The sequence below is a fragment of the Heteronotia binoei genome, chromosome 1 (assembly GCF_032191835.1).
Source record: "Heteronotia binoei isolate CCM8104 ecotype False Entrance Well chromosome 1, APGP_CSIRO_Hbin_v1, whole genome shotgun sequence".
Lineage (NCBI taxonomy): Eukaryota > Metazoa > Chordata > Lepidosauria > Squamata > Gekkonidae > Heteronotia > Heteronotia binoei.
The window spans coordinates 181,896,829-182,041,007 of record NC_083223.1 but is presented as its reverse complement, the minus strand read 5'-3'; the positions used below and the strand labels follow the sequence as shown (position 1 = coordinate 182,041,007).

The 144,179-nt window shown below is 42.7% G+C and overlaps 1 protein-coding gene across 2 annotated transcripts; it reads left to right on the top strand.

Moving 5' to 3' along the window:
* Nucleotides 1-38,161: 38,161 nt before the first annotated feature.
* Nucleotides 38,162-97,173, top strand: KCNK5 (potassium two pore domain channel subfamily K member 5). 2 transcript variants are annotated; one of them, XM_060244987.1, is made up of 6 exons: nucleotides 38,162-38,450; nucleotides 38,695-38,981; nucleotides 82,205-82,316; nucleotides 84,642-84,808; nucleotides 86,290-86,458; nucleotides 92,366-94,036. In XM_060244987.1, exons 2-6 carry the CDS (start codon nucleotides 38,796-38,798, stop codon nucleotides 93,184-93,186), a joined length of 1,455 nt encoding a protein of 484 aa, XP_060100970.1. In that variant the 5' UTR covers nucleotides 38,162-38,450; nucleotides 38,695-38,795; the 3' UTR covers nucleotides 93,187-94,036. The 2 variants fall into 2 exon arrangements, with proteins under 2 accessions (XP_060100970.1, XP_060100979.1); XM_060244996.1 differs by lacking the exon at nucleotides 38,162-38,450 and having other exon boundaries at nucleotides 38,523-38,981; nucleotides 92,366-97,173.
* Nucleotides 97,174-144,179: the final 47,006 nt, after the last annotated feature.

Below are 144,179 nucleotides of genomic sequence, written 5' to 3'. Positions count from 1 at the left end.
GATGTTCTCTTGGAGTCACAGGTCAAGTCTTTAGGCCAAGGGATTTCTCAGCTTCCTTATCAACTCACTTGGAATCAATATTTATCCTTTAAAGCTTTATCATTTTACCTGGCACCAGGGCTTTTTCTGAGCAGGAACACTCAGGAACGCAGTTCTGGCTGGCTTGCCATTGAGGTGTGTGTCCTAATATGCAAATGAGTTCCTGCTGGGCTTCTTCTACAAAAAAATCCTGTGTGAAACAATGAGTATGTCAGGGGGTGTGTCCTAATATGCAAATGAGTTCCTGCTGGGCTTTTTCTGCAGGGAAAAAAAGCCCTGCTTGGCCCAGCTCTTTGTCAGTGCAGCTTTCAAAATCAAATTAGTCATGCTAGACTAAGACAGTTGATACTCTCATTCATTTGACTTATCTCTAAAATTCCAATTTCTGGTGCAGTTGAATAAATGCTTAGATCCTTTCACATCTGTCTCTCTAATGGTTCAAACAGAGGGATCTATGCCAAGTCCCTACTCATTGGTAACAGCTATTTTCAGCATGAGAGTCAAAGAAGAGGGGGGCTAAGTTTTCCAACATCTGTACCACTATGTTTTAGCAAGGGCACGAGGCAGGCTCTTCTTGGAATACAATCCCTCTGATCACTGAATATGCAAAAAATGCATGCTACAGGGCAGTGTAAGGAGAGGAAATAGCCCAAGGGCTGCTATGATCAATAGCAGCAGTAAAGAACTTCATGAATTCAGTGCATTGATGGTCATATAAGCAGAATGGGCGGAGTTTGAAGCCATCTATCAATATAAGCAGCCCATCCCCAGCAACTGGGTTTGATGGTGCAAAATCTCAGCTGTGCTTAGTACTGTTTCCAAGGTTGTCTGGTAGCTATCTATATGCATGGTTTGAACAGGGAGCTTCATGTATGTAAAACCAGTGCTTATCTGCAGTTATCCTTGTTGGCTGTTCCTGTATGGCTGGTTTTGACAGATGTGCATTTTTCCTGTGTGCCTGGCTGGGATTGTGGCTAGAAGAATCCACTGCAGTGTGTGAAGTTTGGATTCTTGTCCTGTTTCTTCCTTCTGTTTTACTGCTGATTAGTTAGTTGCCAGCCAAAAGATGAGCTCCGCTTTATCCCCTGCTTCCCCTTTATGGTATACAACCTTTTCATTCCTGTTATACCACATGAGTGCTTAATCCTACTCAGCTACTGAGGAGACAGGAATGCTCTCTGTGAATGTACAGTTCTATGTTCCTTCTTGCTATCCTAGTAACTATGGAACTCTTGTCTTGTAAAAACAGTCCCTGGGTCCTAGATACAGTGTTAAAGGGTCACTGGACTTCCTATGGAACTTTATGGTTGGGGTAGCCATATTTCCTTCTCTGTGTGCTGACTTAGCAAAAAGTTACATGTTATAGCTGGGAGTGACCACCCCCATTTGCTCTTCTAAGACTGTGGTAGTTACAGGGTTCCTACAGGGTGCTCTGTAACCCTCCAGACAACAGAGGGTGATGTGTTTCATTTGTTCCTTTCTTTGTTCCATTTATGACAAGGGACAGGGTAACATCAAGGAAGCTTATGGTGTGTTGGCTATTTGCTTCTATACATAGTAACCTGGGTGCACCAACAGCAAACCACTACATAATTGGTGGGTATGAGCAGTGTCACTATGGACTTCAGAACAGCTTTTATCCCCTCAGCTATTTGTATTTTCGGGGAAGGGGAAGGATTTTCTTTTTTCTGCTAAATATGCATAGGATACTAAATACTAAGGATCCAAGGTGGAGGATATCAATAAAAATTTCATGATAAAAATCAACACACACACCCCCAATAAAAATTCACTTTAAATCTTTACTAAACAGAAATATGTTAACATGCTTTGAAAAGCATGTTCTATTGTTTTTGTTTGCCAATTTTACTGTATTGTTTTTAAATTTAAATTGTAGGTTTTTATTGTTGTTCAATTTATGTTGTGATCCACCCAGAGCCAGTTATGGAAAAGGGCAGAATAAAAGTCTACTAAATAAATAAATAAACTCTGTAAGTGTGTGCAAGCAATTCCAAATAGCTGAGAACTTTTTTTTCCATTTTAAAAGTTTTATTAGTTTCAAAGAATTGGGAATAGGGAATAAGAAGGGATAAGAAATAAAGATTACAAATCAGTCTTAATCTGCATAGAGAGTACTTTCAAAGAATACAAGTCTACATCTGCAATACTTTTTTAAAATACATAGTCACTTATTGTTGTCTCTAAACTGTGCACCATCAACATTTTTGATATTTTGTATTATAAATCTTTTTGTTAAAGTATCTATTGAATTTGACATTTCCAGTAAAAGCAATCTTGTAATACAGAATACAGGAAAAAGGAGATATAAGTTTAGTTGAGAACTCTTCAGTCAAGTCCATTCTATCACTTTTCTGTCCCCACAAATGTTGGGGAATATCATCAGGGCAGGAAAAATAGAATTATTCTTATGGGAAGAGGCACTTTCTACAATACCAGCAGAATTACCAATATCATATCACAATAAATCCAGAATGCTACCATTTTCAAAGCACACTCTATCCATTGCACAAGCATAGCACAAACCATACTATTATGCCTGTATCACAAAGAGATGCACCAATGGATAAACTTCATTTCCATAAGAAGACAAGAGTTTTTGAGTGTTCCAAGACACAATGTTTAGGAGTGTAGGTTTACAAACGGCCTCCAGCTGATGTAAGACGGATGGGCAGCAGAATGAGCTACGCTACCCATTTTGTAAGTGAAACAAATGCCAAGAGCTGAGCTGCCTGGAATGTCTTACTGTTATGAAATCAATGTTTTCATAAAGAAGATAAAAACAAGGAAAACTCTATTCTATGCATTATTCATTGAAGCAAGGATGACAGTAACTTTTTATAACCATCAGCAATGTATGCTAAAGTTGTCAAAGGGCCTTTCCAGAAATATAGTGTTATTATTTTGTTGAAGGCTTTCCTGGCGGGAGTTCATTGGTTGTTGTAGATTTTCTGGGCTGTGTGGCCATGCTCTTGGCATTATGAGACCTGACATTTCGCCAGCAACTGTGACTGGCATCCTCAGAGGGGTAACCCAGAAAACTGTAGTTCTCTCTGGGTCACATTGAGAAGAAGCTGGTAGGCAGGTGATTTATATCTACTCAGGCAGGTGGGGTAGGGCTGAGTCATCATCTTGTGAGAGCTTCCTGGGCTGTGACATGCTAATGGAGGAGCTAACCTGAGGGGGTTCTTTTGTATAAGGATTGGCTATTGAAATTCTAATCTTATATGTAGTGCTGTTGTAAATTGTAGGATATTTTGTGTTTTTCAGGACTGGAAGCCATGCCCTATTCGTTTTTAAACTTGAAATCCATAAACATAAACACATCCAATTACCATGTTAGATTTCACAGAGAAGCCATTGAAATCCATAAATACAATTTCAACAGGAAGGAAGGAAAATGAATAGGGCATGGCTTCCAGTCCTGAAAAACACAAAATGTCCTGCAACAGCACTACATATAAGATTAGAATTTCAATAGCCAATCCATATACAAAAGAACCCCTCAGGTTAGCTCCTCCATTAGCATGTCACAGCCCAGGAAGCTCTCACAAGATAATGACTCAGCCCTGCCCCACCTGCCTGAGTAGATATAAATTACCTGCCTACCAACTTCTTCTCAATTTGACCCAGAGGGAGCTCCGGTTCTCTGGGTTGCACCTCTGAGGATGCCAGTCACAGTTGCTGGCAAAACTTCAGGTCTCACAATGCCAAGACCATGGCCACACAGCCTGAAAAATCTACAACAACCAATAGTGTTATTATCTTTTTCTTGGATGTGGGATCCAGATAGGGTTGCCAGCTCTGGATTGGGAAATACCTGGAGATTTTGTGGGTGGAGCCTGAGAAGGGTGAGATTTGGGGAGGGGGAACCTCACTGGAATATAATGCCACAGAGTCAACCTTCCAAAGTAGCCATTTTCTCCAAGTGATCTGATCTCTGTTGCCTGGAGATCTGTTGTAATCTCCAGCTACCACCTGGGAGCTGGCAACCCTAGGTCCAGATACTTTCCTTGCTTACAGAGCCATTCTAAGTGGAGTTAAACTTTTCTTAGGCAATTGACTTATTGTTTAGGATTGCAGTGTTAGTGCATTAGTTCCTGAAAACATTTTCCAAATTACACTTAAGGTTTTGAGGAAAATACAGTTTTCTCACAGAATTGTTCAGATCCTGGTTGTCTCTTGGATACTGCTGGCTACCAATATCATTGGTGTGTGCATCATTTGGAGTTATTTGAATGCACCACCATTTTAGTCCCCCCCCCCCCCCCCAAAAAAAAACCAGGTTTCCCAATACGTAACAAATGTCAGCAGAACCATGGCTCCCTTAAGAAAATGGTGATAAAGTACAGGCATTGCATTGTACAGTCTATCAAATTTTAATCCACCTTTCCTCCTCAAAGTTTAGTGCAGTTTCTAGTGTTCTCCACTTTATCTTTCCACCAACCCTATGATGTATGCTGAGTGAAGGTAGGTGGCCCCAGGGCACCTGGTGAATTTCATGGCTGAGTGGAGCTAGTTCTAAGGAATACAAGGATATAGATGTTATCCTTGTATAAACACAAAAAACCAGACTGAGGATAATGCAGAATTCTAAACCAATACTAAGGTTGCCAACTCTGGGTTGGGAAATACCTGGAGATTTGGGGGGTGGTGCCTGAGAAAGATGGGGTTTGGGGAGGTAACTTCAGTGGGGTATAATGCCTCCAAAGCAGCTATTTTCTCCAGGGAACAAGACCTTGGTTGCCTGGGGATCAATTATAAAAGGAGGAGATCTCCAGGCCCCACCTGGAGGTTGGCAACTCTACCAAGACCTGCTTCCCCTTTATACATAGTCTACACAAAGGACTTGGTTTCATTTTAACAGTTTAGTTCTGTTAAGAATGTACAGCCATATGGAACAAAGCACTATGACCTTCATGCTTGGATATATAAAGACTTCAAGATTTTACCCATTAAAACAACAGTTTGAATGAAGAATGATTAAATTTGTTCTTGCATGCACATGTCTAACACTGCGGAAATTTCTAAAATAATGGTCACTGAATTCATTGTTTGATACAGAAGATGCTTGTTGTTTTCCACTGGACTTTCTGTTCTATTTGAGAGCATTATTGTTGGCAAAACCATGAAGCCACTGCTCTATAATGCGCTCAGAAGCCTTGAACTGTGATAACAGCATACCAGTTGTACTTTGTAATATTTTGAGTTCTCAGTTGCTTTGGGAGGGAAACCAATGTACTGGACAGAGTGGGAGATGTGACAAAATATAGTATTAGTCATAACCAAATTTGTTATAATACAGGTGCTCAAACCAAAACATGTATGATGACAAAAATGGATTACAGATACTGGCAATGTACCTAGACAATTGATAAAACAGTACACTTCATCTGTAACAATTTTATTTTTAAAAATTGTTCTGGGGAAAAAGTTTTGTGGTGCTGTTAAAACACGCAGGGCCTACCCACAGTAACATTATAATTTTGAAAATGAGAAGGGCTGCAGCTGAAATCTGTCAGGAAGTATGGTTCTCTGAGTTGCAGATCGTTTCCTCAGAATCCTTGACAGGTGGGACATGTTCCAATTAAAGCAACCTATACTAATTGCCTTGACTCTGATAACCGAGGCAAGTCCAATCTCATCAGAACTTGGAAACTAAACAGGGTCAGCCCTTATTAGTACTTGAATGGAAGACTACCAAAGAAGTTCAAGGCTGCTATGCAGAGGCAGGCTATGCCAAACGACCTGTGAATGTCCCTTGCCTTGAAAGTGCTAACCCTTTGGAATCAAGATAAGTCAGCTGAGTCTTGAGGGGGCAGAGGATTAAAATACTGGTTCTTTTATCATTACACTAATGTCGTGTTATTGAGTAGGGTTTGGTGAAAGGGACACTTTATTGACATAAGTTTAGAATTATTCAACCTCTAAACCAGGGTTGTCAAAAATGCGACCCAGAGGCTAAATCAGTCCTCTAGAAAGCTCCTAACAGGCCTTGAGCAACTGGCTGTCATCTTCCTTCTCCCTTTCTCTCAGGGGGTTGGACTAGATGACTCTGGGGGTCCCTTCCAACTGTATGATTTTATGATTCTTGCTTCCTTCTGCATCACAGTTTGCTTTTCCAGGCTTGCTCAATTACACAGGAGCTACAGAACAAAGCCTCTGTTTTTTTCATTGGCTGAGGCTCCTCCCTTGGGGAGGAAGGGGAGGAGAAAGAGCTACTGAGCCAAGCCTCTCTTCCTTCTATTGACTGAGGCTCCTCCCCTTCCTGGTCCCTTTGCCCAGTTCCCTGGATCACACAAGAGAGATACAAAGGAAGCACCTTTAAGACCAACAAATGCTAATGTTTTAAGCATGTTTTATTTTAAGTTTTAAAAAATCTTTAATTGTGTTCATCTGTGCCCTTTATAAAGTTTATGTCTCCGCTACCTGGCATTACATTTTATGACACATATGGCCTGGCCTGACCAGGTCTCATTTATGTCAGATCTGGCGCTCATAACAAATGATTTGAGCCCCCTGATCTAAACATTCTGGGTATGAGTGGAAAACAGTTACATCCAGGGCTTGCTTTGTAGAAAAAGCCCAGTAGCAATGCATTTGCATATTAGGCCACACCCCCTGGTGGCAGCATTTTTTCACACAGAGCTTTCATTGTAGAAAAAGCCCAGAAGGAACTTATTTGCATATTAGACCACACACCCTGACACCACCATTGTTTCACTCAGGGATTTTTGGGGTACAAAAAGCCCAGACTGAACTTATTTCCATATTAGGCCATACCCCCGATGCCAAGCCAGCTGGAACTGCATTCCTGTGTGTTCCTGCTCAAAATAAGTCCTGGTTACATCCCATTCCTAAAACTTCTCCACTGAAATTAAGTGTTACACTTTGGCTGAATTATGCTCCATGTCTTGGTTTATAAGCAACAGATTATCAATGGTTGTTCTCTACAACAGTCAGGGTATAAATCTTGCCAACAGTGAATTCTATAGTGGAAATGATCAGCTAGGAGCACAGCATATTCCATTAATGCTGCACATTTCTTTCAGTACATTCTGTGCCAGCTGATGTCAAAAGCAAAATACTATTCTCAAGAGGCTTTTGGCTTGACCTTGAAAAACTGGTCTGTAGATCCCTTTGACAACACTACAGTCAATGGCAAGAAATGGACAGTTATAATGTACCAGTTGGGTAGAAACCACAGCAATCCTATGCCCTGAAGTATGTCTGACCATGAGGCATGAAGAATCCAGGCACATGGAACAAGAAATAGTTTATTAAACAAATATTGTATCAGAGGGCCTGGTGTGACTTAGTCCATGGAGTTGCAGAGTCAGAGTCAACGGTGCAACTGAACAACAACAACAAATTATATCAGTTAAGTAAATCAGAGAGCAGTTATTGAAATGGTAAGAATCAATACAGGAACTCTACAAGGTAAAACTTACATAGAAAAGAAGCCAGCTGGAAAACAACTGAGCTCCCTAATGTGATTGCATTATGTAGTTCCTATCCTCTGCCACTACTTGATCCCAGTAGGCCAGACTCACCCACAACCTGGGGTGAGGGATCAACTCCCTCAAAAAGCAAAGCAACTTCAGGGAGTGAATACCTTTCTTCTCTGTACTCTCTGAGCTTCACTTGCTCACCAGTAACTGGCACCTGCTTTTCCCTCCACACACACCCCCATTTGTAAAGCTTAGAGCAGGGGTGTCAAACTCATTTGTTATGAGGGCCGGATCTGACATAAATGAGACCTTGAGGGGCCGAGCCATGTCGGGTTGGGCCATGTGTGTACCTATTTAAGATTAAGTAGCAGAGATATAAATTTTATAAAGAACACCAACACAAATATATGTTTTTAAAAAACTTAAAACATGCTTAAAACGCATAGCACTTTTGTATAGCACTTTTTTTGTATTTCTCCCATAGGATCCAGGGAACTGGACAAAGGAAGCTCTGGATCTTTGCTTCCTTCCCAAGGGACTGGGGGGGAGGATCCTCAGCCAATGGAGAAAATAGAGGCTTTGCTCTGTAGGTCTTGAGCAATTGAGCAAACCTTGCAAAGCAAGCTGTTATGCAGAAGGTAGCAAGAGAGAGAGGGAGAAGGAAGCAGATGACAGCCAGTTGCTTAGGGCCCTGATAGGAGCCCTCTGGGAGCCTGATTTGGCCCCCCAAACTGCATGTTTGACGCCCTTGGCTTAGAGTGTGCTTGTGGACTGTAGGTATGTCAACAAATTTATATGAGGCCTCAGACTTTTGTGGAAGAGAGGCTTCCTTGAAGCTTACTGGCTGCTCATTTTTCATCCTTACACCTAGGGTTGTCATGTCCAACTCAGGAAATATCTGGGGACTTAGTGGGTGGGGACATTGGGGGTGAAACCAAGATAAAGGCTGTAACAAGCATGACTGAACTCTGAAGGGAGTTCTGGCTTTCACATTTAAAGAACTGTGCACTTTTTAATGCCTTCCTTCCATTGGAAATAATGGAGGATGGGGCACCTTTTTGGGGAGCTCATAGAATTGGACCCATTGGTCCAATCTTTTTGAAACTTGGGGGGGGTGTCTTTTGAGGAGAGGCTCCAGATGCTATGCTGAAAATTTGGTGCTTCTATCTCAAAAACAGCCATTCAAGAGCCCCAAATATTCACAGTGATTTTCCATTATACCCTATGGAGACTGTCTCTATAGGGATTAATGGAGTGCCCAGCATACATCCCCCCCACTTTCTGATGACCTTGGAGCAGGGGGGGAGCTTCCAAATTAGGGGATCCCCTGACCCCAACTAGGAATTGGCAACCCTATCTGTGATTTTAAAAATCCTGGTTTGGATCTGGCCAGTGTTTTCATTGGTGAAAAGGGGAGGTGAAATTTCCTTTGGCCACCCAAAAGGCTATGCTGGGGCCATGGGGCCTGCATGTAGGAAACTTGTGTGCTACAGAGGCCATAAAAAGAAGGAAATTGATCAAGTTTTGCAAAAAGCTGGCTGGATCCAGCTAGGGTTGCCAGCCTTCAGGTGGGGCCTGGAGATCTCCTGCTTTTACAACTGATCTCCAGATGGCAGAGATCAGCTCTCCTGGAGAAAATGGCTGCTTTGAAGGGTAGGCTCTATGGCACTGAACCATGCTGAGGCCTCTCCTCAAACCTCTCCCTCTCTGCATCCACGCCAGTCTCCAGATATTTTCCAACAAAGACCTGGGAACCCTAATCCCAGCCCCCTGTGTCTCCAACAGCACTGCCCCTGAGAAGCTGTGGCCTATTCTCATTGCTGTTCAGCAAGCAAATGGACACCTCATGGGGAGGGTGGGATACAAATCCAATAAATTAAATTAAATTAAATGAATGACTCCGGACAACTACAGAAGCTGCTTCTTGCTGTGATGTGTGTGTGCATGTCTCTGTGTGAACAGGATTCCTGGTCCCCATCCTGGACTTTTACCCAGGGCCCTAGAATCAATAAGACTGGCCCTAGTGACTGGACTGTTGCCAAACAGATTATCCTAAGTGAGGGCACCACCAGAAAAGGCTGTCTGAAAAACACAACTGGTGCACAGGAGGGTACCAGGAGATGCAATTTGAGAGGTATAAGGGTCCCAGTATGAAGGGTTTCGAGGTAGAACATACCTGCTCTGGCCTGCAGGCCCTATTCCACCCTGACTATCTGAGGTGTCCCAGAGCAGGGCAGGCTCAGGCAGTAGTTACCAAGGATGACAAAGCCAGGACACTAACCACGTTTGTGTGGCCAAGGAGGCAGTCCGCAAGTCATTTACAAGGAAGGCCAACCAAGCATCCAGGGAATCAGGTCCAAGTAGGTCCAAGAGGCACAGCCAAACCAGAGTTCAGAAATCAAAAGAGGGGTCAGGTGCTGTGGTTGTGGTGTCTCCAGAATGTTGATGAGTTGCTCCCACACCCAAGCTGTCTGAAGGTCTGTGTTTTATGAGTAGTTCACAGCTGGATCTTGTTGAACTTGCAGAGGAGCAGTCTGTTTGGCTCATTAGCCTCAGGTGCTCCTCCTGACTTAAGAACATAAGAGAAGCCATGTTAGATCAGGCCAATGGCCCATCCAGTCCAACACTCTGTGTCACACAGTGGCAAAAAAATTTATTTATATATATACACACACACACACACACACACTGTGGCTAATAGCCACTGATGGACCTCTGCTCCATATTTTTATCTAAACCCCTCTTGAAGGTGGCTATGCTTGTGGCCGCCACCACCTCCTGTGGCAGTGAATTCCACATGTTAAACACCCTTTGGGTGAAGAAGTACTTCCTTTTATCCGTTTTAACCTGTCTGCTCAGCAATTTCATCGAATGCCCATGAGTTCTTGTATTGTGAGAAAGGGAGAAAAGTACTTCTTTCTCTACTTTCTCCATCCCATGCATTATCTTGTAAACCTCTATGGTAAATGCTGGGCTGTGAGGTGTGCACTCCGCCTCCTCTTGAGGAGCTCCATGCGCACCTGTCACCTCCTGTGTTCCCCTGGTCTGGGAAAAGGGGAGGCAAGGCAGCCTTTCCTGAATCCTGGTCATCAGCTCACTGCCTGTCAGGGTTGCCTCCTCTGTGGACTCAGTGCCCATGAGGCTAGGATCCGCACTGACCTTAGAAACCTCAGCAACAGGTGCCTGAGGACCCGCTTCTGCTGCCTCAGAGTTACTGACAGGGGTGGTAACAGGCTCAGCTGGTCAGGCATCAGCATCAGCTGCTGCAGGCTGCTGATCCACAACATAGGTTTTCCCCTCAACTCCAGGAGAGATGTTTCTTTCAGTCTTGTGTAGCTCACCACCACCACCTGATCTTTGTACAGAATTATCCACTGGGAGGGTCAGGGCTCCCAACTTCCTTTTCAAGTTCTGAGGCTTTGCCTCTGTATCTCCCACTGTCCAGCATCTGGTCACACTGAAGTTGCCAGGGCTGTGTTGGAAAATACCTGGAGACTTTGGAGGTGGATCTGGGAGAGGGCAGGGTTTGGGGAGAGAAGGGGCCTCAGCATGGTACAAGAGTTCACCCTTCAAAGCAGCCATTTTCTCCAGGGGAACTGGTCTCTGCCAGCTGGAGATCAGTTGTAAAAGTGGGAGATCTCCAGGCCATACCTGGAGGCTGGCAACCCTAAGTCACACAGGGACAGTTTACTGCCTTACATGCCCCTGGAAGAATCTCCACTTGCCAACTGCCTGTCTTCCCCTGACATTCCTTTTAAAATAGAATGTCAAAAATGGTGCGGGTACAGAGAACCACTACCAGCAACAAAAGTTATAAAGTATTTATTACGAAGAATCCCAAAAGAAATGGGTAAAATGCAAACCCTCCTTTTTCTATACATTCTATCAGATGTTAAAACAAGAAGGACACCTTTGTCTTAGGTTGTTTCACATCCTTACAAATGACCATAACCTTGAAGTTTGTTCCAGCTCTTCAAGTGAACACAACTGATCCATCAAAATATCATGATCGCCTGTATCAGGTGCTACTGATAGGTAATGATAATTAATAATAAATATTATTATTATCATCTGGCATTGTGTGTGGTATAGCCAGGAGAGCCTCTCTGGCAGCCACTCTTTTAGCATTATGCACCGTTAGTGCTAAGCAGACTGTCACCCAGACGGCTTCAAGTGGAAGAGTGCAGAATCCAACCCAGTTCTCCATATTAAGTCCATCGTTCTTAACCACTACACCATACTGGCTTTACCAATATCAGCTAGGTTTGCCAGCTCTGGGTTGGGAAATACCTGGAGATTTGGGGGATGGAGGCTGGAGAGGGCAGGGTTTGGGGAGGGGAGGGACCTCAGCAGGATATAATGCCACAGAAACCATTCCCCAAAGCAGCCATTTTATCCAGGGGAACTGACCTCAGTTGTCTGGAGATCAATTGTAAAAACAGGAGATCTCCATATACCACTTGGAGACTGGCAACCCCAATTTAAGCAGCAATTAACTAAACATATATATTTTTCTTGGATTGCAATTCTGCCATCCTTGATTTTTTTTAAAAAAAAATCAATGAGCAATGCTTATGACAGGGGTGTCAAGTCTGGCCTGCCCAGGGTTTTAATTAGCCCGCCCCCACCGGGGCTCTTTTCTCCCCCGTCTTCCCCTCCTGTCCGCACCATTTGAAGCTCAGAGGCTGAGGAATTTTCTTGCTGTTTCAGTCTCCTGCTTTTTTTGCAGGCTGCAGCAGGAAGCAAAGCTGCAAGGAAAACATGGAATGGATTTTCCATTAAGGTCTCCGTGCCCAGATAGATAGGCACAGAGACCTTAATGGGAAATCCATTCCACATTTTCCTTGCAACTCTGTCTGTGCTGCAAAGTGTTTCAGTGGAGTGGAGAACAGTTTCACTTTCAGTGTTCCTATATAGACAGCTTAAGCTCATGCTTCCTGGAGCTGTGTCCTTGCAAATAAAGGACTGATGCTTTGAGCCAGCATGTCTCTGCTGAATGGACCTGACCTAGTAAGTACTCTAACCTCAGAATCCACAGCCAAAGGGGGATATTATACTGGAGAGCCATTGCTAATCGGAGTAGACTCCAGGTGGAGTGGGGTAGTTTACAATGCCATTTCACTGTTTTCCCAGGCTCAGAGCATTTTAGATTTTTAATTTCTGCTGTGATCCTTGTGCTTTTTCTTAATGTTTTATTTTTAAAATTGCATTGCCAAATGCCACCATTCCCCCACCTTTCATGTTTTCCCAGACTCAGAGCTTTTTATATTCTTAGTTTCCTCTGTGATCTTTGTGCTTTTTTGTAATGTCTTGTTTTAAAAATTGCATTGCCAAATCCTACTATTACCCCGCCTTTCAATTTTAAACAAAATTTGCAAGAGTTTAAGCATGTTTGTATTTTAAGTTAAAATAATATCTTTACTTGCATTTGTGTGTGTCCTTTATAATGTTTATATCTCTGCTGCCTCACATTACATTTTATTACACACGTGGCCCAGTCCCACAAAATCTCATTTGTGTCAGATCCAGTCCTCCTAACAAATGAATTCAACGCTCCTGGTTTATGAGATTAAAACCACTCTAGGAGAACAAAGTTCTTAGCAGTAGTATGTGCAAAAAGGATCTAGGGGTTGTAGTGGACCATATGCTGAACAGGAGTCAACAGTGTGATGCGGTGGCTACAAAGGCAAGTGTCCAGATCGTGTGAAATGATGGTATCGCTTTACTCTGCTCTGGTAAGACCTCACTTGGAGTATTGTGTTCAGTTTTGGGCACCATATTTTAAGAAGGATATAGACAAGCTGGAACAGGTCCAGAGGAGGGTGATGAAGATAGTGAGTGGTCTGGAGACCAAGTCCAATGAAGAAAGGTTGAAGGAGCTGGGGATGTTCAGCCTGCAGAGGAGGTGGCTGAGAGGTGATATGATCACAATCTTCAAGTATTTGAAGGGTTGTCATGTAGAGGATGGTGTGGAATTGTTTTCTGTGGCCCCAGAAGATAGAACCAGAACTAATGGATTTAAATTAAATCAAAAGAGTTTCTGGCTCAACATTAGGAAGAAGTTCCTGACAGCTAGAGTGATTCCTCAGTGGAAAAGAAAAAGACGACATTGGATTTATATTCCGTCCTCCACCCTGAATTAGAGTCTCAGAGCGGCTCACAATCTCCTTTATCTTCCTCCCCCACAACAAACACCCTATGAGGTGGGTGGGACTGAGAGAGCTTTCCCAGAAGCTGCCCTTTCAAGGACAGCTCTGAGATAGCTATGGCTGACCCAAGGCCATTCTAGCAGCTGCAGGTGGAGGAGTGGGGAATCAAACCCGGTTCTCCCAGATAAGAGTTCACGCACTTAACCACTACACCAAACAGGCTTCCTCAGGAGGTGGTGGACTTTTCTTCCCTAGATGTATTTAAGCAGAGGCTAGATGGCTATCTGACAGCGATGCAGATCCTGTGAATTTAGGGGGAAGTATTTGTACATTGTGCAGGATGTTGGACTAGATGACCCTGGAGGTCCATTCCAACTCTATGATTCTATGAAAGTTTGAGTCTAGTGTAACCTTTTAATCCCAACAAAGTTTTATTCACGGTATAAATTTTTGGTTGCATGCATACTTCTTTAGATACAGTGAAACAGAATTTCCTCAACCATTACATATAGGAAGAGAGCAGATGGGGGGTTTAGTTGCCAGGAAGAGCCAATTAGAGTCAAGAGTAGACATAAGCAGAAACAAAATTGGAAATTACCCTCTAGATATTGGTAGAGAGAGAGCAGTAACTTACCATGCAACATAAGAAGATGTTTAACAGATTTGAGGAACAAAGGAATAACAAGCATAGTTTATATGGTAACCATTTGTTTGGGTTCAATTCTGGGGCAAAAACAGAGAAGGAAATCAGAGACTGATGTATATTTAACTGTAGAATGCTGAGAGTAATTAATTGAGAATTACTCTCAGTATTCTACAATTAAGGATACATCAATCTCAAACTTTGACATTTTCCCCTCTCTCTAATGAGGAAATTCTGTTTAGCTGTATCTGAAGAAGTGTGCTTGCACACAAAAACTTATACCTTAATAAAACTTTGTTGGTCTTAAAAGTGCTACTGGATTCAAACTTTGTTCTGCTACTTCAGACCAACTGCAACCCACCTGAATCTTTAACAAAAGAAGTTGGTCTTTGTCATAAATATATATTATTTGACAGGGTATGTTGTTGAGGAGCCCAAGCCTATATCCAGAATTAAGTGTAATTATTTCTGAGCAAGTATGCACACGATTGCATTCATGGGCTGAATTCTCACATGCTAATTAAAGCACTTCTTAGTCCTTTGTCTGCTGTTGGTATGCACGTGTGAAAAATAGAAGAGCAGATCCACAGGCACCAGTGTCAAATTTTTAACGTGTGAAAAGCAGAAAGACTGGTTTAGGGAGCACTCCCTGGAAAAGATCCTGATGCTAGGAAAGACAGAAAGCAAAAGACGAATGGGATGGCAAAAAATGAGATGGCTGGACAGTGTTACTGATGTAACAAACATGAATTTGGGCAGACTTTGGAGGATAGTGGAAGACAGGAGGGCCTGGCGTGATTTTGTCCATAGGGTCACAAAGAGTTTGACTCGACTGTGCGACTGAACAACAACAACAATGTAGGAAGGATGATTTACAATTGCATTTAAGCCTCAATATACTTTACAATGCACATGTGATTTTGTCCTTCATTTGCATTCTCATACGAAATCATTATGCTTGTTGTGTTACAACTTCTGTTGTCCAAACATGTAATCAAAAACATGCTAAAATGCTACATTTTTATTTATTTGTTACTTTTGTAAGGTGCCTGTTCTTCAAACAGGGTATATTTGTTTATTTATGTATATTTATTTATTTAGTATGAACCAAATAAATAAATAAATATATCAAGTCGAAATACTGTAATTTCCCACAGACTATCTAGTGGTCTTATTTTCAGATAAAATAAGATCACTGGAATGCATTTTTCATTCTTACCTGTAATCTGTGTCCCACTATTATTTTTTACCATACATGTCATTTTTCATCTTTTTCTGTCCATTTGGCCTAATTTTTTCTTTTTAAGATGATTTATTTTAAATGGTGATATCACTGATGTAGCCTAACAGGTTGGACCTAGTCATATGCCAAAAGATGTGAGGTTAAGTTCTCTCTCTGTCGGAGCGGGAGTAGCAGAGTGAGGGAGATGACTTGCCCGACACAGGGCTTCAGGAAAGAAAATCAGGCAGACACGTGCAACTAGTGCCAAAAGGTGTATTAACATATATACACAACAAGTGCTCTCTTGTGCAGTCTATACAATATCACCTCCACGGACAAAGTGCTTCGCCTAACCACCATCTCACAGGGAGAGACCTGTGTGATGCACACACAGATCATATATAGTCCAAGCAGCCAATCCTGGCCGTGCTGACTCAGCAGATTGCATCACTTGGCTTCTGCCGGCTCAAGCCGGTCTGCTGATCAGGTCACTGTGACCTAGCCTGGCAGCTAGATCACCAGCTGTCATACTGTAGCTGTCAGACTGGGTTTATGTAGATTCTTGCTCCAACACACCTCCTAATCTATTTAAACCCAGTGCACCAAAACACTTTACACAGTTTACATACATGTCCACCAGCAACATTACAGTTCATATTTACGTAGCTCGGAACCCTTTCCGGAATTCGTTCAGGAACTCATCATGATTGTAAAACACATCATCGTGTTCCTGTTCAGCCAGCTCTTTCAGACGCTTGGCTTCAGCCTCCTTCTCCCTTGCCTCGCACTCTGCCACCCAGGCTTTCCATTTCTTAGCCTTTTCTTTTAACATTTCCTCAAATCCGGGTGGGTCTGGATTGACAGTCAGAGTGACATAGGGACACTTGTACCTAGCGGGACGTTGGCCTTTGGTGGACCTGGCAGACACCCGTGGCCCTGTGCTTGGACCAGCTTTGTCTTCTTCGGGTTGCTCTGTTCCCACCTCCTGGGCTGGTTGCTCTGCCCCTGTAATTGGGTGTTGAACCTCCTGACTCTCACACTTTACCTCCAGTACCTGCATTTGGGGCTCTGCCTCCTGACTCTGCTCGTCAGGCTCTGTGCCAGCATTCGGCTCACCTTCTCCAGCCCCACTGGGTGCCACCTCCTGGGCTGGAGTTCTGGGCCGCGCTCCAACATCGTTATCGCTACTTGGCAGCAGGACAAATTGTTTCTGCAAGGAGTGCAACCTTGGCCAGCTGCTTTCTTCATTGAACTGGGCACTCTTATTAAGTGTTATCTTGCTTTTGCTATTGCAGAAACGATAACACCTGGCCCTTGGCTTGTAGCCCAGAAAAATTAGGCTCTCTGCCCGGACATCCCCCTCCCCGCTACTCGTGGAGTGGATGCCAACCCGAGCCCGTGACCCAAAGACTTTTAAAGAACACAAATCTGGGGTCTTGTTCAACAGTAACCTGTAAGGCACATTTTTCACAGTATTACACCAAACCCTGTTTTGCAAAAAAACAGCTGCATGTATGGTTTCTGCCCAATAGGTCATTGGCAGTTGTGCATCCTCTAACATGCAATACATCACATTCTGCAATACAGCCCCATGCCCATTTTCTCGGGGCGTTGCCGGGTTCGTCAGACGGTGGGCGATGCCCTTGTTCTCCAGCCAACGTTTCATCTGGTTAGATAAGAATTCCCCCCCTCTGTCGGTTTGTACAGCTAGGAGATTAACCCCTAATTGTCTCTCCACTGCTTTGACCCACTTGGTGAATGTCTTATACACCTCAGACTTATGCACCATGGTGAAAACCCACGCGTACCTCGTGTGGTCGTCGGTGGCCACCAAGCAGTATCTCCTCCCCGACAGACTCTTTGGCAATGGGCCAATAACGTCTAAATGAACTAGTTCCAGGGCTCGTGTGCTTTCCCTTGAGCTTTCTTTAGCAACAGCACACGCCTTGCTTTTGGTCTTCTTGCAGACCTGGCAATCCAAGTAACATTTGCAAGGATTTACTTTCAAACTAGGCACAAGCTCCAGGGTTTTCTTTAACGCCCTAAATCCGCAGTGCCCAAGTCTCCTATGGAGCAAATGTATACAATTATTGTGCACAGGCTCATTCGACACCTGAGCCACCTGGGCACAATCACTCTGGACCACATACAGTTTACCTTCCCTCTTTCCTGTCACAAGCAACTTTCCCCCACCTCCCAGGATTTTGCAGCAGGTTTTCTCAAATCTCACCTGGTATCCCTGGTCAAACAGTGTGCTAACACTCAACAGGTTAGACTGCAGTGAGGGTACATACAACACATTTTGCAACATACATTTCAGTGCAGGAAATTCCACATTGCCTGAGCAAACAGAATTGGCAGTGGTCCCATCAGCCAATCTCACATACTTATGCTCAGGACTGTCAATGTTTTTCAACAACTCCTTCTCGCAGCAGAGATGGCTCGTTGCCCCGGAGTCTAAAATCCAAGCAGACCCTGTGCTCTCTACTGCAGACGTGACCAGCCGGGTTGCTTCCTCACACGGGCTGGCGGTCCTCCGCTCTCGCCGCACACGCCCCCGCCTCTTCTCCCTCTCAGGGCAAGCTCGGAGCAGGTGCTGCGACGACCCGCATCCATAGCAGCGACGGACTGCAAACGCAGTCGGCTCCACTTCCTCCACCTTCGGACGCCTGCCAGCAGCAAAAGCTGGCTCATTCTTGGCTGTCTTCCCGGACACACCGATAACAGCACGCTGCCCGGCCGACACCCCCGGACAGCTCACGGCCGCAATTCTCTCTTGGAAGTCAAGCAGGTGGGCACAGACGTATTCCATGGTCAGGGTCGCCACGTCCACCGTCTCCAGAGAAGTTATCAGGGGAGTGTACTCAGGTGGCAACGACGACAGCAAAATGTACACTCTGTCGTCTGGAGCTACAGTCTTGCCTCTTGCCTCCAGCTCCACGAAACAGTCCGTTAGCCGTTTGATGTGATCTTTCACACACCCTCCAGCCGGCATAACGGTGCGGAACATCCTCCTTGTCAAGGCCATGAGGGAACCAGCAGTGGTGCTAACATGCACCGCACTCAACGCGTCCCAGGCAGCCTTGGGAGTGTCCTTCCCTCGCACATAAACCAGCTGGTCATCTCCTATAGATAGCACTATGTTGGCCAGTGCCTTATCCGATAACACAGTCTCGGCAGGAGATAAGTCAGCAGGGGGGTTACTCACGAACAGCCATTGCCCTTCACGCTTGAGGTAGTGTTGCATGAGTTTGCTAATTACTGGGAAGTCAGGGGCAATTCTCCATCCCTCTGCATGAATGACCCTTGACAGACCAAATGAGTCATGGCCAGTACAGAATGTGAACACCAAAGCTTGAGCCTCATTTAGATTTATCACAAGTAGTTATATCTCAAGCAATTGCTGCTGCAGAACAGACTTTGTTTGATATCCATTTCCATTTGCTTGATCTAGAACAATTTTTCTGACAGTTATTTGCTCATGCACTTGATCTAGGAAACATCTGTACAGCAAATGTGTCTTAGACATACAGTTCAGCTGAAAGATATTTCCTTTCTGGACTGGACAGCCTGAAACAATGATGACTTATGCAAATAGTATGAATGATTGATAATTGTAGATTGCTCACAAAACAATTATCTGTTTCACCTCACTCTATTTTTTTTAAATCAGATTTATTTTAAACACTTAAACTGCCTGTTTCAGCCCTTTTCATTAACTCAGCTAACAGGAAAAACTGTGGGGCCCATGTGACAGGTGCCAAGGGTGAACAATACAGGTACTGTTTAAATGAAATGGTGAGAAAGAGACAGGGAGTGGAAAATGAGAATTTTAAAAAGGAGGGAATCTTATGAGGTCAAGAGAGCCATTTTAAATCAGCAGACATAAAAAGAGGTGCCAGCTATGTAAAAACACTTAAAGAAAAGCAGAGCCCTAAAAGTGTTGAAGAAAAACATCCATGGACTAGACAAATTCTTTCTTGCCATATAGACCACAACATCTGAAAAATATGCCTTGTAAGTCATTCTGTAGGAGACAAAAAGGATTGAAGAGAAGTTTCTAAACAAGAAGGAATTGTTGGCATAATACAAAACTCTCCTGAGTAAAGAGTTTGTTTCCTACTAAAATTATATTGCAGTATTTTTCTTATACACTGTTACTATTGTGAGTTGGCTGTGAAAGGGAAGGCGAAGCAATATGAAAAGGCGTGACATGTATAGTAATGTTTTAGTATGGAAAAGGGATCTTAATTTAGATTATAAAGCAGATTTTTCCAAAATGTCTGCAACCAATATCTTCTGCTACCCAAGCCTGCAAAACTTCAGGATGGATGGCTAGAAATATTTCACATCCTCAAAGGTGGTTGCTTCATCAAGTCAGTACAAATTCATGTGCAGTACTAAAGATAAAAGGGCAATTATTGGCCTTAATACATAGTATAAGGTTTGTATTCTGTGACCAAATTAAATTGTATTGATTGATATTAATTATGATGCTCAAATACACCCAAGCAGAAAGTACATCATCATCACCAAAAATATGTCTGGCTCAGTTTATGACAGGTTGAACTCTATATTCTGCCAACAGCCCATTGTTCAGAGACTTCAGTTCCAAAACAGACAGTTACTAGAACCATATGGAAAGTTGTTTTTCTATTGTACCCAGCTGTTTTGAGAATGTCTGTCCCATCCAAAGTCAAAAGTTTGCTTTAATGTGTGTTATGTTGTAATAATTTGAGAACATTTTTAATCACTGAAATATCTGATTATTTTACTTGTTTACTTTCTGCTCAACGGAGATCTAAGGCAGCTTAAATCATTCTTCCACCCTTCATTTTATCCTCACAACAACCCTGTGAGGTAAGCTAGGCTGAGAGAGGGAGTAGGCCAAAGTCACCCACCAGGATTCCACTGGATCTCCCAGACCCTGATCTGACACTATACCATGCTGGCTTTTTGAATTTCAGTAAAAAAAATTGGCCAAGATGCTATCATGCAGCATTGACTATCACAGGATGACCTGGACACTGGTGATCTGGGCACCTCCTATCCTCTCCACAACTAATTAATTTCAATTTTGTTGTGATACTTTTGAGACCTATTGCAGGGTTTTCCCATGAAGAAAAACAAAAACAAAAAAGGAACAATTAATACAACAGAGGAATTAGAGTCACTGTACTTCTATTGCAAATCTTGTAATTCTTTTGTGCAAAATATGAGACATAGCATAAGCCATTATCTTCAAAGATGAATTATAAAAGATGGCAGTTTTGGGGAGTTGCAACATAAACTCATGCACATTTAACCTATGCAAGTTAATTGCTTGGACAAATGCGGTCAATGCAGTTTTATTCCCTTCACTTTAAAAATTATTTAAAATTTTATTATGTTATCTACATAATTCTTGTCATCTACATAATTTTCCACCTACAATCTTTAAAAAATCAGAAGTTAAATTCACAACAGACGTTTTTAAAATTCTGGTGTAACTCAAAAAAATCAGTGTCTATAACAAAAAGGAGTCTGATTTAAACTTAAACTTTAACCTGAACATGCTTAAATCTACACTGACAAACTCTTAAAACTGAATCATGATTATCTGTCTAACAGACTGAATTAAAGGTTAATTTTCTATGGCTTTTTTATTTTTTAAAAAACCCAAGAAAAATATTTGACCCTGAAATTTAGGAATAAAAAAAGCATTGTACTTTTTTATTTTGGGGGGGGTTCCTGCTGTACCCAGGGACTAGCAAATTGCACAGGCATTAAATCCCAGTGACACCATTCTATTACCAGAATCATCCACAGAGGCCATAGGGTTTATGCCTTAAAAACACCTGAGTTCTCCAATGTGTTTGGTTCTCCAACATATCTGAATCCAAAACTGTATTACATATTGAACTGTATGAAATGTTTTAATGATTTTATTGTAACTCTATTTTAACATTATGTTCTGTTAGGTTCCCTACCATTTTTGTCCTTTACCATGGCCATCTTTGCACGAAATGTTCCCTTGATTTCTCCAATTTTCTTGAATAGATCTTTTGTCCTTCCCATTCTATTATTTTCCTCTATTGCTTTGCATTGTTCCTTCAGGAAGGCCTCCTTATCTCTTCTTGGTGTTCTCTGAAAACCTGGATTCAGTTGGGCAAATCTTTCCTTTTCACCTTTGCCTTTTGCTTTCCTTCTTTCCTCAGCTATTTGTAAAGCTTCAACAGATAGCCAGTTTGCTTTCTTGCATTTCTTCTTCTTTGGGATGGTGCTGATTGCTGCCTTCTGTACATTGTCACGAACCTCTGTCCATAGTTCTTCAGGCACTCTGTCTATCAACTTTGGTTCCTTAAATCTATTCTTCACCTCTACTGTACATTCATAAGGGATGTGATCAAGGTCAAACCTGAATGGCCTAATGGCTTCCCCAGTTTTCTTCAGTTTAAGCCTGAATTTTGCGATAAGTAGCTCATGATCTGAGCTGCAGTCAGCGCCAGGTCTTGTTTTTGCTGACTGTAAGGAGCTTCTCCATCTTTGACTGCAGAGTATATAATCAGTCTGATTTCTGTGTTGCCCATCAGGTGATCTCCACATGTAGAGTCACCTTTTAGGTTGTTGGAAGAGGGTGTTCGCTATGAACAGCTTGTTCTCTTGACAAAACTCTATTAGCCTTTGCCTGGCTTCATTTTGTTCTCCAAGGCCAAACTTGTCAGTTGTTCTGGTCACCTTTTGACTTCCTACTTTGGCATTCCAGTCCTCTATGATGAGGAGGACATCTTTTTTTGGTGTTAATTCTAGAAGGTGTTGTAGATCTTAATAATAAGTTTTTATTTATACCCCGCCCTCCCCACCAAGGCAGGCTCAGGGCAGGGCAGGCTCAAGGCAGACTCAGATCTTCACAGAACTGGTCCACTTCAGCCTCTTCTGCATCAGTGGTTGGGGCATAGACTTGTATTACTGTCATATTGAATGGTTTGCCTTGGATACGGACCGTGATCGTTCTGCCATTTTTGAGATTGTATTCCATTACTGCCTTCCTCATTCTCTTGTTAACTATAAAGGCCACACCCACAATAATAGATGTAGTGATCCTCTGAATTAAATTCATCCATTCCCATCCATTTTAGTTCACTGATTCCCAAGATGTCGATATTCAGTCTTGCCATCTCTTGTTTGACCACATCTAGCTTACCTTGATTCATAGATCTTGCATTCCACATTCCGATGCAGTATTGTTCTTTGCAGTATTGGAATGTTCTTTCACCATCACATAACCACAGCTGAGCGTCCTTTCGGCTTTGGCCCAGCCGCTTCACTCTTTCTGTGGTTACTTGAACACTCTTCCCCAGTAGCATATTGGGCACCTTCTGACCTGAGGGGCTCATCTTCCAGTGCCATATATTTTAGCCTTTTGTTTCTGTTCATGGGGTTTTCTTGGCAAGGATACTGGAGTGGTTTGCCATTTCCTTCTCTAGTAGATCACATTTAGTCTGGGTTCTCAGCTGTGGCCTGTCCATCTTGGGTGGCCCTGCATGGCATAGTCCATAGCCTCATTGAACCGTGCAAGCCCTCTCGCCATGACAAGGCAGCAATCCATGAGAGGGGCTATCTAAAATGGAGTTCCTTAAACAAAGGACTCTTAGTCTGAAACTGACAAAGAGCTCCAGTATAACTTTGTACCTTTGCTAACACACAAAGTACCTAGAAGCTGTTGTATGTAAGCCTAGTACACCCTGCCACCTAAAAGAGCAGGGGTGCCATGTGGACCAGGGGCTGAATCAGGCCCCCGGAGGGCTCTTGTCAGGCTCCTAAGCAACTGCTTCCTTCTCCCTCTCTCTTGCTTCCCTCTGCAGCACAGTTTGCTTTGCCAGGCTTGCTCAATTGCACAGCAGAGCTGCTGAGCAAAGTCTTTATTTTCTCCATTGGCTAAAGCTGTTCTCTTGAGGAGGAAGGCAGGGGAGAGATAGCTTGCTTCAAAGCTCTGGCTCTTTCCTTCCTTCCCCAGAGGACCAGGAGGGAGAGGAACCCAAGTCAACAGAAGGAAGAGAGGCTTGACTCAGTTGCTCTGCTGTGCAACTGAGAGAGCCAGGATTGCACAGGAGAGATACAAAGAAAGCACCCTTAAACCAACAAGTGCTAATGTTTTAAGCATGTTTTATTTTGAGTTTTAAAAAAATATTTGTGTTTGTCTGTGTCCTTTATAAAGTTTATATCTCTGCTACCTGGCATTATATTTTATGACACAAATTGCCCGGCCCAACAAGGTATCATTTTTGTCAGATCCAGCCCTCATAACAAATGAACTTGACACCCCTATATAGAGAGTACGGTTCCTCAGTGGAACAGGCTTCCACAAGTGGTGGTGGGCTCTTCTTCCTTGGAGGTTTTCAAACAGAGGCTAGATGGCCATCTGACAGCAATACGGATCCTGTGAATGTAGGGGGAGGGTGTATTTGTGAGTTTCCTGCATTGTGCAAGAGGTTGGACTAGATGACCCTGGAGGTCCCTTCTGTGATTCCTGGCTATACCAGACAAGTGAATCTAACATAATGGCTATTGTTAGTTTGAAACTTAGCAAGTAATATGCATGGTTGTTCAAGAAGTATGTTAATCTCTAAATGGGTAGTTTGATTGAAATCAATCATGTCTTATTCCTATATTTTCTGTCATTTTTAATGTTTCTCCCAAATGATACAGTTCTTTTCCTTTTTCAGTGTGGTATAGTGGTTAGAACAAGATGTGGGAAACTCAGGTTTGAATCCCCATTCTGTCACAGAAGCTTGCTGGGTGACCTTCAGCCAGTCACATACCCTCAGCCCAACTTACCTTGCAGGGTTGTAGTGAGGATATAACAGAGGAAAAGAGAATGATGTAAGCCATTAGAGAGAAAAACAGCAATAAATACAGCAAAAATAAATAAGAGCTAATAAATATTTGTGCTTAAATATACTCTTATTGAAAAGGCTGATATAAATTCACTTCTGTGGTAACATTTTATTTTTCGTTTGTTTGTTTTTGCACTGACAGACAGAATCCAACTGACACAGAGAATCACATTGTGCTGACACACAGAATCACATAAAGAGATCCCACAGTTGGGACTAAAGATCTAGTTATCCCCTGTTCTAGTTACACCAAGTTCAGAATTCAAACAGCAACCTACCAAAAGCCTCCAGGAAGAATACAAACCAAAGGAAATGGATCTCCATGAATTTACTCAGTACTTTTCACAAAAGCCATGACCATCATCAGATTTTGTGGCAATGAATTCTACAGGCAATTCACTTATCCTTTCTCCATTCTACCAATGAAGGCAGTCTTGGTAGCTAGTGTCATGTTTAAAGGAGTCCTGAACCTTCACACTTTGGTCCATATTCCTATGCATCTAAAGATTTATTTACGGTAATTTCTTTCTTATACCTTTGCTCACACCCTAGGAAACTGCTGGAACATAGCAATTACCAGGACAACAGCAGTTGCCCCTCTTTTTGCTTCCATTTGCTCCCCTTTGTATGTTGGAACCACCTGTTGTGTGTTGTAAGTTTCCTGGGGTCAGAGACCACTTTTATGTTTGTACAGCAAGCAACACAGTGGGGTTTCAATTACTGGAATCCTTTAATGAATGGAAAAATGAGGTAATAATCAATAATAATATGTTCTAAAAAGGAGTTTAAGAACATAACATGCCAACCCTGCCTTTAGATGGTTCGGGTTGTAAAAGCTTCAGACTTTTAACCTCAATTTTGTAGCTAGCTGAGCACCCGGTCTTTCAGAAGCCAATATACCAGATGCCTTGGGAAAGTACTAAAGAAACAAGGCTATTGTTTTTCATCCCCTGTCATTCTCTTAGGCTCAAGGAAAACACTAAAGTTAATCTGGAGAAGCACTGCCTTTTCTTCTGGATAGCAAACTTGTTAACTTGTTGAACATCACTTTTAAAAAAATAGGTAGAAAAGCAACATGGCTTTTGCAACATTACATGCCATACATTATATTAATATTCACTGATTGCTTCACAGAAGGTTCCAGACAGAGCCGGTGCTAGGCTTTCTGGCGCCCTAGGCAAATCACCCACTACCCCCCCCCCCAATTATTAAAAATATAGGGAAATTGAAGCGTGCCAAACTTGAACCTTTTCAAATTTTTAATTTACTGATTTTTAATTTTAATTTTTCAAAAAAAATGAGAATAAGTGCTTGCCGGCCATGTCAGGAAAGAGGGTGGCAGGATAGGATGAGGTGGGAGGCCAAGTCACACATCAGGGAGAGCGGGGTGGCTTGGCTTTGTTGAGGGCAGCTTGGTGATGGGAGAGGACAAGGTGACAGTGGTCAGGAGCCAAAGTCATGTGTAAGGGAGGGGGTGCCCAGTGGCCAGGTGGCGCCCTAGGCAACTGCCTACTTTGTCTACTCCCATGCACTGGCCCCGGTTCCAGACCCAGATTTTATTGTTTAGAAGAGATGGGGGAGGCGGTGATGCCAATTCTAAAATATCAACTTTTACAAGAGGAAATATCCTGCTTAAGGTAGGTCCTGCATTTGGTCTAAAATCAAGGTTGTCACTCATTTGTTAGGAAGGCCAGTTCTGACATAAATGGGACTTTGTGGGGCCAGGCCATGAATATCATAAAGTATAATGTCAGGTGGTGGAGATATAAACTTTATAAAGGACACAGAGAAACACAATTAAAGATATTATTTTTTACTTAAAATACAAACTTGCTTAAAACTCTTGGGATGTTTTGTTTAAAATGGAAAGGTGGGGAATAGTGGGATTTGGCAATGCAATTTTAAAAATAAAACATCACGAAAAAGCACAAGGATCACAGCAGAAACTGAAAATATAAAATGCTCTGAGTCTAGGAAAACATGAAATGGTTGGGTATTGCGAGCTTCTCCCCCTGCTCCCAGAGCTACTCAGCTGGCAATGGCTCTTCAGTGTAATATCTGCCTTTGGCTGTGGGTTCCCAGGTTAGAGTACTCACTAGGCACCAGTTCTCAGATCCATTCAGCAGAGACATGCTGGCTCAAACCATCAGCTCTTTATTTGCAAGGTCACAACTCCAGCAAGGAACAGCTTCTGAGTCCCACTCTATTAAAACACATTGCAGCACAGAGAAAGCTGCAAGGAAAACACAGAATGGATTCTCCATTAAGGTCTCTTAATTCTTTATTAACACTACTCTGGGAGTCCATTCTGCATTTTCTTTGCAGCTCTGCAAGCCCAGAATTACTTCCTGCTTCAGCCTGCAAAGACAAGGAAGAAGGAGCTGGGAACTTCCGCAGCCTCAGAGCTTCAAAGGGTGAGGACAGGATGTAGAGAGGGGAGAGAAAAGAGCCCCATGGGTCTGATTAAAGCCCTGCACAGGCCTGTTCTGGCCCACTGGTTGGACATTTGACATTCCTAGCCTAAATCTTAATAGTACAGTACATTCTCCTGAGTCACCTACATATGGATCGTCTGGATCAAACACTGACATTTAGCAACAAAAAGATGCTCCTTCGTATCTTTAAAGCTCTAAACCAGGGGCATCAAATGTCCATCCTGCAGGCCTGATCCATCCTCCAGAGGGCTTCTATGTGGCCTGCTATGGTCTGCTTCCTTCTCCCTCTCTCCTGCTTCCATCACTGCCATTTTGTTTTTTTCTGTGGGATTGAGACAACCAAGCAAAGTAGCCTCTCCTCGCTCTTCCCCTCTTCCCCTTCCCTTTTCCCCAAGGGAGGGGGGAGGGAGGAGGAGTCTCAGCCAATGGAGGAGCTTGGCTATATAACTCTGCTATGTGATTAAGAGAGCCTGGCACAGTTAGAGCTCTCTCAATCAAAGCTAGAGCTGTGCCAAGCTCTCTCAATTCCACAGCAGAGCTACAGAACAATACTCCTCCATTGGCTGCGGCTCCTTCTCCCTTGAGGAAAAGAGAGATGCTGCTTTGCTGGGCTGCCTCAATCCCACAGGAGAAATACAAAAAGTACCTTAAGACCAATGCAGTTTTATATTCTCTCTGTCTCTCTCTATAACTGGTTTTGCCAGGGCTTTTCCAGGTCCAACCGGGTTCCCTCCTCCTTTTCACTATATTCATGATCCAATCTTTCTCAGCAGGAAATCATTGTGAACTGTTTAGGTAAGGAATAACAGGACTGGGGACTGGGCTCTGTTCAATATGCCTATGGGAGGTAGGGCTTTTTCGGTGATGGCATCCATAGGAGCTGAAGTTATTTTTTCTGGGGAAGACTATAGCTTTGTCTATAAACATAGCCCTCAGTCTGCGTTATGGTGCCTTCACATGTTATTGACCAGGACATGAAGTAATTTATGTACAAAAGCTCACAATGCCCAGCCATTTCAATGCTCTGTGCCCGGGGTCCTAGGGCACAGAGCATTGACCATGAGACTTCTGTAATGAATGGCAGTAAATCAGAAGCAGGTTTGCAACTTACAGATACACACCCAAACAACATGTGAACAGCATACTCAAGATTGCTACAGCACAGACATTGTCTCTAGATTTTGATGCAATAATTCAGAGCAAGTGGTGTTAGTTATCAGAGACTGTTAAATAAACAAAATAATGCAAGAGTGCTAATGTTTTAAGCATGCTTTAAAAATTTTTTTTTAAAAATTAATTGTGTTTGTCTATGCTCTTTATAAAGCTTACATCTCCACTACATTTTATTACACACGTGGCCCGGCAAGGTCACATCTATGTCAGATTTCTCTCTCTTAACACATTAATATGACACCCCTGCCCTACAGCATCTAGGATCAGGATACTCAGATCACCGCCTCCTCCCACATAATCCCACTTGCCAGTTAAAATTTCATCTCAAGCTCTGTTCAATATGCCTACAGGAGGTAGGGCTTTTTCAGGGATGGCATTCCACCTGTGCAAGACTCTATCCATGAAACTTCTTGGATAAGTTTTTGACTATGTTTTTATTGATCCTTTGCTGTTCATTCACTATTTTTCATATTCTGCCAGCTGGTCATTCTAATGTTAGTGCTGCTAGTCTAATTAGAGGTGCCAGACTCCAGGTGGGGCCTGCCTGGCAGTCTCCTGGAATTAAAGCTGACCTCTGGACTACACAGATCAGTTCCCTTGGAGAAAATGGATGCTTTGGAGAGTGGACCGTAAGGCATTGTAAGCAAAAAAGACACAAGAAAGGAGGAAGAAGCTTAACCCTAAAAGGTGCAGTGAAGTGCTGCAGGGCTCAGTACTGGGTCCCATGCTCTTTAACATATTCATAAATGATTTGGAGTTGAGAGTAAGCAGTGAAGTGGCCAAGTTTGCAGATGACACTAAATTGTTCAGGGTGGTGAGAACCAGAGAAGATTGTGAGGAACTCTAAAGGGATCTGTTGAGGCTGGGTGAGTGGGCGTCAACGTGGCAGATGAGGTTCAATGTGGCCAAGTGCAAAGTAATGCACATTGGGGCCAAGAATCCCAGCTACAAATACAAGTTGATGGGGTGTCAACTGGCAGAGACTGACCAAGAGAGAGATCTTGGGGTCATGGTAGATAACTCACTGAAAATGTCAAGACAGTGTGCGATTGCAATAAAAAAAGGCCAATGCCATGCTGGGAATTATTAGGAAGGGAATTGAAAACATATCAGCCAGTATCATAATGCCCCTGTATAAATCGATGGTGCGGTCTCATTTGGAATACTATGTGCAATTCTGGTCACCGCACCTCAAAAAGGATATTATCATTGGATAAAGTGCAGAAAAGGGCAACTAAAATGATTAAAGGTTTGGAACACTTTCCCTATGAAGAAAGGTTAAAACACTTGGGGCTCTTTAGCTTGGAGAAACGTCAACTGCAGGGTGACATGGTAGAGGATTATGCATGGGATGGAGAAGGTAGAGAAAGAAGTCCTTTTCTTCCTTTCTCACAATACAAGAACTTGTGGGCATTCGATAAAATTGCTGAGCAGTCGGGTTAGAACGGATAAAAGGAGGTACTTCTTCACCCAAAGGGTGATTAACATGTGGAATTCACTGCCACAGGAGGTGGTAGCAGCTACTAGCATAGCCAGCTTCAAGAGGGGGTTAGATAAAAATATGGAGCAGAGGTCCATCAGTGGCTATTATCCACGGTGTGTGTGTGTGTGTATATATATATATAATTTTTTTGGCCATTGTGTGATACAGAGTGTTGGACTGGATGGGCCATTGGCCTGATCCAACATGGCTTCTCTTATGTTCTTATGTTAAAGAAGTCAGAATGCAAGGGCCCAATCTAAACTTAAACTTTATATGTAAACTTAAAACATAAATATTACCAAATATACAAAAATGCATGTATTTATTACAACTTAGATAAAAACAAATGTAAGCCCAAATAGTAGCCTCAAATCAAAATAAAATCATACAATTATCTCAAACACAGACCATTTGTGACCCTGACCAAATGTATTTCAGCCAATTGGCCTTCTTCAGTGGCCAATGTTTTTATACAATGGATTCAGAGAATACAATAATAATAGTTATTTCTTAAACTTGGACCAAGCTGAAATTGTTCTGGAGGAGAAAGGAAAAAAGGAAATAAAAGAAAAATATTCATAATTAAAATTAGTGCATTGTTTCAACAGGGTCACAAATGGTCTTTCTGGGATAATGGAATAATTTTATTCTGTTTACAGGCTATTATTTGGGCCTACATTTGTTTTTATTTAATTGGTAATAAATGCATGTATGTTCTGTATATTTGGTAATATTTATGTTTTAAGTTTTAGAACTATTTTGTCCTTACATTCTGTAAGGCATTATACCCCACTGAGGTCCCTGTGCTCCCCAGGCTCCACTCCCATATCTCCAGGAACTTCCCAACCTGAAGCTGGCAACCCTACTCCCTGGTAGTGGCCAGGGGGACCTGGCAACCCTAAGCCTGATTTTTTTAACCACTGTCATATATTTTGGGTCAGGGGGTAGTCAACCACCCTTCTGTTCACCCCAACTCTGTTCACCCCCAGTAAAAAATCTTTACTACAACAACCTCATTCTGCTGTATTTGTAATTTATCCTCTTTTCTTGGCACTTCCTCTGTGGAGCAATCCCAGTTTCCTGGTCCAATCTAGTAATGACAGAAAGAAAAAAACAAGATGTTTACATGCACAAACTTTAATAATTCAATTAATACTTTAGGAAACCTGAAATGCATCCTGATTTTTTTTTTTAAAAAAAAAACCCTTTTCATCAGCTGCTTTGACGCTGTATTTGATAAATATATATTTTAAAATTCCTTCATGCCAACTACATGATTTCAGTTAATCAGAAATGGCATATGTGTGTGTAAAGTGCTGTCAAGTCGCTGCTGACTTATGGTGACTCCCATGGGGTTTTCAAGGCAAGTGATTAAGCATTGGTAGTTTGCCATTGCCTTCTTGTGCAAAGTCTTACTTGATGGTCTCCCATACAAGTACCAACCCTACTTAGCTTCCAAGATCAGACAATATAATGCTATACTATATCACAGGGATGGCCAATGGTAGCTCTCCAGATGTTTTTTGCCTACAACTCCCATCAGCCCCAGCCATTGGCCATGCTGGCTGAAGCTGATGGGAGTTGTAGGCAAAAAAAATCTGGAGAGCTACCGTTGGCCACCCATGCTATATCAGGCTATACTATATATACTATATCCCCAGGAATGATAGCATGATAATACATAATTAAATTAAATTACATAGTAAATAAATCTCTTACTATGAATGGGCTGGAAGAGAAGAATTAATCTTGTTACTAAGTGTTAACACTCCCTGTTTTGCTCTGCTGCATTGGGCACTTTTATTACAGCAGCATTACAAAACAGGAATGATGGCTTGGTTACCTTATAAGGAGGAGCACCTTCATGAACATTTCCACCCCCATTCAAGCACAAAATAAAACCTACAGAAGGGGGAAATTTCCATGAAAATTTCCACCTACCTAGACAATCTTGTGGTGCTCTAGGCACTGCTGCATTAGTACAATATGAACACTATCCTACCCTCACTTGCAACCTTAGCTCATAAAGTAGAGAGTGAGGCCGCTAGGCATACAGTTATCATAGTGTTGCCCTCTCTAACAGGGTAGAAGGAAGAATGTTAAAGTTGCATAGTTTTATCACTATCTTTGGCCAGAACAAGACATTACTGGAAAAACAAAGCTGTTACCAAAATGGCACTCAGTTTCTTGTTCTCTTCTCCCTGTCCTCTTACCTCTAGAATAACAAAATGCACTATAAGGCAGGGGTGGCCAACGGTAGCTCTCCAGATGTTTTTTGCCTACAACTCCCATCATCCTCAGCCATTGGCCATCCTGACTGGGGCTGATGGGAGTTGTAGGCAAGAAACATCTGGAGAGCTACTGTTGGCCAGCCCTGCTACAGGGCATTATCATGTTCTGTTGTTGTTGTTGATGATGATGTTTTTTGCTTGCAGAGGCAGAAAAGCTTTGAAGCTTATTGCATCAGATCACACTTCCATTTTTTTTCTGTAGTTAACCACAGAGATAGTGCAGGTTCCCATTTGCAGTGAGAGCTGCATGTGCCCTGTAATGTCTGTTTTGAACTTTTGTTTCCTCCTATAAAAGGGTCCTAAGTTCTTTAAGGTTAGCAATAAGAATAAAAGAATCACATGCACAGTGATGATATGCAGCTAGCAACATGATGATGGCTGCAAAACATAGCTCTGCTGCAGTGCTTCCTGCTTATACCCCATCCAAAGGTTTGAATCCCGCAATGAGAAAATGTGTGAGACAGTCTATGCCCCAATATACCTGTGTGCATATACAACAGCAGGAGCCATGCATATCAGTAATTGTGCCCATCAGCCACTGGCAAGGAGGGGAAGTGCAGGACTAAATCCAGCCCTCCTGATTGGTTCTACTGCCAATTTTCTGAAAGTGTACCTAGGCTGCAGAGGAATTGTGTCAGCTGTTTGCACACATCTGTATCTGACCCCTTAAAAGAGAATATATAAACTTTGTTCTACCACTGCAGCACATATAAAATTCTACTCCCTTAACTGGCATAATAGTTTCTCCTTTACTGCCTCTTATGCCCCCTTTCAGGATATTTTTGGCAGGACCGGTCTACATGTTTTTGAGGGGGGGCAAAAATAAAAAATGGTGCCCCTTTATGGGCCCATTCTACCTTATGGGCCCATAGAATAAAATGGACTCCATACCCAATTTGGCGGTCCTCCCTCTGGCGGTGCCCGGGGCAAGCATCCCCCTCTGTCCCCCCCCCCCCCAGATCTGGCCCTGATTTTTGGGTTGCCACTTCTTCATCTTCTATATCTTCCCCCCAAAAACTAACATCAAACTGTTGGCACAATCTCCTAATCAATCAGTCCCTGCTAAAACCAAGCTGAAGGAGTTGAACAGAATGCATATTCTTCCTCTGTTTACCATCCTCTGCCTTTCCTCCACCCATATCTCATTTCAGATTGCAAACTCATCAAGACTGGAGAGATCTGTCTTTTTGTTATTCTTCTTTAAAAGCACTGTGGGGAATCTGTGCATGGAGGTCTGCTTCTGTTCATGCATATTTCCCAGGGGACCACAGACAATACACTCCTATGCAGAGCTACTCTCATCTAAATCAATGGGCTTTGACAAGAGTAATTTTGGAAAGGATTGCATCCAGAATATGTCTTTTGGGCTGCTTTAGAAAATGAGCAAACTAGTTATCTAATGAGTCTACTTCCTTCCTGAATGGTTAATAGTTAATACAACTCCAGTACTCTGAAGATTTAGCTAGAATAATATTCATTGATGCATTTTAAAAAAAAATATCAACCCAGAAGTCATCAGCTTATTTATTCCTGATCATGGCATTTTGTGAGATCCTTCTATAAGTACTTACTATCAGCTTTGTACTTTAATTTTTATACTAACTGTGGACAAAATCTTTTTTTTATGTTATCATAAAGCCACTGTCAAGAGCTTCTTATACTTGCACACTAACTAGTGTACACAATGTTCTAGTGCAGTGCCAGTATTTTGAGGCAGCCCCTTACAATGCCTGAAGACATCATATAAAGGAGTGGATGACAGAGAAGGAATTCACTTTATTACAACGCCAGTTACTAGTTTCTAGATAAAGGTATTAGTTTGCCATAGCTTATATGAAAAATATTAGACTGATTTATTAAAATATTTCTACAAAGGGGAGGGAGCATCCTAAAAAACTGACAGTACAAACCCAAGCAGATTTGTGCCTTCTAAGATCAATGATTTTAATGGACTTAGAAAGGTGTACTATGTTTAGGACTGCAGAAGTGCCATATCCTTCAGATCCCCTATTAATCTACAAACACCAGACTCCACTGATAAACTAGGAGCACAGATTTGAAGGGGAAAGCAAACCATATGGCGGGAGAGATCCAGAATTACTGGGCATTAACAGAACAATCCCATGGTGCATTTACATCAGCAGAAGGCGAATATTAATTATATTATCCTAATGTTACAAAGACAATAGCAGGCTGCCAGGACCATGGTGTTACCTTCTCAAACTATTAAAGTTTTACTTTCACTATAGCTTTTCAGTAGGTAAAAAGGTAGTGGCCTGTGTTAGCACCAAGTCATTACTGACCCATGAGGTGATGTCACATCGCAACATTTTTTTGGCCTTGGAGGGATGGAAGAGGTACCGGAATCTGGATTCTGCTGGGATTGAACTCAGGTCATGAGCAGAGCTTGGTCTTGTCCCAGCCTGTACCATAGAATCATAGAGTTGGAAGGGACCTCCAGGGTCATCTAGTCCAACACCCTGCACAATGCAGGAAACCCACAAATATCTACCCCAAATTCACAGGATCTTCATCGCTATCAGATAGCCATCTAGCCTGTTTAAAAACCTCCAAGGAAGGAGAGCCCACCACCTCCAGAGGAAGCCTGTTCCACTGAGGAATTGCTCTAATGGTCAGGAAGTTCTTCCTAATGTTGAGCCGGAAACTCTTTTGATTTAATTTCAACCCATTGGTTCTGGCTCTACCTTCTGGGGCCACAGAAAACAATTCCACACCATCCTCTATATGACAGCTCTTCAAGTACTTGAAGATGGTGATCATGTGGACAAAGGGGACCACATGATCCCCTTTGTTTACTTTGACTTCCAGAAAGCTTTTGATAAAGATATGTTGAGGCTGGGTGAATGGGCATCAATGTGGCAGATGAGGTTCAATGTGGCCAAGTGCAAAGTAATGCACATTGGGGCCAAGAATCTCAGCTATAAATACAAGTTGATGGGTTGTGAACTGGCGGAGACTGACCAAGAGAGAGATTTTGGGGTCGTGGTAGATAACACACTGAAAATGTCAAGACAATGTGTGATAGCAATAAAAAAGGCCAACGCCATACTGGCAATTATTAGGAAGGGAATTGAAAACAAATCAGCCAGTATCATAATGCCCCTGTATAAATGGATGGCACGGTCTCATTTGGAATACTGTGTACAATTCTGGTCACTGCACCTCAAAAAGGATATTATAGCATTGGGAAAAGTGCAGAAAAGGGCAACTAGAATGATTAAAGGTTTGGAACACTTTCCCTATGAAGAAAGGTTAAAACGCTTGGGGCTCTTTATTTTATTTATTCGATTTATATCCCGCCCTACCCCACCAAGGCGGGCTCAGGGCGGCTTTAGCTTGGAGAAACGTCGACTGCGGGGTGACATGATAGAGGTTTACAAGATTATGCATGGGATGCAGAAAGTAGAGAAAGAAGTACTTTTCTCCCTTTCTCACAATACAAGAACTCATGGGCATTCAATGAAATTGCTGAGCAGTCAGGTTAAAATGGATAAAAGGAAATACTTCTTCACCCAAAGGGTGATTAACATGTGGAATTCACTGCCATAGAAGGTGGTGGCGGCTACAAGCATAGCCAGATTCAAGAGGGGATTGGATAAAGATATGGAGCAGAGATCCATCAGTGGCTATTAGGCACAGTGTGTGTGTTTGTGTGTGAGTGTTGGACTGGATGGGCCATTGGCCTGATCCAACATGGCTTCTCTTATGTTCTTAAGGTAGTCACTTTCTCAAAAAAAAGAGATCAGGTTAGTTTGACATTACTTGTTCTTGAGAAACCCATGCTGGCTCTTAGTAATCACAGACATCCTTTCTAAATGACTGACTGTTTATTTGTTCTAAAACTTTTCCAGGTATAGATGTCAAGCTGACGGGTTGGTAGTTACCTGGATCTTCTTTTTTCCCCTTCTTGAAGATGGAGAGAACATTCACCCGCCTCCAATCTTTCGGCACCTCTCCTGTTCAGGAATTTTCAAAAATAGCCAGAGGCTCAGAAATTATATCCACAATCTCTTTTAGAACCCTTGGATGCAGTTCAACTGGCCCTGAGATCATAGTTTCATTTAAAGAAACTAGGTGTTTATGTACTACCCCTATGCTGATCCTAGGTTGGAACTTCATATCCTCCTTATATGTTCTGTTTTTGCCATGTTGAGCACTGTTTCCCTCAGAAGAGAAGACTGAGGAAAAGTAGGAATTCAGCAGTTCTGCCCTCTCTTCATTACCCGGTACAATTTCACTTTCCTGCCCTCGCAATGGGCCTACCATGTTTTTGCTCTTTTCCCTACTCTGAACATAAGAAAATAACCATTTTTTGTTGTTTTTAGCATCTTTGGCCAGCCTAAGCTCATACTGAGCTTTAGTTTTCCTAACTTTTTCTCTACAAGCACTGGTGATTTGTTTATATTTATCCTTGGTTATAAGGCCCTCCTTCCAATTCCTAAAGGAGTCTTTTTTATTTCTCAAGTCTTTAGAGAGCTGTTTATGGAGCCAGCTCAGCTTCTTTAGGCTTTTTCCATTTTTTCTTCTCATAGGAATCATCTGTGATTGCGCTTTCAGTATTTCGCTTTTAAGAAACTCCCACCTCTCCCATGGGACTCCTCTTTCAATAGGTAACCTTTATTAATGTATGTGGGATCTCACATACTGGATAATAAGGGCTATTATTATTATTAATATAGGCTCACCTGATAAGAGGTTTGCAAATGAGAAGCAGGGAAGTCATTGACAGGCAATGTGGAAAATACAAAATAGACTGAAGGTGTAATTGCTGAAGTACAAAAGCAAAATGTGTTCTATCTTCCAAGAGTATATGTAATATTAGTAGTAAACCCAATTGGTAGAATTTTATTCTGGAGGGAATGTTTTTACCTGTGCACACTGAAAAATACTTTGTAATATTTTTTTTGTTCTATTTATTAGACCAGATTTGTGTTCTATTTACCTTTTATGATCTCAGATTGGAATTAGTGCTTACTTTTACTTATAGCTTTGGTGCATCAGTTATTAATGTAAATTCTTTTTGTTTGTTTATTTTTGGTAATAGTATTTATACTATTAACCACATCTACCAATTGTAAAATTATACCTGTTGTTTGTTGTGCCTGTGGTATGTTATAACTTGTTCAAGGTTACTCTATTATTTCATGTTTCTGAATTACTCTTGATTTCTTTAATGTATCAGAAACATATTCTAAATAAAATTAATTTTTATTTAAAAATACTATACATATTTTTCACTTTAAAAACACCTGTGTAGGATCATACACACTGAGGTCTGAGGCCCCATGTTGCATTTTTATATGGGATGCATCAAACTAACCCATTCATATTGGGAATGGAAAAGATAAAGGCTCTTCCAAAGAGCAATTGTCAAAATTACCGAAGTGGAAAAAGGTAGATTAGGAAAGTGGCTGACTTAATACTGTTGGAGTGCCTGGAGAAAGTACTGAGACACTGAACAGCCAGCAGATTTGTTCATGAACGTTATCTTGGGCGACAGACCCTGGTTCTTGATCTGCCATTTGGAGTAGCAGGGATCAGTACAGGGAGCACTGCATTTAATCTCTGTTCTGTATCAGTACACCTGACACCACAAAACCGAGCTGGCCCCACATATGCTGTACTGAACAGTTTGAGATCTCTTTAAAGGAAAAGCTGAGACAACAAATTCTCAGATTCTATTAAGAGGTTATCAAAGTCCCTAAAAACAGTCCCCCAAGCAACAAGCAGTACTACCGGGGTGGGTGGGGGCCAGGAGAGCCTCCATCAGAAAACAGTCTACATATACTTGGGACATAAATCCAGTGAGATTTTTACATAGTACCCACCGTGGAGAGAACGTAACCTCCCTTTCCCTCTTTATAACTCATAGTAATTTACCCAAGAATTTCATGGATGGGTGGAGATTTGAAGCACTTTTGAGGATCCAGGATCAGAATAAAATTCTGAAGTATGCTTTCAGGTGAAGTCACTCGCATTGCAAGGTTTGGTTTGTATTGCTATAAGCAGACCCGCAGCTGCAAATAGAAACAAATGTGTTCTGACCTCCAAGGGAATGTAATTACTAATTTCAGTTTCCAGTGTATTATTTATACACCCTAAGACAATTATTTTTTTACCTGGGGGGACCGAAAATGACAGAGGGAGGGTGTTTTGTGTTTTGTTTTTTTAAAACCCGCCTTACCAGTGTTAAGCCTTCCCGGGAGAGAGACAGAGACTGTGTGTCACACGCAGGAGAACACATTACGCAGATTCCCACCCAGGTCAAGGCAAGAACGAGTCCCTCACTTCACTGTGGCTGTTCGCAGCTCACCCCGCCCAGGCGGGGGCAGCAGCAAGTCCTGAGCTTCCCACAAGCTAGCCGAGCGGGGCGGGCGTCTTTAGAAAGCCTTCTCAACTGCAGAGCGGGGCCATTCTGTACTTTCCAGAGCGGGCGGCAGAACGCTGGGCCGAAGGCGGCAAGCGGAGCGAAAGAAAGACAAAGTTCGGGCTCCCGGCAGTTCGCTCAAGCAAAGCGCGAGGAAGAGCAGACGGCGCGCCACATGGAGTGGGCTGGCGGGCGAAGTTAAGCTCCCCCGACCTCAGTTTCTGAGGCGGGAGAACGAAGCTGTGGCCGGCCAACCGGAAAACGCTCCGCATGCGCTGCTCGGTGAGGAGGGGCGGGGGGGAAAGAAGGGCACCAAATTCAAACACTGGAGGACTGGGACGGCGAAAGGAAGGAGGGGGTGGAAGGACGACGGGAGCCGACAGACAGATATAGCTTGGAGGTGGAGACGGTGGGAGGAGAGCGAAAGGGAGAGGAAAATAAAAAGGGGCCAGAGGAGGAGGAAGGGGTGGGAACCCATGGCAGGGCAAGGAAAGTGAGAGTGTGTGTGGCTTTCTATTTTCTCCAGAGGGAGTTCAGATCTTCTCCTTCCCTTCCTCCCGTCCCGAGGCATTTCCAAGCAGCTCCTTCCTTTTCGCTATTGCTGAGCGTCCCCCGCTGGGCACCACCATGGTAGACAGAGGTCCCCTGCTGACGTCCGCTATCATCTTCTACCTGTCCATCGGGGCAGCTATTTTTGAAGTCCTGGAGGAGCCTTACTGGAGAGCAGCCTCGGATGAGTACAAATCCAAGAAAACGCAGCTCCTGAAAGAGTTTCCCTGCCTGGGCCAGGAGGGGCTGGATAGGATCTTAAAGGTGAGTTTAAAAGGCAACTTCCTTTTTTGTTTGTTGGTATCTGTCCCATTTTTAAAAATCGACTGAAAACTGCTGAGTTGGGAGAAGTCTGGCGGCCTGAAACCACCAGGTGCAGATTTTAAAGGGTAGCCTTTGTTATAAGCCTAAGAAAATGCCACCTAAGATAATTTCAGAATGCATACTGTATCTTGCAGATGATACAGAGAAGAGAAATAGGCTCTTTTCAAACTGGAGACAATTGTGTGCGTCGTGGAAATCCAACCTTTGAATGAAACATGGTTATTGTTCAGCTCTGATGGCGCATTTCAAGCCCTGTTCTGCCTCCCTCACCAAATTGCACAAACCTAACAATGCATGAACTAAATTCAAAGTAGATGAACAGTGGAAGACATGTGTTTGCAGAACAAATCGTTCTTTGAAAGAAAGGCATTAATAGTGACAGCAAGAACTCAAACTGCAGTAATCTCAATTCATTTCTCCTTTTTGCTCTCACTGTATTTGAAATTTTACAATCACATTTTCCTTAAGTAATATTTATCAAAAGTTTTTCTCCAGGCCTGTTGAGTTTCAGTTGGTTTTTCGCTTTTTCCGCACTATAAACAGCAACTTGATCACACTTTGCAACTGGTTATTCTATGATTTTTATAGAGGGCAGGCCCAGTCCTTTGTTGGCCTGTTTTATGTCAGCAGCAGGTGCTTTATTTCCCATTCAGTTTTTTAAAATGTTGCTCAGATGTCAGAGTAAAACTCAGAGCAGGTGAAAAGAGTGACTGTGATGGCAAACAGAAAACAACTGGTAGGAGGGAGAACCTAGTTTTGCAAAATAGTTTCTTTCCCCTTAATCCTAACATAAAATGCCCTTGAAGGAATGTGCAGCTTCTGGGTTTTTTTTTTGTTTTCTTCAGGATTTGAATGCCAACTTTAAAATGTGTAGATACAATTCTATACACATTTATTTGAGAGTAAACCTAATTGAAATCTGTGTAAACATGCATAGGGCCCAAGCTGTTTCATGAGAAAAAAATCTTGTCTGTTAATAAGCACTTCAGTACTGGTAGGCTGGATAGCCCCTTGGGCTTTTTGTCTACTTCTGTTGCTTGAAAAGTTCAGAGGTGAAGGCTAGTTTAAAGGAATTCACCATGAAATGTTCCTTCACTGGTTCATTGGTAATACAGTCCTCAGTTTTCCTTGCTAAACCATGAACTCTTTTAAAAATAGGAGCATGGGTTTTCTGATAAATCTAAACGTGATTTCAAAGATTACAGTCCTCAAAGTGTCTGGTGGGCAGAAGCCCTACTGCACCAGAATCTGGAAGCAAAAGAGGATGCATGCTAAATAGTTTCTGCACTTGACCCTTCTCTTTGTTTGCCTGTCTCTCTTTGTATTCTTAGTAAATCCTACAGTGTGGAAAATGTGCCTGGGATTTTGTTAAATTCTGGCTTGCATAGGGTGTGAGGTCAGATAGTAAAATAAAGATCTGTGGGATTCTTGTTATGATGGATTGAGATATGATTTAGGTTGGATGTTAAATTAATTTTAATCTTTTTAAATTTAGCAATGGAAATATTCCTTTTTTGGAGTAAAAACAAGAATTTTGACAGCTTTCTTGGCACTAAGGGCTAGCAGGTGTATAGCTCAGAGAAGTACAGTAGTCTGTTGCAATTCTGTGTAAAGCTCATAGTTCTGGGGTGCTTGTACAAACTGTCATAGAAAAGTGAACATGGGGAGTGGGTGATCCAGTATTAAGGAATACTGCATCTCTCTTTTTTTTAGGAAGCCAGTACGACTGTAGAAGATCCTGTGACAAGAGCAATCAGGGCAGAAATTCATAGCTGTAATCTATGTTTGTCTGTCTAAGGGGGGTGGGGAGAACAACATTTTCTTTAAGCTTGCCATTGCCTTGAACTGTGTCTTTTAGCTTGCAAACTATGTTAATTGTCCTCATGTTAACAACAAGTTATGTGAAGCCGACCATTACTGCGCCTCTTTTACATGAGAAAGTGACTTGCTAATGAGCAAGATGTAGGATTTAAATCCAGATATCTAAGTTACAGTTAACTATAGCATTTGTTGGTTCACTGGCATTGCACTGTGTAATGTAAGTTTATTAAACTGATCTAATCTTGGACTGAGAATGAACATAGAAAATCCTGTTTACAGGGCAAAGGGTAAACTTCAGGAATATTCTGCCTTAGAATTTTTGTAGTCATCTTTTTAGTTTTCAAGCTTCTGTACCTCTTTCCTTCTTTTAACCATGTCTAATGATAAGATTATCGCTCTGTCATCTAGGGAAGTGGTTCTTAAATTTGATGTATTAAAGAGTGGTACTCTGGTTTGCTTGTAATATGATGATAGAATTAAAGATAGCGGCTAAACTGTGTCATAATAGGTGATTTTAACTACCTGCAGATTGATTGGGTCAATATGTGTTCTGGTCGGGAGAAAGAGATTGAGTTTCTAGACACTCTCAATGATTGTGCTATGGAGCAGATGGTCACAGAACCTATCAGGGTGGGGCGATCCTGGATTTGATCCTAAGTAATGCCCAAGATCTGGTGAGAGATGTAAAAGTGATTGCACCGCTTGGGAGCAGTGACCATAATGTTATTGATCTCACCATTTGTGAGGGAGTTGCCCCAAAAGACCAACACAAAAACTTTTAACTTTAAAAGGGGTAAATTCTCTGAGATGAGGCATGTGAAAAGGAAACTGAAAGGAAAGGTAAATAGGGTCAAAACCCTTGGGGAAGCTTAGAGGCTATTTAAAACTATAATCCTGGAAGCTCAGATAAAATATATACAAGTCAGGAAAGGCACAAATAGGTATTTTAAAAAAGCTGGCATGGTTAACAAAGTAATGGCAGCTGTAAAAGGTAAGGAAGATTTCTGTAAGCGATGGAAAGCTAGTCAACAATAAAGACCAACAATAAAAATTTCTTCAAATACATTAGAAGCAAGAAAGCAGCCAGGGAGGCAGTGGGGCCCTTGGATGACCAAGGGGTAAAAGGATTACTGAAGGAGGATAGGGAAATGGCTGAGAAGCTGAATGCATTTTTTGCCTCCGTCTTCACTGTGGAAGATGGGAAGTGTTTGCCCGCTCCAGAACCATTGATTTTGGGAGGGGTGTTGAAAGACCTGAATCAGACTCCACCGGGAAAGTTGTTGGAGACCGTTATCAAAGAGAATTAGTAGGCACATCGATGAACAAAAGTTATTGAAGAAGACTCAACATGGGTTCTGTAAGGGAAGATCTTGTCTCACCTGTTAAGAGTTCTTTGAGGGGGTGAACAAACATGTGGACAAAGGGAACCCAATAGATGTTGTTTATCTTGACTTCCAGAAAGCTTTTGATAAAAGTTCCTCACCAAAGGTTCCTTAGTAAGCTTGAGTCTCATGGGATAAAAGGACAAGTCCTCTTATGGATCAAAAACTGGCATATAAATAGGAAACAGAGAGTGAGTATAAATGGGCAATTTTCTCAGTGGGGGATGGAAAGCAGTGTGGTGCCGCAGGGCTCAGTACTGGGTCCTATGCTTTTTAACTTGTTCATTAATGATTTGGAGTTGAGAGTAAGCAGTGAAGTGGCTAAGTTTGCAGATGACACTAAATTGTTCAGGGTGGTGAGAACCAGAGAGGATTGTGAGGCACTCCAAAGGGATTTGTTGAGGCTGGGCAAGTGGGCGTCAACGTGGCAGATGAGGTTAAATGTGGCCAAATGCAAAGTAATGCACATTGGGGCCAAAAATCCTAACTATAAATACAAGTTGACGGGGTGTGAACTGGCGGAGACTGACCAAGAGAGAGATCTTGGGGTCGTGGTAGATAACTCACTGAAAATGTCGAGGCAGTGTGCGATTGCAATAAAAAAGGCCAACGCCAGGCTGGGAATTATTAGGAAGGAAATTGAAAACAAATCAGCCAATATCGTAATGCCCCTGTATAAATCGATGGTATGGCCTCATTTGGAGTACTTTGTACGGTTCTGGTCACCACACCTCAAAAAAGATATAGCATTGGAAAAAGTGCAGAGAAGGGCAACTAGAATGATTAAAGGGTTGGAACACTTTCCCTATGGTTAAAATGTTTGGTGCTCTTTAGTTTGGAGAAACGTCGACTGAGGGGTGGCATGATAGAGGTTTACAAGATTATGCATGGGATAGAGAAGGTAGAGAAAGAAGTACTTCTCTCCCTTTCTCACAATATGAGAACTCATGGACATTCAATGAAATTGTTGATAAAAGAAAGTACTTCACCCAAAGGGATGATTAACACATGGAATTCACTGCCACAGGAGGTGGTAGTGGCTGCAAGCCTAGCCAGCTTTAAGAGGAGATGGGATAAGCATATGGAGCAGAGGTCCATCAATGGCTATTAGCCACAACTTATCATTGGAACTCTTTGTCTGGGGCAGTGATGCTCTGTATTCTTGGTGCTTGGGGGGGCACAGTGGGGGGGCTTCTAGTGTCCTGGCCCCACTTCTGGACCTCCTGATGGCACTCGGGTTTTTTGGCCACTGTGTGTCACAGAGTGTTGGACTGGATGGGCCATTGGCCTGATCCAACATGGCTTCTCTTATGTTCTTGTTATTAGTGGAGTTGTATTTTCATGCCCTACACCTACTACATGGGAGGCTGCTTGACAGACTTCTAAATGAAAGTTCAGCTACTGCACAATCCATTATGATTGTTTGTGCATACAAGTGAGTAATGTGCACACACTGTCGGAGGATTCTTTGAAGTTTTCATAGAGGCTGTTTCCTCTGTTTAAGAGGTACTTCTGATTCTTCAGCATTTCATTTTCATTGTGTAGTCTTAGAGGCTATCTGAAGTACATCAAGGATATGTAAATGGTGCTCCATGAAGTAAATAGCACTGATCTGGATTAACTAACAGTGCTCTCCTAAACAGAGTCACACCCTTCGAAGCCTATTTACCTCAGTGGGCTTACAAGGCTGCAACTCTGTTTAGGATGTCACTGTTAATCTGACTGCTGTAGAATGTGCTTGGAATGACTGTGCAGCATTAATAATGTTATGCAGAAGAGTTTTTCGGTTTTGGGTGTAACAATTCCACCAATTTCTTTGTCACCAAGGCTGCAACTCTGTGAGGCTCTGATTCTTACTACGATTCTCAGTCAAAATGTGCCTTGCACCTTGACACAGAACATGAAGACATCTCTCTTGCTGAGTCATGATCTTATTTACAACACCACCAGAATCTACCCTGTCTGTATGTTTCAGTAGCCTAAGAATTGAATCATTTCTTTTCTATTGGTTAACACTTCTCCTTTTTGGACTTTTTGTTCTCTCTTCCCATTACTCCACTTGCATCACACCCATTTGAATCTTTTGTCAGCTTCCATATGATACTTCAGCTCAAATTTAATTTTGTGCACTTCTGTCCCTCAAGGGCACTTACCTTTTTTTCTTTACTGCCTATATTTTTGTATCAGATTTCTGTGCCAACAGGCTAAGAACAATAAGGTCTACACAGGTTTTGATACAATATTTCTATGCAAAGGTCAAGTACATGCACCATAAAAACAGTTCAGCAGTCACAGGGATAATGCTGGTCCCCTCCCCCCCGGGCATTTAGTTTATTAATACATTTTTTATCTTGTCTTCCACCAGGTTGCTTGGATAGCAATGTATCAGTTCCTTCATATTACCCCCACAATAACCCTTTGATGTAGGGTAGGGTGAGAGAGACTGGGTGGCCCAAGGTTAGCTAGTGAGCTTCATGGCTCAGTGGGGATTTGTACCCAGTGCTCCCTGATCTCATTCCATCTGCATAATACACTCACATGTGTTCTGGGAGACAAGTCCATGGAATAAAGTCAGTGTTGACAAATTCTAGTTCAGTTTCACAGTGGAGTGGATTTCTAATTTGTCCACTTCATGGGGATAGTAATTTAGTTTTAAGTGTGTCTGATGTAAATCTTTCATGTCTGATTCTCTGTCCAAGGAACTTCAACAGATGGTTGTAGAGCATGGGCATCAAGCTGCAGATGGTTGTAGAGCATGGGCATCAAGCTGCAGATATATGTGGCAGTCAGTGAATTCTAGAATAAGGCACTGTCTACAAAGATATCAGTTGCACTGTAGTGTCCAGACTCCAGAACCTGAGCCTGCTGTATTCCATTGTGCTTAATTAGCCTTACTTTAAAAAGAAAGAAAAGGGTGTATAATATTGCAGTTTCTGTCTGAGAATGTTTTAAAAGACATGTAGCTATGGCAAGAGATTAATTGGTACAAACTAGTAAGCTTTTCTTTTAGGTTTTTATTTCAAATAAATTGTTATATTGTATAGTAGTTAGCAAAGTCCCATCTAGAAAAACAGAAGTTTGGATAAGTGTCCAGTAATTTTTGCATTGGTATATCTGTTTCCCCTCCCCCCCTCCCCCGAAAACAAGAAAATAAAACAAACACTGACAATTACTGGAAGATGCTAGTCGCATTCCTGAGTTTTCCCTAAATTCTGAACTTCTGCAAGGACCCATTCTCTTTGTATCATAGTTTGCCTTAAAGTTTTATTTTTGCTCTTAAATGCCGGTTTTCTATGACTGCTACTTCAGAGCAAGAACCGTAAAGGTTTCATTTTATATACAGCATTTATTTTTTTGTTGAAATGTGACACATCCTGTGAACTGGTTTTTTCAAGCTTAAGTGTCAATATTAAACTTTACTTTCACATATTAAGCATTGTAAAAAAGGGAAGGAGTTTTATAAGTAATTTGTTATGCTTTACATTACCATAGTTATTGCATAATTATTTGCTCTTAGGTGGAAAATGTTACAGCCATTTCCTAAAACTCTCGTATTGCATGTATGAGGTTACACAAAGTTCTAGCTAGTAACTAACTCCATTTCCTGCATCATCAGCCTAAAGTCTTTCTCACGAGAATCTTCTGAAGGAACAGGTGCAGTTGTTAGTCCAAACCTTAACTTGACAAATGCTTACAATGTTAAGTGTACGTGAGAAGCTATCCATTCCCTGTACATAGCTGTGTTAAGAATAGTTTAGATGTGATACCAAACCACAGTTTGGTGCTATGTGACTTGATCATGTGCTTGTAAATGCTGACTTATATCAATCGTGTAGGGTTTTCAAAGCAAGAGATGAACACAGCTGGGTAGCCATTCACAGCCTCTGTGTAGCAACTGTGGACTTCTTTAGTGGTCTCCCATCCAAATACCCTACTTAGCTTCTGTGATGCAATGAGTTCAGGATACCCGGGCCATGCAGGTTAGAACAGGCTGTATTTTACAGTTTCATAATTCTTCTCAAACTGTAGTTTGTATTTCTCCTCCAAAACGCTTTGGAAGCAACAGTAGATTAAGACTTGCACTAAAGCAGAAATCATTACATGATACCAACTAGTGATGGGAGAAAGAAATGTGGAAGTATGGTGTTTGCTTGCATAGCAGTAAAAAAGAGAGAAATGTATCACCAAACAGATTTACTGCTCACTTCAGTCATGGTTTCATTAAACTGATGGGCTAGCATTATCATCTGAATAATTGGCCACTCTGCTGACTATGGTTAGTTAGCACACATCTAAAAACTTAGTTCAGAGTTGGTATATGTACCCAGTTTGTCATATGAAACCAGAGTTAAGACTTACACGTGCAAACATCTTGGCTTCACCCCAAACATTTGGCAGAGTAAAAATAGTGAAACTTATTATTTGTTAAAGCAAATCAGAATCTGAGTGACTATCTGCAAGCCAAATCCTGGTTTTCACAAGCCATAATCACCATAAAGAATAATTCCACATATTTGAACTGAGTCACCATGTCAAAAACTTGTAGACTAGAGCCCAGTTTATCAGATGAAAATGTTATCCTGGCTTGGTATAGATATGCATATGAAGGAAATGGAAGCACATCGTAAAGCAATAAGTCCAAAAGATCACAAACTATAATAAGGAGGATTGGATCTTTTACACTTTTCTGCAATGCCCACTTTTCTGCAAGACAAGACCACAGAGGCCTAGGCTAGCCCAATTCCATCAGTTCTAGAAAGTTAAGCAGAGTTGGTCCTGGCTAGTATTTGGATGGGAGACCTCCAAGAAAGTTCAGGGTTATGATGTAAAAGCAGACAATGGCAAACCACCTCTGAATCACTCTTACCTTGAAAACCTCATGGGGTTGTCATATGTTGGCTGTGACTTGAGGGCACTTTTGCCACCAGGAACACAGCTGGAGTCCAGTGACACCTTTAAGACCAATGAAGTTTTATTCAAAGTGTGATAGGGTTGCCAATCCCCAGGTGGAGACAGGGGATCCCCTGGTTTGGAGGCCCTTCCCCAGCTCCAGGGTCATCAGAAAGCTGGGGGAGGGGGGTGTCTGCTGGGCACTCCATTATTCCCTATGAAGACAGATTCCCATAGGGCATAATGGAGAATTGATCTGCGGTTATCTGAAGAAGAAGAAGAATTGCAGATTTATACCCCGCCCTTCTCTCTGAATCAGAGACTCAGAGCGGCTTACAATCGCCTATATCTTCTCCCCTCACAACAGACACCCTGTGAGGTGGGTGGGGCTGAGAGGGCTCTCACAGCAGCTGCCCTTTCAAGGACAACTCCTGTGAGAGCTATGGTTGACCCAAGGCCATTCCAGCAGCTGCAAGTGGAGGAGTGGGGAATCAAACCCGGTTCTCCCAGATAAGAGTCCGCACACTTAACCACTACACCAAACTGGCTCTCTGGGGGGCTGTTTTTTGAGGTAGAAGCACTATATTTTCAGCATACCATCCGGTACCTCTCCTCAAAACACCCTCCAAGTTTCAAAGGAATTTGGACCACAGGTTTCAATTCTATGAGCCCCAAAACAAGGTGCCCTATCCATTATTTCCAATGGAGGAAAGGCATTTAAAAGGTGTGGGGTTCCTTTAAATGTGATGACCAGAACTCCCTTTGGAGTTCAGTTACGCTTGTCACAACTTTGCTCCTGGCTCCACCCACAAAGCCCCGATATTTCTTGAATTGGACTTGGAAACCCTGAAGTGTGAGCTTTTGTGTGCAAAACAGAAACAGAATCTTACATATCTTACATATAGAGTGTGGGTTGTAAATTAGCGTACAGAATAATGAAGATGTTTTGAACAGAATAAAAGAACTGAGATTATTCTCAGGGCTTTTTTTGTAGCAGGAACTCCTTTGCATATTAGGCCACACATATCCTGACGTAGCCATTCCTCCTGGGGCTTACAGTAGGCCCTGTACTAAAAGCCCTGTAAGCTCTTGGGGGATTAGCTACATCAGGGGTGTGTGGCCTAATATGCAAATGAGTTCTTGCTACAAAAAAAGCCCTAATTATTCCATATGTTAGATCCTGTTTCTGCTTCATTTTATCTGAGGAACCGTGCTTGGCACACAAAAGCTCAGACTTAAAAAAAAAACCTTTATTGGTCTTAAAGGTGCCACTGGACTCCAGATTGCTTCTGTTGCTTTAGACCAACATGACTGCCCATCTGGATCCACCAAGAACACAGTAACTTATTCTCATCAGTAATCACTATGTTGATATTTAACTGAGTTTTATTTTCTTGTCCTGTTTCCTTTCTGCTGCTTAGTTATATATCCTGTTTTTATGCCAATTTTGTACTGCTGGTTTTACTGAGAATAGATTCTACTGCTGAGACGGAATTTATTGGATTATTTTAATTACTATATTTTAATTGTATTTATTGTGTTAGCTATCTCATGAAGATTCTGTTGAGTGTGGGAAATAAATATTTTAAATTAAGCTATCTTTCTAGTTAAAAGAGCCCCTTGGCACAGAGTGGTAGAGTTGCAGTACTGCAGTCCTAAGCTCTGCTCACAACCTGAGTTCAATGCTGGAGGAAGCTGGGTTCAGGTAGCCAGCTCAAGGTAGACTCAGCCTTCCATCCTTCCGAGGTCAGTAAAATGAGTACCCAGCTTGCTGGGGGAAAAGTGTAGATGACTGGGGAAGACAACGGCAAACCACCCCATAAAAAGTCTGCCATGAAAACGTTGTGAAAGCATCGTCACCCCAGAGTCGGAAATGACTGGTGCTTGCACAGGGGACTACCTTTACCTTTATCTTTCTAGCTATGCTGTACCAATTTTAATACCTTGGAAAAGATAGCATTATCACAGTAATGGGTGTTATGAATGGATCATTTGTTTCCATATATTTGAATGCTCTATGGCTGGGTTTCCAACCTTTTGAGGCACCTTTGGAAGTCTGACTCAAGGCAGTGAGTGCAACCTCAAAACGGTTGCTGCTGGAAGCACAGCCAACCACAAAATGGCTGCCACAATAGGTGAGACCAGCCACAATGTCAGGGAGCAAGGTCACGTATAACTCTGATAGCAACATCATCATTTCAGGCTCTGTTTAACAGATTGCCTCACGTATATATAAAAAAGGTAAAGGTAGTTCCCTGTGCAAGCACCAGTCATTTTCGACTCTGGGGTGACGTTGCTTTCACAACGTTTTCATGGCAGACTTTTTATGGGAAGGTTTGCCATTGCCTTCCCCAGTCATCTACACTTTCCCCCCCAGCAAGCTGGGTACTCATTTTACCGACCTCGGAAGGATGGAAGACTGAGCCAATCTGGAGCTGGCTACCTGAACCAGCTTCCGCTGGGATCGAACTCAGGTTGTGAGCAGAGGGCTCTGACTGCAGTACCGCAGCTTTACCACTCTGCGCCACAGGGCTCTTAATATATATATATATATATTATGAACACACACATGCACACACACATACAGACACATATATATTTAAAAACTCTTAAAAATCGTCACAGCCAATCAAATCTCCAGTGGCCAGTCATAAGCCCTGCTAGGCAAAAGCCCCATTCAGGATCCACCCACTTTCTAAAAAAACAAATGGCAGGCACCAGGAAACATGTTGGCGGGCATCATGGTTCCAATGGGTACCACATTGGGGACCTCAGCATTATGGAAATGTTGCACTACTTCATCCATTACCTAATGGCCTTTTTATCCCACTGTATGCATTTTCTGGGCTCCTTTGTCTTCCAACTGTGGAAAGGTCCATGCATAAATAAAAGCTGGTTAATCTGAAAGAGACAGTTAATCTAGGAATTTTTATGCCTTAATAATAGATTCAGGTGAGTAGCTGTGTTGGTCTGAAGCAGTAGAAAAGAGTTTTAAGTCTGCTGTTATGTTTAAGACCAACACACTTTTATTCAAGATATAAGCTTTTGTGTGCAAGCAAGATATCTGAAGAAGTGTGTTTGCACACAAAAGTTTATACCTTGAATAAAATCTCATTGCTCTTAAAGATGCCACTGGACTCAGACTTTATTATGCCATAATAATAGGGTTGCCAAGTCCAATTCAAGAAATATCTGGGGACTTTGGGGGTGGAGCCAGGAGACATTGGGGGCAGAGCCAGGAACAAGGGTGTGACAAGCATAACAACTCCAAGGGAGTTCTGGCCATCACATTTAAAGGGACAGCACACCTTTTTAAAATGTCTTCCTTCCATAGGAAATAATGAAGGATAGGGGCACCTTCTTTTGGGGCTCATAGAATTGGACCCCCTGGTCCAATCGTTTTGAAACTTGGGGGGTACTTTGAGGAGAGGCACTAGATACTATACTGAATATTTGGTGCCTCTATCTCAAAAAATAGCTCCCCCAGAGCCCCCGAAACCTCCAGATCAATTCCCCATTATACCCTATGAGAAACAATTCACAAATAGGGAATAATGAAGACGTTTCCCTCTCCTCCACACACACACACACACCCCTTCTCGCAAATGTAGGGGATTGGCCTTTCTACTCACCAGCCAGCTTCTTCACAGACACAGGAAGTTGAAGCCTTTCACCACCTCCGGAGGTGCAAAGGCACATGGTCCTTTGGGGTGGGGCAGGAAGCAGCCTGGGAAAGCTCCGGCTGCTGTGATGGAGCTGGGTGGGAAGGGGAGGGGCAAGGAGAAGCTGCTGCAATCCGAGGTAAGAAGGGAAGGGAAGGGAGGAGTAGAAGCATTGGGGATCGGTGGGAACGGGAGAGGAGAAGCTGCTGGGATCGGGGCTGGGTGGGAAGGGCTGCCATTCCCCCCCCCCCCGCTTTCTGAATTTTTGGCCAGCGGGGGGAAGAGGCTCCAAAACTGGGGTCCCCCGCCCAGGTGGGGGGTTTGGGAAGCCTACATAATAAATTGATTTAGATGCACAGGTGCTACAAGACTCCTTTAGTTTCAGGAGAAGATATGTGTATTGTAGCAGTGCTAGTGCTCTTCTAGAATACCATCGGCCTTCTGTCTGAGAAGGCTATAAATTTGCAACTTCTGAATTCTTTGTGTAATGTCAGACTTCCTTACTCTAGTGTAATTGTAATAAAAGTGAGCCATAAAAAATATGTCTAAAATTTCTGCACTAAGAACATAGACCATCTAATGGACTGTCTTAATCTTGTGAGTATGGAGATCTTTCATTTAATTTTGATTGTATGCTGTTTTTCCACTTGCATGCTTGAAGCCATTAGAAAGAGAAATGTGATAATTATATTGAATGAAAACCAGTTTACTTCTGCCCAACAATCTTAGCATGTACTGTGTAGCATTTACACTTTTAATGTCTGGGTGGAGTAACAAATTGTTTTTGCAGTATGAAAACACTTTATGCTTTTGAGTTCTATGATAATGTCAATAAACTGTTAGCAGAGATGGAATTGGGTAACAGAAGAATTTCTGTCCTTCTATATTGATTGTCTTGACTAGAGCCAGTTTGGTGTAGTGGTTAAGTGCGTGGAGAACCGGGTTTGAACATAAGAACATAAGAGAAGCCATGTTGGATCAGGCCAATGGCCCATCCAGTCCAACACTCTGTGACACACAGTGGCCAAAAAAAATCCCCACTCCTCCACATACACCTGCTGATGTGAGTTTGGGTCAACCACAAGTTTTCTCAAGGCTGTTCTGCTCAAGAGCAGTTCTGGGAGAGTTCTCTCAGCCCCACCTGTCTCACAGGGTGTCTGTTGTGGGGAGGGGAGGGGAGGGGAAAGGAAATTTGTAAGCTGCTCTGAGACACCTTTGGTTAGTGAAGAGTGGGATATAAATCCAGTCTCCTCCTCCCCCCTAAATGAGATTATATTCTGTGTTTAAAGTATAAGGAAAGTGCAAGGGTCCAATTTTTACTCTGCTATGAATAGGCTTAGAGCAAATGAAGTACGTACCCATGTGTCTTCATTTGCAGCCTTCTCTCTTCCAATATTGTCAACAGAATTTTAGATTCTAGATTCCCTGGCACAGATTTGTCCCCATGCAATGAAAGCACTTTACTCTATTTGTATTAAGAAATATGTTTGTGTCACACCAGTATAAATTGTGTTGCATCATTTCCCCTGCTCTAGTGCCTGAAAAAAAAATTGGAATTAGGAGAATTATTTTGAACCCACTAGCATTTTTAACAATAGACATAAACTTGGTATGTATTAAGGGGGATATATTACAATATAATCCTTATTTATAGGGCTGCCAACCTCCAGGTGGTAGCTGGTGCTGTCCTAGGATTATAACTCGTCAACAGGTGACAGATCAGTTTACCAGGAGAAAAAGTTTGGAAGGTGGACTCTGTGACATTATACCCCATTGAAGCCCCCTCCCTCTCAACCCCCCGCCCTCCTTAGGCTTCACCCCCCCCCCCCCAAATCTCCAAGTATTCCCCAGCCTGGAGCTGGCAACTCTGCTTATTCAAAATATTGCTGCTGTTATCAGAATGTGTGTGTTTCTATCTAGTTCTCTCTATATATGAGAAAGGATATTGTACACATTTAATAGGATGCTGCACTGTCTACTGATTTTTTTTTAAGATGGGCAAGTAGCTCTTTTAAGATTAATCACTGGATTTTTAAAAGTTACTTATCTATGAACTTTTAGGAGTGCATAAATAGTACCTGGCCTAGTTGCAGTGGCATTGGGGGCTGGAGGGTGCTTCTAGATGAGAAGCATCATAGTATGACAGTTGTGTAGTTTTGTTTGCTTGTTGCTTGGGACTCACTTATTTCTTTAAGAAGCTATTTGTGTTTGATGGGAAAGCATTTCAGCATGCACATAAGCTCTTTCCTCAGCAAACGGGTCCACTGGAACTTAAACTGCTGTCAAATGCAGTTGAACACATACTACAGGAGTCTAGTTCTACGTCCTTCTTCACTTGCTTCCACCAGTGTATATGCCAATCAGTGACAGGCATCAGGAGTGCCATGAACGTAGTTAGCTTCCATTCCTGTATGTTTTCTTCTTCCAAGTCAAGCATGTCTACTTCCTAGAGTTGTCAACCTTCAGGTGACTCCTAAAGTTCTCCTGGCATTACAGCTGATCTCCAGATGACAGAGATTAACTCCCCTAGAGGAAAGGGGGATTCTGTGGCATCGTATCCTGGAAGAACTCCCTGCTCTCCTCAGACACTGTCCTCCCCAGGCACTACCCCTTTCACAAGCGACAGCTAGCAACCCATTACCTCTGTTTGCAGGGTTGTCCCCTCTCCCACCTTACATATGTACGGAACGTGTAATAAGCAGTTGCCTTTGAATCAGTAGCTTCATGAGTATTCCAGAAAGGATGAGACACAAGGACATAGTGTTCATGGTCTGGATAAATTCTGCCTTGACCTCATCATGACAATATTGTGCTTTCTTTAAGCCTTACCTTAGCATGTGAGCCAAGTTGGGTAGAACAACTGATAACCTTGGAATATTGTATCCTAATGCCTATTTCAGTGTTTTGTGGGTTTCCACTGATGAATCCATGTGTTCCATGTACTCCTACCCTTTCTAATGGTGGTAGGTCAATCATTTGTTCCAATTATCACTGGAAACAGACCATGCCACTTTCATGGCACTAGAAAGTGCTTTAACTGCCCCATGACAAAACACTGCTTGTCCCATGGTTGTTGACAAAACACTGCTTGTCACATGGTTGTTGAAATGGGCTTGTGAGAAGGCTGAGAGTATATTTGGTTTTCCAGGAGATCATATAGCAAAGCAGACATCTGTTATCTGAAGCCATGTTTTGTGTATTGTTTTAATCTGTTGTAAACTGCCTTAGAAACCAAGTGATCAAAAGATGGGGTATAAATCCTTAAAATAAACAGTGGTAGCTTGGTCAAAAGCTTGAGTTGGTTTTAACAGTGAATTTTAGGAAATGGCTGTCATGACATTTCAAGACATACATACCACTGATTGTCCCAGTTGAGTAAGGGGGGAAGCAGCTGCTGTGGATCTTCCAGTTAAGTCCAAAAGTGAACAAGAAGTTTTTGGTTCTTTACAAAGAACAGGATGCTGTCTTCGCCAAAGCAATCTCTTGCCCCACCCTTAATTTGCTTCTGGGTGCTTTAAGAAAGAGGCACAGACTGACTTCAAGTAAACTGTCCAGGCCGTTTCTGTATTGTTCCTTCTGATGCATAGAAGACACATTGCCGTACTTTCTGGCCTAGGACAGCACTCTGACTTGTCCACTATTTCTGCCATGTGTACACTATAGGTCGTCAGGATGACGAGCTATGCAAGCCTATGCAGAATTACTCTAGTTTAAGTCTATTAAAATCCATTGACTTAGACAAGTAATTTTGCATAGGATTGCATTGTTAGCAGAACAGCATCAGTTTAATGTTTGGGGATATTGTACTTCTAGAATCTGTTTTTGCCAAAAACTTTATAGCAGTCTCTGGAAATAATTCCAACTTCAATTATATTATGTAGGAAAAATAATTTTAAGTACCAATATGACTCTTGCAAATTGAGAAGTAAAACTAGGATCAGCACACGTAATAGTAGTAAGACACAGAATTTTTAGGGAGTATCCTAACTTTCACTTTACAGACATCTTAAGAATGCATATCCAGACCTGCTCCAGCATGGACAGCTGCTCTCTTGGGCAGAAGTTTTAGCAGCTGCTTTTCCTTTTCTGACAGAGCATTGAGATGATCCAGTTTCAGACTTCATGATGCAACAGCACTTGCAGCTGCACTTGTCTCAAAGAGTGCTTCCTCTTCAGTGAAACTGCAGTGTGCTCAGGAAGTTAACATATCTGAGGCTAAGATTGAACAGAAAGAGGGAAGTACATGGTAACTTCTTCCTGTGGCATTGAAGAAAGGGTAACCAGCTTCTTTGCTAAACAGATACCAGAATTATAAATGGGGACAGGGAAACCAATAGTACTTAGAAGTTTCCTACTAGATCAGATTTTTCAAAAGCAAATTTGCATTCCATATCAACTTCTTATTTGGCTGTAACATGAATACTCTGTTTTATCAAAAAACTTGTTTCTTACAAGAGCTGATTGTGCTAGTTAGTTTATCAGCCTGCAATACAACTATGTTGATCTTAAGAACAAGAAAGAAACAATTGTATAAAGCCTAGAATTCAGCAGCTGCAGGAATGCATCATATGCAGAAACAGCTAATTCAAAGCAGTTGCATCCCACCAACACGTAAATTTAGTGGCTATGATTGCATTATCGGTTGATTGATAGATTTTTATACCACCTCTTCAAAGTTCCACTTGAGGCAGCTCACAATAAAATACAAGCTATTAAACATAAGCAGCATAAAACGTGCCCATAAAACAGAGCTGACAACTAAAAAGCTGATAAGATAAACCCCGCAATTAATAAAAAAAATGTGTTTTCGTCTGGTGCCTGAAAGAAAGTAAAGTAAGGGGGGGCATTCCAAATTGAGATTCCACCACAGAAAATGTCCTGTTTCCAGCTGCCACCCACCTCACTTCTGAAGGCAGAGGCACAGAGAGCAGGACTTGACAAGCAGATATTAACTGGTGAGCTGGATAGTATGGGAGGAGACTGTCCTTCAGGCACCCTGGCCCCAAGCCATTTATTTAAGTAGATTTCTATTCCGCCCATTCCCCTTAGGGCTCAGGGCGGAGTACAACGTATGATAAAACAATAAAATACAATAAAAACATTTCAAAACAGACAACTCAACAGCACTCAGAGAAGTTTACCCTATCATCACATACAGTATGTAACAGAAGTGAGTACACCCCTCTCACATTTTGTAAATATTTAAGTATATATTTTCATGTGACAACACTGAAGAAATGACACTTGGCTACAATGTAAAGTAGTGAGTCTACAGCTTGTATAACAGTGTAAATGTGCTGTCCCCTCAAAATTACGCAACACACAGCCATTAATGTCTGAACTGCTGGTAACAAAAGTGAATACACCCCTAAATGATAATATCCAAATGGGGCCCAAAGTGTCAATATTTTGTGTGGCCATCATTATTTTCCAGCACTGCCTTAACCTCTGAGATAGCTGTGGCTAACCCAAGGCCATTCCAGCAGGTGCAAGTGGAGGAGTGGGGAATCAAACCCAGTTGTCCCAGATAGGAGTCTGCACACTTAACCACTACTCCAAACTGGCTTCTGCCAAGCCCCTTGAGGGGAATCCCCCTTTCTGGTCATGCAAGGAATCTACCCAACACAAACAGCACTATGTTCCCCAGCCAATACCTAAAAGCCAGCAGCTATTTGTGATGGTTATGCTGTTTTTAACAGTACAGTCCAGGTGTATAAGGTACATATATTTGCTATGAGCAAGGCAAAACTCTACGGCCTATCAGCCAATCAGAGCCCTGAGTAAAATTCCTTCCCAGCCCTGTTAACCAGTGACCCCGAGTCCTTGTCGGTATAGCAAAGGATGCATAACCAAACAGAAAATAAGCATGGGGTGAGAGGGTGGGTCTTCTCCTAAAGAGAGTTGCTGAATGTCTAGCGCATCCATAGCTTGTTTCTTTTCAACTTGAGTCATGGACCAGAGAGCCATCCCACTTACCCAGTGGTGGGCTGGCCCCTGGGGGCAGGCCATGAGAAGCTTCTTGAGAGGCAACTAGCTGACAGTTAATGCTCGGCCCAAATGCTGAAAGTTGTGTTTGTTCTCTCTGCATTGCCACAAATAAACTTCTTTTTTGGTAACTGAAGCAGTTTTTCAGTATAACAATATATCCAATCCATATATTTTGCATGTGGCTTAAAGAGCCAGTCTGAAAGTTCCCCTTTTGAAATGACCCCAGCTGAAATCTACAGCATTCAGAAATGAATGTGATTCAAAACAGTGCAATGTCTTCAACTGAAAGTACCCTAACTCCACCCTTTAAGCTCTTCTGTGAAGACAACTTTAAATTATTGGAGAAGAAGCTTTCCTCTGCTGAAATATGAAAAAACTTATTGAGCGTGATCATTTCCCTTCACATATACCCACAAATTGCCATATCCTTTGGCAAACTCACAAAGTAACAATGCAATCCTATTTGCAGTCCTATGCAGAGTTAATCTTGATAAGTCCATTGTTTTCACTGGAAGTAATTTTCAGTGCATAGGGGATTGCATTACAAAAGTGTTTGTAAAGTCAGGTAAGCTGACTGGTAAATGCAGTTACTGACGGCCATCCATGCCTAACTATTCAGATTTAGTGGGAAAAACCAGTGTGCTGTGAGTTTTTGTCCAAATATTCTCCCAGCAAGTTTGTGAATCCCACGGTGATTCAAAATCAAGTAGTGGGGAGAACAGTAATTGCTAACAGACCAATTTCAGAAAGCTCACATGATTGACCACTTTGCAGTAGTTTCACGTAGATATTAAATAAAATGAAAGTGTAGAACTTTATGATCAGGATGGGGAAAACTTGTCTTAGCAGTAGTATGTGCGAAAAGGATCTAGGGGTCTTAGTGGATCATACGCTGAATGTGATGCGGTGGCTAAAAAGGCAAATGCAATTTTGGGCTGCATCAACAGAAGTATAGTGTCCAGATCACATGAAGTGATGGTATTGCTTTACTCTGCTCTGGTTAGACCTCACCTGGAGTATTGTGTTCAGTTTTGGGCACCACATTTTAAGAAGGGTATAGACAAGCTGGAACGAGTCCAGAGGAAGGTGACGAAGATGGTGAGGGGCCTGGAGACCATGTCCTAAGAAGAAAGGTTGAAGGAGCTGGGCATGTTTAGCCTGGAGAGGAGGCGGCTGAGAGGTGATATGATCACCATCTTCAAATACTTGAAGGGCTGTCATCTAGAGGATGGTGTGGAATTGTTTTCTGTGGCCCCAGAAGGAAGGACCAGAACCAATGTGTTGAAATTAAATCAAAAGAGTTTCCGGCTCAATATTAGGAAGAACTTCGTGACCATTAGAGTGGTTCCTCAATGGAACAGGATTCCTCAGGAGGTGGTGGGCTCTCCTTCCTTGGAGGTTTTTAAACAGAGACTAGATGGCCAGCTGACAGCAATGAAGATCCTGTGAATTTAGGGGGAGTTATTTGTGAGTTTCCTGCATTGTGCAGGAGGTTGGACTAGATGACCCTGGAGGTCCCTTCCAACTATGATTCTAGGTAACAACTTTTATATATACCTTGTGGAGTCTTCCTGATACAAGCACAACCAAGACAGAGTTGCTTCTACCATCCCATTCTCTTGGGTGGCACAGGAAAGCTATCTTGATCATTTGAAGATCCTTAAGTTATTTCAAATGGTGATGGAGTCCCAAAACATTACCTTTCTGTTAGGACTAAACCTTGGATTTTTAGCAGGTTACATTTTACCTCTTCTGAAAACTACACAAGGAAATTGTTTTTTCATTTTAATCTCCCTCAGTGGTTCTGGAGTTCTAGAAATTAAGACAGTACAGGAAATGATCTTAGGTTTTTTGCATGCACATGCAAATGTTAAATAGTTTTGTAAAACAATGTTTTTCAGGTGTAGCATAACATTTGTAGTAGAAAAGGAAATGTAGAATTCTAAATTCAAGCTTCCTCTGTTCTAGTTTTAATTATGTTAGGCTTTTGCCAGTACAAAAAAATGAGTTTTCTAGCACCTTGAAGATAAGCCAATTTATCATAACAAGCCTTTGTGAGCTAAACCCGCCTCCCCCCCCCCCCCATGGTGTGCATGAAGAGAACCAAGGTTTCACTCCATGCATTTGGCAAATGGACTCAACTGATGTGACTTTATGCTATAATAAAGTGGCTTTTAAAGTGCAACAAGACACCATTTTGTGTATAAGCATTATCTAACTAGCATATTTCTAGGTAAAATATTTTATTGTCTGTGTTCTTTCTGTCAGGCAGCAAACTGAAGTAACCAAAATTGTTTTCCCTAACTACAGAAACTAGAAATTTACAAGTTGGTTTTGTTTTCTCATGTGTGCCGTATGGTTAGACTTGAAATATGTACACAAAGCTTCAGCATTTATCTGTATTAAAATGACATAATTATGTGTGGGTTTATTGTCCATATTAAACAGACTAGATAAATTCATGTGTAAAGCACTGTTAAATGTACAAGCTGCTCCTCACACTAATAATTTTTGCAGGAGCTTTTGTGGTATTAAGTTGAAGGGAGGAGAGAATTTTCCTCTTGTTCAACAGAGATCTTCATAGTAATTCAAAATTTTTGAATTCAGAGTGCATAGAACAGGAGTCCTCAACCTTTTTGAGCTTGAAGGCATCTTTGGAATTTTGACACAGCATGTTGGGTTTAGCAGCACAACGGCTACGACAGAAGGAGAAGCCAGACACAAAATGGCTCTCTTGGCTTACCTTTAGTCACACCAGGAAGATCTTTGAGCTGGGGTGGCAGCTGCTGCCAAAGTAATTTTTTAAAAAACTGCACAGCTAATCAAAAACATTGTAGCGTAAAAGTCCTACATGACCATACCCACTTTCTGAAAACACTTAGCAGTAACAAGGAATAGTGTCGGTGGGCACCCTGGCACCTACAAGTATCATGTTGGGGACTCCTGACATATAGCAAATATGTAGAATAAGAGGTCTGCATTCCAGTAAAGAAAACTCTGAAGCAGAGGATGAGAAAAGACTGGGCTGCCATTTTTGAATTGTAATGGTATGTCATGTTTTAAATGTCTGTGCTCTGTACTCATTTTGAAGGGTGTATCTGTTCTGTATAGAAAACAAAGTAATTTTAAAATTAAGTGACCAATAATGGTGTTCATCTGCAAAGACATATATGAATTCAAATTGTACTGACATGGAATGTCCCCTGTGTTGCAACTCCTGTTTCTCTGTGCCGAGTTCTGCTACTTGGTCATTTAAACAAGTGCAGTGGAAGTGAGGGTTTTTTCAGGTGATATCATTGCCCACACCCTTAAATCATTTGTGTGGACTAAAAATGTCTCTAAAGTAGAAATATTTCAATTGCTGTTGTACAGAACAGCTACCAGTCACTTATTTGGCAGTACTCTGCTTTGGATGGTTTGTTCAAACATTTTTGAAGGCTCTTTTTCTCTTTTATGTTTTTGTGGGATTTATTTATTTTTTTGGTCTTGTTTGAACACCATGGAGGATAAGTAAATGTGGATGAGCAAGCTGCTTCATACTGGAGATAGCAGGTAAATGTATACATTCAGTATATTGTGTCTGTAGCGGAACATTCAAATGACCACTCAGTGATGTTTTTGTAGAGATTGAAATGTAACGCAGTTCGTATAAATTTAGATAAGTGCTGAGAAGGAACTGTGTGTTACATTGTTGCTTCTTGAAAAATTGCTTGTCTTGATGAACTTCAGTTTGTTCCCCTTGTCCACTTCCTCAACACAAGAATTCTGCAGGATTCTTACAGGTTTGTTTGTGTTTGAGAGACAGAGAACATATTTGTCAGCCTTTATTCAAAGTTGGACAGACTGCTAAAATGTTATAGAGGTGACATGAAAACTTTAATTGTTGCTAAATCTGTTGCTAACATTAAGGCAGTTCTGAGTGCAAACGGTTTCAGAATCAATCTTAAAATGACTTCTCAGTTGAGCTCAGTGAATGTGGTTGCTTGGTGAGCCACTTGTGTGATTCAGTTTAAGATAAAATTGCAGATTCATCCTGAACTGTCCTATGTGTGGTTCACCAAAGTTGAAATCCATTAATGCTAACTTTTCAGCACCAAAATTAGGCTGAAATGCCATGGTAAATATGATGACTTGCCAACACAACTGCTAATACATTGTTCCATGGGGTGGAGCGGAGGAGTGGAGTACTGCATGTTATGGAAAGAAAATGTACTTGTGATATGGTTTTGTTTTGGTCTCTAGTCACACTAAGCCAAAGTAAACTCAGTTTGGAGTAAAAAAAAAATTAAGATTGTGGATTTAATGAAGAAGAGCTCTTTCCCTTACCATCTGTTTGAAGAATCCAGACAACTGTGGGCAGGTAGAATTTGTGTGTCTGTCCTGAAGGATATGTGTAAGAGTAGAATAAAGCGTTGTGTATTTGTCAAGTGATTAAAATGGTGGGAGGGAGTTAAACCAGGAAGGATATTAATTGGAGAAACCCATGCTATGTATTAAAAATCAGCCTTTGTGACAGCAACAGATAGCCCTATCCAGGATTCCCCATTGCATTGCTGATTACATGTTCTACAGAATTGTATTTTATTTACTGAGGCAGTCTTTTTAAAGCCACCTGTTGTATTAAGGCCAACTAAATCAAGCAGGAAAGTTGTTCCAGTTTATTGCTTGCTGGTCTCTCTGACTACTTGATAGATGTACTGTATTTTCTGAACCTGGATTGATGTATTAATGGTCTTATTTCCTTCCACTTCTTTCAACAGCAGTAAAGATTCTCTAACTTTAAAGCAAAAGGAAACAGGCATCTCAACATCATGACCGAGTATTTGCATACCCATTGTTTCTGGTGATACGAGGCAAGATAGCTCATAGGTTTCAGGTTTGGGGTTTCCTTGGTGGTCTCCCATCCAAATGCTAACCAGGGCTGATCCTGCTTAGCTTCTGACAATTTCAGGCTAGCCTGGGCCATCAAAGGACAATTACAAGAAGAAAGATCCTGCTTTGGGATGATGTCTGACAAGAGACAAGGCTGCCTTGTCATGTCGGTTAGCTGTTTCCCAGGATTTCCCCCCCCCATTTCCTCTTAAATCTTCTCTATGCCGGGGGGGGGGGGGGGTGTGGATATGCTCGTGCCTCGAGAAAAATCCTGACCTCAGGCAGACTTTTGTGTTCAGTCTGTTTCTCTTCTGTAGTTTCCCATGTGTTGGTTGTAAATGTCACAGAATTCTAAAGAAACTGTTTCTCTTCATGCTAGCAGACAAAATTGTTATCCTGCAGGACAGAGAGGGTAATATCTAGTGATGGCTGGCAGGAGTCTGGAGTCCTGTGTGCAGAAAGCAAGAGACATCATTTGTTTTTGTCTAATATATAATCTAAATCTTTTCTTGTAAGAGATAGCATGGACTCTGGGTGATGCCTGCTGTTTTTGGACTGTGCCTCCCAGCCCACCCTTACTCTGCCCAGCTTTACCACAGTGTGGGACAGGATGTGCCTGTTATTGCCACAGTGAGGGCTTGGTAGGTGCTCCCTTCCTGGGGGGCAGCAGCAAGGCCTAGGTGGTCTGTGGGTAGAGACTTTTTCTAGGACCTTTTCTCTCCCCTTCCCTTCCCATCCATTTCAATCATCTGTGATGTCCACTTGCTGCTGTAGGAGAAACTTGGCTACCTACTATTTTTAGAGGGTATGTCTCTAGTATGGTCAGAGGCTCAAACAGCAGTTTTAAGTGCTTAAGAAATTAATGTAATAAATACACTTTTTTGTGTGTGTATATGCTGTTTATTTGTTTAATTGTTTAGTTGGGATTACGATTTAACCTGAGTTAATGATCCTTACACATTTGTATCCGTTAATCAATTCTCTTTCTTATCAGGACAAGTCATGCTCTTCAAGGATGATTGTAACTTATTAACCAGAAGTAGCATTTGAGGAGAACGAAAGAAACCAAACGTATTTAGCATAATAGAGAAGTGAAAAGTCCCTCAAATATGCAGTTGCTTATTTTTTCTGTGATCATAAAATAGGTCAAAAGTGTAGTGATGACAGCTTTGCAGTGGGTGTGGTCCAGACGTCTTTGGCTTTCAGTAACTTTTGCTGGCAATAATATGTGTAAACATAATGTAAACTGTTGGATTGTATGGTGGAACAGCCTGCAGGCCCTGTTCCATCCTGCCCTCCAAGGTTTCCCCAAGAGGTTTTTCTTTCTCAGGTAACCACTGCCGCGATCTGACCATTGTAAGGAATTGCCCACTGGGAGGGTCAGGTCTCCCACCTTCCCTTCCAAGAGTTGAGGCATTGTCTCTGTGTCTCATGTTGTCCTGCACCTGGTCACCACAGGGACCGTTTACTGCCTTGCACACCCCCAGAGGAATAGCCACTTGCCAACTGCCAGCTGGCACTCCTTTTAAAATACTGTGTCCATGATGGTGGAGGTCTGTGTGGTACACAGAACCACAACCAGCATCAAAAGTTATAAAGTATTTATTGAAAAGAAAATGTTCACAAGCACACTTTTAGCACAGCACCAGAATGAACAAGGGGTTCTGAAGAAATGGGTAAAATGCAATTCTTCTGTCCCTATCAGGTCTGTCCCTATCAGGAGTTAAACTATAGGACAGGCTCCTTAGCTTAGGCAGTTACAGAGCTCTACAGAGTAATCACTACCTTGAAGTTTGCTCTAGCTCTTCAGGCCAGCACATGGTTAATGGCTGCCTCCTCCACACCTCAGTTAAGAGTTCTGTTTGCTGTGACCAGGTCAGGCTGGGTCAGAGAAGCTTTTCCCTAGAGATCCATCAGTCTCGGTTCCCTGTTCTAAGGGGGTGGGATGGGGGAGCTTGATCATCCCATTATCTAGACCTATTAGCATTTGTATGAAGGTGGGCTGAGATAGGTCTGGAAAGAAATTGAACTGATTTTTTCCCATCCTGTCTAATCTCTGCCCAGAGAGAAAAATAACTTTTAAAATTCAGAGTGAAGTTTTTGCATATTTCAAATCTCCAAAGAAAAAATGCATCTTTTCACAGACCGGAAAAAAGGTTACTGCTACCATTCACATCTTCCATGCACATACCAGCATGAGAGCTGGAGACAGGAAACACAAGCTGAAAAACTGGAAGTAGAAGAAGAGTTGGATTTATACCCCATCCTTCACTTGGAGTCTCAGAGCGGCTTACAATCTCCTTCCCTTCCTCTCCCCACAACAGACACCCTGTGAAGTAGGTGGGATGAGAGAGCTCTGAGAGAACTGCTCTTGAGAGAACATCTCTTTCAGGAACTGTGACTGACCCTAGGTCACCCAGCTGGCTTCATGTGAGGAGTGGGGAATCAAACCCAGTTCTCCATATTAGAGTCAGGTGTAATGAAGAAATAATGTATAATTAAGAAAATAAAAAATGACAAACCATGATTTCTGGTAATCATAGTTTGGTTTACTACCATGGGCATGAACAAAGCAAATAATGTTGCCCCCCTGCCCCCCACCAGAATCTTCAGATGCAATTCTAAACTGCTTGGCCTTGTTCCTCATCTTTATATTTGCATCGCTTAATGAATGTTTGAGAAAAGATGGGCTTTTAAAAAAAGGCAGATGAAACATCTGTGCTGTCACTTATTAGTTGTTTATTTTCTTTCACTTAAACACAGCTACGGGATAGAGCAGGGGTATCAAACATGCCGCCTGGGGGCCAAATTAGGCCTGTAGAGGGTTCCTATCAGGCCCTTGAGCAACTAGCTGTCATCTGCTTCCTTCTTCCTCTCTCTTGCTTCCTTCTCATAACAGCTTGTTTTGCAAGGGTTGCTCAATCACACAGGAGCTACAGAGCAAAACCTCTGTTTTTGCTTTTGGCTGAGGCTCCTCCCTTGGGGGGGAAGGGTGGGGAGGGAGAGCTTGCTTTGCCAGGCTCTCTCACAATCGCACAGTACTGAACCAAGCCTCTTTTCCTTCTGTTGGCTGACATTCCTCCCCCTCCTGGTTCCCTGGGGAAGGAAGGAAAGAGCCAGAGTTTCCTTTGCCCAGCACCCTGGGTCCCATGGGAGAAATACAAAGAAAGCACCTCAAGACCACAACAAGTGTTAATGTTTTAATCATGTGTTAAGTTTTTTTAAAAAAAATCTTTGTGTTTGTCTGTGTCCTTTATAAAGTTTATATCTTTGCTACTTAAACTTAAGTAGGGACCCATATGGCCTGACCCAACATGGCCTGGCCTGACATCTAATTTATTTTAGATCCTGCCCTCATAACAAATGAGTTCAACACACCTGCCCGGTTCAGAATGCGGCTATGGTTGGTCTGGGTTAAAACAATTTTATTTGGTAACATATGGTAACAAATTATATTTCTTGCATCATTAATAACTTCTTTTATCTATCCCATATATTACTTTCTACCCACCCCTCATCCCGTTACTTGATCCCCGCCGGTGTTATTTACTTAAAGTACTAATATTTAAAGGTACACTTAACTAATAAAAACAAAAATTAATATTCTTCTTAATTTTTGAAGTTTTTATTTCTTCCAAAATGGCGGTCGCGACTTTCTGCTTCCCTTTTAAAAAATTTTCCTTCAAAGGGCTTCTAAAATAATTATTAGCGATAATGTCCAATAGTATTTACCTTATAATTGTCACCTCTGTCAGCTTCACCAATTTTTAATGTCCAGAACACTTTAAAACTTTGTTTAAATTTTGACCTCCTAGCAATGGCCGCCGATGTTTTTCTATGATATTATAGTCCTAGAGTAGGCTAGCTGCTTCAATTATTTCCCTTTTCCATCTGATACTTCCTGCTTTTCTTGCCACCAAATCCTGTTTTCACTGGTAAAAAGATCTCGCGATGTTTGACGTATTTCCTGTGTTGACTGTGAGAGCTGCAAATCTGTGATGATGGGGCTTTTTCACCAAAACTGCGAGTAGACAAAACAATAAATTCCTTTCCACTTTTTAGCACTGTCCTTTAAATTTACAAAATTCAAATTTCGCCCCTTCTCCCCTTCTTCTTCCAAGCTTTCTGAATCTCTATTTCCCACCTTCTGATTTTATTTTGTTTAACTTTAAATAGTCCCGGAATGAAGATAGTCATCACTACCTTTTTCTACAGTTATCCAGTTCCAACACCGGTCTTGTATAGCTTCAGATGTTTAGCAGTCTCAAAGAAGGTTAGGATCCTGTCGAGCTTATGTCAAATAAATGACTCTGGAAACTTCTGCAGATGATGAATATGCAACTCATCTCCGGAGACCCCTCAAAGGAGCCCCCCCCCCCCGGACTCCCTTTTAGCCAAGGTAAATCTCCTCAGAGTTTCCTGTGCATATCTTGGACTGATCTCTGACTGAGAAAAGTAGGCAGTAGGCTTTAATTTGCCCTCCACTACCCTGAACAGAAGCCCCAGCCTGCTCCCCTTCTGAGAAGCAATTCAGCTCGGCATTTTCCAACCCTGGAAGTTCGGCTATGGTTGGTCTGGATGAGGGAGTGTTTTGGGAAATTGCCCATGAGAACTGCCAGAGTAGCTTCATTACCTTTTTAATATGGAACAAAAAATTGAGAATGACATTAAACATCGTGTACTGGATATTTTGGGGGAAAATATAAGATACTTAAACTTGAGACAAACTTGAGAAGTTGTAGATTATAAAATACAAGTGGGAATCCATTATAGCTGCTGAGGTATTCTTCCTCTTAGCTGTGGCTCCTTTCATCCATTGCTGCTGCTTCCAGAGAGTGTGCCACAGCTCCTGCCCCCATCACCTCCACTGAAAGCAAACCTGCCACAGATTCAGCTCCCTCTGGCCCCAGCAAGCCTGGCACAGCTCCCTGTATCCATTACCAGGGCTGCCGCATCTCCTTCCCTTGTCACTTCTCTCTCCACCCAATGAACCTACAACAGCATTTGACCTCTGCTGCTGGGCCCACCACCTCTCCCCTCTGTTGCCAAACTGCCAGCAAGGGCAGCACAGCTTCATCTCCCACCATCAAGCCCATTGTCTCTTGCCCCACTGACACTGAAGATTGAGAGTTCTGTGGTTCCTGATCTCCAAGGCTTTCCCCCACACCCTTGACACTGGCATTGGATACTGAGAGCCACGTGGCTCCCAATCTCCAATGCTTCTCCCCAAACACACTGACAACAATGACAGAGAGCCACACAGCTCCCAATCACCAAGTTTTTCTCCTCCCCAGCATGCCGACATCAGAGGCTGAAAGCCACATGGCTTCTGATCTCCAAGTCCTTCTGCCTCCAACATACTGACACTGGAGACCAATAGCCATGTGGATCCCAGTCTTCAAGCCTTCACCCCCTCCCCACTATGCCTGCAGATCCTGACCTCCACTTCTTGCCCCCCACCCCGGTCGAAACTAGCAGTAGAGGCCAAGAGCTTTCTCCCCACCTTGCACCACAGCTAAGAAGTGTTTTACAATGCTAGCTCTTGACCTCCATGGCATCCTGAGGTGCGTGTGTTTTCTGTACATGCACAGAAAACACTTTATTATTTGGGGGGATTAACCCCACCCATGTTTTTTTTTAAAATATTTCCGATTTTTCTGTTCACCTGGGGAGTTCCCCAAGTGTGCAGAAAGATCTGGTTAGGCTCCTTGTGGCCCTAATCTGTGGATTTAGCTATCCACAGATGGGGGCCATGGGTGGCTAATAGTATATAGATAATGTTGATTTTCCCCAAATCATACCAGAAATAAAACCATATGTAGTGTGTAGTTCTCTTACATAATAAATAAGCTACAGATCAGGGAAATGTACTTGCATGCTTTCAATTTTAGATTTTTGCCATAATCTTTGGACACTCCATTAGGCAAGAGAGGTTTGTTCCAATTTAAATCCAGGTTGTGGCACAATAAAGTAACAAATGAAAAAAACAATTATAAATGGAGCATCATGTCTTGAAGTCTCAGGTATCTGTAAATGTAGCAATGTAGTGTTGCATAAAAATGTCATGGAAGGTTGGGAGAATGGAAAAGGTAAAGGTACTCCATTCACTTCAGTTAAAAAAATGGGTTCGATCTCTTAGGCTTTTTGTATAACAACTGAGTTTTATTTAAAATATTGATTTTTATTTATTCTATGGTGATATTTACTTTGGTAAAAGTCTTTGCACAGTATGTTGGCCTGCTGATTTGAAGGGGTCAGCAACCAAAATTTAATTTGATATAGTCTGACTCATCAGATATTCCACTGTGGTGAATAAAGCTTTCTGCATGTGTCCAATTGGAAAAAGTCCTTGCTTAAGAAAAAGGATTGCAACACACCACTGGAACTGTATTGTCATTCTTCAGAAAGATAACATTGCAAATCAAAACAACTGCTGAATGATAAATAGTATCTGTAGGTAATAATCAGTTGTTTGTAACAGGCAGTGTTTGAGGAGAACCTGAGCAAAGGCCTCTGCAAATTTAAACAGCTATCAAAAATTGTAAGTGTTAATACATCATTTATTTGTGTACTTTTTTGCAATGGTGAAATGCAGAGGTGGCAGCATTTCATATTTGTCACATGGATAGTTGGTCTTTACAAATTCTGTCAGCACATTTAAATTTAAGTAGAGATTAGTTTGTGAGTTGTACCAGTGCACCCCCCTTTCCCAATCTGCTGATGCTGCCCTTGGAATCAAGATCTGCCCAGGACAGTGACACATGTAGCATGTTTTCAGCAATCATTTCAAAGTGAAGAGGGCACAGCACATAAGCTTGATATTTTTGGTGCAACTTGTGTTTGTCATTGGAACAGATTCCATGCTGAATCTAGTCTTCGTACATTGATATGTGACTACAGACTAGTACTAAATTCTCTTTAGTGCTGAAAAAGGCTATAGTGAAGATCACGCTACCTTTCTGGCAATGAGGCGGAGAGGGACTTGAACAACTGCTTCTTGTTTTGAACCTTTTGTAACAAATGAAGCTATTATGTTTACAATCCTTAGAACACTTTTAGCCCAAGGACTGACTTCTGAATAGACCTGTTTAGGATTTGTGTCTTCCATATTTCCAAACCCAGGGCCCACTGATAGGGTTGCCATCTCCAGGAGGAGAAATACCAACCTGGAGATTTCAGCGTGGAGCCTGAGGAGAGCAGTGGTTGGGGAGGCAAAAGACTTCAGTATGGTATAATGCCATAGAGTAACTTCCAAAGTGGCCATTTTCTCCATGTGAACTGTCTCTTGGAGATCACTTGTAATAGCAGGAGATCTCCAGCCACCATCTGCAGGTTGGCAACCCGGTGCTGAAAGCCTCCGGTGGAGTCATATGACATCAGTTACATGACAAAAAGAATGGACACTGAATTTTTTATTGATTTGATTTGATTTCTGCCCCACCCTCCCCTGCACAGCAAGTCTCAGAGTGGGTTACAACAATGCGTATAAAATAATAATATTAGGCACAATTAATATACATATGATCATTAAAACCTACATAAAATCAGTTAATCCTAAACCATTAGATGGCAATCCATAGCACGATAAGAGCTACTCCCGAAGCTCTACATCTGTATGCCCATGATAGTAAAAATACTAAGCAAGTCGGTAGCCAAGAGAAACCAAGAAAGGATAGGACAAGGGAAGCCAATACAGATGATGTTCTGTTGCCTCAACCATAGGCCTTTTGGGTGATGTCATCGCACCAAGGATGGCGTGCACTGATGGGGCTCTTTGGGGGTGGGGATCCCCCTGGTGGCCTGCTCCCTGCTGGCCGCTTGGGACCTTGCAGGGTGGGGGGGTCCCCTGCCCCCAGTGGGAGCTTGGCAGCCGTACATAGGCCTGGTGGAATATCTCCATTTTACAGACCCAGCAGAACTGCATTTTGCCCTTCAGGCCTCAGACCTCAGCTGGGAGAGTGTTCCTAACCACAGTAAAGGCCAGGTCTGTTAGCAGCCACCTAAGAGAACTGGGGACAGGAAGTACAAGCTGAGCAACTGGAAGTAGAAGAGGAGATTGGATTTATACCCTGCCCTTCACTCAGAGTCTCAGAGCAGTTTACAATCTCTTTTCCCTTCCTCCCCCCACAAAAGACACCCTGTGAGGTAGGTGGGGCTAAGAAGGTTCTTTTGAGAACTGCACCTTATGATGACTCTGACCCTTCATTTGAATAGGTTTCGGCTCATAGCCCCCGGATCTCGCCGAAGAAGGCTGCAATGGAAAACAGGATGAATTTTACTAAACAGTTTTGGTAATATTTGTAAGCGAGTTTCCTGGAGGTTTGTGGTAATGGCAGGTTTTTTGTAGACAGGAATACAGTCTCTCCCACTTTAAAGTCCCATTCTGGGGTGTGCTTTTTGTCATAATGTGTCTTATAGTCCCGTTTGGCAGCACCCAGGTTTTCTTGGATTACAGTCCACACCTTTCCCAGCATTTCCCACCACTGCTGACACGAGGAGAGGGTTTTGGTTCCATTGTCCTCAGGGAGCAGGGGGAATGGTTTCCCTTCGTAGCCATTCACAATTTTAAACGGGGAGGCTTTGGTTGAACTATGGAGGCTATTGTATCCATATTCTGCAAACGGCAGTAGTTCCACCCAATTGGTCTGTTGATAGTTCACATAGCACCGTAAATACTGTTCTAGAAGCGCGTTTACGCGTTCCGTCTGCCCGTCTGTCTGAGGGTGATAGGTGGAACTCAACCCCTGTTCCATGCTTGTCAGTTTGCAAAACTCCCGCCAGAAGTTGGCAACGAACTGCGGGCCACAGTCACTAATGAGTGGACTCTAACAATGTGTTGGAAGAATAGGTACGCCAGCTTCTTTGCTGTGGGCAGCTTTTTGCACGGAATGAAATACACTTGCTTTGAAAAGGTGTCCGCTACTACTAGTATTATGGTTCTGCCCTGAGAAGCTGGCAGTTCCACTATAAAGTCCCATAGACACTACAGACCATGGCCACTCGGCAGTCTGAGTGAGTTGAAGGAGCCCAGGGGGTTTCCCACCTCGCTTTTTTGCCATTATACATACTGGGCAAGAAGTTACAAATTCTGAAATATCTTTCTTCATTTGAGGCCACCAGAATTGTCTATTAACCAAATGCAACATCTTTACATAACCAAAATGGCCCGACAGTTTATTACAATGACAGTGTTGCAATACCTCCTGCCTCAATACTTTTGGTACATATAGCTTTCCATCATGATACCAAAAGCCCCCGGTCCCTTTAGTTAATCCTTCTGGCCTCCCTTCGCCGACTTGTTCTGCTTCTTCTATTAGTCTATTACCCACCCACCCCCCACAGCTCTGGCATTTCTTTTTTCTTCCCTGACCGGGTAGTCAAGGCTCCAGCCACCGCACTGGGGGGAATGATGGAATCCACCACTTCTTCCCTCTGACTCTCATGCTGGGCAACCTGGATAGAGCATTGGCTAGAAAATTCTTTGCTCTGGGAATGTGCTTCAGAGTGAAGTCGAACTTTGCAAAGAATCCCACCCACCGAATCTGCTTTTCAGTTAATTTTCTCCGACCAGTCAGCGCTTCTAGGTTCTTATGATCGGTCCAGATCTCAAATGGCACCCTCACCCCCTCTAGCCAGGATCGCCATGTTTTCAATGCAAAAGTCACTGCAAATGCCTCCTTGTCCCACACTGACCAGTTGCGCTGCTCTTGTGAAATTTTTTTAGTGATGTAAGCGCATGGTCGTAGTCTCCCCTCCGAGTCTCTCTGCATTAATATGGCTTCTATGGCCACATTGGAGGCGTCGCATTGGACCACGAACTGCTTAAGTTCATCAGAATGGCTTAACACTGATTCGCTCGTAAACAGCCATTTAAGTTTCTCGAAAGCTTTTTGGCAGACGCGAGTCCATGCCAACTTCGCTCCCGGCTTTTTCGCCTCCAGCCCCTTCCCCTTTGTCTTAAGTAAGTCTGTTAGGGGCAACATCACCAGGGCGAACCCCTGAATGAAGGTTCTGTAAAAATTTGCGAACCCGAGGAAGGATTGTAGCTGTCTACGTGTCCTCGGGGGTGCCCAATCTAATGCTGCCTGGATTTTGGCAGGGTCCATGGCGAGCCCCTTCCCGGAAATTCTGAACCCTAGGTAGTCAAGTTCGGTTTGATGGAACTCACACTTGGATAGTTTCGCAAATAACTTGTGCTCATACAAGGTGGCGAGCACCTTCCTCACTAACAGAACATGGGAAGCCAGATCTTTGGAATAGATAATGATGTCATCCAGGTACACCACCACCCCCACCTTGTACAAGTATTCTCTCAAAACCTCATTGATAAAGTTCATGAACACCCCGGGACTCCTTGTAATCCAAAAGGCATCTCCAGATACTCGAACTGCCCCATTGGAGTGTTGAAAGCTGTCTTCCACTCGTCCCCCTCTTTGATCCGCAGTCCAAAGTACACGTCCCTCAGGTCCAGCTTTGTGAAAACGGATCCCTCGGACACCGTACTCAGTAAATCTTTAATCAAGGGGATGGGATATGCATTGGATGTCGAGATCCCATTTATCCCGCGAAAATCAGTACAAAGCCTAAGGCTCCCATCCTTTTTTTTCTGGAAAAGCACCGGTGCAGAGTGCGGGGCAGTGGCCGGCCGGATAAAGCCTCTTTTGAAGTTTTTGTCTATGAACTTCTGTAGTTCGCCTTTCTCAGCCCACCCCATGGAATATAGCTTGGCTTTAGGTAGTTCCTGGCCGGGGATTAGTTCGATCACGCAATCTGTGCTTTGGTGCGGGGAAAGAAGGACGGGAGCCTTAGGCTTTGTACTGATTTTCATGGGATAAGTAACATTTCTACTATCTAAATTCTAAGGTCTGACTCCAGCAATATAGAATGGGTATACAATGCTTGACATCTGCTTTCTTTCCATAGTCCAACTTGTATGACCTGTGTAAGTGATTTTGTTTATCCTAAAAAATTCTTTAAAATTTATCCTAAAAAATTCTGTTGTAAGCCGCCCTGAGCCACCTTGGTGGGAAGGGCAGGATATAAATCATAAATAAATAAATAATTTTTTTGTTCAATGTAAATTTGCATGTCAACATTTGCATTTATTTAAGGTATAGCTTTTCCACTAAAATAGTTTACAGCCTTTATTTTAAAGTAAAAAATTACAACTGCTATGCAAATCTTTAAAAGGCTAGGACAAGGAGGTTATTGAACTTCATGAACATATTATTCAGTTCAAAATTCCATTTTCTGACATGAGTTCTCCCTGCTTGGGATAAAAATGAAGTACTCTTTCCTGTCTATAGTAATAAGATAATAGAATTATTACTATTGTAATTGCCACCTTTAAGTGCATCAATGGTATATTAAAAATGGGGTATAAATAGCATTTAAAAATGAATTGGCAACAACTTCAACAAAAGTGAGCTGAATAAAAAGGCTGATGGCAGCATGCAGAAAGAAATTTAGACCGTATCTATGCATCCCTAGAAAGGATGTCAATTTAATATTAATGATTTAAAAGTGCAGGCTAACTGGATAGATTGTGCCTTGTATTGAAATAACAATAATGATGGTGCTATGCAGATGTGGAAAGCAACAGGTGAGCAACAGGATAAAAGGGTCTTAGGTGATGGGAACTGCTAATAAAGGGCCTTAAATGTCAGAAATATGGTCTTCATATAGGGCTGCCCAGTTCTTACCGGGTTATTAACCATAAACACAAAGAAACATAAGTCCCTAATAAAGTCCTTGGAGTAGATACATATGGAAAAAGTCCAACATGAGAATGTCTTTTGAATTTCCAAATGTTGCTTGAAAATCCCTGGACAGGTCGTTGACTTCTGCCCCACCTGTTTCCAATTCTTTTTTCAACAGGGGATATTCCACAAATTTTAATAACAGGGATTTTCAAGCAACATTTGGAAATTCATATTTCATTGAAGAAAATTTCACTGAAGAAATCACTACGTGAAGAAGACGTTCTCATGTTGGACTTTTTCCATATGTATCTACTCTAAGGACTTTCTTAGGGACTTATGTTTCTTTGTGTTTATGGTTAATAATACATTTGTTAGTTAATCGTCACTATAACCTTGTGGATGTGTTTTTGATTATCTCCATAGTGACTTCTCTCTCAGTTCCTATCAGGGGCAGGGAATCCCCTGGTTTGGGGGGCCCCAACCCTCCGGTATGGAACAGGCCTCTGGGGGGATCCCTGCCCCCAAAGAGCCTCATCATCACACAATGTGCACTGCGCGATGGTGTCACCTGGAAGTCAGGTCGTCACACTAGGGATACTCTAGGATTCACAGTAAAACTCTATGGTGCACTAGAGGTTTTTACCACAAATCCTAAAGCGTCCCCAGCATGATGAGGTCACTTCCGGGTGATGTCATTGCACCGCACAAAGCGTGAGCAAGAGGAGTCCGCCACAGCAGTGGCAGAGGGACTTGGCAACTCTGTCTTCAGGTAAATGCTAATAAGCTGGTTGCCATGTCATTGACCAACTGAAGTTTCTGCATTCCTTCAGGGCAGGCCGAGTATAATGTGTTGTAGTAATCACAGCATGATGCTTGTAAAGAATTATTATCTATATTCAGAGTCAGTTGAAGTGAACTGGGAGAATTTGCAAAAAGAAAACACATGCCTAGTGTAATGGGGTGTCTAAATAATTGACAATTCAGTGATTAGTCTGATGTAACTGTTAAGGTATTGATAAATATCTTTTTAAATTGAGATCTTCAGTCAGTTTTTGAATTAAAAGGAAACTGCAGGATCTGTGGCCTGTGGAGTTAATATCTGTGAGTCATTACAGATCCAAAGAGTCCCCATGTGTACTATAAACAGTCCTTAATATGCTGGCAACATTTTTGTTATAACTAATTTTTAAAAACCACTACAGCTTGGCTTGAGTCTGTTTGACCCTGGTATCATATAAGTATCATTTTTCTTTCCTAATACTAGAGTTTAAGCAGAATAAGAAACATTTTCCAGGTCAGGATATGCAACTTAGAATGTGAATGAGGGTGGGTCTACTGTACTGGTGAGAGCACAGGACTCGGACCAAACAAATACAAATATAAACTTACCTCTCCTTAACAGTGTGGAGGAGCATCCGCCATATTTCCCATGTCCAAGTTTAACTAGGAACCAGTGACTAGAGCCTAGGACACCTGGGTTTGAATGCTTCACTCAACCAAGGAAGCCTGCCAGGTGACCTTGGGCTCTCTCACCCTAACAGACCCTCACAGAGCTGTTGTGAGGATTAAATAGCCAAGGGGGGATGATGTGACAAACCACTTTGGGTCCCTAATTAGGAAAAAAAACTAAATATAATTTAAAACAACAGCAAACAAAAGTGGGTTCAGATGGATAACCATGTTGGTCTGAAGCAGCAGAACGAAGTTTGAGTGCCAGTGGGTTCAAACTTTCTTCAACAACAGCAGGAACAGAAGACTGCACTTTTTCTTCTCTGCATATTACAGTTGCCAGGTCTGTGCTGGAAAATACCTGGAGATTTTGGGGGATGGATATGGGAGAGGGCAGGGTTTGGGGAGGGAGGGGTAGCTCTACTTGGTGAGAATGGGTTTAGCATATGTAATAAGAAATATATTCTAATGTATTCTTTTTTGTTATCTCAGTACATTGATACATTACTGTATCAATTCAGTACCATGTTGCAGTGCACCCTGCCTCCAGCTGGCTGGTCTTGCTTCTTCTCCAGCCACCCTTAACATTCCTGCGCCTGGCTGCCCATGATTAGTTGGCCGGTCGGTCACCTTTTCCTGGCTTGCTGACCAGCTCCTCCTCTCCAGTTCCGCCCTCCCTTCCTTTTCCCATTTGCAGGGCTTTTTTTTTGAGCAGGAATGCACAGGATCGCAGTTCCGGTTGGCTTGGTATCAGGGGTGTGTGGCCTAATATGCAAATGAGTTCCTGCTGGGCTTTCCCCACAAAAAAGCCATGCACAAAACAGTGGTGCCATCAGGGGGTGTGGCCTAATATGCAAATGAGTTCCTGCTGGGCTTTTTCTGCAAAAAAGCCCTGCCCATTTGCATACTGGTGGAACTGAACTGCTCACCAGGCGTGGTGATGACAGGCAGTGGCTGATTCTGACCTGGAGAACAGTAAAATGCACTTCTTTTCACAGATGGGGTGGGGGGAGCTACAATTCACATTTGAAGAGCTACTGCAGATAATAATTCATGATTTTTTTAAAGTGGGGTGAGGGGATGAGCCACAATTTATGTTTGAAGAGCTGCTGCAAATAATTCTAGGTTTTTTAAGTAACCAAAAAGTCAAGTTCTCATTTGATGCTGGGTCAAAATGGGAGAGGGGAGAGCTTAAAATACACTTTGTGCTTGAAGATCTGGAAATATCCTTAAAAATAGACTTTTTTGCACCAACAGATTCATGTCTGAAACAAGAGGACAGTATATGATCACCATCTCCAAGTACTGAAGGGGTGTCATAGAAAGGATTGTGCTGAGTTGTTTACTGTTGCCTCAGAAGGTCAGACAGAACCAATGGTTTGAAATTAAATCAGAAGAGTTTTCGGCTAAACATTAGGGAGAATTTCCTGACAGTTAGAGCAGTTCCTCAGTTGAACAGGCTTCCTCAGGAGGTGGTGGGCTTCTTTGGCGATTTTAAAGCAGAGACTGAATGGCCATCTGATAGCAATGCTGATTCTGTGAACTTAGGCAGATCATGAGAAGAACAGCGGACAGGATTGCATCAGTGCTAGTTCTCGTGGCACTTCTTGCACATCCAGGGAAATGCTGTTTGCTACTTTGGTTTTCAGGCAGCAGTTTTTCTCCAGGCTGGTTTTGCCAAGGATCCTTTAGAAGTTTTTTGGGTTTCTCTGCTATCTTCTGGGCTTGGAGCAGGTGTCACTGGGGGTGGGGGGGGAGGTATTTGGTGGTTTCCTGCATTGTGCAGGGGATTGGACTAGATGGCCCTGGAGGCCCCTTCCAACTCTATAATGCTCTTTCAGTGCTGTTTACATATGAAGGTGGATACCTTACTGTATGCAAAGTCCTTGCAGCTGCTGTAACTTTTGGAGCATCCACCGCTGTATGTGAGGCAGCATTCTCTTGCCTTACTCATGTTTTGCAACCACAGAGGCTGAGTTTATGTAATTTACAGTATGCTATGAACAAAAGGGAAGATCTTTTTCAAACCAAGGATCCTAGTTCTTTTTCAAACCTAGTTTAGCGCTTGTTTCTAACAGGGATAATCCATATGCTTCCAGGAGGCCCAAAAGAAGGCCTCATCTTTGTCCCCAGCATCTGAAACATTGCCTGTATTTGATAATGGATTACTATAACTCTTTAGTCTCGCTTCCACCCCATTTTGGCCACATTTGCCTTCAGCGACATCATCACACAGTCATTAATTGATTGGGATCCCTCCAGAAAGAAATGATCAGAAGAAAAAATGGCAACAACTCAGGAAAACAGCTGCTGTCAACGGACTCCTCAAAAGCACAACATTTTCTCTGTCTTAGTTGGGTAACTGTGAACTGAGACTGGCCAATCTAGCTCTTTCTCATCAAAATGATATTATTGTTCTGTTAGTTCTATTCATGTGTTGACATGTTAACAGTTCTGTGCCAAGGGGTTTAAGTATTGGAATCATCTAGTGAAACCTGTTACAGGTGTAACATAACAGGTTTTATAAGCCCATTGTAGCCAGCTTTATCTAAGAAGATAAAGAGTTGTGACTTCACTAGCATACCTTCAGATAACATTGTGCTGGTTAAGGGTAAAACAACTAGACCATAAAACTTCAGCTGGACTTGGAACAGCTCTTTGTGGAAATCAGGTGATTGCTGCTGGTGTTAAAACAAAAGCATATGCTAGAATTTGCCTGTTATGAGACTTCTTAAGAAAAGAAAGGCAACCTCTAGACTTCATGCTTCAGGGCAGCTGAAAAATATGCAGTGTCTTCTGTGAATTCTTACTTGCCTAAAAAGTTGGGAACTGATTCCAGTGCTGGGGTTTGAGTTAACCATTTTGACTTTCTTTTAGTAAGCAGCTTTCAACAGGTTAAGTATATGCCTGTATTTTTAATGCTGAGTTGTTTCATGTCCCTAAAGATAATTCATTCAAATTTTTGTGTTGTAGAACTTTCTTTGGCTAAAATGGCTACATATAGTGCAACAGTATTAACTTTGTCATTTCCCTTGCCTTGTGATTTATTTTTATCTCCTATTGCAGGGGTGGCCAACCGTAGCTCTCCAGATGTTTTTTTTTGCCTACAACTCCCATCAGCCCCAGCCATTGGCCATGCTGGCTGGGGCTGATGGGAGTTGTAGGCAAAAACTTCTGGAGAGCTACCGTTGGCCACCCCTGCGCTATTGATATGATTAGTTTGTTAACCTTTAAGGGACATGAGACTCCTTTTGGGATTCGTTTTTTTCTGTAACAGAGCACTCCTGCTCCTCTGGTATTGATATGATTGCGCACAGTCTCAAGGTTATATATGTATCCTAAGGCATTCTAAGGAACAAATAACAAAACTCAGATTTTATTTTTGGAAACTATTCCAGTTGGATTATTCTCTTTATAGCCAGAATTTGTCTGTTAAATCCTGTTCCAGTTTGGTGTAGTGGTTAAGTGCACGACCTCTCATCTGGGAGGAACTGGGTTTGATTCCCCTCTCCTCCACATGCAACTGCTGGAGTGACCTTGGGTCAGTCATAACGGTCTCAGAGCTGTTCTTCCTTTAAAGCTTAGTGTATGTAACAGCAGTTGTAACCATGTGGCTTTGAAATTTTGAATTGAGTAGATATTCTCCACTGTATCAGTTTGCTTCTTGTCCTATATTTTTGCATGTATACAGTGGAATCTTATTCCTTTGTCTTATGCTATGATTTCCAAAACAAGGCTTCTGTGTATAATCATTGGCTCCAGAGGATCAGAAGAATACAAGACTAGTTTCTAGATTTCAGTAAAAACCCTGAGAAGTAAGAGAATGGGGTTCTAGCTGAAATGCAGGATTGCAAGACAGGACCTTAAATTAAAATGATATTTAAAACTCAAATACATTTTTAAAATCAAACTAATATATAAAAGAATTTCTGCCACACAAAAGGAGGGAGAGAAGCGTAGCATAAAATTCCAGGCATCCATTAAAGTGTGTGGGGTGGTTTGAAGGGGGGGGGGGGGGACAAGTAACAACAGAACAATGTCTACTCTGTTTCAGCCTACTTCATCTTCCAGAAATATCTTGCACGTTTAAGTCTAGATTGTATAATTTGAAATAAACCCTGTTGCTTCAATTCCATGTTGAGATTTATTATAGCCAAAAGAAACGAGGAAAAGAATGAAAGCAGTGTCAGGCAGGGCATCCTAGGTAGAAACATGCCAATGGGGACAAGAGGGAGGTGCAACTTTGGCAGAGAAACAACTGTGAGTATAAACCTATGAAATGTTGACACAGCAGTGGGAAGAGTTGGCCCCGTAGCTTTCTCAGGATGTGAACTACACTGATAGGCTCTTCCTCTCCATCTGCTGCTTTATGCTTCTCACCTCTTTATCCTGAAACACAAGCACTTGAAGACTGCGTCAGCTATTTCATATAGGTATTGGAGTAATCCCATTAGGAGGGAGGTTCCACCCCATGCTAAGCTTTTTACATCAATGTCAATTTCACTTGAGTTTGCTTAATGGTTTCATGCACTCGGGAGTTTCCCATAGAGTTCTATAAGAGGCAAATGTCAACACAGGTATGCCCATGTAAACAAGGGAAATAAAACAAACATCTCTTTCATGGCAGACTTCACAGACTCTTTGAATTGCAGCCAGTTTGCTAAGGATTGAAATATGCAATAGTCAGAAGGTGACTAATGAAGTTACTTTCTCTAGGATTAGCATGCCTGAAGGAATGTCTCCTCCCATACTATCCAGCCTGCCAGTTAAGATCTTCCTCTCAACCTCTGCTCTCTGCATCTTTGCTTTCAGCTCCAGCTGGGATGGCTCCGGCTCCTGAAGAAGAAAGCAGCCATTTGCTCCCAGGCTTGCTGGCCAGCATCTCCACCCAGCTGGAAGAAGGCAGCTTGATGGGCAGTAGGGCTCTGATTGGCTCCTCCAGACAGCTGGCCTGGCTAGCAGTGCCACAAACTTTGCAGCAAGGGGTGGTGGTGTTGGGTCACTGTTCTTTTGGCGGGAGTTGAGAATCAGCAGTGCTGGGAGCGGGGGGTGGAAACAGGTCATGCAAACATGCATGTTGGAACCCAGCAATGTGCTGTGTGTGCCTGCTCTTTTTTTAAAATGTTTGTCCCCCTGCCCCGTTGGTACTTTCTTACTTTTCCTTGCAAATGCAAACGTTTCCAGAAAGCAAGCAAGCAAAGGGACTGGACTGCCATGAATATCCCCCAGATGTCTATAGCGATGGGGTTCTGTTCAGAGCATTGTTACTAACTCACCTTCAGTTCCCTCCAAGTGATTTGGGCATGAAAGATGCAGGGTTTCTTTCCAGGGAGACACACAAAAGCTCTGGGTTGCTGTGGCCAACAAAGCAGTAGAGGCTGCTGCAGCTTCTTGCAGAGGCTACAGCAGGCAGCTCTTCTGGGCCCAGAGCTACCTGTTGCTGTCTGAGCAGCCAACTTTTGTGCCAGCCCGTGTTCTTGTGCCTCCCTTCCAATGGGGAATTGTTGCTGCTGGGAAATGTGCTGGAATGGCTCTCCTGCAAAAGTTCTGCATTCCTGCAAAAGGAGGGGGGGGGGGTTTGGGGGGGGGACAGTTCATGAGTTAACAAGGGTCCTGAATTCCATTCAGACAACCCCTTTCCAACTGGCCTGCCTGGAACTTTCGGGTTACTATATTTAGAAAAGCAAAAAAAGATAGAGAGACCATACTTCCCAACTGACTACTTCTGACAAGTGATCACTGACAAGTGATCATTTTAAAGACCCCTCTTATTGAAACTGTGAGAATTGCTACTCACCAGGAATATTCCTAACCTTCCAACCCCAACAGAAGATGTTTTCGTAAGTTGTTTTTTTTTAAAGAATCCAAAACAGGAAAAGAGGACATCTGGGAACCCTAGGTATGGCCATTGTCAGAAACCTTACACAATATTTTGACATGTTTGGTGTCTGATGGATAGTATGATTCTCAGTATGTTTGGCAGAGTGATAGACACAACCCAATGATTCTGGGATAATTTGGGCATCTGTACAGGCTCTCAAATGTCCTATTCCCTTTTTCTGTTTTTTTTTGTTTTGCAATGGGCAAGGGGTAAAATTTTATTTTGCTATCAGCTGAGGATGCTGCAAACTTCTGCTCACTGAAGTTATGTGTTCACTGTGGTAAATGGCAAATGGTCATCTGTACTCATCCCAAATGTCTTGAATTTCAGGAAGCTCCTGTTCCAAGTCAATATATTTAGGAATCAAAGCCTTATCTTTGCGGTTAAATCAGCTTCAGGTTTATTAAACTTCAAGAGTGGGGAAATGTCATTAGCTTTTGTTGAAAGTGGAAGTTATCTAGCGTGTTCTGGATTGTTAAACAAAGTTAGAGACCAGTGGCAGGATGACTGCACTTCCAGTGCCATCAGGGGGTGTGACCTAATATGCAGATGAGCTTCTGCTGGGCCTTTTCTACAAAAAAAATGTCCTATATGTTGTAATATTGGTTTTAATTAACTTGCTTTCTGTTGGGATTAATAGATATGAATAGAACCTAGTATGGCCTAGTAAAATGGTACAGAGTGGGCAGTGATGTTAGTGGTAATAAGAAGTTGCATACATAGGTGGAGATGGAGGGTCGCAAGATAGCAACTACAGAAAGTAGAAGTTGCATTTCTTAAATGCTGTTATCTTGGAAGATATGCCTGAAGCATTTGCATCTGCACAATGGGGATCTGGCTTGTTCCAAAATTGTGTAAGCAAATATTTAGCATTCATATTAGTGCAACAAATTAAAACAAGGGGTGTGTAGTGCAGAGTACATGCTTTGTATGTAGAAGGCCACAGGGTCAGGGTCTGGCAGTTAAATATTTCTGTAAACTGTGGGTTCCGGTAGGTTTGCAGGACTTATGCTAACAGTTGTCGCGGACCTGTTGTATGGATTTGATTATCAGCGGGGAGGGGGCACTCATTTGCACATGACAGAGATCTTCCATTACTTTGACTATTTACAAAGCTACAGTTTTTAACATTGGAGTTCTGAAAAAACGCTATAGGCTGGAAGATAAGTAACTGCTGGCATGTACTTCACGGAAAAGCCAAACTTGAGAAATGTGAACAATGTATTTCTCTGCCTTTGTTTTGGATAGCTCTATGAAAGCATGACTTTTTTTTTGCCATCAAGTTGCTGTCAGCTTATGGCAGTCTTGTAGGATTTTCAAGGCAAGAGACATTCAGAGGTGGTTTGCCATTGTCTGTCTCTGCATCAGGATGGAGGTCTCCCATCCAAATACTGACCCTGCTTAGTTTTCAAGACCTGACAAGATCTGGCTAGTCTGGGCTATCCAGGTCAGGGTGACATTCATATACATACCCATTTTACACATATAGAGAGTAACTTATGTCATTTTGCTGTAGGTCGTATCAGAAGCTGATGGGCAAGGGATCTCAATTGATGGCAATGACACTTTCAACTACTGGAACTGGCCAAATGCTGTCATCTTTGCTGCTACTGTGATTACAACCATTGGTGAGTATTCAACGTGCAAGAGCTTCATTTGATGTCCTTCCCTGATTATCTTGTTGCTTTATTCTACTTTCCACTGAAGCTAGGTTTGCCAATCCCCAGGTCACTTTTCCAGGCTCCTTCCCACCCCTAGTCAGCTGGCCAGCGGGGTGGGGGTGGGGAAACCCCACCCCCATAGCCATTATGTGACTTTCCACCTCCGGAGGCTTCAGTCTCCGATTGGAAAGGCTTGCTCTTGGGATGGTGTGTCTGTGTTACTTTGAAGTAGTTGACAGCAACTTGTGAGTAGAGATGCCAATCCCTCGCTTCAGAGTCACCAGAAATGGGGGGGAGGGAACTCTCTGCTGGGCACTTCATTATTCCCTGTGTGGAGATTGATTCTCATAGTGTATAATGGGGAATTGATCTGGAGGTATCAGGGGCTCTGGGGGGGCTGTTTTTTTTTAGGTAGAGGCACCAAATTTTCAGTATAGCATCTAGTGCCTATCCCCAAAATACCCCCCAAGTTTCAAAATGATTGGACCAGGGGGTTCAATCCTATGAGCCCCCAAAGAAGGTGCCCCTATCCTTCATTATTTCCTATGGGAGGAAGGCATATTAAAAGGTGTGCAATCCCTTTAAATGTGATGGCGAGAACTCCATTGGAGTTCAATTATGCTTGTCACACCCTTGCTCCTGGCTCCACCCCCAGTGTCTCCTGGCTCCACCTCCAAAGTTCCAGATATTTCTTGAATTGGACTTGGCAACCCTAACTGAAGCAAGTGGTTAGAGGCACACTGTTCAGAAGATAGCCTAGGAAATATATTTTGATCCCAGGAGTGAGAATAACTTGTAGGTATTGATGATTCATGACTACTAGAGGACAGTTATGGGTATGTTGCACCAGTTCTGTGACTCTCTTCTGATAGTCAAATTCCATTTGCTCTCGTTTGCTCTGCTCTCATTTGCTCTGCATTTCATTGCTCTCTTTTTGTTGAGAACAATGACAATAAATTTATCTATATCTATTTTATTGAAGCCTCCTGTTGCCAGTTTTGAATATGCTAGCAAACCCTTGTATTCAATGTTCTCTCTCAGTTGTGAAGTCCTGTGAGCAAAAATTCTGCCTCTTGAGTCACTGACAATAAAGTTGTGAACAAGCAATTTGACTACTGCATAAATTAGTGTGCTCTAGGGCAGGGGTGGGGAACCTTTTTTCTGCCAAGGGCCATATGGATATTTATAACATCATTCGAGGGCCATAAAGAATTATCAACTTCAAAAAAAAACAGTGCTCCGCCGAGAGAGAATGATTCAGGCCAGCAAAATTAATGCAAATAATTGTTTTTCTATTTGAAGTCATGTGGGAAGAGCCTAATCTGGCACGCACACACAAGGCCCACCACCCTAGGCAAATGCATAGGTCCAGGGCTTTTTTGTAGAAAAAGCCCAGCAGGAACTCTGTAGCATATTAGAGCATATCCCCTAATATTAGCATATTAGGTCACACACTCATTAGCATATTAGGCCACACCATCTGGGATAATCAAGTGCAAACTGAACTGTGACAGTAACTTTTCCAGGCCCTGCAGCAATTCTGACCGGCCAGCCAGGTCCCAGGGAGGCTGCTGCACAGTACATCTGGGCCCTGTGATCCCTGCCTGGCCCTGGGGAGGTGTGGCTGGGCCCCACAATCCTCGCTGGCCAGCCAGGCCCCAAGGAGGCTGCCACATGGCTCGGTTCGGTCCAGCAATCCCTGAGGGCCACACCAAGTTCCCCACCCCTGCTCTAGGGCCATCCTTCCTGAGCTAAGATAAAAATGGGTGAGCCAGAGGCTAAGAAACTATGAGCTAGCTCACACTAACTCAGCTTAGAGGGAGCACTGCCTTGTGTAGCCGCATATAATAAAGAGTATTCAAAGTCTGAAGGTAGTTTATTAAAGATTGTGCTTTTGGCTTCAAAACTATCTCATAGTCAGTCACATTGTTATGTTTCACTTCTACACTTTGTCTTTCAAACAGGGTAGTCCAATAAATCCTTATAAATATTACCAATATTGTAGATCTTTTCTCTGTGACCTAAAATGTTCTATTGGGAGTAGGTTTCTGTTATTCTATGTGAGTGTGAGCGTATTATGCTTGTACAAATGTTTATAGGGAAACTAATGTATCTGTAAAACTTTCCTTTGTGGTATGTCCATCACTGTAACCCAGAAAATAGAAGGGAGACAGCATGAGGTCAGGCTTGGATTTCTTCTCATTTTGCTAGTCTTCCTTGACAGTGTATTTGTGTCTGTATGAAAGGTTTCCAATTGGTGTGGCCAGCTTTAAACACAACATTCTCTTTCAGGATATGGAAATGTTGCTCCTAAGACTCCGTCTGGGCGGCTTTTCTGTATATTCTATGGACTCTTTGGTGTTCCTCTCTGCTTAACATGGATCAGTGCTTTAGGCAAGTTTTTTGGTGGACGTGCCAAGAGGCTAGGTCAATTCCTGACAAAGAGAGGAGTAAGCTTGGTATGTATTTCTGTGTGACTTGACCCCCTAAAGAGGATATATGTGACTCTGGAGCCTTTTAAATTCCTAACCTGGATAATCCTCTTTCCTTTAACTTAAAAAGAATGTTATAAACTGCTTCTCTGGAACATGAAATATGCCCCAAAGCAGGGATCATTTTGTAGAAAAATAGGTGGTGGAGCTCATCCAGGGATTGTTAAGCAGCTGCACCTACTATTCAATGGACAAGGTGGGAAGGAGGAGGCCTGCTGAATCTGAGGCCTGCCCCAAAGTCTGTCTGTAGAAAAGAGTAAGAGTCCAATAGTACCTTAAAGACTAACACAAATTTATCAGAAACAGACAGACTAACATGGCTACCTATCTTGATCTATTTCTAAGGTCTATATGCCATTTATATATGTAATATTAATGTTGACAGGCATCTCAGCTGCATGCAGTATAAATTAACATCACATGGAATTAAGGACAAGATGGCACAGTAATTTAAACTTTTGGCACACATTCCTCATTAGCTATGTAAAATCTGATAAGAATGCCAAGGTTACTCATCAAGTAACTAAGTTATGTTTGGGTGATTTTTAGATTTCACGAATTGTACTGTAATTAAATTTTAATTTTAAATTGTTTTATTTGGTTTACTATATGCCTTGAATTTTTTTTACTTGTAAATGTGTTATATCAGGGGTGGCCAACGGTAGCTCTCCAGATGTTTTTTGCCTACAACTCCCATCAGCCCCAGCCAGCATGGCCAGTAGCTGGGGCTGATGGGAGTTGTAGGCAAAAAACAACTGGAGAGCTACCGTTGGCCACCCCTGTGTTATATGATTGGTCAAATGACTGTAATAAAGAATGAACAAACCATTGAGCTGCATAAAAATAGAAAAAGTTATTGGGCCATAACTAAGTTATTGGGCCATAGCAGCAGCAGCCATGTTGCAGTAAAAACCCAAAAGGAGATTTCTGGCAATTTGAAGCATGATCTTTTATGGGCTACAGTATATTTTAATAGTATGAAATGGATTCTCAGTCACAGTCTCATTTTCATTGCCTGATTTCAGCACATAGGCTAAAAGTATCATTTGTCTGTTGAAGCAGACAAATGATACTTTTAAATGTTTAGATGAAAGATCACATTATCATTTGTGATATTTGTCTATGTAATGTGTAAGGACCATTTGTATAATAATTATAAAATATAGTAGCCATAAATCACAGTGATCAAATGTGAAGCAAAGCATCCTGCCTTCTTGCCTAAAAACCCCTACAAAACCCCAGAAATTCTTCAGCCTTGTGTGCATAAAATATCTAGAAATTACTAGAAAGCCTCAAGTGTGCCTGCAGATTTACTTCCTTCTGTTAGGCTGAAAATGTTAATTTCTTGCCATTTACATGGGCTATATTTTTGTGACTTAGGAAAATGTACTAAAGGATACAAGTTTGACTGGTCTTTTCTTTCCCCCCACCCTTTTTCTTCTTTGCAGAGAAAAGCACAAATTACATGCACAGCCATTTTCATCATCTGGGGAGTCCTAGTCCATCTGGTTCTTCCACCCTTTGTTTTTATGGCGACTGAAGGCTGGAGTTATATTGATGGGCTATACTTCTCATTCATCACTATTACCACCATAGGATTTGGAGACTTTGTTGCTGGTCAGTAAAAGCTTTCTGTCTCATGATAGCTAATTTAGTTGTCAATATTTTGCAAGCTTTCAGCAGTTCCTGACTAAGTCCTTTTCAAAACTTGTGCTGCAGTTTAAATGGGCACTGCTATAGCAGGCTGTAATGTACATTGTTCTGTGACGGGTGCATAACTTGTAGCAAAGAAAGAAGGGTGGAAATGGTGGCTCCCTCCAGAAGGGGAGCCACATAAACAAGCAGGATTTAAAGGGGACTGCATATTAAAAAAAAAAAAGCTATCATGAAGGTAGAATGCCAGCGGGGGGAGGGGGCTTTCCTGTGTTTTGTACTGAGTGTCACATGTATGACTATCTGCCCACAAGACAGAAGTCTTGGGTGTGTGCTCGATGCAAGGAGCTCCTGGTCCTCAGGGAACGAGTTCATACCCTTGAGGCCAAGGTGACTGACCTGGAGAAGCAGAGACAGTCAGTTAGACACTCGGAGAAGACTCTCGGGGACGTATTAGATGAGCCCCGCTCTGAACGTGGCAGCCCTGTTGCTGCCAGGGAGCATGACGGTCGAGAGGGAACAGGGCACCGTGCTGAGGATAAGGGGAATGCGCCCTCAGAAGGGACCTCTTCTTCAGTTGGTGAGTGGAAATTTTTTCACGCTAAGGAACCATCCCTGAGCAGGGAGAGAGGGGGGGGGGTCTTGGTAGTTGGTGATTCAGGCAAGTAGACAGCTGGGTGGCAAAACTGCGTACTGACCATATGGTGACTTGCAGGCCTGGTGCGAAGGTAGCGGACATTACACGTGTAGTAGATAGGCTGATAGACAGTGCTGGGGAGGAGCCAGTGGTCATGGTGCATGTTGACACCAATGATGTGGGAAAATGCAGTCGTGAGATCCTGGAGGAAAAATTTAGGCTGCTAGGCGGGAGACTTAAGGTCAGGACCTCCAAGGTAGCCTTCTCAGAAGTGCTACCTGTTCCACATGCAGGGCAGGAGAGACAGGCACAAATTAGAAGTCTCAATGTGTGGATGAGACGATGGTGTAGGGAGGAAGGGTTTAAGTTTGTTAGGCACTGGGATGCTTTCTGGAACAAGTGGGAGCTGTACAATAAAGACGGTCACCACTTGTCCCCGGATGGAACCAGGCTGCTGGCGCTTAAAATCAAAAAGGTGGCAGAGCAGTTTTTAAACTAAATCTTGAGGGAAAGCCGACAGGAGATGAAATGTCTCTGGTTCGGGAGGACTCATCTCAAGGAGATGAAGGGCTAGCTCTTACTTTTCTACATGGTAATGGATCAGAGTTGTCCACTGAGATGGTGACAAACAGAATGGACTGCCTGCCAGAGTCTCGAGGTGGCAGGAGGAAGGTGGCGAGCCTAGCTTGCCTGGGAAATTATAGATGTTTGTATGCAAATGCTAGAAGAAGGATATAAGTTATATCGGAAGGATAGGGAGGGAAGGGTTGGAGGTGGGGTGGCTCTGTATGTCAGAGAGAGTATACGGTCCACTAAGACTGAGGTCAGGGAATTAGATTGCCTTCTAGAAATGCTTTGTGTTGAAACAGAGGGCCCAAAAGAAAATTTAACTATGGAAGTTTGTTATCGCCCACCAAATCAAAAGATAGAGCAGGATAATAATATGATGGAAGGATTAAAGTTAGTGGCTAACCGTAAAAACTGTGTCGTAATAGATGATTTTAACTACCCGCAGATTGATTGGGTCAATATGTGTTCTGGTCGAGAGAAAGAGATTGGGTTTCTTGATGCTCTCAATGACTGTGCTATGGAGCAGATGGTCTCAGAACCTTCCAGGGGTGGGGCGATACTGGATTTGGTCCTAAGTAATGCCCAAGACTTGGTGAGAGATGTAAAAGTGATCGCACTGCTTGGGAGCAGTGACCATAACATTATTGATTTCACCATTTGTATAAATAGAGAGTTGCCCCAAAAGACCAGCATGACCACATTTAACTTTAAAAGGGGTAAATTCTCTGAGATGAGGAGGAATGTGAAGAGGAAACTGAAAGGAAAGGTAAATACAGTCAAAACCTTGGAGGCTTGGAGCTATTTAAAACTACAATCCTAGAAGCTCAGATAAAATATATACCACAAGTTAGGAAAGGCACAAACAGGTATAAGAGAAGGCCTGCATGGTTAACAAACAAAGTAATGAAAGCTGTAAAAGGTAAGAAGGACTCCTTTAAGCGGTGGAAAGCTAGTCCAAGTGAGATTAATAAATGGGAACACAGGCTATGGCAAATCAAATGCAAGACTGTGATCAGGCAAGCAAAAAGGGACTATGAGGAGCATATTGCAAAAAACATAAAGACCAACAATAAAAATTTCTTCAAATATATTAGATGCAGGAAACCAGCCACGGAGGCAGTGGGGCTCTTGGATGACCAAGCGGTCAAAGGATTACTGAAGGAGGATAGGGAAATGGCTGAGAAGCTGAATGCATTTTTTGCCTCCGTCTGCACTGTGGAAGACGAGAAGTGTCTGCCCGCTCCAGAACCACTAATTTTGGAAGGGATGTTGAAAGACCTGAGTCAGATTGAGGTGACAAGAGAGGAGATCCTACAACTGATACACAAATTAAAAACTAATAAGTCACCAGGTCCAGATGGCATACATCCAAGAGTTCTGAAACAACTCAAAGTTGAATTTGTGGATCTTCTGACAAAAATATGTAATCTTTCATTGAAATCTGCCTCCGTTCCTGAGAACTGGAAGGTAGCAAATGTCACCCCCATCTTTAAAAAGGGTTCCAGAGGAGATCCGGGAAATTACAGGCCAGTCAGTCTGACTTCAATACCGGGAAAGTTGGTAGAAACCATTATCAAGGACAGAATGAGTAGGCACATTGATGAACACAGGTTATTGAGGAAGACTCATCGTGATTTCTGTAAGGGAAGATCTTGCCTCACTAACCTGTTACATTTCTTTGAGAGGGTGAACAAACATGTGAACAAAGGAGACCCGATAGATGTTGTTTACCTTGACTTCCAGAAAGCTTTTGATAAAGTTCCTCATCAAAGGCTCCTTAGAAAGCTCGAGAGTCATGGAGTAAAAGGACAGGTCCTCTTGTAGATCAAAAACTGGCTAATTAATAGGAAGCAGAGAGTGAGTATAAATGGGCAGTCTTCGCAGTGGAGGACGGTAAGCAGTGGGGTGCCGCAGGGCTCAGTACTGGGTCCCATGCTCTTTAACTTGTTCATAAATGATTTGGAGTTGGGAGTGAGCAGTGAAGTGGCCAAGTTTGCAGATGACACTAAATTGTTCAGGGTGGTGAGAACCAGAGAGGATTGTGAGGCACTCCAAAGGGATCTGTTGAGGCTGGGTGAGTGGGCGTCAACATGGCAGATATTTAATGCGGCCAAGTGCAAAGTAATGCACATTGCGGCCAAGAATCCCAGCTACAAATACAATTTGATGGGGTGTGAACTGGCAGAGACTGACCAAGAGAGAGATCTTGGGGTCATGGTAGATAACTCACTGAAAATGTCAAGACAGTGTGCGATTGCAATAAAAAAGGCCAAGACCATGCTGGGAATTATTAGGAAGGGAACTGAGAACAAATCAGCCATTATCATAATGCCCCTGTATAAATCGATGGTGCGGTCTCATTTGGAATACTGTGTGCAATTCTGGTCACCGCACCTCAAAAAGGATATTATAGCTTTGGAAAAAGTCCAGGAAAGGGCAACTAGAATGATAAAAGGGTTGGAATACTTTCCCTGTGAAGAAAGGTTAAAACGCTTGGGGCTCTTTAGCTTAGAGAAACGTTGACTGCGGGGTGACATGGTAGAGGTTTACAAGATTATGCATGGGATGGAGAAAGTAGAGAAAGAAGTTCTTTTCTCCCTTTCTCACAATACAAGAACTCGTGAGCATTTGATGAAATTGCTGAGCAGTCAGGTAAAAACAGATAAAAGGAGGTGGTGGCGGCTACAAGCATAGACAGCTTCAAGGGGGGTTAGATAAAAATATGGAGCAGAGGTCCATCAGTGGCTGTTAGCCACAGTGTGTATATATATATGTGTGTGTATATATATAATTTTTTTTGCCACTGTGTGACACAGAGTGTTGGACTGGATGGACCTTTGGCTTGATCAAACATGGCTTCTCTTATGTTCTTATGATGATAAGGTATCTAAGGGACAAACCAGATGTGATGGCAACTTTGTTACTGCCAGGCAGATGACATCACCGTTTTAAAGTAATTTTAAAATGCCATGAGGGCCCAGTCCTGATTGAACTTGCAGTGCAGTGGGCTAAGAGGTACTTGTTTCCCCCCACTTCATTAAGTGCCAAAATAGCTGCACTTCCTTCCATACTTGAAAATGCATTGGTAGGGGAGGAATTAAAATTGCACTATTTTAAAATGGCAACTGCATCCTTGTGGCCTCTATGAGGGCACCATCACTTCTAGTTTGGCCCTTAGAGAATGACCATGAAACTAACAAGGCATCATACACAAAGACACAAGAAACTACGATATATTGAATCAGATCAGGGATCCATCAAGGCCAGTATTGTCTACTCAGACTGGCAGCAGTTTTCCAGGGTCTCAGGCAGAGGTCTTTCACATCACCAACCACTTGGCTCTTTTAGCTGGAGATATTGGGGACTGAACCTGGGACCTTTTGAAAGACAAAGTAGAGGTTCTTCCACTGAGCCTCAGCCCTTCCCACAGCATCCTGCTTCATCTTGCAGCAATTTAAATGGGCAAGAACATTTATTCTCTCTATATTTACGGTATTTCATCTGTTTGGGTAATTCACAGATATCTCTGCTAGGGATGGGCACACACCAGTCCATGGACCTAATTTTGTCACAGATCGGGGGCCAGTTCGTGGTCTTTGCCTGGTCCATGCATTTGTGGTTTTGATGGACTGTGCACAGACCATGAGTTTTTTCAGGCTGTCCATTTGATCTGTTGGAGAAGTCCATGAGCTGGTGTCCAGGGAACCCTTTGAACACTTTGAACAATCTTGGTAGGCATTTAAATGCTTGCTGGCATGCATGATCGAAATGCCTTCTGAGCCCACTTCTGGGTTGCATTAAATATCTCACAAACCATGAACTGGTTCATAAGTCTGTGGAAGTTTGTGGTCTGTAAACTCATGAACTATGGAGTTCCATTTTTCCAGTCCATGCCCATCCCTAATCTCTGCCTATTTGTGTATTAAATAACCCATTTTTAATGTTTGAAAGATGAAGTGATGTGGTATGCATTTTCATTTGTATTGCCTAACTTCAGGCACACAGTGTGGCACAAAGGATAATTTGTTTTTAGAAGCTGTGAAAAATGCTGAAAATGGATTGTAATTGGTTTGTGTTTTACTTTGTTTAACTAGCCAGTTAGAACAAGAAAAAGTAAAATATAGTTTTTTCAATAAATAACTAGATAGACCAGCTCTGCTGTCAGATATAGGGTTGTCTGTCCTCAGTCCAAGTGGGAAATCCTCTGGTTTTGAGGGCTTCTCCCTGATGCAGACCAACTGGCTGGCAGGGAAACCCTGCCCCTAAACAGAAATACTCTGGTTTTGGGGTGGGGGGCAACTTGTATGATTTGAGGGCAAATTTACCGTAGAATTTAGCCCAAAAACCAGTGTCACCCCCAGCATCGCCAGTGCAATGATGTCACTTACAGGTGATATCAGTATGTCATGCAGTGTCCCTGCCCATCCTTGGAACTCCTCCCAAGTCCCCCCACTGGAGCGATGAGGGAACCTGACAACCCTAGTCAGATACCACATTATCAGAAATTCCTTTAAATGTGCTTTATGTGCAGCTACCTTTTGTGCTTTCTGCTGTATATGACTATATGAAAATGCTGGTTTTGAGGCCCACTCAATTTCAGTCTATTATATGTGTTTATAGGTAAATCAAGGTCTTTCATTTTTGTTCTTTGTGTCTTCCTTTAGGTGTGAATCCAAGTGTCAATTACCATTCCCTGTACAGATACTTTGTGGAGCTCTGGATATACCTGGGGTTAGCTTGGCTTTCTCTCTTTGTTAACTGGAAAGTCAGTATGTTTGTAGAGGTTCACAAAGCAATAAAGAAGCGAAGGAAAAAAAGGAAGGAGTCTTTTGAAAATCACCCTCCTACCAAAAAAGCTCTTCAAATGTCTAACACAAAAGATGTGAACATTTTCAGCTTCCTTTCTAAGAAGGAGGAGACCTACAATGATCTCATCAAGCAGATTGGGAAGAAGGCTCTGAAAACAAACAATGACAGACACCTAAAAGCAGAGCAAGCTATACCAGCCTTGCAGCATGGCAGCACGGATATGAAGGTGATGTACACAAAGAACAAGTTATTTGACTATGATGAAGTTTCTCTGAATCTCCAAAACTGTCATGTCATGAGGCATCTGGCTGACAAGCATGTTGGGAATAGCCCAGTTGAGGGATCTGTATTTGTAAATCAACTAGACCGAATCAGTGAGGAAGAAGGAGAAGCATGGGATTCCAGGGATTATCGACCCTTGATCTTTGAAAATGCCAATATAACATTTGTAAATGAGGATGATGATGAAGATGAGGATCTTTCAGATGATGAGGAAACATCAAAGTCTTCTATGGATGACAATCTTGCAGAGGATCCTGAGAGTCCTAAAAACCTGGTGAAATTTCCATCCTCTGATGAGTCTACCTTTACTAGTAATGAACTAGAGGTATCTGTACCTTATGAGCAGCTAATGAATGAGTACAACACAGTGAATAATTCAAATGCTGCAACGTGAAGAAGTGAATGTCTAGGCACTGGTTTTCTGAAAATCATTTTATGCAGATTATGAACAGATAAGCATGGGAGCAGGAATGTATATCATGTTCTGGCATTTTCTACTGCCATAACCTTCCTTATGCAAACTGAAAACATCCAATGACTGAATGTTATCTGCAATTATTTATCAGCTTTGGTTACCCACTGTGAATTGACAGTTTAATGTGTGGGTTCCTCTTCCTTCTTAAGAGGTTTTGAGAAGTCAGGAAGAAAAACCTAAAGTTATCACTTGGGATTTATTCAGTATTTGTTTCCTTCTTGGTGAAGAATGAAGCTCTAATACTGCAATCAGACTAATTTGGGTCACTGGTTACTGCCTTAATCCTTCAGCTCTGAAAAAATACTGAACAGAGGTGATGCCCAGGCACAAAATGTTAGTGGTATTGCCCTTGCTGCACATTCCAAATTCCCTATCATACAATGATATTTCCATTCTCTCTTAGAAGGGATGCTGTGAACTGGAAGAGTAAAGTATCCTGAAAGTTAAGTTCTGCCAGCTCAGTTTACTAGTTTGCTTGAAAGTTGTTTTAAAAAAAAAAAACTGGCGTAAAATTCAAAGCTGATTTATCGAGGGAGTATACCTTCTACTAAAGACACTACCTGTCGGTAAACTCTCATCATGATCATGGAAAGCACACTGAAATGAACATCAGAGTAGTAATAAAGAACAGTGTGAGAAGATGTGTGGAGGACAAATTTAAAAATGAAGAAATGCACAATGACAAACTTGGTTTTGCATTGGAAGTGCCCTTTCACGGTCCATACTCTAGAGGAAATACTTGAATAAACTTTATATGCTAGTGTCTCTATGTGAAGTTTAGTGATGCTGCATTTTTTAATGTTTTTTTAATAGCAAAACACAGCCCGAATTGCTTAATTTCCACCTCAAGGGTCTAAGAGCTGCTTTAATGTCCTTTGTACATGTTCTGTTCAATGGCTGTACTCCTAAAATTCTTTATTTCTCCTGCCCTCTCAACTCTAATTGGTAGTTTAAATCAGATTAGATAGTAATTTTAAATGATTGCATATTTTCCCGTAAGTTTTTACAATGATGTTCCACCCTAGGCATTGTCAAGGAAGTAATTAACTCTGTGGCTAGTGTTCCTTTTGAGAAGCTGAGAACTGAAATGGAAGAACTCATGGGTGGAAAGCCCTGGAGTGACAAATTTAAAACACTATTATTTGGGCAAAAAATGGCCAAATGGAATTTTGCAATATGCTCTTGTACAATTAAGTATACTCAGAACTATATTGACTCCTGCTTGGCTTCAGAATTGTTGGCGTGGAGGTGCTCTTTTTAAGATGCCTCCAAAAAATCATACACTCCTTTACAAAAAAAATCTCCTCAAAAGGACACCTTGAAGACATTTGCTGCCATAAAAAAGATTTCTCTTCATTTTTGTTCAAAAATTTTGTACTGTACATGCAAGGAAATTAGCAAAAAAATGAGCCATTTGGTTCTATGATATGCTTTCTTAGTGAGAAATTATTATCTTGGGCTTGTGTTATCTTGGGCATGGGCTGAAATGCAACCCAAATTGTGGTGGCCAACTGGGAGGCTACTGTTACACTTGGAGCCCCAGTGGCTGCCCCCCCCCCACACTAAACTTTCATCATCAAATAACTTCTAAGGTGGCATTCTGTCTATAGCTTTAGCATTTTTCTGATTCTATGGCAGATAATACACTGTGAGTTCTAAGCTGTACCGTCTTTTGTTTTGAAAGTGCCCATCCTCTTAGTAGAGATAAATTCTACAAAGCTGGTGTTCTGGTGTGTCTTCCATGACTGGAAGGCTTAAAAGGTTTCTCTCTGCTGCACTAAAAGAGAAGGGGCTTATTGGTGCACAAAAGACAGTTATAGGAACAACTGCTAATTGGCATTTGTCTCAAAATGTGGCTTCTCTTATGTGTAGTTATTTTAGTACTTGCAAAGCTGTGCTACATAAACAGGCGGAGTTGAACTGTCAGAAGCCTGAAGCTGTGGCTTCCTCTATATTAAGCCTTGCCTCTGTATCTAGAGAATAGCTCACATGACCTGTTTTGTTGAAATACAGGTTCGATGTTGCTCTGTAGACCTGATATGCAGGGTATTTTTTAAAAGTGCCCTGAATTTCTAAGAAGCTAGCCATCTTTCAAGGAAACAAGATCAGATTTTCCTTGCGTAAGGCAGATTCAACAGATAGAAACATGACCAGTAAAATTTGCTGTATTCAGTACAGTGCTCCATTAAAGTCAATAGGGACTTATTCCCATTCAAAAGTCTAAAACATTGATACACTCTTATATCTCTCTCATATCCAACAATTCCACCATGTGCCTTGTTCTGGATGAAATTTAGCTGTTTGTGTCTTAAGAGTGGCAACACAAAACATATAGATATTATTTATTGAGACTTGGCTTTTATTAGCTGCACAAGCCTTACATTTACCCTTTACTTTTGGAGTGAGTTTTATCTGTATAATTAAATGATTAGAGAATTCCTGAAGCTTGTTGAAAACTGAGCTGCCTTCACAATCTACTTGGGTATAAGTACTGTCTTCCATGTGTCGAAGAAGAGCTGCAGTTTTCTTAGTCTGAATCAACTCTTTTTCTCTACTTTGCATATGATGAAGTAAACATTGCTGGGAAAACCCCAACATTTGAAGTGCCTAGATGTCCTGGCTACATTTCAGGAAGGATTTGTATAATGTGAAACCATTCAAGCAAACTGAAGGTTTAGGTTTGACCATTCTGTGTCTCCCCTCCCCATCCCCAGTTTATAGTTTTAACTGTGGATAACTATCTCTGCTTTGTGTTGATGTTAAATTGTTTAGCCATTTGTAGGTGGGTTTTTTTTTAAAAGACAGCTGCTAATTTTGAAAAGCAACAGGCCCACCATTATGCCCTCAAGTGTTTTGGGGGTGAGGGTTGAGGGAGAGGACTTTGGTACACCAAGCTGTGGTCCACTGTATCTGAGCTGCTCTTTCATTCTGGGTTCTTGTATCACTGCTATTGTCTTCAGAACAGCATGATATACTCACAGAATCTCCTCAGCTCTGTACTATGAGGAGGGGGTTAATTGCAGGAATTGGACTGAAAGACAAGTGATTCTTGTTATGTGATAGCTTATAATAATGTCACATGGTGAGAGTTGGCTACATATGGGGTGCCATTCCTGGGGCTAATTTCCATAGCATCTGCATTCAGTAATTGTATTCAATTACATTCAGTAATTCAGCAAGGCAAAAGTTTGCTGTTGGGGGGAGGGGTGTACCACTCAGTCACATCATTACTGCATGATTACTGAATGTGTCTAGTACAGAATTGGCATGCAAAAAAAGTTGACCTTACATGCACAGCAGAATAATTGTTAATTTTCTTTTAAACTGGCCCCCTCAAATGAATCCTTGAAACATTGCTTACCCAGCTGGTCACATGATCGATTCAATATAGTAGTACAAAACTGTTAAAGCAATACTTTAGAAAGAACCCTCTTATTTTGAAGGCATGATTGACTATATTTTTTGCAACAAACATCTCAAACATGAAGCAGTAATAAGTGTTTATTGATTTCTGTCACCCTGAATGTGGCTTATTTCATCCTTTAGTTTATTCGAATGAGCAAATAAAAATATGCCAGTGTCTTCTCTGAACATGGAAGCAAAAAGCAATGGCTGGTAAGACTTTGGGCCCTAAGAGTATCCCTGCAGCTTGACTCCATATTTTTCATGCCTTCTTCACTGCACTGAACTTTTAAAATGAGGGTCTCCATCTTTCACATTGTTCTTGAATTTTGTATAGCCCTGATCTCATCTGTGTCACTCCATCACTTGAGCAGATACAACTGTGTCTTCGTCTGTTCTTTTATTTGCTGATTTTGTCACTGGAATCACACTGTATGTAAATATTAGACCATGCAAAATGTAATTTATTTTAACTTTTTTCCCAATAAACTTTTTTAAATAAAAGGTATTGTTCCTGTGTTTTTTTAAAAAATGAGGCAAAGACAGCTCTGGAGTTAGATTAACTCTAGTATTTATTTATTTAGATTTATATCCTGCCCTCCCCCAACAGGCTCAGGGTGGCTAACAACAGTTTAAAAACATTAGCAATTTACAAACATATTGAAATTAAATATATAAAAACCTTTCCATACATATTAAAAATCCAAGATGGCAAGCTTCTGATTTCCATTATATTAATTCAGTGAGATTGTCAATGCTGAAGGTAATAGCCACCTCCCCCTAACCATTAAAGGCGAGTTTGAATAGTTCGGTTCTTACAGGCCCAGCAGAACTGTGGCAGGTCCCACAGGGCCCTGATGTTTTCAGGGAGGGCATTCCACAAAGTGGGGGCTATTACCGAGAACGCTCTGGCTCTAGTGCTGGTCAGTCAAGCTTCTTTCGGTCCAGGGATCTCAAGGAGATTTTGAGACCCTGAACGTAGTGCTCTCTGGGGTACGTATGGGGAAAGGTGGTCCCGAAGGTAGACATATAGGGCTTTAAAGGTTATAACCAGCACCTTGAAATGAATCCAGAATGCTGTTGTACATGGTAGTCAACACTCAGATCCTATAAGCTTGTGGACAAACTCCCAGTAGTGTTCTAAAGAAGAGGGAGGTCTGTGGCTTGGTGCTAGAGCACATGCCATTCAGTTGAAGGAACTGGCAGGTGTCGTTGTCGGTCAGACCTGACAATAAGACAGCTTCCTATGTTCCTGCAGGAAAGTGTTATAAGCTGACCTAGAAAGAAATCCTTTAACTGAGAACCAATGATCAAAGCATATGAACTGCTGACTCCTACAATACATATTTTGCTATGCACTCATTAGTAAATGCATTAACAGAGCTAGATGCCCTTGAAACAAAAATATGTTCTATGTTTACAATTGCATTTTTCACTTTCTCTGTAAAATAATGGAACTCTAAACAATAATGGAGGACAAGGCCATAAAGAGCATATGGACTCAAGCACAACAGAGCAGTATAAAAAAATTGTGTGGGTTCCAAAAGCATTGTTACTGTTTAAAGCAGTTCCTAAGACTACTTTGTGTAGTATTTTGTGAGTATTTTGCACATTAGTTGGAATTATCATTGCTATATATGAGAAATTATTGTTTTGGGCATAAATGTGTATGTGATGCACAGATGGGATGTACTCTAAGAAAACTTACGTGTACCATCACTGGCATGAAAAGTCATTGAAGATATGCCCTTGGAACCTAGAAAGAAATCCTTTAACATCACTTTATGGCATACAACAACACAGTTTTAAATTATGACAATTAATACAACTCTTGTGGCCACATTTACACTTTCACAAAATTTTCTTGCCCAGCCCCCTTGTTCACAATGTTGTCCTCCCCCGCCTTGCCCCATCAGCAGTTTTGGGAGTTAGTCTTGTACTGCTTCTGCCCTGGCTGAACTTCCTGCTGTGAGCAGCAGTGAGGCAGCAGAGGTAGAAGTAGAGTGGCTGCAGTATCCCTTTTCGTAGCCCAGCCAGGTTGGAAAGTCCTTGGAGCCCTTTACAGCAGGTTGCTTTTTAGGGTTGCCAAGTCCAATTAAAGAAAAATCTGGGGACTTTGGGGGTGGAGCCAGGAGACTTTGGCGGTGGAGCCAGGAGACATTGGGGGTGGAGCCAAGAACAAGGATGTGACAAGCATAATTGAACTCCAAGGGAGTTCTTGCCATCACATTTAAAGAGACAGCACACCTTTTAAAATGCCTTTCTTCCATAGGAAATAATTAAGGATAGGGGCACCATATTTGGGGGCTCATAGAATTGGACCCTCTGGTCCAATTGTTTTGAAACTTGGGGGGTATTTTGGGGAGAGGCACTAGATTATATACTAAAAATTTGGTGCCTCTACCTCAAAAAATAGCCCCCCAGAGCCCCCAATACCCACGGATCAATTTCCTATTATTCCCTATGGGAATCGTTCTCCATAGGGAATAATAGAGTGCCTAGTAGACATTTCCCTCCCCCCCACGCTTTCTAAAGGGGGGAGGGCCTCCAAACTAGGGAATCCCCTGCCCCCTTCCTCTCACACACACACACTTATCAGATCTTCCTCCGGACAACTCTACTTCCTGTGAAAACGAAAGCAAAGAAAGGGAGGGGCGTTCTCAGAAGCCCTTTCTGCTTCCTGCTTCCTGCCCAGCCTTAAAGGGGCAGACATTTTGCAAACGGCTCAGGAGCTCTACAACATGAAGCCTAAAGGTATGTTCTCCCCCCCTCCACCCCCGCTTCCAGAGTTTTGAAGAGCGGGAGATGAGGCTGCGAACCCAGAAGTCTCCCGCCAGAGCGGGAGGTTTGGGAAGCCTATTGCTTTTGCATAGGCTAATTTACCATTTTAGAGCTGGTTACAAGTGTTTCTTGCCCTATTTCTGCCCTGCCATGGCACCCCGTACAGAGTAAGAGAGCAAAGCTAGAGTTGGTGGATGAAATACTAAGTCCTGCTCTTTGCTTGATGGCCTGGTATAAAAATATGTACAGAAACTGCACTCCCTGCCCCCCGCATTCAACTAGGCCTAATCCTAATAACTAGGCCTAATAATTCTGTTATGTTGAAAGGGCCTAAAGACTGGCCAACAGTGGAAAGAGGCATCTAGACTATATTGACCTATTAGCTAAATACAGTTAAACTAATGATGTCTCTCACATGTATATATTACTTTTCTGACTGTGTCCCACAGGCTAGTGCTTACAAAATTCTACTTCCCTTGCTGTTCCATGCATGGCATCAGATTTCTCCTTCAGATGACTCATGTAAGAATTTTCCCAAGGGTGTTGCCTTTGATGTAATATTAATTAAGCTGCCCTTCTGTGCTGTGCATGAATGTTTTGAGCAAAACAGTGCAGATAGATGAGGATCAATTTATTTAGTGTATTTATCCTACACTTTTCTCCAAGGAGCTCAGGGCAACATATGATGGTCTCTCCGCCTCCATTTTACCCTTACAATAACACTGTGGTGCTGGATAGGCTGCAAAGAAAACTTGCCAAGGTCAGCCAGTAAGCTTCATGACACAATGAAGATTTGAACCGGGTCTCCCAGGTCTTAGTCCAGCCCTTTAACCACTACACCAAGCAGATTCTCAAATCCTTTTCAGTGGCAAAAGGTGAGGGGGGAAAAGAGTAAAACTTTATCTCCAGATATCTCCAGTACTTTTGTACTGTCGAAGCATGGATTCTTCCATGCCCTCCTCTTCCCAGAATGTAATGGGGCATATGGATACAATCATTTAAATATTTTAGTCTACTTTTTTCCCATTGCAGGGACTCAAAGCAGCTTGCAAAATGAAACACACAAATCACTTTAATCTGACAAGCCACAAGTACACCCTTGAAGCAGGTGATAAACTGCAAGATTGGCCTGGTTCTGTGTCCTCTGGTACAACCCAGCCAAGGCCACAGCTGTTAAGACCCCAATGTCAAATCCAGGCCTCAAAAACCTGCAAAAAGGTGGAAAGGCAGGTGTTCAGCCCAGATCACGTTTGACTGGCTCAGATGCTCTCATTTTCCTTTCCTCTTCGTGCCTCAGTCTATGTTCATGTTCGGAATTCCTGCGAAAAAACATTCTTGAATAACCGTAACGCTCCCCCAGGCAAATGGAACAAAGCTGCAGTAAAAGCTCTATCTGCCACTTGTTTCTCCAGAATGATCAGTTAGCCAGCATTGCCAAATAGCAAGCCCCACCACCACCATACAACTGCATCTTTGGGTGTGCATGTTCCCCACTCCCACTTCTCCAGCTAGCTACTTTGATTCCTCCAACCACTGTTGGACTTTTGCCTCTGTCCCCCTCAGCCTGCTTCCGGCTGTCAGGAGCCAGCTGTGCAACTGGGGTCCTGGACAGCTTGACCACTTGCCCACCTATTGCATAGGATTGCTCTGTGGCTGGAGGGGGGAGCAGTCCCACCATGTCTGGGGGCTGTTATCATAGCATTCCCTAAGGGAGGGTGCATAGAGCAATAAGCTTCAGTATCCAGTACATTTGATTAACCAGCAGCCACCATTGTCTACATGTGTACAATTTTTTCTACTGTATTACAACTTTGTTGTGTGTATTTTTGTAGTAGCTGCTTTTTACCTACTGAGTCCACCTTTGGCTTATTGCTTTTCATAGAGAAAGAAAATATTAAAATGTGTAATTTTCCAGTTACAAAACATTAGTATGTTCAGCAGGTTGTGTTCCTCATAACAATTATTACATAACTATGACAGGCCTCAGAAACTATTTTCATTTTGTTAAATTTGCCAAATGATTATGCAGAAAATAAAAACTTCTAGTGGCAGGTCACTGACTGATCCTGAACTACCTTGGAAGAATATCTCTGTCTTCTGTCTAGAAAACAGTGAGCTCTTTTAAAAGAGTAATCTACTGTTTGTATCACTTTGAGCAACAGCCATGTACCTTGAGACTAGGAATGTCCTGCATTGATGGTCTCTCTACCTGTACACTCTCTCAAAGGTACATAGCTTCAAATCCATACTGATTCAATCTTCCCTATGGCCTATCAGTTTCTGGGTGTGTATGGAAGGACTGCTTTCCAATAAGTACACTGAGGGCATCCTATTTTTTAGTGGGCTGAAGACTGTTTTGTATTAGTACTGGCAATGCACTGCCTATCTGGCAATATTGTCAGATTTATCCGTAGGACTCACGCATGGGGCTTCTGATATCTGTAAATAATTTTTACTTGAAGAAATTTAAATTTACCCAGAAAACAAGCATAAAATGGCCACCTAGAAACTATGTGACAACTGCAATTCTTTGAAGGCAGAGCCCATATTACTACTGCATACAATAGTTGATTATGTAAAAATGTTCAGCACCCTTGTGTGTCAAGAAAAATGACCCGAGATGCAGTTAGGTAGTTTTAGAGCCTGGACATAGCAGGTCAGATCCTGTAATCCATGGGTGCAAGGATCACAGATCTTTCCCACTTTCCTCTCCCCCAGAAGTCCTTTCTGAGCTGCGGAACATTTATTCCCAGAGTTAACCAGGCACCTAGTCTAATGGCCACATGGGCTGGAGAGCTGCTGTGAGAAGGATGCAAAGCAATCCTTTCCTGCGCTTTTATTCCCTTCCTCCTCTCCACTGTGTTTCCCAACTTGCATGACTATTAGTATTACAGAATCAGAGTTGGAAGGGATCTCCAGGGTCATCTAGTCCAGCCCCCTGCACAATACAGGAAATTCATAAATACCTCCCCCCAACTCACCCAGTTACCCCATTTCCATGCCCAAAAGATGGCAATCCCCTCTCCCCCCCCCCCAAAAAAAAACCCCTTTCAGGATCCCTGGCAAAACTGGCCTGGGGTGCGATCACACGCACCTTTAGATCCGTCTTACCCATGGTTCCCATTTGGATTTTATGAGCACGTCCAGACAACCACATCTGTCCCTCAAACAGCATCCCGGCTTGCCCTGGTTTGATGTCGGGGTTATTTGACACCAGAGAAAGTCTGGCCCCTTTCCCCAGAAGCGGCACACATTTGGGTTATTCCTTTTTGGACAGCTCATGCGGGATACTGCCCCGTGAGATATTTGGCGCCTGCCATCCGCCCCTCCCACAGTTTTTTTTTTTAAAGCCCCAGCAAACATGCGCAGGACCAGATAATTGGGAATCTGAGGTGAGGCTTGTGCTTCTCCGATCAACACAGGAGCCACAAGAGCATTATCCTATTCAGATGAACAGAAAAAAATATCTTATTTCAAAGTGGAGGATCTCCAGATATCGTCACTGCCCATTTCCAGCAAAGTAGTTTCTGGCAGTCCCCTAGTTTGAATCGGCAACATTAATTCCCTGAACCCCCCCCCCCCCCCCCACTCTCTGAAGCAACATTTGATTTCCCACCTCCCAATGGTTGGGTGCATGTTCAATGAAAACCCCTTGGCAGGAATCACAGTATGATTGCTCAGCAACTGAATGAGAGTGAGACGACTTTGGATCTGCTTGATCGGCTGTACACATGCTCCAAGGAAAGAGTGTGATAGCATTCAATATGTCTGATCAACAACAGGATGATATCGGGACAAGTTGCATTCTTGGATGCTTGTCTGATCGACCTTGTGTCGAATCAATATTCAGCGGTTCAAATTTGAGCGCTGCACACCTACTTTTAATGGGACGCTTGACCGCGCCCCTGGAGAAAAATTGCTTCCTGACCTCTAAGTGGTAACAGCATTTTCCTGGCCATGTGAGAAAGGACCATGAGAACTAAACACTGATGCAACCCTCCCTGACCTCCTTCTCATGATCTGCCTAAGTTCACAGAATCAGCATTGCTGCCAGATGGCCATCTAACCTCTGTTTAAAAACCTCCAAAGAAGGAAAGCCCACCAGCTTCTGAGGAAGCTTGTTCCACTGAGGAACTGTTCTGTCAGGAAGTTCTTCTTGATGTTTAGCTGAAAACTTTTAATTTCAACCCATTGGTTCTGGTCTGATCTTCTGGGTCTATAGTAAACTACTTTGCACCATCCTCTGTATGACAGCCCTTCAAGTACTTGAACATGGTGATCATATCACCGCTCAGTTGTCTCTTCTCCAAGCTAAGCATACCAAGCTCCTTCAAACTTTCTTCATAGGACTTGGTCTCCAACCCCTCACCATCTTTGTTGTCCCCCTCTAGACATGTTCCGGCTTGTCTATATCCTTCTTACATTGTGGTGCCCAAAACTGAACACAATACTCTTGGTGAGGTCTAACCAGAGCAGAGTAAACCAATACCATCACTTTGCAAGATATGGACAGTATACTTTTATTCAGAGAGCCCAAAACAGCATTTGCCTTTTTAGCTACTGCATCACACTGCTGACTCATCTCCAGTGTATGGCCTGCTAAGATCCCTTGATCCTTTTCACACATACTACTGCCAAGACAAGTCTTCTGCATCCTATAATAATGCATTTGATTTTTACCTCCTAAATGTAGAAATTTACATTTATTCCTATTAAGATTCCTTTTACTTGTTTTAGCCATTTTCTAGCCTGTCAAGATCATCCTGTATCCTGACTCTGTCTTCTGCTGTGTTTGCTGACCCTCCCAATTTAGTAGAATCTGCAGATTTAATATACATTCCCTCTATTCCTTCATCCAAATCACTTATAAAGATGTTGAACAAAACAGGACCCAGGACAAATCCCTGAGGCACTCCACTTGTCACTCCTCTTCAAGAGGATGAGAAACCATTAACAAGCACTCTTTGGGTGCAATCTGTCAACCAGTTACAGATCCACCTAACAGTAATAGGATTCAAACCATACTTTACCATCTTGTTAACAATAATATTATGTGGAACCTTATCAAAAGCCTTACTGAAATCAAGATAAACAATGTCTGTTAACTAGGTGGGTACTACAATAAACATTTCTGGGATCAGGAAGGACTGCTGGGGAAAAGGAAATGCAGGAAAGATCTATGACTGTTGTTGCCATTGCAGAATCCAACAGAATGCATGTTTCATATATGGAGATATAGCTTGTTTTGTGGGCCCTGTACTTCTGCCTCAAAGTCCACAATCATTGGCTTGAGCCCTTCCATGGATGTAGGGTTGCCAACCCCCTCCCCTGGCCACCAGCAGTAGAATGAAGGGTAGGTAGCCAGATCCAGGTTGGGAAGTGCTTGGAAACTTGGTGATGGAGCCTGGCGAGGACAGGGACCTCAGCAGGGTCTACTCTCCAAAGCATCCATTTTCTCCAGAGGAACTGATCTTTGTAGTCTGGAGATAAGCTGTAATTCTGGGTGATCCTCACATTCCACCTGGAGGCTGACGTGGAAGGATTTCTGTTGTGTCCTAGGCTTAAATGGGAGAACTGTTACTTTTGGAGGGAACTGTTACTTTTGGAGGGAAGCTGAACAAGCCAAAGCTTGTACTCCACACCAGGGTTCCAGAGAAGGCCTAAGCGTGCCCAATCAGGGGAAGGATTGAAACATAAGTAGCCAATCAACATCTAGGCTCATACTGTACCCTGATAGGCCCTTAGGGCCCTGTAAATAGCCAATCCATGTAGATAGTTAAGGACCAATCAGAAGGGGGCAAGAATTGTATAAAAGAGCGGGAAGTTTGAATAGAGCTCAGTCTGTGTGTGTGTTCCTGAAGTAAAGCTTGCTGAAATCACTCTCCGACTCTGGTCTCTTACTGCGCCAACCCCAGTACTTTACAATTTCCATCTGTGAAGTATGATTTTCTCACCTACTTCCTCCTGCTGCAGTCCCAAATGCCTTCTGAAATGCTGCTCCTAGAGGACAGGGAAACCCTTCTATCCACAGAAATGGTCCAGTGACATTAGGTTCACTCTGAAATAGTATCTCATGCATGAAAAGTCTTTTACAATGCAGTCTTATGCAAAATTACTCTAGTCTAACTGCACTAATTTCAGTGAATTTGAATTGCAGTAACTCTGCACAGGATTACACTGTTAATTTCTTAGCAGGGGAGTATACATATATAATTGGAATGCTGAATCCCTCTGGTCAGTTTTTTAAATTTTTTTAAAAAAAACTTTTATTAAAGGAAAGAATAACAAATAACAGAAATTGCGGGGGGGGGGGGAGAAAAATTATATAGAGGCGGCTTTCAATTTTCTCCACAATAAATATGATTACAAAGTTTTCTCTTACTCTATGGTTACAAAGAAAGGCTGTCTTTTTTCGACCTGCCTGTCCCACATTGGTCTTGTCAGCCACCAGCGAGCCTGCAGCAAACGTGGACTATTGCACCCTTCTTAAATCTTCGTTCGCGAAGCCAAGCCGAGAGAGAGAGAGAGAAATTTTCCCTTATTCATCAAGCACATAAATCATTAAGTCATTTTGTATATGTTTCATGCAAAAAGTCTATAACTGGTCCTGCAGTCAGTTTTCTACCTCTTTTCACTTGTGTAGAGTGCTTTCCTGTGCATACTACAACCAGTGGATGAAGAGCCCCCAGGCTCCACTTTCAGTAACATACAGGGAAGGCATGAAACATTCACCATAAGATGTCAGCTATCTAATTATGAAAACATTCTACAGCAAACTCTCTGTGGAAATCCCATTTTCATTGATGTCACATGAGCAAGTGCAATATCTGTTCAGGCTGCTAAATAATAGTTGACAGACTCTCAGTTCTTGCAATATGAACCGTTTGAACTGATAGATATGTTGATTATCACATTGCATAGCCTTGTCTCCAAGTGAGCAAGCCAAAGTTACTGTATTATCATAACCTGATACCCTATGAATGATGCAAACTCTAGCTACCATGACTCCTGAGATGAGCCATCAGAGTTTTGTTGTTGGGAGTGAGAGCTACAAGTAGTAAGACTGAATATATTGCTACGTGTTCATTTCACCTTGTCCTTTTTGCGTCACCTGTAATGCTGATCATAGGGGATGCTTAAAGTAGGGGAAATACTTACTGCCTTGCCCATTGCATATCATTAATCAGCTGTAATTGCAAAAAAGGACATCTGACAATCACTGCTAGGAAGCCTGAATTTTCCAAAGTGCCACAATTCAGCACCCTTCTGTCACTTTAAGTACATAGGAAACAGTAAGAAGGTCACCCAAAATAGTAATGAAAGACTGATACATAAAGATTTTTATTATGTTACTTAGAAGGCTTAGATGTTTGTATTTTTGCTGAAAACAAATTCCAGTGTTATTCAACAACTAAACTACCCAAAAGCAAAATATTAAAACAAAAAACTAGAAAACAGCAGTTAAATATAATCACAAAGGCAACCAGAATTACAGCTCACCAAAGCCTTGGTGAACTCTGTATTTAATTTGACAACTAAAAAATATTAACAAGGATGCTGGATGTATTTCCCTGATGAATGTGTTGCACAAGTGAGACTTACAACAAAATGGCCCTGTCTCAGTCATACACCCACCTTCCCTCTAAGAAAGGCAGTGTCCGGAACACAGCCTCTAAGGATGATCTCAACAGTCAAGAAGTTTCATACTGGAGGAGGTGGCCCTTACCTTTTGAAATTGGAGGCACTCTGGCTGCTATCAAGGGCATCTGAGCAAGGAGAAACAGAGCCACAAAGAGACTTAAACCCTGCTTGAACAAGGATAGAATGTCTTATGCCAGCACAGCCCAGCAGGAAGGCTTTCTGTGCAAATATTGTCAACATAAATGGGAGCTGCGCAAGAGTTCAAAGGTCTTCAGAATCGATTTCTCCCCAAAATTGTGCTTTCCACTCACAGATTGCAAGTTTCTAATGCTGCTCCATGTGGATAGCAGACCCATATGAGCCGCATTTTAGGGTGTATTTTAAGCTACAGTGGAAGGGTGGAGGTGAGAAAATCATTAACCACAGGTAAAAAGCCCTCCATCCATGAAAAAAAGGTGAATCCAAGCGAGTGCTACCAAATGTATCAACTGTGCTATTATTTATTATGTCATATTTGTAGAGGTTATGAGGACTGTTTCCTTGAAGTTGCCTGATGACAAAGCCAAAGCATGCAAATTTTCCTTCCCAATTTTTGATCCTATCAGCAATGTATTTGATACTTATGAAGCTGAAAACTACAGTACTAAAATTATTAAACTAGGAAAATGCTGGAACAGAGGAATCCTACAATCTGAGCTGTGTAAAGAGGTAGTATTGCTGAGCTGTATCATGCATTGACAATTTTAGTCCAGAATTTTAGTTCAGAAATAAACTTCCATGAAAGTAGATTAAGATGGTAGCTGTGTTTGTAAATCTGTATCAGGAGAAAAGAGCAAGAGTCCAGTAGCACTTTCCACAGTGTTTCCACAGTATAAATAAAATGGTTTCATTCTCAAAGGATAATAGTGCCTCAGGTATGGGGTGGTTCAGTGCAAGAATTCTAATTGGCAGCTTAAGAGGAGCGGCTATTATTGACTTCTACTTGTGAGGTGTTTTTCAAATTGATGTGGTGATAGGTACTCTGTCTCGAAAGAGCTAACGCCCTCAAGATAAATGAGTAAACAAAATATAGTGAGATCAAGCTGGGTAGCCGTGTTTGTCTGTAGCAGTAGAAAAGAGTAAGAGTCCAGTAGCACATTAAAGACTAACAATATTTGTGGCAGGGTATGAACTTTTGTGAGTCACTGCTCACTTATTCAGTAGGTATCTAAAAAATGAGCAATGACTCACAAATGTTGTTAGTCTTTAAGGTGCTACTGGACTCTTTTTTCTACTAAAATACAGTCAGAAATACCATCAACAAATATCAGTGGGGCTAGTAGGTACATACTGTGATTAAAATTATATACAAATTAGCCAATAGAGTAGTTTGTTTGACTAAGAGGTAAAATAGGCTTAAGAAAAAAGTTCTGTGGGCTTAGAAAAGATTCATGTTTTACAAATTTGGTCACATACAAATGAAATAATAGGGGGGAGGGGTACATTAATAACTAAAAGGTAAAGGTAGTCCCCTGTGCAAGCACCAGTCGTTTTAGACTCTGGGGCGATGTTGCTTTCACAATGTTTTCACAGCAGACTTTTTATGGGGTGGTTTGCCATTGCCTTCCCCAGTCATCTACACTTTCCCCCCAACAAACTGGGTACTCATTTTACCGACCTTGGAAGGATGGAAGACTGAGTCAACCTGGAGCTGGCTACCTGAACCAGCTTCCGCTGGGATCAAACTCTGATCGTGAGCAGAGGGCTCCAACTGCAGTACTGCAGCTTTACCACTCTGCGCCACGGGGCTCTTGAATTAATAACTACATTAATAACTACAATCTAGTAAATTGAGCATGCTAATGAAACCAAGGATGTTGTCTCAGTCCATAAACAATCCCAAAACCAAACTGAATACAGAATTTTTAAAAGCAATGTTAAGTGCTGACTTGTATCTAACCAGAAGTCACACAGAGTTTTCCTGCATTCCTCTGCATTCTTGCAGCCCTATCAACATCTGGAAACATCATTGCTAGGTCTATGGAAAGTGGACAGAAGAAGAGATACATGATTGGGGGAGGGAGGTGAGTTAGGTGAGGTAAGAGGATGAAATAATTCCCTCCCCTCAGTGGAGCTGCACTTACAGAAGAGATGACGAGGGGTTTCATCCCCATCCCTCCTACTTACACAGCTATTGATCACAGGTCACGATCCTGGGCAGGGCCGGCCCTAGACTGTCTGGCACCCTAGGCAAGGCTAACTTCTGGTGCCCCCCCCCCCGCACTGATAATGTCGCGGAGTCACATGGAGGGGTGCCCAATTCAGCCCCCTCAGAAGGATGGCACCCTAGACAATCGCCTAGTTTGCCTAGTGAGAGGGCCAGCCCTGATCCTGGGAATGATCATTCCAGGTGTTGAAAGATGCTGCAGGAAGAGAGAGGAACATTGGAAAAATCCACCTCAGCCAGCCTGATGGGCACTGACATGTTTTAAACACAAGTTCTTTTCATGGGGAGATTACATCACAAGTAAAAAGCAAGTCATCACGCCATTGAGAGTCATCTTCTTTTGATTTATAATTCCAATACAATGCAACTCCTCCATACTGCTGGGCTTAGAGCCAAACTAGACGATGTTTTCCACAGGTTCCCAACAGGGACCAGCAGTCGTATCAAAGCTGGCAATTTCATGTTAAAGTGCTGCATGGGGCCCAGTTTTGAGTGGGACCACAGCATGGGGGGAGGAGATGCTCCTACCTTTCCCCCATGCAATTTTCTGGATCTAAAATGGCCTGGGGCATTATTTACGGTGTTAGAGGGCTACACATGGAGCCCTCTGATAAGACAAATATTGCACCCTGTTGCTATTTTGGATTGGAAAAATGATGGGGGGTAGGAAGAGAGGCAGGAATCCTTCATCCCTTCCATACTATGGTTCCAACGAGAATCAGGCCTCTGCAAGGCTGTTAAACAGAGCTTCCATGGATAACCTGCAGTTGCTGTCCCGTAGCTGAAAATATTGCCTTTTTGTCATGAAGGCGCAAAACACTGAGGAATTAACTCTTGGGAGACTGTCCAATTCATGGTAGCCTACATGCACAAATATGGGCAAGGAAACAACTGAGGTAAGCAGTGTGCTTCTGCAAGAGTAGGTCAAGGAAGATAACTTCTCATGGCACACTGTAGTAAGATTACTATTGATAAGATGTCACCAATAATTATTAGTAGCAGAGATGTTACCACTCCAGTGGTATTTGATTATATCAGGTTATGATAGTGACATCAACACTGATACACAAATGCTCTTCCACGTGCATGTTCTAATAATTATAGTTAGTAACTACTTCTAGCAGTAACTGACACTTTCAAGTATCAGAAAACGGCTCTAAGCAGGTACCAAGGAGGGACAATAAAGTGTGTGAAGAAAATGTGCAGATAGAGGTAGCACAAATCATTGGTGGAACAAATACTTGAAAAGAGCAGGACCAGCCCTAGGGCATGTAGCAACCCAGGTAGACTCACTACCCACCACCCATGTGCCCCTGGAGGTCCTAGGCACGCGTGTGCATGCACAAACACCCCAGACCAGGCCACCTGCCACCAATGCCTCCTCCCTCCCTCCCCCCTTCTGCAGCACCGCAACATGGCACTGTGCTCCATTGCCCCCCCCCCCAGTGCGCTCAGAGGAGTGCCTCTAAGCTCGTCCCTACCCACTTCGGCGCAGCCCAGGCATCTGAGCATTCTCTCTTAAGAGAGCACTGGAGGAGGCTTCACTTCCCCCTCCTTTCCAGAACCAGAAGAGAGGGGGAGCGAAGCCTCCTCCAGTGCTCTCTTAAGAGAGAATGCTAAGATGCCCACATTGAAGTGGGTAGGGCCAAGCCTAGTGGCATTCCTCTGAGCATGCGGGGGGCATTTGTCATGGGTATAGGGAGGGGGAAGAGCCCAATTTCCTCCCCCCCCCCTCCTGGAGCCCTAGGCAAATGCCTAATTTGCCTAGTGGGCAAGCCAGCCCTGGAAAAGAGATTTGTAATAGCAAAATGTGGAGTGGGAGAAACATTTTTAAAGTGACATAAGCTTTATTTTACATTAGCTTTATTTTTCACACAAGATTGAGTATGCATGCACTTACACATCTAATATAATGTATGTTTATAAGCATTTGTCAAAACTTTTTTTGTAATTTTTGCACATAAGAAATTAAAATTTTAAAAGATTTATGGGAAGAGGAAGTAAACCTGTTTTACAAATTTGTTACATGTAAATCAACCAACATTGGGAGGATGGAAGAAAGGAGGACCAGTTTGGTGTAGTGGTTAAGTGTGCGGACTCTTATCTGGGAGAACCAGGTTTGATTCCTCACTCCTCCACTTGCACCTGCTAGCATGGCCTTGGATCAGCCATAGTTCTGGCAGAGGTTGTCCTTGAAAGGGCAGCTGCTGTGAGAGCCCTCTCCAGCCCCACCCACCTCACAGGGTGTCTGTTGTGGGGGAGGAAGGTAAAGGAGATTGTGAGCTGCTCTGAGATTCTTCGGAGTGGAGGGCGGGATATAAATCCAATATCTTCTTCTTCTTTCCCACAATCTAGTTGAGCTGAACATGTTAAAGAAACCAAAGATGTCATCCCAATCCATAGACAATCCAAAAACCAAACTAGATACAGAATTTTTAAAAGCAATGTTTAATTACTGGCTTCTATCCAACCAGAAGTCACACAGAGTTTTCTTAAATTCCTCTGTCTTCTTGCAACCCTGTCAATCTCTGGAAACATCATTCCCAGTTCTGTGGAACTTGTACAGAAGAACAGCTACATGGTTGGGGTGGGTGAGTGAAGTGAGGCAAGAGAATGAAACCATTTTCTCCTCTCCGCAATGCTGCACTTGCAGAAGAGATAAGAGGAGAGGGTTTCATCCCCATGCTCCTTCTCACTGCCACCTCTCCTGTTTACACAGCTATTGATCACGGGAATGATCATTCCAGGTGTCAAAAGATGCTGTTGGAACACAGACAAATAAGGGAAAACTCCATCTTAAATATTTTGTACTTCCTCCTTTGGAACGGATTTTTTTGCAGCCCCCCTCCCCCCAAACAAACACCATGCACAGCATATCAGAGAAGCCAACCAAAGTTTCCAATTAAATCTCATAGCTGATGAACGTAGCAGTTTATACTTCTTCTTCAGATAAGAAGCTTTCACCTGCTTCCTCATTTTGTCAGTTTGGGGTGAAAAGATTACATAAGGCCAGCAAGAGGAACCAAACTGAGGGCATGAGCAAGATATCCTCACAGCCTCCTGCCATGGCAAACAGCTCCTAAACATACAGAAAAAAATATGTTGCAATGCCCTAGTTTGAACTACAAAGCAGCCATACAGTAACATTCCTTCCTTCCTTCCTCCTACACCTACCACTATCCTTTGGTTGCTTCACATACTCCCAGTTTGGTGTAGTGGTTAATGTCAAGACCCCCATAGTTCAAAGAGCACAGATGTTCCACTTTATAAATTGTTGTTTATTGTCCCTCGACAATGGATTACAGGCATGGTGGGTTTTGCAAAGACTGACTAGGCAGGCAACTTGGGCCTTTGATAATAATATAGGTTATCTCAAAAGTGTTATACTTTTAAAAACAAGCGGAAAGCAAAAACAGGAAATCTTTATCCCTCCCCCCCCCAAGACACCTCCGTCCCCATCCAGGTGCATCTTGGCTATCGGCATGGCCTTGGTAACCCTTAGCAACGCCGCAGGCCAGTTGGAAAGAATTCATATAATTGTTAAAAGATAAGCAATGCAGTGAAAGAGCAAAGCAGCAGTACTCATTAATACAGCTTTTTTCCAAATAAAAAAATGGCAAGGCACTTGACAGTTAAGAGTGGTGGAATCTAACCTGGAGAACTGAATTTGATTTGCTGCTTCTCCACATGCAGCCAGCTGGGTGACCTTGGATCAACCACGCTTCTCGCAGAGCTGTTCTCTCAAGAGCAGTTCTCTAAAAGCTCTCTCAGCCCTACCTACCTCACAATTTGAGGGCCAGATCTATAAGAAAACCTCCTTTGTTGTAGTAAAAGCTCATAATAACTCCAATAAGTTTGTTTGCTGAAGCTTTCAAGGAGGCTAAGTGGGCGTTCCAGCTCAGGGTTTCACTGAATATTAAACCTAGGTATTTATAATTTTTGCACTGTTCTATAGGAGTGCCTTGTACACTCCAAGAATACCTTTTGGGCTTTTTCAGAAATGCCACTACTTTGGTTTTGATGTAATTAATGACAAGGTTTTCTTTAGAGCAGCAATCCCCCAGATTATCCAAGAGTTTCTTCAATCCATTCCTAGTTAATGAAACTAAGACACAGTCATCTGCGTATATAATAAAATGGATATTTTTTGGCAGCCTATTGTTGTTGGTACAAATTCAGGGCCAGTTAGTTTCTCCACTATATCATTTATATATAAATTGAAGAGTACAGGCACTAATACATAGCCCTGTTTAACACCTTTATATGTTGGCATTTCTCTAGTCATTGAATCTGTAGTGCATACTCTGATCTTAGCATGTGTGTCTGTATGCAGTTCATGAATGAGGAGCAACAAACTCTTATCAATATTTAATTTCTTCAGTTTATTCCAGAGTCGGTTCCTGTCTTTGGTATCAAAAGCAGAGGCCATGTCAACAAACATTGTACATAAAGCTTTGGTTGGAGCTTTTATGGCTGAATAAACTAGCTGATAAAGGGTGTGGCAGTGATCCATTGTCCCTTGGCCTTTTCTAAATCCTTCTGTCTTCTCCTGGTACTTTACCTGTGGGCAGTGTTGCAATTAAAGCTCCAGTTTTGGATTCTGTCACTGGAGGCCACTCTGGCAGCAACTGCAGTTCCTCAACAGCCTCCCGTTCTCCTATTTCTGCTGAGTCTGATAAAAAGGAGGAGGATTCAGTAAACAGTAAAATGATGTTGTTACCTGGACTATTAGAGTCTGATTATGGAATCACAGGGATGCTGTATATAACTAAGATTTTGAATAATCTAAATTTGAATGTGCTAATTTTAGAGTCCTTGACTGCTTTTAACTTGTAAGTTGCTGTAATTGTAATGGCTAATGGCTTTACGCAATAAATTTTACTGAACCTACCTCACAGGGGGTCTGTTGTGGGGAAAGGGAAGGAAGAAGACTGCAAGCTGCTTTGAGACTCTGAGTGAAGGGCAGGGTACAAATCAAACTCTTCTTCTTCTCAGCTTCTTTCTGTGGTATCAGAAGTAAAATTAAAACTTAGTGTGCTGGATCCTACCACTATCCTCCCACTCCACTGAGCAAATTTTGAAGCCTTTCTCCAGCCTAAGAAAATTTCCTCAAGTTTAAATGGTTCTTTCTCCAATGGAAGAGCCACTTGTGTTAGAGAAAGGGTGCTTTTACATTTAGTTAGATCCAGAGTTTTAGAGTCTTCAAATCACCTGCCACCGTTCCGCTTTAATTATTTTCCTTTCACATTTATGGATTTGCTCTGCTCATTTTGCATAGCCAAACTTCTATATTTCCTGCTGAAAGCATTTCATTCTGGGGGGCTGGTCTCTGATCAATGTCAACACTGCAAAAAAAGTGCAAATTTAAATTACAAGATGTAGCAAGCAATGATATGTAAAAATGGCAAGTGCTGTCAGTTCTCTTGCAAATTACTGCACCTTGTGGCTTTTGGAGGAGTCTTTTAAAATGCATGAAAATTTCTACAATACAAGTTTGAAACACCTGTAGAGAAATGACCAGATCAAAACTAGTTTTGAGAAAAACGTTGAAGCAGCAGCACGGGAACTCATCTCACCGAAACAACTGTAGATGCTTCAGGCAGCAACGATGCAAAACAGTTGTGAGAATATTAGGTAATGTAAAAGGTGAGTCACAAACTGTCAGTGTAAAAACACCCAAACGATCCTCCACCACACCAGTGTTTCCTTAACACTGAACATTTTAAAGCCCTACCCTTTTTAGCAAATAATCCATAAGGCTACAAACCTATAAACGCTTTACCAGGAATAAGCTCCTGTGAACTTCCTTCCAAATGTCCACACACTGCATAATATGAATACACATGCAACCACTATCTTATCCCATCACAATAAGCACTTCCTTCTCCCTTTCATGTGAATGTATCTGCAGAATGATCAAGTATGCATATACTCATGCTTCGTGAAACCTTTGCCTCAGGAGGATTTTTCTCCCCAAGGTGACTTGTGGGGAAAATAGTCTGAGTTGCTGATGATGTAGAATGAAGGGGGCCAAAAACTGTTCTCAAAAGCCCTTTGATGAGCAGCACAAATACATTAGTAGAATTCTATTGTAGAATCCCAGGGGTACTTATAACATTAGGAGGCAACCTCTAAGGCTGTCATATAGAGACGGGAGAACCCTTTTAACTGTAGAAAAAGCAGGTGGTCATGTTTGTTCATAGCAAATGTGAAACCAAAAGACATATAATATCTTTAATTTAAAAGAGTCGGATTTATACCCCACCCTTCACTTGGAGTGTCAGAGTGGTTTACAATCTCCTTCCCTTCCACTCCCCACAACAGACCCCCCTGTAAGGTAGGTGGGACTGAGAAAAATAACACAACACATTGTGCAGCTTTCATGTTCTTCAGAACCCTTCACCAGGCTACATGTTAAAAAAAAAAATAGGGTTGAAGGACACAACTTTCAGATCATTTGGCCTTATATTAAGGCCTCTTTGTTTGCATTCTATAGGATGCTTAAATGTGACTTCAGTGGGCACAGGGAGTAGATAGCTGGTCCCAGTTGTAGTCCCAGCATGCTGGGGAAATGAAGAAAAAATGAAACACAACAACCAACAGTTGATTAAATGTTTCTCTGATGCCCAACAGAATGCACAAGTCCTTTTAAAAAGATGAAACACACATACACACTTGCCATCAAGTCACACATGTCTTGTGGCAACTCCACAGGGTTTTTGAGCTAAAAGACATTCAGAGGTGGTTTGCGATTGCTTGCCCTTGCATTGCAACCCCTGTATTCCTTAGAGGTCTCTCCATCCAAATATTAGAAAAGGCCGACCTTGCTTAGCTTCTGAAATCTGATGAGATCAGGCTAGGCTGGATGAAAACAAACCTAGTAGTCTTTATTTTAACAATAATGGAAAATTATTGTAGCTGGCTCACTAAATAACAAGTCAATAAAGCTAAACTGTGTTAGCATTATTTTATTTATTTATTTATTTATTTATTTATTTATTTATTTTATTTAGAATTTATATCCCGCCCTTCCCACGGGTGGCTCAGGGCGGCTTCCAACAATAGATCCAGCATAAAATTAAGCAATATATAAACATATAAGGGAATAAACATTTAAAACAGATAAAACCATAATATTAATAAATATTCGAAATATATATAAAAGAAATCTGGCAAGTTACATTAAGTTCTCAAGCTAGGTATAGGCTAGCCGGAAGAGGGTCGTCTTACAGGCCCTGCGGAACTGAACAAGGTCCTGCAGGGCCCTCACCTCTTCCGGCAACTGATTCCACCATGTAGGGGCCATAACAGAGAAAGCCCTTTCTCTGGTGGATTTCAAGCGGGCTTCTTTCGGCCCAGGGACAGTAAGGAGATTTTGTGTTCCCAACCTCAGTACTCTCTGGGGAACATGCGGGGAAAGACGGTCCTTCAGGTAGACAGGTCCCAAGCCATATAGGGCTTTAAAGGTGATAACCAGCACCTTGTACCGGACTCGGTATATCACTGGAAGCCAGTGCAGGGTCCGAAGACCCGGCTGAATGTGTCCCCACTTTGGGAGACCCAGTAACAGCCGGGCCGCGGCATTCTGCACCAGCTGCAATTTCCGAGTTCGTGACAGGGGCAGCCCCATGTAGAGGGCATTACAGTAGTCCAACCTCGAGGTGACCGTAGCATGGATCACTGTTGCTAGGTCGTCGCGCTCCAGGAAGGGGGCCAACTGCCTTGCCCGCCTAAGGTGAAAAAACGCGGACTTGGCAGTGGCTGCTATCTGAGCCTCCATCTTTAAGGACGGCTCCAATAGCACCCCCAAGCTCCTGACCCTGTCCGCCGCTACCAGCAGCACACCGTCAAAGGCTGGTAGGGGGATTCCCCCTCCCGGGCCGCGGCGGCCCAAGCAAAGGACCTCTGTCTTCGCAGGATTAAGCTTCAGCCCGCTCAGCCTGAGCCACTCAGCCACGGCATGTAATGCCCGGTCTAGATTTTCCGGGGCGCAGGTCGGCTGGCCGTCCATCAGTAGGTAGAGCTGGGTGTCATCAGCATACTGGCGACACCCTAGCCCGTGCCTTCGGGCAATCTGGGCAAGAAGCCGCATATAGATGTTAAATAACATTGGGGAGAGGACCGCCCCTTGGGGTACACCACAGTCGAGTGTGCACCTCTGGGACAGCTCCCCCCCAACTGCGACCCTTTGTCCCCGACCTTCCAGGAAAGAGGAGAGCCACTGTAAGGCCAACCCCTGAATCCCTGCGTCGGCGAGGCGGCCCTTCAGTAGCCGATGGTCGACCGTGTCGAACGCTGCCGACAGGTCTAACAGCATCAGCACCGCCGAGCCGCCCCGATCCAGATGCCGTTGAAGGTCATCTACTAGGGCGACCAGCACCGTCTCCGTCCCATGTCCCGGGCGAAAGCCGGACTGAAATGGGTCAAGGACGGAAGCATCCTCCAGGAAAGTCTGTAGCTGCATCGCCACTGCCCTCTCAATGAGTTTGCCCAAAAAGGGCAAATTTGAGACCGGCCGATAGTGTGCCAATTGGGCCGGATCTAAAGATGGTTTCTTTAAGAGGGGACGGACCACTGCCTCTTTGAACGGTGTTGGAAAATGCCCTTCCGTCAGGGATCTGTTTATGATATCCCGTATAGGATATCTAAGGTCACCCTGGCAGGATTTAATAAGCCAGGAAGGGCATGGGTCCAATTTACAAGTAGTTGGGCGAGCAGATGAGAGAATCCTGCCAACTTCCTCCAGGCTTAGGGGGTCGAAGCCATCCAGCGTGTCATGGGTGCTGGGGACCCTGCAGAAGAAGCCGAGCCTGCAGAGCCTGCAGAAGGAACTGTGCCCCTGCCACCTGCACCAGTGCCCCTGCCTCCTGCTGAAGAAGATCCAAGCCCCCCTGCCTCGCCCTCTCGGGTGGCTCGTGTGCGTGACCGCCTTCGTCGGGACCTCAGGGATCGGAGGAGGGCGGCACGCTCACAAGTAAGACGCTCCCTGAGCCCTGAGTGTTGAAAGGATTCTGGCCCTTCTAAGTGTGAGGATGCTTAAGTTTCGGCAGGATCCTGGCTGCTGCTCTGAGACAGCAATTAGCCCAAATGAGCAACAGGCAGCAGAGGGCTATATAGCTGTGGGCTTTGGGAGGAGGCTTTGTGGAAGCAACTAGTCACATACCTGACATCCTAGCATCCACTCCGGCTCTTGACTTTGGCTTTTGGATTCCTGACTTTGGCTTGGACCTCTGGACCCCCTGACTTCGGCTTCGGAACCTCTGACCTGTGATACCTGGATTATGATTCTGTTTTGGCGCCTTGGACCCACCTTGCTCACCAGTTGCAGACCCTGGACCGCCCCTGGACTTTGCCTGACTCAGCCCCAGCTCGTGACACAGCGTATAATCCGAAGACAGGCTCGGGGCCTCGATTTCGCTAACTGTCTCAAAATTGGCAGGGGGGTCGGGGCGGAGTGACGCGATTTTGTCCACAAAATTTTTTGCAAAAGCCTCACAGCCTATTTCCAATTCAATAGAATTTAGTCTGCCTTGCGGCAGCGTTGTAAGTCCTCTAATTATATCAAACAATTGTGCCGGGCGCGAAGTTGCGGACGCAATCTTAGCCGCAAAGAACGCTTTCTTTGCGGCTTTGATTGCCATCTCATAGGCCTTCAAATTCTCTCTATAAGATGCTCAGGTCACTTCGTCTCGAGTACGCCGCCATTGCCTCTCCAGTCGTCTGAGTCCCCGCTTTTGTTGCCACAGCTCCTGGTTGAACCAGGGCGACGGCTTCGAGCGGGGACGCAGAGGGCGCTTGGGTGCGACCTCCTCAATGGCCCTGGAGAGCCCATCGTTCCAGGACTCTACCAGATCATCCAGGGAGTCACCAGTAGGCCAGGTGTCCCGAAGAGCCGTTAGGAACCATTCCGGGTCCATCAGGCTCCGCGGGTGAGCTAAAATTTGCTCTCCGCCTAAACAGGTTTTGGGTGACACCCCCATACGAGCCTTAAGGGCATAGTGATCTGACCATGGCACTGCTTCCATTGCAATATCAGTCACTGATATTCCGGCTGCAAAGACCAGGTCCAACATGTGTCCCGCCTGATGAGTGGGCGTTGTAATAACCTGGGAGAGTCCTAGTGTCGCCATGGCTGACACCAGGTCCGTCGCCTGGCTGGAGGCCGCGTCGTCAGCATGGACATTGAAGTCACCCAAGACCAAAAGCCTTGGGTGCTCCAACGCCCAGCCATTATATAGTAACCAATACAATTCTTTAAAAGGTAGAAGGGTATGTTTTTTCCCCTTTTGTTCAAGATCTAGAATGAAGTGGAGAAACAGATGGAAATGCACCAAAATGCTGGAAATGTCCCAGAAAAAGCCAGAAATTTACTTTGTAATATGAAATTCAGACTCACTATATTCTTACAAAGTATACCAAAAATGTCAGAAATGCACTTGAAATGGTTGGAATACAAATATACCAAAAAATAGCCAGAAAGGCACCATAAACACTGAGGCTGATTTTGCACTCACCTTACGCCGCTCTCACGTTCATCTTCTCAGCGAGGTGTCCTCCCAATTTCCCACTATTTGCATCGGGGCTCTCGAGCAGCAAATGGAAACTGGTTTTTAGCGGTTTCCATTTGCTGCATGAAAACTACGATGTTTGCTGCAGCCCTGGCGCAAATAGTGGGAAATCGGGAGGACGCCACGCTGAGAAGACGGATGTGAGAGAGGCGTAAGGGTGAGTGCGAAATCGGTCTGAAATCTTTGCTTTCTAGCCCTATATCTTGTCATGGCCAAAATACAGAAACAAAAGTCTCAGAGATTGCGACAGTTCATTTATTTTAGATGTTTGTTACTTTAAAAACAAGATGAGCTAGGGCTAATGTCCACAAATTATCTGGTTCCATCCATAGCATTGGTCATACTTTCAATTTGCTGTTCTGTGCAGAGTGTCAGTCATCTGATCTGGGGGTGAAGATGATTAATATCATTCAGCTGTCAAGGACAAATCAGTGACTCAGGGCCCCTGAAGAGGTGGAGAGCTAATTAGAATGCTCCACCCAAGAGAAAGCTGGGCTTGAATGGTTTCCTGACAACTCCTAGGAATTTTTCTTCTTACGTGGCTAGCAATCACATGAAAGATCTCTCGGGCCTCCAGAGGCCCTTCTTGCAGTTGATGCAAATGCTTCTGGACATTCTCTTCCTTGAGTTGTGGTTCATTTGGTTCTCTTGTCCACAGTTGAACTTGGAGAACTGAACAACCAGGGATGATGATGATTATGTGGAGAAAATACAAGCAGTGTCCAACCATTCACAGGCAAAGTGCACTGGAAAACCTGTTCTGTGCTCATGGTGGTGGCAGTGAAGAAACAAAACATTTATCTGCCATTATCACTTGTGTCCACTCAGAACCATTCAGCTATTTTAGAGTGATACGAGGCCATATACAAGATGGTCTATGGGAACAAATAGCAGAACCTTTTGTGACCAGTTCTCTAATAACTTTGCTGCTGAAAACACACTGATTCCATATTAACAACAGTTGCACTGAATATTCCTGAGGTTTCTGCTTGTCATGTCAAACTTACAATTAATTCAGCTGAAGATGTGGTCAGGATACTAGGAGATATGGGATAAACCACCTGTCCACTGGATCCATATACCCTACACAACTAATAATATTTGCCTGTGATGGTACTGATGGAATGAATAAGGGAGGTCTATTGCCAGCAGCTCATTACATGCTCGTTTTGACCCAGTTCTATTTTCAGTGGCTTGTTTTAATAGAATTGGGTTGTAAACGACCTCAGGGACAAGGTTTGATTAAAAGGTGGTATGACAGACCCAATTCACTTCCCTCCCTTAATGGCAAAATTTTCTCTCAATTTTTCTTTTGTGTTCCTTCACTGACTGAGCAGCCCTGGTAATGTGTATTCTTCTCTTTAAAGCAGCTTTAGCAGTTCCACTCCATGTCAGTAATATGTAACGGCTATTTTCTCAGCCCAGGAACTGAGGAAGGGTTATGGTCTTTCCTCAGAGCTGAATGACAGAAAATGGCACTTGATGCTTTGTAAGTTCTTCTTCCTCCCCCAGCATGATGCTCTGGCAGTCCAGAATATAAACAAAAACTCATAGGGTGCTATGTGGGTTCTTGTAAATTTTAACTTAAACTGTTGTGTTGGTTTTAAATTCATATATTGTTTTACAATGTTTGTTTTACATCACCCAGAGCCAGCATAAACTGGGATGGGGCAATTAACAACAACAACAAAGATAACTTAACATCAAGGGGAAAGGTCTGGTGAAGTCAGGGGTTGGAAATACTGAGGTAAAACAGTTTTTGCACAGACTTTAGTCCTTATGTACAGGCTAATGGCAGTTAATTAAGCTTTTTCACAGTTTCTTAAACCTTTATATTGAGAGACTTTTGTTCCAGAATTTTTACAAACACTCCAGTCAGCCCTGTAGTTAGGATTTTTTTTTGAGAGGGCACTGGGTGTTAATTAGATTAAATTTAGACGGGCACCAGAGCCTTAGACTTTACAAAAGCAGTTACATGTGACTATTTGCAATGCGAAAATGTACCACAGGCCAACTGGGGAAATCACAATTGGCTCCAGATGACTTTTCCTCACTTTACATAAGAACATAAGAGAAGCCATGTTGGATCAGGCCAATGGCCCATCCAGTCCAACACTCTGTGTCACACAGTGGCCAAAAAACCCAAGTGCCATCAGGAGTTTCATCAGTGGAGCCAGGACACTAGAAGAGCTCACACTGTTGCCCCTCCCAAGCACCAAAAATACAGAGCATCACTGCCCCAGACAGTAAAAATACGCTGTGGTTAATAGCTACTGACGGACCTCTGCTCCATATGTTTACCCAATCCTCTCTTGAAGCTGTCTATGCTTGTAGCCGTCGCCACCTCCTGTGGCAGTGAATTCCATGTGTTAAGCACCCCCACAATTTACAACTATAAATCCAAATCCCCACAGTGAGACCCCATTCTGTTGGAGGAGGGGAGGAGCAAAGTGTTGCAATTGAAGCATTAAAACAAACTTGGAGATCTAGTTTGCTTCTGAAGATGGGACTCATTATTAGGCAGGGCTTTGTTCGTTTCTTCACCATGGAAGCCCAATATGCCATGGCCCCTTTTCCAGCACCACTGAAGCCTTGCCTGACTGGGGAATCACTTTCTGTTCCTTTCCAGGGCTTCTGCCAGGCATGCTTGCAATGGCCTGCTTGGTCAGCCTCATGTTCCACCTGCCTTTCTCCCTCGAGCATCAGGGTGGCAACTGGCTGGCAGCATAAAGAACCTACAGCTGCAGGGTGAGGAAAAGGCAGTGGCAGCAAGCTGCAAGGCAGGGAACGTGTGGTGGCACAACCTGGAAAGGAGCCCACCTGGCGAGCCCTGATTGTCTGAGGTGAGTGGAAGCTGGGAAGCGTGCACACAAGGCCAGTAGGGAGCCTCGCTGCAGAGGGCAAGGCCTGGGGGTGATGCAAATTTGAAAGGGGAGCTGCCCTCAGCACTCCACCATTGGCTATGGGCCTGACTCCAGCACACTTTCTTAGTATTTCTCTAACTATTTTGGTTTTCCAGAAGGTTCATAAACCCTTTTCAGTACCCAAACCCCTTCACCTGAAACACCAGTTTTTGTCTGAATCTTTAGGTATATTCACACAGATTTTAACTTCCAGAACGCTTTTGATAGTTCCTCATCAAAGGCTCCTTAGTAAGCTTGAAAGTCATGGAGTAAAAGGACGTCCCCTTGTGGATCAAAAACTGACTAATTAATAGGAAACAGAGAGTATAATGGGCAATCTTCTCAGTGGAAGATGGTAAGCAGTGGGGTGCCACAGGGCTCAGTACTGGGTCCCATGCTCTTTAACTTGTTCATTAATGATCTGGAGTTGGGAGTAAGCAGGCCAAGTTTGCAGATGACACTAAATTGTTCAGGGTGGTGAGAACCAGAGAGGATTGTGAGGAACTCCAAAGGGATCTGATTGCTGGGTGAGTGGGTGTCAACGTGGCAGATGAGGTTCAATGTGGCCAAATGCAAAGTAATGCACACTGGGGCCAAAAATCCCAGCTACAAATACAAATTGATGGGGTGTGAACTGGCAGAGACTGACCAAGAGAGAGATCTTGGAGTCGTGGTAGATAACTCACTGAAAATGTCAAGACAGTGTGCGATTGCAATAAAAAAAGGCCAACGCCATGCTGGGAATTATTAGGAAGGGAATTGAAAACAAATCAGACAGTATCATAATGCCCCTGTATAAATCGATGGTACAGTCTCATTTGGAATACTGTGTACAATTCTGGTCATTGCAGCTCAAAAAAGATAGCACTGGAAAAAGTCCAGAAAAGGGCAACTAGAATGATTAAAGGTTTGGAACACTTTCCCTATGAAGAAAGGTTAAAACGCTTGGGGCTCTTTAGCTTGAAGAAATGTCAACTGCAGGGTGGCATGATAGAGGTTTACAAGATTATGCATGGGATGGAGAAAGCAGAGAAAGAAGTACTTTTCTCCCTTTCTCACAATACAAGAACTCATGGGCATTCAATGAAATTGCTGAGCAGTCAGGTTAGAATGGATAAAAGGAAGTACTTCACCCAAAGGGTGATTAACATGTGGAATTCACTGCTGCAGGAGGTGGTGGCGGCTACAAGCATAGCCGGCTTCAAGAGGGGAATGGAGAAGCATATGGAACAGAGGTCCATCAGTGGCTATTAGCCACAGTTTATTGTTGGAACTCTCTTTCTGGGGCAGTGATGCTCTGTATTCTTGGTGCTTTGGCGGGGGTAGGGTGGGGTGGGCAAAGTGGAAGGGCTTCTAGCTCCAATTGTGAATCTCCTGATGGCACTTGGGTTTTTTTGGTCACTGTGTGACACAGAGTGTTGGACTGGATGGGCCATTGGCCTGATCCAACATGGCTTCTCTTATGTTCTTATATTCTTACACCAGGCCAGGGATCTCTGTACCCTTTAGAGATATCACCCTTGTTGGACTGAGTCATCTGTGTCATAAAATGTAATGCGAGGTAGCAGAGATATAAACTTCATAAACAAACACAATTAAAGGGTTTTTTAAATATCTTAAGATAAAACATTCTTAAAAGATTAGCATTCTTGCAATATTTGGTTTATTTAACAGTCTCTGATAACTGACATCTCTTGCTCTGTATTACTGCATCAAAAACTGGAGACAATGTCTGTGCTGTAGCAGTCTTGAGTACACAGTTCAGGTGCTGTTCAGATGCGTATCTGTAAGTTGCAATTCTACTTTTATTGACATTCTTACAGAAATCTCATGATCAATGCTTTGAGCCTAAAACCAAGAGGGAAAAATGAAATGGCTGGGCATTGTGAGCTTTTTATACATAAGTTGCTTCTTGTGCTAGTCATGAATATGTGAAGGCACCATGGCACTGAGGACTATGTATTTGTCTACAAAACTATAGTCTTCTTTAGAGAAATAATTACAACTTCTATGAGGCAGTTCAAGAATAGAGAGACAGCCATGTATAGTGGTCAGGCTCAGCCTTCTATCTGGGAAGCCTAGGTTCAAAATCCCCAGTCTACAAAAGAAATGTGTTGGGTGAACTTTATCTGGACACATACTCTCAGCCTAACCCACCTCACTGGCTTGTTATTCCTCATCTAAATAGTTTACATTGCTTTTCTACTGCGAAAGACTGGATCATGAGGACATGAATATACTGAATATACCCACTTGCATCCAGGAGAGCCCTGGCATAACAACCCAACAAAACACTTTCCACCCACCACCACCCTGCCATTGTAGCAAGGCAAAAAGTTCATATCTTGAATAAAACTTTGTCTTAAAGGTGCTTTCTATCTCTCCTGTGTAAGGGAGGGAACTGGGCAAAGGATGCTCTTGCTCTTCCCCTCCCTCCCCAGTGGACGAGGAGGGGGAGGAGCCTTAGCCAATGGAGGGCAGAGAGGCTTGACTCAGTAGCTGTACTATGTGATTGAGAGAGGCTGGCAAAGCAAGCTGTCTTGCTCCATAGCTTCTGTGCAATTGAAAGAGCCTGGAAAAGCAAAGAAAGCAAGAGAGAAGGAGAACGAAGCAGATGACAGGGAGTTGTTTGTAGGCCACATACAAGCCTTGTGAGGTCTGGATATGGCCCACAGACAGGCCACTCCTGTCCTAGACTATAGCTATCTGTTTCTCTGGAAGAAACAGCAGCTTTGGTGGTCAGGATACTATAGACCAGACATGGCCAAACTGCAGCTCAGGAGCCACAAGTAGTTCTTTCATGCATATTGTGTGGCTCTTGAAGCCCCAACCACCCTGTCAGCTGGCTTGGAGAAGGCATTTCTCTCTCTCAATCACTTTTCCAAGCCAAGCCAGCTTGCAGCTACCTCCCTCCACCTGTTTGCTGCCTGCCTGCCTCCCTCTCTTCCTTCCTGTCTTGCGGTTCTCAAACATCTGATATTTATTCTATGTGGCTCTTACATTAAGCAAGTTTGGCCACCCCTGATATATCTGCTTTAATAAATACATATAAACAAATAAACCATGTTGCAACTCAATGTAAGGCTTGCCTTAGGTCACCTCAAGTGGTTATAGCCACCATACTTCACCAGCTGGATAAACTTTACACTTAAAAAGAAGTCAGTAAAAAAATATTAACATTTATGAATCTGGCATTCCATTATACCTGTATATACACTGAAACCCTGTGAACACTTTATTTGAATTATTGTACAGCATTATCATCATTATCATTATTATTATTAGCCAAAGATTAGATGCTTAAAATATAGAGGTTGAATGTCTCATTTAATTGAAATGATCTGTCATTTTAATAGTATTCACCATAGGACGCTTCAGGAAAAAAGCTTAATAGTCTTCTTTTATCCTTATGATACGAGGTTGGCTTCTTTGTCCTCAAAGTTATTTCAGTGATGTATAAATCATTCCTACACATCCATGTGAAGGAGAATATTTTCCTCATTGAATAATCAGTACATTTGTTAACAATATGGAATAATCCACCTAATATAAATAATGTACTGTTCTTGGAAACAGATTTCAAAAACTTACTAAGGACAATACAGCACACATATAAGATACCGATAGAACATCATTAGGTTTTCTAGTTCAATCCAAAACAGAGTTATACCATCCTAAATCCATTGTAGTGAATGGTCTCAGGTATAACACTGTTTAGGATTGCAATATTAGGCTACCAGTTACTAAAAAGTGGGCTCAGGTAGCCAGCTCAAGGTTGACTCAGCCTTCCATCCTTCTGAGGTTGGTAAAATGAGTACCCAGATTGCTGGGGGGGGGGGGGAGTGTAGATGGCTGAGGAAGGCAATGGCAAACCACCCTGTAAAAAGTCTGCCGTGAAAACATTGTGAAAGTGACATCACCCCAGAGTCAGAAACAACTGGTGCTTGCACAGGGGACTACCTTTACCTCTTTTTTTTTTTACTAAAGAAGACAATAAAATGGTGGGAAATAATTTATTTCTGTTGGCAATTGAGCAAAACTCTGGCAAGTGTCCCATTAGCCCAAGTCTGTTCCAGTGACAATGATTCCATTTCCTCTGTGCTAAATAGTTTGAAGGGATCTGTGCTTATGTGTAAGCTGCCAATTTTTTTTTTCTGGTTGAAATTTAATTGCATTATAATTTCCTGTCCTAATGAGAAAATTAGAATAACTGGCTGCTGTCTTCATCCTAATAATTGCAACTTTCTGGGCTCCTGGGGCCTAGGGGGTCTCTGTGATCCAAAACAAGAAAGAAAAAAAATCTCATTTCAGTTAGACAATGTTGTTGAAGCAGCTGAATTCGAGTCCAGTAGCACCCTGGAGACCAAGAAGAGTTCCAGGGTACAAGCTTCTGAGAATCAAAGCTCCCTTCATCCTATTCCTGCTGAATCAGGAATAGTGTCTTTAGAGCCTCAGTTGCTCAAGAGGGCAAATCATATATGTTTCTGATTCCAATTGTAACTAGTACTGCTGATATGTACTTGCTGCGCTTTTCAGCACTGGTAATGCTGGTAATATGCATAATGCAGGAGAACAAAACCCTGGAAAAACTGCACTAAACTGTCCCTCCAACACCACTTTGCTGCCTCCTCTAAAACGTCAGATTTTTTTCTCCCTTTAGGGATCAGGAGGCCTTTGTGAGTACCATAGAAGCCAACGTGATGTTCTGCAGTAGAAGGGTAGAACTTGGAAAAGCTGAACTCCCTCCTCTGCTGATGAAAATGCCCTTCCCTCACTGAAAATACAGCATAAAATAAAAGTCATTGTTTTCAGTGCGAATCATATTCACTTTCAATGCCTCTCAGGATTATTCTATGAAAATAAAGTTTATTTAAAAGATTGTTTATAAGCAAGTTTAGCTTTTCTTCTAAAACTGCACAGGACAAGGCCAAGCTAGACTCAAGTGAAGGTCTACTGAGGAAAAGATGCGTAACTGAAGGAACTCTTCTGTAGATATTTATAGCAACCAGCTACATCTTGCCATTTTCCTGGACCTCAGGAATACCACAGAAAAAGAAGACCCATTGGTTCTCATAGAGATCTTTCCTACGCCAAATAATAACTAACTAGTAAGAACACTGTGTTCCTCATAGGTAATATACTTCTAAAAACTGAATGTCTTCTGCTTGTAATGTGTGGGGTTTTTTTCTTTAAAGATGACCTCAGTACTTTGGACTAGCCAGTGTATTTGCAGTTTGAAACAAGGTGCATGCAACCCTTTTCTATCTGCACAGTGGACAGCACTCATCATTTATTATTGCATTAGATGGCCAGGTGGTTGCTACTGTTGATGCATAATCATAGTAATTGAATAAGGCATCATGATGCATAATCTACAGAAATGGTTAAAATGTTGCCATGCATGAATCATAGGTCCCATCCCATGCAGCAGTGGGAGAATGCATATTTATAAAGATATCAGAGAACTCTGCTTGCAATTTGTAATCAAAAGATTCATTGAGGGGAGGAGAGTTTGCATATTACTATTTACAGGTAGTGAAATGAAAACATAAAGTTATGCAACAGAATACTCCTCCAGCAACAATATTACACTGAAGTGTTCAGGCCAAGTGAGACCCTTGATTCATCTAGACCAGTATTGCCCACCTTGATGGCTGTGGCTGTCAAGATGGAGTCCTGCCCTCTGAGGCTCCTTTAATTTGAGAGCCCAAGGTCTGAATCTTGTGAATGGAAAGCCTCTAAACTAGGGCTTCCTCCTTGTAACTGAGCCAAAGAATGCAACATCAGATTATCAAAGGCTAACAGGCCTATACACCCTCTAGTATCTCATATGCTACAATCAGCTGTTTCCACTGCATCTGCCAAACACTACAGTTCCTGTATAAGAGAATGAATGGACAAACTAGATATTCTCAACTGAAATATACTAAACCAGTGTGGGAAATTTGCAGTTTCCCTGGACATTCCATCTTTAACCTTAAGGTTGCTATAAGAGACAGTTACAAGAAGAAACTTCAGAACTGGAATCCATTTATACAGTTGGCACCAAGTTTCAGGGTTCAAGTAAAGATTATGAATGGATCTCTTAGCTATCTCTGATTTCCTGCTTTAAGCACTTTCTGTATAACAGGGTGAAAAATATTTAATTCATAGCACTAGCCTGATTCATTATGAGTGGTACAATAATTTAGTTCAACTGAAAACTGAGCGCAGAAACATCTTAATGCTGATGTATGCATATGAAAAGCCAAGCAGTGTCCTTATTTTGCCCATGCACACACACAAAGCGATTGCTAAGCTCATGCCACATAGGCAAATTGATATATCTTTGCAGTGCAGGCCAGTCTGGTTGCTCTTCTAGAATTCATAGACTAAAAATGTTAAAATGCTAAATCCAACTACATAGCAATCTGTGTAACTGTATCCCAGGTAACTCTGTTTTAAAGATTGTTCTGGAGGGTGTAGCTGATGGGACTGAAACAATGAGAGGGGCTTTTAACTATTCCTTGCCTACTCTAAGGGTGTTTTTACATTCAGTTTGATCCAGAGTTTTAGAGTCGTCAAATTGCCTGCCACTGTTCTGCTTTAATTATTTTCCTTTTACATTTAAGTGTTTCAATTTGGGGTGGGGGGGTGTCTCTGATCAGAGGGCAGCCGGAATACCAGTGCTTAGTTAAATGTATATGATTGCTTGGAAATAGTGTCAGCACTGCAAAAACAATACAAATTTAAATCACTAGATGAGGCAAGCAATGATATGTAAAAATTTCAAGTGCTGTCAGTTCTCATGCAAATTACTGCACCTTGTGGTGGATTTTGGAGGAGTCTTTTAAAACGCAGGAAAACTTACAATACAAGTTTGAAACGCCCATAGAGAAAAGACCAGACCAAAACTAGTCTCGAGAAAAACGCTTTTGTGGTGGCATCGAAACCCATCTCACTGAAACAAATGTAAATGTCTTGGGAAGCAACGATGTGAAACAGTTATGGGAACGTTATGTAATGTAAAAGGTGAGTTTACAATGCTGAGAAAGAGAGTCGCAAACTGCCAGTGTAAAAACACCCTAAATCTCTCTCACACTGTACACCTTTCTTCTTCAGGGGATTTAAAACATGTGTTTTCATACATGCATTTAAGTCCACAATATTAGATTTGCAGTGGGGAAATGGCATTCCATGTCAGTTTTCAACTATGTATTACACCAAGCCAAGGTGGCTTTTAAAGCCAAGGAGGATTGTTGGGTCCTTGGGATGCAATTACATGGGTTTCCATGTATTTTGGCCCTCATTTCATGCTGAATTTAGATTCTCCACTTGGAGCTTACTGACCTCTACTGGAATATTAAGTAAGTGCAAGAATTATTTGATATGGTAAATTGGAATCTATGAAATGCTATAAGTGAGGAGGGGAGGGGCAAGGAAAGGTGACAGAACTCTCTTGGATAAGATGTGCTTTGTGGTACAGAAGAATTAAACCAGGGGTGTCAAACATGGGACCCAGGGGCCGAATCAGGCCCTTGAGCAACAGGCTGTCATCTACTTCCTTCTTATATGAACATATGAAGGTGCCTTATACTGAATCAGACCCTCGGTCCATCAAAGTCAGTATTGTCTACTCAGACTGGCAGTGGCTCTCCAGAGTCTCAAGCTGAGGTTTTTCACACCTATTTGCCTGGACCCTTTTTAGTTGGAGATGCTGGGGATTGAACCTGGGACCTTCTGCTTCCCAAGCAGATGCTCTACCACTGAGCCACCGCCCCTCCCTCTTCCTCTCTCTTGCTTCCTTCTGCATAACAGCTTGCTTTGCAAGGCTTGCTTAATCTCACAGAAGCTACAGAGCAAAACCTCTGTTTTCTCCATTGGCTGAGGCTGCTCCATTGGGGAGGAAGAGAGGAGAGGTATAGCTTTCTTTGCCAGGCTCTTTCAACCACATGGCAGAGCTACTGAGCCAAGTCGCTCTTCCTTCTATTGGCTGAGGCTCCTCCCCCTCCTGGTCCCCTGGGGAAGGAAGGAAAGAGTCAGAGCTTTCTTTGCCCAGTTCCCTGGATCCCATGGGAGAAATACAAAGAAACCACCTTTAAGAGTGCTGATGTTTTAAGCATGTTTTATTTTGTTCTTTTTTTAAAAAAAATCATTAATTGTGTCTGTCTGTGTCATTTATATCTCTGCTACCTAATCTTAAATAGGTACACACATGGCCTGGCCTGATATGGCTCGGCCCCACAAGGTCTCATTTATGTCACATCCGGCCTTCATAACAAATGAGTTTGACACCCCTGAACTAAACTATGCCTTTGGCTGTTTTGATGTTTAAACTCGAATTTCAAACAGAAGTCATCATTGGGTGATTGGATGTCACTTGACCAGTCAAGGTGGTTTAATGTTTTGATGAGCTTTGGGCAACAAGTTCTCAGAGGGCCCCCTCCTCTTATATCCACCTCCAGGACCCTTCCCCTCACCAACATACCCCCACCTGCCTGTGCATCCTTCACCTGATTGCTCATCATGACCATTCCTACAGTCACCTGCATGGCTTTTCCTCAATGGCACTATGAGGTATGTGTGAGTGGGAGATGTGGGTGGCAGGATGTGTCACTATGTGAAAACTCTTCCCTGGAAGTGGTGGGGGCAATGCTGCCAGGTAGCTGGGAGCATAGGTGGTGGAGCTAGTGGGCAAATAAGAACATAAAGCATAAGGACGTAAAAAGAGTCCTGCAAGTCAGACCAATAGACCATCTAGTCCAACATCCTGTTTCACACAGTGGCCAACCAGCTCCTCTGGCAGCCAACAACAGGGAATAGAGGCTGAGGCTTTCCCATTATGTTGCCTCCTGGTTCTGGGATTCAGAGTATTAGTACCTCTGAATGTGGAGATTCCCCTCAATCACCATGGTTAGAAGCCATTGACAGATATCCTCCATGAATCTATCTAATCCTCTTTTAAGGTTGTTTATTCCTGTGACCATCTCTACATTCTCTGGCAGCAAACTCCACATTTTAATCACTCTCTGTGTAAAGTAGTATTTCCTTTTGTCCATCCTGAACCTACTACCAGCAGCTTCATTGGAAGCCCTCCAGATCTAGTATTTTGGGAGAGGGAGAAACAGTTCTCTATCTCAGCTCTCCCCACACCATGCATAAATTTTATAAACTTCAACCATGTTCCCCTTTAGTAATCTCTTTTCTAAACTGAAAAGTCCCAGACTCTTCAATCTTTTCTCATTGGGAAGGTGCTCCAACCCTCTAACCATCTTGATTGCCCTCCTCTGAACTTTTTTCAGCTCTGCAATGTCCTTTTGGAGTTACAGTGACAGGAACTATACACAGTATTTCAAATGAGGCTGCACAATAGATTTTTACAGGGACATTACAATATTGGCTGTTTTATTCTCAAACCCTTTCCTAGCAATCCTGAACATAGAGTTTGCCTTTTTCACTACTACAGCACAGTGGGTTGACACTTTTACTGAGCTATCCAGTACAGTGCCATAGCCAGGATTTAGAAAATTGGGGGCCTTTAGTTTTTTTTGGGGGGCACTTAGTGGCTCCTGCTGCTGCCAGCCACTCCACAGATTCCCCTCCACCACACCGCAGCTTTGACTTCAGTGCCGGCCCAAGGGCACACAGTGCCCCAGGCAGGCTCCCTGCCTGCCTGGCACGATCAGACGGGCATTGTGACAAGGCGCTACCTGCTTTGACAGGGCCCGGGGTGATTCTAAGTTATTTGAAGACCACGCTGAAGGAGGCTTCTCCCACCCGGAAATGAGGGAGGAGCAAAACTCCTCCAGCCCGCTCTTCAAACAACTCAGAGTCAGCCTGGGCTGTGTCAAAGTGGGAAGAGCTGACTCTGAGCCTTGTCACTCCTCTGACTGTGCAGATGGGGGAGGGGGGCAGAGCATGACGCAGTACTGTGCTGGGGAAGGCAGGGGAGGGGGCGGGTGGTGGTGGCAGCAGCGGCGAAGGGAAGAGACAAACAGGCAATTGCCTTGGGGTGGGGGGAGCCCAATTTGGTGCCCCCCTTCCTGGCACCCTAGGCAATTGCCTAGTTTAGCTAGCCCTGCTTGCCTTGCCTTCCTGCTGCTTTCCTGGTGGCTCTCCCCACCACTCTCCCAACAGCCATGGCCAGTGCCTTCCTCCCTCCCTCCTATCCTCCCTTCCCCACCATAATCCTGGCTGCTTTCCCCACCACCACAGCCACTGCCTTCCCCCATCCTCCCTTCACCACAATTAAAATTGCATAGTGGCAACTGGATTTAAAGGGCCTGCTGATAAGCTGATTGGTGGGGCTTTTAAATGGTATGGGAGGCAACTGCTTCTGACCCCTTCAGTGTGATTTTAATCATGAGGAGGGAAGGGAAGGTGGTGGATTAAAGTCACGGGGGGTGACAGGAGCAACCAATAGCCTCCTGGGCTATATAAAGGGCCTGCTGATCAGCTGATCGGTGGCACCTTTAAATGGCATGAGGGAGGCTGGCAGTTTCTCCTGTCACTCCTCTGGCACAATTTTAATTGTGGGGAATGGAGGGAGGTGGCAGCAACAGTGGCTATGGAAGGTTGAGGCCCCTGAGTCAGGGGGCCCAGGCCAGAAGTTGGGGGCAGGGCCCCCACCAGCCCACCGTGACTACAGGCCTGATCCAGTATAACCACAAGATCCACCCCCTCAGTCTCAGCAAATTCAGTCCCCATTAGCCTGTACTTGAAGTTGGGATTTTTTGTCCCAATATGCAACAGCTTACATGTACCAACACTGAATTTCATTTGCCATGCTGTCACCTACTCACCCAGTTTGTGGATGTCCTCTTGCAGGTAGCTCTTCACAGTCAGTCTTGGTGTTCATAAATTCTGAATAATTTTGTGTCATCTGCAAACTTGGCCACTACACCACTCACCTCTAGTTCCAGATCACTGATGAATAAATTAAATAGTATCAGCCTCAATACTGAGCCACTTCTTACTTCCCTCCATTGTGAGAGCTATTGATTCCTACTCTTTGCTTCCTGTCATTTAACCAGTTTTTAATGCATGAAAGAACCCATCCTCTTATCCCATGACTGTTAAGTTTACTTGGGTGTCTTTGGTGAGGATCCTTGTCAAAGGCCTTTTGAATGTCCAGATATATATTGTCTACCAGATCACAATTGTCTACATGTTTGTTCAATTTCTCAAACAAATGAAACAGACAGAAAGCAGAGGAGGTGTGTGGTTAGGGGCTGGTGGCAATGGGCCCTGCCAGAAGCCCTGGGCCGTGGCAGATGCCCCAGCTCAGGGTATGTTGTCAACAACCCTGTTTCCACTAATCATTATTTCTCCCTGGTCTGGGGTTGTAGCAAGCTTTCCTTATTGGTAGGGCTGCCATGTTTCCAGGTAGAACTTCAAAGAAACATATGAAAAATCAGTGACATTCACAGGCCCCACAGAAATTTCTATTAACCTTTAAAGGTAAAGGTAGTCCCCTGTTCAAGCACCAGTCGTTTCCGACTCTGGGGTGATGTCGTGATGCGACATTTTCACAACAGACTTTTTACCAAGTTAAATACAGTATTTGCTGGCGTATAAGACTACTTTTTTGCCCTGAAAAACATGCCTCCAAGTGGGGGGGGGGGGTCGTCTTATACGCCGGGTGCACTTCAGTTGGGATAGACATAGCTGCCCATAGTGGCCTTCCAATGCTTGCCCTGTGCCCATAGTGGCCTCCCGATGCCCGCCCACCTCATTCTACATACCGTCCAGTATCACACGGTATCCAGTGCGGCCGCGGTGGGTTATCAGCGTGGCTACGGCGAGCATCAGCAGCGAGACAGGGGTGCCAGCCTTTTCGGCATGACCAGCCCGTTCTGCTCGGCGGGAAGCAGCGGTGCTCCGGCCCGCCCCTTGTCTATGCAGAGCTCGCACATGCACACTTGCGCACTAGTGCCCGTCACAAGGAGATGCAGGGGCGGGTCGGATGTTCTTTTACCTTTTATTTGGTGTGTGGAAGGTGTGCAGAAGAGGGGGTAGTCTTATACGGCAAGTATATAACAAACTCTATATTTTGAGTGGAAATGTTGGGGGGTCGTCTTATACGCCCAGTCGTCTTATACGCTGGCAAATACAGTATCTACTTCTTGTAATATCTATGCATTATCATTATCATCAATCATCATCATCGTTTTCAATTTATAGTCCACCCTCCTCTGTACAGCAGGGCTCAGAGCAGGTTACAGCATTCTTAAAAACATTCTGTACAATTAAAACATTAAATAATTCTATAATGCAATAAATACAATAAAATAACAACAGCCAATACAACTAATAGATGACATAAGAATATTCCAGGAGGGAGATGAATATCCTAAAGTCTGCCTAACATGCAAGAAGGGGGAGGGGAAAGAAGGGAAGAGGAAGGGAGGCCAATCTAAGATGGAAGAACCATTGCTGCTCTCAACCATAGGCCTGGTGGAACAACTCCATTTTGGAAGCCCTGTAGAACATTAGATCCCACAAGGCCCAGATCTCACCCAGCACTGCCAGCAGAGTGTTTCACCAGGTTGGAAAGCCCTGGTACATGTCAAGGACAGCTGGATACTCTTTGGACCAGGGATCATCAGCAAGTTGTTATCATTGGAGCTTAATGCTCTTTGGGGAATATACCCGAAGAGGCGGTCCAGAAAGGTTACTCTCAGAAACATATAACGTTAATAATAAATAATCTTTCTAACTTCCAAAGTTTGTATGAATTTACAATGAACTCTGGTCTTAAGTAAATAACTTTCTGCTTATAGCTTACTTCTTAAGCAATCTACAGTGCTCAGAGTCAAAGTTGTGGCACTCTAATGCATGAAAAGGGTGACAGTGATTTTGAAAAAGCCACTGTGGCAGAAGAAATCATGACTTTGTAAAGTTGGATAGATCAGGTTGGTTGATTATGGGACTCTATGATCATTGAGGGAAAGAAACTAGGAATCTCCCAATTATCTGTCACCCTTATTCCAAAGAGCTCAAAGTGGCATACATAATTCTCCACATACACTCAATTTTGTTCTCACCCCACAGTGAAGTAGATTACAGTGAGAGAGTGGCTGGACCATGATCATTCAGTCAGTGTCATGGGCATCTGAGTAGGGATTTAAACCTTGGTCTTCCTACTTGGACACAACTGTTGGCACACCCATTTCTTTTAAAACTGCCATAGCTTTTAATGATTCACACAGTCAAAAGCTTTGTTGTAACCTATGAAACACAAGACTAATTCAAAATCAATGAATCTGATTCTCTGTGGTGAGGGGCTGTTGTGATTATCATTGCAGAAGAACTTCTACACCAATGCAGCACTAGGAAATGGGTAGGGGTGTGGGTGTAGCCAACAGTGTCAGCAGCCAGCAGTGTGGGAATGGGCATGCAAATGCCACCTCTGTCTGCTTCAGCTCTGCTTGCTGCTACTTCAAAAGCCTCCCCTCCCCATGTAGAAGCAACCATAGCCCAACACTCTGACCAATGATTCTATAACAGCCCACAATTATCATATGCTGGCAACAGAGGTGGAGTCATTGTGGCTTTCTTAGCTAAGGCTATTTGGATACCATTGCTAGGTCAAACAGGGGCATCGAACTTATTTGCTATGAAGGCCGGATCTAACATAAAAGAGACCTTATCGGGTTGGACTACATGTGTCATAAAATATAATGCCAGGTAGCAGAGATATAAACTTTATAAAGTACACAAACACAATTAAAGATTTTTTTAAAACCCTTAAAATATGCTTAAAACATTATCACTCAGTGGTCTTAAAGGTGCTTTCTTTGTATTTCTTCTGTGCGATCTAGGTAACTGGGCAAAGGAAGTTCTGGCTCCTTCCTTCCTTCCTTCCTTCCTTCCTTCCTTCCTTCCTTCCTTCCTTCCTTCCTTCCTTCCTTCCTCAGGAGACCAGGAGGGAGAGACCCTCAATCAATAGAAGGAAGAGAAGCTTGGCTCCGCAGCTCTGCTGTGCGATTGAGAGAGCCTGGCAAAGAAAGCTCTCCCTCCCCACTTTTCTACCCAAGGGAGGAGCCTCAGCCAATGGAGAAAATAGAGACTTTGCTCTGTGGCTCTTGTGCGATTGAGCAAGCCTGGCAAAGCAAACTGAGATGCAGAAGGAAGCAAGAGAGAGGGAGAAGGAAGCAGATTGCCAGATTTCTTTTATATATACTTGAATATTTATTAATTTTTAGAGTTTTATCTGTTTTATCTGTTTTAATTGTCTATTCCCTCACATGTTTAAATATTGCTTATTGTTATGTGGGATCTATTGTTGGAAGCCGCCCTGAGCCATTCGTGGGAAGGGCGGGACATAAATTCTAAATAAATAAATAAATAAATAAATAAATAAATAAATAAATAAATAAATAAATATGACAGCCTGTTGCTTGGGGGAATGATAAGAGCCCTCCAGGGACCTGATTCGGACACCAGGCTGCATGTTTGACACCCCTGCGTTAGAAGTTTCCATGTAGCTTCTAAGATGAGCCAGTTCTACAAAACCTGCTAGATGAAGCAAACCTATGCTATTTTAAGTCTGCTGATTCTTCCATGACACTTGAGGTTCTAACAATGAGATTCTTCTGTGACTTGTAAAGAAGGCCTTGTTTAAGAATAAATAAACAACAGCTCTCCAGCTAACCAATGCAATTATAGTTCTATTATCCTGGTGTAATTACAGATTAGCTAAACCACAGAATTGTTTTAAACTTCCAGAATCCATTCTTTTTCCTTTTAAGCCAAATTGCAAACAGTTCAGGGGGAGATAACAAATGAGTCAACCGAAGTGTGACACAAATCTTCCAAGCACATCCCAGCATCCTCATCTGGTAATTCCAGAAGCTTGTTCTACTTTCAGAAAAGTTGATTTACTGAAGTGGCCAAGGAGGAAGTAATCAAAGTGTGTTTGCTGAAATTTACAACATATTTTTTCTTCTCTCCAGGAAGGAATTTTCAATTTGGCTCCCACTCATGACGGAAGCTGTAAAAGTGTAAAAACTAAAATAGGGTACCTTGAAGTGTGGACTTAGCTTGGGAAAGTATTTTTAGCATTGGCTTTACATAGGAACACTTCATTGCCTAGATTCTTGAGCAGATCTTGTGGAATACTGGCAAAAAATAAGACAGCTGAGGAGTGTTTGTGCTGGTGAGGCAATTGCTAGCTCTTGTCTGAAGCACTGAATTGCTGGCACAGAGCACATAATTCTGGGCATTAAGGAAAACAGCTTGTTCTGAGCATCTAGAAATTGTGCAAGTATAGTTGTGCAAGTGACAAATCCTAGACAATTACTCAATGGAAAGTCTCCTTTCCCTCATACCCACAATATTTACTGCAGTTGTACCAAAGATCTCTGATCTCTCTAAGAAACAACCACAGAATTTCTTTTAAAAAGCAACTGATTGATACCCAGGGCCAAACTACGCTTTATGTTTGGGGATCCATTACTGGATCTCTCAGTGTCTACATTAACCTTAAAGAGCAGCAGTGTGGATTTTGATCAGGGTAACAATGTTAAGTGGTGGCGATAGACCTGAATAGTCTAGGCTAGCCCAATCTTATCAGATCTCAGAAGTTAGGTAATCAGAGTTAGCCTTGATTACTATGTGATATAGGGATCCCCCTAGTGCAGTGTGGTAAGGTGCAGTACTGTAGTCTGAGCTCTACTCACAACTTGAGTTCAATCCTGGCAGAAGCTGGGTTCAGGTAGCTGGCTCAAGGTTGACTCAGCCTTCCATCCTTCCAAGGTTGGTAAAATGAATACCCAGCTTGCGGGGGGTAAAGTGTAGATGACTGGGGAAGGCAATGGCAAACCACCCCATAACAAAAAGTCAGAGGAGTAGTCCCTTAGTATTTTGCAACCAAAGCAATGGATAGCCTTGTGGTATCTTAAAGACTCACACACTTATGCTTTTTTTTTATGAATTAGAGCCTCCTTCATCAGATGCATGAAGTGTTCCTATGAGACTTTTCATGGGGAGTGTGGGTGGAATAACTGAATTGTTGACTGAAATGAATAAACCAATAAGCAGAATCCTGCAATGAATGGAAAAGGGCTGACTCTTACAAGTTCCTCTCTCCCACTGCAGACCTCCTACTCCCCACACAGGCTGCTCCTGCCCCCCACTCCATCCTGCAAAAGCAGCATTTTGAGGGGTATTTGAAAATGCAGCAGCAGGAGACAGGCAAGGAAAGCCCACTCTGCTGAAGGAAATCCCTTCTGGCCATGGAAATGTTCCATAGCACTCAAGTCAACATAATGGAGGAGCTGTTACATTTCAAACTCTGCATACAGATGTTACAGAGGTAGGGTTGCCATGTCTGTGTTGGTAAATACCTGGAGACTTTGAGATGGAGCTAGAATAAGGTGTTTCAGGAGGGGAGAGGCCTCAGCATGGTACAATGCCATAAACTCTACCCTTTAAAGCAGCCATTTTCTGCAGGGGAGTGATCTCTGCCAGCTGGAGATCAGTTGTAAAAGCAGGAAATCTCCAGGCCCCACTTGGAAGCTGGCAGCCATATAAATCAAGAAGGTACTGCTAATGTTACTTCAAGGCCCTGTTCACACAGTGTGTTGAGTCCATGTTAAACTGACTGGATTCTGTTCCAAATATCTTTGTTCCAGATATTATCATTCAGACTGCCATATTACAATTCGAATCACTCTGCAGTGAAATCGTCTTCTGCCATCCACACGATGGCACCATGCATATCGCTAAGTAGTAAAAAAAAGAATGGCGCCTTTTGCTCTGAGACAGCCTTCAGACATCCGGAAGTTGGTTAATCTTGCAGCAGAACTATCCAGACGGAGAAAACTACAAGGTGAAACTGGACAACTCAAAAAACACCGCAAAGGAGCAGGTAACAAAATAATCTGGTTTGGAGAAAGATTGCGAGGGGGCGACAACAAGTGACTACCGGGAGGCAGATGTTGCTGTCTGATCAGCCACCTCTAATCCAGTAGGAAACAGCAGCGACAACTGATTAAATGTACATCTGAACAAGGCCCCAAGAGTGGAATCAGGAGTTTAATACATATATAAACTAAGCTTGATTGTGCAGTACAAAAAGCAGAAAACTGGTGCAAATGGGCGGTAATTGCCTCAGAAGTAACTACAATGTGTTGGTGGAATAGAAACAAAGAAGTTACTGCATAATTTCTTTTATATGAGAATTGAATATAAGCAAATAATTATATTAATGTGAAAACTAGATATATCATTTTTTATCTCTTATTCTTGAATACATTTTGAGAAAGCAGGAAAACTGTGAAACTGCAGAAGCTTCTGGGACTAGGCAAAGTGATTTTTGTATTTATAAAAAGCTCAAAATAAATGTGCACTCTACCTACAGATGACTCCTAAAAGCAAAAAGAAAAACCTTCTCATCTTGCTTTTTCTTTGTTGTAGACAAGATAATTGTATAACTGCATGAAAAGATTAAGGAATCTGGAGGTGGAGCACGCCAACTCAGCTGTGAATCATTTCCCAAGAAAATTCTCTTCCCAACCATTAAGCATTTGAAAAAAGAAGTGTAACAAATAAAGAATACATTGAAAACCAAAGCTTAGCCCAGGCAATATGCCAGCTCTTCATCTTCCAGAAAGGATGCCCAGTGTTTTCACTGAGGCTATACAACTTGAAATGCTTTCACACTTTTACTGGAAACTGGAAAGTAAATTGGCAGCTCTTCAGATAAACACAAGAAGTTTCAGCAAGCCTTTGAAGCACTGCAAAGTATGAAGATTTCAACAAGAATCAGCCTGGAGATCTGGAGAAGTGATGAACTATTCACAAAATCAAACTGCTCAGTTGTTGCAATTTTTGTAATCCAAACAGATGTAAAGGATGATCATGGTATGTGGGATCCTCTTGATGAGTGTGGACACCATTTTGAGTAAATAGGATTGTTGTGTGATGTTTCTTTAAGAGGCTATCCCAGTAGACTTCCAAGCAAGCAGGAGAGTAGGAGTGCTTCTCTTCTCATGCCGCAATCAAACATCCTAAATACTGCTAATCAGAATCCCAAATAATCCAATTTCCAACTGAATTGTACCATGTGAACTGGCAATGCACTTTCAAGTGCATTGAAAGTGGATTGAAACTGCATTATTTAGCATGTATGATCGCAGCCTCAGTCTCCCTGCTTAGCAGAATGGAGCAGTGCAAGGCATACTAAGAATCTGAAGAACCAGAGCTCTAGAACAGCTTAAATCATGGGGGGTTTTGTCAAAAAAAGCCCAGCAGGAGTCATTTACATATGAGGCTACACCCCGCAGATGTCACAGGACATAATGTCACCTGTTCCATGGGTTACTTTCTGGATATCAACACAGAACAGTACAGTGCCATTAGCTGCATTTCATGGATGTGTGTTCCCACACAGCCCAATGAGAGACCTTGTTTCTCCCCCCGCCAAAAAAAACACAGCTGGAAAGAGAGAGAGCCATGAGTGGAGGAGTGGGCAGTGGCAGGCCCAGCTTCTCCTGGGAAGGGACATTCATGGGAGGCTCCGCATCTCTTGCTCTCTTCACAAACCCGCTGGAGGTTGCAGAGAGGATGAAGCATGTGGTCTGGGAGCACATGGCTGCCTATGCCTTCCCTCTGCCAGAGACCTTTTTTTGAGCTGGAGCCCTGGCCAAGCCAGCTGGAACTGTGTTTCTGTGCGGTCCTGCTCAAAACTCCCCCCTGGTTATTCCTTATTCCAAATGCCAGGTTATCTGCCCTACAGTTACTGTTAATAAAGGGGCCTTCAGCCAAATGGTACAGAGTGTTTGTTTGCTCCACTATACAAAAAAGGATAACATGTTTTTTTCCAGCTTTGTTATGCATGAACTGAAATTCAGATTTTTAAACTGATATGCTGACATACAATGTATCACGATAAATGCAATCTACTTTAATACAAGGTTGGCGTGCCAAAATCATAATAATTGAATAGGGCTACATATATGTTCAAAAGTCACCTTAGATTAAACAGAAACAGAAGGGCACTTTGTAGGTTCATATTATACAAATATTTATTACAAAAAAGTAATAGCCTGGAAACACTGTCCTCGGGGGCCTTTTCACACTTACCGGTGGAAACTGGAAGGGAGTTGGTATTGTGCTGCCTTGCAGTAATCCGAGAAGGGATGGGAGTTTTCAGACACATGTTTTTTTTCCCGGTAGGGTTCTGTGATTGAAGCAAGCCATTTCACACTGTTCCATTTTTATCTCGCTTCCACCAGTGCCAGCCATTTTCACCTGCTGGCGCGCGATCTCTGGCTTATTTTTTTGGGGGGGGGATGTTGGGCAAAGATCGCTATAGCGACGTATCACAACAGCACCACCATAGAGATGGCTCCATTGAGATAAGTTACCAAGTTTCAGCGGCGGCGATCTCTGGCATCTTAATGGAACCCAGGCATCCCTATGGTGATGCTGTTTTGATACGTCGCTATAGCGCTACAGCCTGATGTTCAAAAAAAAAAAAGACGGAGATCGCGTGCCAGTGGGAGAAAAAGAGCACGAAAACTGCTCCTGGATTAGATACTGGACATTTCATACAGCGCCCCATACCGATTTCAACCCGGAAGGAGGGGTTGAAAACTGGAAGAAGCTGCTCTTTGTTAGTAACAACTCAGGCATGCCTCACTACTGGGACAGCCGTGGGACTGTGTGAAAAGGTGAGAGTATTCCGGTAGCAGCCAGTTACTGAGTCGGGTCTGTCTGAAATGCCAGCAGAAACCCATTACTGTTCAGTAACTGACCAGCTTCCATACCGGAATACATAGGCTGTGTGAAAAAGTCCCTATATAGGACAGAGGAAGGAGACTGTGTACTCCAAGAGGGAGAAGCAGCCAGAGAAGCAGCTGAGGTGTTTTCCCCCTGATGGTGTGGATAATTTGTAAAGAAGTTCCTGTAGAGAATAGTCTGTGGTGGCAGAGAAAGGCAGAGAAATGGCCATCTTTTGGAATGAGCCTTAAATCCTGAGAGAGCTTGGCTTCCTAGTTACCAATGTTCCCTCTAAGCTTTAGAGTCTTGTGAGCAAAAATTCTACTTTGTGAGCTCCTGGCATGAAAGTTGTGAGCTACTGGCATTAAAATTGTGAGCTACTGCATAAATTAGAGCGCTCTGGAGTAATTCTTCCTGAGCTAAAACAAAAATGTGTGAGCTGGAGGCTAAAAATCTGCATGCTAGCTCACCCTAGCTCAGTTTAAAATTATAAGTAAAATAAAGGTTGGTGGAAAAGAAATTGTAGATCAGGAAGGAATTTTAGCTTCTCTTTTATTTTTTTTCAATTGCCAAGCCAAATATTTACCAGGTTTATTTGCTCCTTCAAAAGATTTCTGTTGCAGTCTTTGTATTAAGCTGGTCGGATGACCGTGAATAAAGAACTACTACTACTGTTGCAGTCTTTTCAGGTTCCACTCTACTTCTTTATTCAACAAATGTCCCAGTTGTGTCTGCAACATTGTAATCTCCCTAATGATTTTCTTCTTCCCGGGTCTTTTCCTTAGTTCCATTTCCTTTTTCTTTATTTCATTTTGAATGTCTAACATCTGTTTTTCTTTTGTTTTTTTATCTTTATTATTCAGTGTAATTAAAATACCTCTCATCACTGCTTTATATGCATCCCATACCATTTGAAATTCCATGTCCTCAGTTTCATTTATTTGAAAAAAATTCTTCTGTCTTGGAGTTCAAAACTCAAACCTTCTGGTAGAATCCATCTATACCTTATATCATTGTCCCGTAATTTTCCTGTTAATTTTTTATAGGCCTTTCTATCAGTCAGTACTTTTCTTGGCAGCTCTCTCATGATTCTCACTACGCTGCCTTCCACCACGAAGTTCTTTTCAAAGCTTTTAGCTATAATTCTTCCCACCATATCCTGTGTAAAAAATTTTACTACCACATCTCTTGGTAATTTATTTTTCTTAGCATAGAGAGAATTGACTCATATTGGTATTTTGATGTTTCTAAATCATCTTCCAAAAAATCCACAATCATTTTTATTATATAATCCTTCAGATCTTGTTCATTCTCAGGTACTCCTCTCAAACATACCAGGTTTTCCATCAGCTTACAGTCCTGCAATACAGCTTTTTCTTGCAAACTTTTTAAGGTGGAATCATATTCTTTTACTTTTTTTCTCCACCATCCACTTTTTTGATGTCTCATTTTTAAGATTTTCAATTTTTTTCTCTAAAGCTACTGTACTAGCTTCAATGTCCTTTTTAATTTCTTTCTTGAGTTCCTTCATTCCTTTTATCAGCCTTGTTTCCATAGCCTCTAACTGCTCCTGCATCTTTTCCATTGAAATGGCTTGTGATCTGACATTAAAAAAATACTCGAAAACTTGATCTCAGCAAATTGAAAACTATATATCAGTTTTAAAAGAGCAGGACTTGCTCTTTCCAATGAGCCTAAAATCCC

What these genes read in the sequence shown, in the direction of transcription:
- KCNK5 (XM_060244996.1), top strand. Translation starts at nt 38,796, where the DNA reads ATGGTAGACAGAGGTCCCCTGCTGACGTCCGCTATCATCTTCTACCTG. An exon ending in GGCTGGATAGGATCTTAAAG is followed by an intron (nt 38,982 to 82,204) that starts GTGAGTTTAAAA and finishes ATTTTGCTGTAG; the next exon opens with GTCGTATCAGAAGCTGATGG. An exon ending in ATTTGGAGACTTTGTTGCTG is followed by an intron (nt 86,459 to 92,365) that starts GTCAGTAAAAGC and finishes GTCTTCCTTTAG; the next exon opens with GTGTGAATCCAAGTGTCAAT.